A 144,179-nucleotide genomic window follows, 5' to 3' on the forward strand; every position below is an offset into this window, starting at 1 on the left:
GGGGATGGCGACATATGGCGCACAATTCATCCCGAACTTGGCAACAATTGCAGAGCCACTGCGAAACCTCACGAAGAAAGAAAACCCCTGGAAGTGGACCGCGGAGGAGGACTCGGCCTTCAGGCAAGTGAAGGAGGCCTGGCTAGACAGCACGACAATGGCAAATTTTGACACCTTTCATCCCACGGAACTGTTAGTAGACACCAGCCCAGTAAGCTTGGGAGCCCTACTCACCCAAGAGACTGAACCAGGGACCTGGGTCCCTCTAGTATTTCACGCAAAGCGCTCACTGCGACCGAGGCCCGATATTCACAAATAGAGCGCGAAGCACTCGAGATCAAATGGGCATGCAATCATTTTCATTTGTATGTTAGTGGCAACCCGTTTCAAATTATAACAGACCATCAACCTCTTCTGCTGCTATTCAAAGGAACCGTGCCACATCCCTCTCCAAGAATTGAAAGGTGGGCCATTCAGTTACAACATTATCAGATGGAGGTATTATACAGCCCAGGCGCCAAGAACCCCGCAGATTTCTTATCTTGCCATCCCCCTGCAGCGGCAGAGTCAGGTGCTGAGCAAGAAACAAAAACAGAAGAGTTTATTAAGATGGTCTCCAAGTGGTCGTGCCCCCGTGCTCTCTCAAAGGAGGAAGTGAGGGAACACTTCGACAAAGATGCGTGCCTCCAGCGGGTGTCTGGCGCCCTGAAGGGTGGATCCTGGGAAGGATTCCTCAAGAACGTCCAGGGATGGAGTGAGTCTGACAGAAATTGCCTGGAGAAGTTTTGGAGAGCGAGGAACGAACTCAGCTCTACAGAAAACTGAATCATTTTAAGAGGATCACGCATCGTGATGCCGATAAGCCTGCAGGAACAAGCGACAGTCCTAACGCACGAAGGCCATCAAGGCATCGGAAGAATGAAATCCAGAATGAGAGAAAAGGTGTGTTTCCTGGACCTAGAGGACAGCCTCGATTCCATTGTATGTAATTGTAGAGGGTGTCAACTCACAGGCAATACCGAACCTCCGGCACCGGTGATCACCGAGGATCCAGTCCCATCAGCATGGGCATCGCTAAGACTAGACTTCGGGAGCTTCCCTGATGGGAGAGTCACAGCTGTTCTCATTGACAGCTACACCAAGTACGCAATCGTCGGAATCCTACGATCCACATTGTTTACCAATTTACAACCTGTTCTGGAAAAATTATTTGCCCTATTTGGACTGCCACATGTCATCAAGACCGACAACGGGCCCCCATTCCAGGGCAGCGAGTTTAGAGATTTTCTGACACGCCTTGGGGTCAAGCACCACCAGATAACTCCTTAATGGCCACAGGCAAATTGCAAAGTAGAGCGATTTATGCGCACAATGAACAAAGTTTTGCAGATCGCAACAGCTGAGGACACAGATCCCGAACTGGCGCTACAACATGCATGACTCAGAGGTCCCCATGGTCACTCATGCTGGCAGGACCTCGTCGAGACATGCTCCCCATGGCTGAGTGCTGGAGACAGGAACCATATGACCCAACGATGGCCCAAGCGAAAAGACAGGGGACCAATGACAGAGCAAGCCGGCGGCGCAAAGAAAAATCTGTGTCATATTGCCCGGGTGCTCTGTGCTACTACGGAGTCGCTGGAACACAGGGAAGTTTTGAACTCCCTACGAACCCGGCATGTGGATTGTGAAATCAGTTAATGGAACAGCAGTTACCACAGAACGAAACGGCGAGACTGTAACAAGAAACGTCTCATGGTTCAAGAAAGTTCCAGCTGCAGATAGATCTCAACCCATAGTAAGCCATTCAGGGCTCCCGGAGATAAAATTGGACGAATCTGAAAATAATGTGGGTGAAATTCCTCTGTCAAGTCCTGCTAAGTCTGGGGGTGCTAGAGGGCGCACAAGCTGAATGGCCGCACTCTTGTGAGGCTCCGGCTGCCCGGATAACAAAATCCTTAATTTCTCCTATACAACCGGAGAAACGAGGGTCTAAAGGTGAGCCACTGTGCAGGTCACACTACCTGCAACCATCGGCGAGATTCCTGGACAGATTGGGCCCTGCACCCGCCGACGCTGTCTCGCAGAAGATCTGGCCGGCGATATCACCGGAGCCGGGAGGAGTGACACCCGCGGCGGCAGCAACAGGACAGACCGCGGCTGGGCAAGAGGCCCTAGGCCAAGCCCGCGGAAAGGAGTGGAGCGCGAACCTGCCGATTACCGGGAGCCCGGGCATTTGGAGCGGACCAGACTGGGGCCGCCAGGTTGCGCGGTGTGAGAGAGCCCGGTCCCACTGGCAGTGGGCGGCGCGTGACCCCCGCTCGGGAGAGGACTGGCTCCCGAGGCGGCGAGCGCTGTTGGAGGGCCGCAACGTGGCTGCATTGGTACTGTGTCCCGTCCGCCCCGGTAGTGGGGGTGTGGTTTTCTGTATGGCCAGACGATGGGGCATTAAAAGGAAGGTAGGAGTGAGGGATTCAGTGGCCCCCGTGACCTGCTGAAGACATCACCACCCCCTTTTCTAAATCGTTTTTGGCCACTATAGGTGTGGCAGGGTATACTCAGACATGAGTCCCTTTCTCACTGCTCCATCAGGATTCAAGCAAGCCGGGCCGAAGAATGCTGAATTGCCAGAAACCGGTCCCCGGTAGCTTGTCTCCTTTCTGGTGAAGAATTGGCTTGGTAGTTTAGTCTGCCCTGTTCCCATGATGCACTGGGCCAGGGACAGACTGATTTGCATATAGCCAGGTTCTGAGCTGGGATGGGGCAGTGAGATAAATAACGGTGATGGATCAAGCCCTGATCTTTGGACTGGGTAAGAGTGGTCTGTTTAACTCAGACACTCTGTTCATCACCACCCCCTTTTCTAAATCGTTTTTGGCCACTATAGGTGTGGTAGGGTATACTCAGACATGAGTCCCTTTCTCACTGCTCCATCAGGATTCAAGCAAGCCGGGCCGAAGAGTTCTGGGTGCTGGATGTAGGGTACACATAGATGTCATGCACAATGATTGTTTTATATTTTTGAGTTGCTGTGGATTCATGTTGTGGTGGGGATGGCGCGCACATTGTAAGGTCCCTGATTCTATAGATGAGGCACATCTGCGGACTGGCAGTCGCTACCACTTGGAGAATTACGGGAATGGTAAACTTTGTTAATTATGCCTTCTGAGTCTGGGGCTGACCTGAATATTGTTACGTGGAATGTTCGAGGGTTGGGGGACCTACGCAAGAAGCGCTGAGTATTGTCCTACCTGGACAGGCATCAGGCCCATGTGGCGTTTCTGCAAGAAACGCACATAAGCCCACACCATACTAATACATTTGCTTGTAAATGGGCAGAGCACAGGGTATTCTCCTCCTTTTCGTCCTATGCGAGAGGCACTGCTATCCTTATCAAGAGGCGCACTCCGTTCATTTTAGCTGGTACACGCTGCGATACACAGGGGATCTATTATCTGGCCTGGGGACAAGTAGGACATGACTTGGTCACATTGGCATGCTGCTATGGGCCGAATACAGATGACCCACAATTTTATACGGACCTGTGGGCTGCCATTCTAGACATTGGGTCCAAACACATTATATGGGGCGGTGACTTCAACGTGACATGTAACCCGAACGTTGACAGGTCGCACCCTTCCCCCCATCATTACACTAGAGCGCGTAACTTGTTGCACGCCACAATTGCAGAGTATACCATGATAGATGCCTGGAGGCATGTGCATCCTTCTGATCTGGAAGGTATCCACTTTACTGCGCATACAGCATCTTGGGCGCGCTTAGATTATATATTCATGTCAGCGACCTTGTGCCCTATGATATCTAGGGTGCAACATTTGGCCAGAACCAATTCAGACCACAAGCCTGTGAAGCTTACCCTATCTTCGGCAGATCTTGGTCCAGCACGGCATAGTTGGAGATTGCAGCCTACCAAATTACTAGACACTGTGTTCCAAGAGGAGCTTCGAGAAGAGATCTTAGATTTCTTTGCCCGTAATAAGGATTCAGTTGACAAGGTAGAAACTATTTGGGAGGCATTTAAGGTCACCTTGAGGGGCTATTATATTTCAAAAGGGGCTGATGTTCTTAAGGACATTATGCGCACTCTGCAGACACTTGAAACTGAGCTCAAGTCCTTGGAAATGTCGCTAGTTATTACGCCAGATAAGGCCATTCAGTCTAAAATCAGGGAAAAGCTCTCAGAATACACAGATGCGGCCCGTAGAGATTCGCACTTTCGTGGTAAATATTGGACGGCCTGCCGCTATGGAGAGGGTGAGAGGCCAGGAAAGGCACTGGCTGAAACAATTAGACACACCTGAGGCTCCAATGTGGTACTGAAATTTAAAGGTTTAGATGGGCTGGTGTACAAAGACACAGCTAATATTTTAAATGCCTTTACAGTGCACTATACTAAATCATACACAACCACACGGTCGGGCACGCTGGACCTAGATACCTACCTGGAAGATATTTCCTTGGGTTGGTTGAGCGATGTACAACAACGGTTTTTAAGTACTCTGTTTGAATTAGCCGAAGTGCGGGAGGCAATTATGCATATTCAGTCCGGCAAGGCCACCGGTACCGATGGCATACCGGTGGAATTTTATAAAACGTACATAGATTTGATGGCCCCCATCTTGCGGGAAGTATATGAGGACGCGCTTGACGTGGGACATCTCCCTCCCTCCATGAGAGAGGCCCTCATCACTTCCCTCCTAAAACCGGGAAAGCCGACACAGCACTGTGATTCTTACAGACCCCTCTCGTTACTTAATTGTGATGTCAAAATCATCACTAAAATCATAGCCACGCAACTCAATCTCCTTATGGAAACCTTAATCCTACCCGACCAGTCGGGCTTTGTACCCGGGAGATAAACGTCCCACAACCTGAGTACCTTTTTCACGGTCCTGAATAATGTATCCTCAGAACTACCTTTGGCAGCGATTTTTTTAGACGCCACGAAGGCCTTTGATTCGATCAAATGGGACTTTGTGTTTGGAGTAATGACGCTCATGGGGTTTCCTCCCATTTTTCTTTCCTGGATTAAACTATTATATTGCTCACCAGTGGCGAGGGTGAGCATTAATGGTAAGATATCCCAGGCTTTCTCAGTCTCGAAAGGCACGAGGCAGTGCTGGGCTGCCCCCTATCGCCTTTATTGTTTGCGATAGCAGTTAACCGCTTGCGGCAAAACTGCGACAACACCACAAAGACAGAGCACTGCGGTGTAATCTGAGACAGAAATTAGTATCTCTGTACGCGGATGATATTACTCTCTATATCCAGGACCCCCAGCAGAATCTGAACCCTGTCCTTCGGGAGTTCATAATTTTTGGTAGACTCTCGGGTGTTCAGATAAACTGGAGTAAGTCTTGCGTCTTCCCTCTTACTGAGGCGACAGGTCGATTTCCATTGGATTATCTTTTGGCATGGTGTGAGGATGAGCTAAAATACCTTGGTATTCATATTACACGAAATAGGGACAAACTCATGCGTTTTAATTACGGGACTACGTTGGTCCGCATCACAGATAAGGTCTCATGCTGGATCACACTTCCCCTATCCATGGCGGGACGTGCTTTACTGATTAAAATGGTAATATTACCCCAACTACTGTACCTATTTCTAAATATCCTGTATCATCCAGGGGCTTATTGTTTTAAACAACTACGAACCAAACTAATACGGTTGGTATGGGGGGGGGGGGGGAAATCCCGAGACTCCAGTGGAATGTCCTCACTAGGCCGTACTCCCTGGGAGGGTTTGGCATCCCCAACTTTGAATTATATTATTACTGTGCGCAAGCGCATTATGCCTATTTTTGGATACACCAACCACGATATATGCCGCTAGTGGCTGCGGAACACTGGCTTGCACTACCGGTTCCCATAGGTGTGCTGTATACGCCGCTCCCTAGCAGAGCTGAAACGCCAACAACGGTGACTTGTACAATTGCTGCTTGGGCACACATATGTAAGAGATTGGATGTACCCATGCTCTACTCACCACTTCTGCCGCTGGTGTACCATCCAAAATTACCCCTCTTACAGGAGGTTCTCTTTCACAAATTTTTAGAGTGCACGAAGATTAGGACATGGGGGGACTTGTACCACGAGGGGCAGTTTCGCACACTGGCACACATCTCTCAGGACATACCGCAATCACCACTCTGCACCTTTTTGTATATTCGCCTTCGACAGGGATTTCGATCTATTACCCCAGACTTCCCTGCGGAGCCCCAGATCCTCGCTCCACTTCAACTGATGCTCCAAGGCGCGAAACCTAGACGTGTTATGTGAGTCATATATAGGACAATTCATGGACAGAGAGACGAGGTAGCCGCTCCAGCTAGGAATAAATGGGATGAGGAGCTATGTATAGAACTGACAGATAGGCAGTGGGAATTCTGTTCACAGCGGGTATCGGCCAGTAGCAGGCTTAGATAATACACTACAAGTTCCTTCATAGGCTGTACTACACTCCTGCTCATATGCATAGGTATAAACTAAGGGATACAGACACATGTGATCGCTTCCGAGCACCTGGGGCGGATTTTTGACATCTTGCATGGGGTTGTTCTGTGGTACAGTTGTACTGGTCGCAGGTGTTTACTGCACTCTCTACAATGGTAGCTACCTATATAGAGCCATCACCGACACTTGCACTCCTGGGATACACCAAGCCGATACAAGCGGCACACCGCAAATTTGTGGCTTTGGCACTGTTGCTGGTGAAGAGGAGAGTGGCATGTAGATGGGACAGAAGAAGGGCACCCAAATTCAAGGTATGGCTTGATGACTTAATCTATTGTCAAGAGCAGCTTGCTACTTATGGGGAGTAGCTACCTGAAACCTCCAGACCTAGAGATATATGGGCCCCATTGCATCGCTCCTTGTTCTCCCATACTCAAACAGGTCCCCAGGGGAGTGACGGTGTTGCGTCCACTGCATGAGAAATTGTGACTGCTTACTTGCGATATCAATGTTGTGATATTTTTCTCTGATTATGGAAATGGGAGACTAACCCCTACTGCATGAAGGGTTGCTAAGTTATAAGTCTCTGTTCCTGTTATCCCTGTTTAGGCCATCCCACTGTCCACTTTGATATTGTATGTGCATCTTAGACTTTAATGATTATGTTGTGCCGACAGACCTCTCTCCTATTAATGTGCGGTCAGACCCCCCACACAACAAAGACAATGTTGATTATTTTAGTGACATCTTGTAAATATATACAGCTGCCTAATGGCGTATATACAATTTGATGTTGGCAAATGGGATCTGTGCATGACTACAAGTGTACCATGTTTTTGTTCTGAAAAATCAATACAAAGATTTATTAAAAGCTTGCAATAAAAAAAAAAGTCCTGCTAAGTCACCAATGTCCAAATCTCACAGTCTTGACCATCAGGCCAACGGCGCGGGACCTTCAAGTCCACGAAGCCAACGATATGCTCACAGGCATCAGTATAGCCTCAGGCCTAATCCCCGGCCAAACCAAAGACTGGCAGACTTTGTTTGCTGAATCGTTTTGACATTATTTTGCTTCGTATACCAATTTGGGAAGGGATGTAGCATTCTAGTGTTGCACCCGGCTGGGTGAGGACCCATAATCAGAACCACACAATGTATCACTCTCTGGCTAAGCGTGGCCAGAGAGCTTAAATAAAGGGGCCGGGGTCGCTCGGGACTTCCGGTCCGGACCAGCTATCACGAGTGTCCGTGCATTTTCTGTACATGCAGGGGTGGGCCGTGCTGCAAGAGTGCCTGAGTGATTGTGGCCCTTGAGACCCCTGAAACGCTACAATAATGTCTGGGTATCCATATTAATAAATATCTTAAGTAAAAAGAAGTGTGCTTTTTATAAAGTGACAACTGCACTAAGGTTTTGCAGCATATCCTTGAAATGACAAAATAATCATACAGTGGCACAGGTTTGCTTAAGAGCGTGCATCTAATCATTTCATTTTATCTGTGTAACAAAGCTCATACCTCCTCTTTACGGCCCAATAAACCTACCTCTACCGTTAGTGAGACAGCAGTGATGAGCCGCATTTTCTAAATAATTTAATCCTCCCATTAAGTGATGCATCCCAGAAAGAACAGAGAACAAACAGTTCTATCCGGAATTATTTATGTTTTTTCTGATGCTATATATTGGTAATACAAACATGTTAAAATCCTTTGCCGTTTGGGGAGGGCCTGTCCTTGCATTGACATGCAAATTTGAAATCATCCTGTGACGGGTTTTTATGCACAGACTCCAAATGAAAATGACAAAATGTCAACTTAATTAACCGTAAGTTAGCTGTCAAAGAAATGCCTGAATTTGATATTACTCTGAGTGCAGAAATGTCCATTGATAATTTGTATTATTACTAAAACATACGGGGTTGATAACTAGAAGATGATCCCCCACATGCATCATTGTAAGGTTTTGCGATTCCTTATTTGCGATTTTTAGGGAATCGCAAATAAGGAATCGCAAAATGGGATGCATGATTTTAATCGCATAATATTTGCAAATCGGTAAAAATCGCAATTTTTACCGAATCGCAAATATTATGCGAATTCTAATTTGCGATTTCGCAATTCCCATTGATTCCTATGGGCCAAAAGGCCCATAGGAATCAATGGGAAGGCATTGACATTTTGCGAGTTTCAATTAGCGATTCGCAAAATGTTAATGCATTCCAAAGGACCCCCCCTGCACCCCTGAAATGTAGTTTAAAGTGCATGTTTCACACACACATGTTCTAAGGACATGTGTGTCTGTAACATGACAGTGTTTAAAATGCAATTTTGAGCATTTTAATACTTTTTCGCAAATTACCACGAGGTTCACCCTTGTGGTAATTTGCACCCCCTAATTGCGAAATCGCAATTTGAAAAACAATCATGCATTGCTTTTAAGGAATCGCAAATTTGCGATTCCTCAAAAGCAATCGTATTTTTGGAAATCGCTATGATGCATCCCAAAAACGTATTTAAGAATCGCAAACGGCCGAATTTACCGATTCGCACTGTTTGCACTTCCTAAATAGGTTGATGCGTGCGCACAGATGTGTTGAAAGGTGTTTGAAATATATTATAAAGAATTAACAAACAAACATGGATTAGTATAGTCAGCTATTATAAATAAAAGACAACCACCAATTTAAAGCCATTTGTTGTTTTCTGTGACCAGCTTGCTATATTATTGTAGTAGGAGGCAGAGATGATGAGAGGGACATTCTGTGGTCACTTCCATAGTTTTTCTCAAATTGTGAATTAGATTTACACGTGGACAAATCGTCATGAGACGTGAAAATAATACAAAACTACATGCGAAAGAGGACTGTCAAGGAAGAGACACCTCATTCGGCTTCACCTTGACCCCGTCCTTAACTCCATTACTGACTTAGCGAGCTCAGCATTATACATCCTTACATGACAGCAGATCTGTAGTAAAGTGCAGAATACAAATCGGAGACACTCTGACCAATTTTGACCTGTATTTTTAAGTACTGGAAGAAATGCATATTAAGGATTGGTCTCATAGTACTATGGATCTTTTTTTAAAACCCACATTTTACAGGAAACAATCATGAAGGCAGAGTTGGCATCGGGCTGCCATTATACCCAGGAATACCATACTGTGTACCTTCTACACAATAGCACTTATTCCTCCTACCACGGTCTACTTTTAGAAATTATCAGCCTGATTCATGAACGGGCCGTTTTGCGAGGCTCAAATAGCGAATCATAAGGAATCGCTATTTGAGACTCGCAAAACGGTAATCATGTAGGAATCGCAATATTAATTGCGATTCCCACTGATTCCTTATTTGCGATTAGCTAATTGCTAATCGCAAATAAGGAATAACTCCCCATGCATTCCTATGGGCCAAAAGGCCCATAGGAATGTATGGGGAGTCATTCCTCATTTGCGATTAGCAATTAGCTAATCGCAAATGAGATTGCGAGTATAAGGGTGCCAGGGGTGTCCAAAGGACACCCTGTAGCACCCCTGCAATGGCAATTAACACAGGTGTTGCACACACACATGTCCAAAGGACATGTGTGTGTGTAACGTGCAACTCAGAAAAATGCATTTAAATGCATTTTTCTGAGTTTTCGCAATTTACCACGAGGTTTGACCTCGCGGTAAATTGCGGCCCGAAATTGCGATTTCGCAATTGTAAAATGGATGATGAATTACATTTAAGGAATCTCAAATAGAGATTCCTTAAATGTAAATCCTCGCAAATATGCGAATTAGCAAATAGCGATTTTTGCATTTGGGATGTTGAATCCCAAATGCAAAAATCGCACTCGCAAAGGGCCAGATTCTCAGAATCTGGCCCTTTGCGAGCGCAAATATGAATGATGAATCAGGCGGTAAGAGCCATATGTACGACTGTTTTTTGGTGTTGCAAACTGGAAATCTGACTCTTTGCGACTGCAAACTAGGGTGGTGGTATTTACAAACAATATGTTGTGATTACGGAATGCACAAAATAGTATTTGCGAGTTGCTATTAGGAAGGGGCGTGCCAAGGGCGACACTTCCTAATAGCGAGTCACAATCGGATGTGAAAATATTTTTTAAGTGCAGGTAGTGGTCCAAGGGAAAATGGGCTGCATTTGGAAAAAAAGTTGCTTTATTGAAAAATCAAACACAGACATGGGGGTCTGCTGTCCCCTGCAGGCCACCATCCCTGTGTTTGCAGGCCATTCCCAATTGTGACCTGCCTCATGAATATTAATGAGGCAGGACCATTCCGACCCATTGGAGAAATGCAAACAGTGTCTCAGACACTATTGTACATTCTTTTTTCCAAGTCACAAATTGCAAATCACAAAACATGGCAATTTTTGACTCGCGAAATAGAATGGTCGAACATCTGGCCTTTAATTCACAAAACCACCCCATTCAGTTTAAATGTAATTTCCTCATCCCGCTAGTGACCATCCTACTTTTGCAAAGCAATAGTCTGAATTTATCACAAACAAACTAATCAGCAGTGATAAGAAAATATGTAAAGGGGATCTATGTCTGCACTGCGGTGACACAGAACACTCAGATGTAAAATACTTACATACTGACTTCCCAACAGTTATCATTTCCAACATTGACGTGAACCCATTCACATCAAACATTCAATACTTTAAAAAAAAATCGCCATACCAAAATATTGTGTCTAAAATATTGTGATATCGTCTGCAAGAATTTCGTTGTTAAGAATAACAATTTTAAGTTATGTCATTTCGATTTTGAAAATATAGAAATCATTATCTATTGTTTACAAAAATATAGTTGTTTATGTCGTTTTAAATTTATTGCAAAGTATTTTAGTATACATTTTAATTGTATATGTAAGAAACGTTTTTGATAATTATTGTCTATGTTTTTTAATATAGTTGGTAATTTTATTGAAGTTATTATTTTTTTTATACATTTTGTAATTTTTTTTAAAGTAGCGGGTGGTGGGGTTTATAGGGGTAGTGGATGGGAAGTAGATTTATTATAATTAATTAGCAATTCATTTTTAATTAATATTCATTATTTAATTGATAATTAATTACGTTAATTGTGTAATGAATTTTCTTTTACATTCAATTTCAGGTGCAGGTTGTCGGTTTTGTAGGGTTACATGGTGGGAAGTAAATTAATTTTAATGAATTAATATTTGTTTTTTAATTAATATAATTTATGTAATTGATATTTAATTATGCTAATTGTGTAATTATTTTTCATAAACATGAAGTTTTATGTTCAGGCTGTGGGTTTTGTAGGGGTATGGGGTGGGAAGTATATTAATTATAATGAATAATTAGGGCCTCATTACAATGCGGTTTGGACTGCAACCGATGGCTTGTTGGTTGCGGTCTGAACCGCATCTACTGCTGTGGTCTGACCAACGCATCAGGATGCGTAGGGTCAGAGGCAGCAGTCAGAGTGACCGACTAATGCTTTCCTGTCGTAAACTCCACATCATCCCTTAAGGATGGTGTTCCGGACATCTGGATTATGATGTCAGTTTCCTACTGTTTCGAGAATCCGAGTCCGTCTGAGCCGATTCATACAACTCTACAGCCCGCGTTTCGGACCAACAGATTACGATGTCCGATTCCGACAGCCTTTCCAACTCGGTCTGTCTGACATGAAAAGGCTGTCGGAAACTGAATTTGGGGCTCCCTAGCAGGCACCCCTTCCTCATGATTCCCACGGTTTGGGGACAAGGGGTTACCCAAGGGACCCCCCCTGTAAAACCATTCACAGTGTGGCGTGTAACATGGGGTGCCCGCCACAGGGTGCAAGATTTTCCGCAAACAGCCATTTTCCCCATAGGTGCCTATGTTGTCTGTCGGAACACAAGCTCAAATTGAAGTCAATGGGAGTCCTTCCGAATGGTGTTCGGAAGCATCATAATTGGTCGTTCCGATTCGGGAGTCGATCAGAACCGAATCTGACAAGGAGTCGGTCGATTTGGTTTTTGACCGACATCGTAATCAGGCCCTATGTGTGGTCGGGTTGTATTTGGTGTGCTGAACCACTGACCGAGCGATTCTTCCACCAAAGTGGTGTCGATTGGAGGCAACTCCGAATGACATCATAAAGAGGCCCTAAATGTTTTAATAATATTAATATACTTATTATACTTAAATATGTAAATTGTGTGATATATTATTATTTTTTGCTTTTAAAGGAGTGTGTGGTTGTTTTTGTATGGCTAAAGGTTGAGTAAGAAATTAATGACAACTAAAAATATAAGTATCGATCTGATAGATATTTATGTTAAATGTGTAATTAAGATATTGTTTAAGATATAGATAAGGTTTGAGTTGCTGCATTTGTGGAGTAAAGGGTGGGAAGTTAATTAAATATAGTTACTTTACTATTAGTTAATCATTAATCTGAATTTTTTAATTGATCAACAATATGTAAAATATACAAATAATATGTTTTACATGTATACACTTGGGGGTCATTAGGATCTCGGGCGGTTCGCCACCACCCGCATGGTGGTGGCGATCCGCCTTAGATCCGTACCCACCATATTACTATGGCAGGGAGTCCATGACGAACGGAAAGACTGTCCGCCCCTTTTCCGCCTCGTCGACAAGTCGACCGGGTGGAAAAGAGTTTAATATGGTGGCGGTGTCTGCTAGACACCGCCCTCCATATTATGATGGGGCGGGAACATGCCTTTCCGTGGCGGCAATAAGGCATGCGGGAATCCCTTGCGGGGGCCCGTTACGGTCCCCCAGGGACTCTGGAGGGTGGTGGTGCACATGGGGCATACCTATGGAACCGCGCTGCATTTCAATGTATAACGTGGCAAGCACCGCGCGGTGCCTGTCACGTTGTGCATTGAAAAGCACAACATACATTTTTGCATTGCAGCAGGCGGCCTGCGCCCGCCAGTGTGGCAGGCGCATCCTATGGGATGTGCGGGACCGCCGCACCCTTAGCAGGCGGTCACATTTCCCACCGACAAAGTCTGCCCGCCATATTATTGAGCCCCCAGTGTGCGTTTTGTACTGATAAAGGGTGGAAAGGTAATTAAATGTAAATCTTTTTTATTAGTTAAATCTTAATAATATTGTAATAGGTGTTTAATTATGTGAAATGTGTAAATATTGTTTATTTGTATTTATTCTTTTTTAACCTGTGTTGTGTAATTTGTAGAGGTATGGGTTGGAAAAATATTTAGGTATTAACACATTTTAAAATAGTATTCTGTTTTTTAAATATGTAAATTATTATTGTATGTGATAATTGTGTTTAGATTTAAATAGGATTGCATGTATTTGTTGTTACTACAGTGAGAATATTGTTTGGTATTTTTATTAAAATACTAATTGTATTAATTTATGATATGTATTAAGCATTGTAAAAATATTTAATTTTTTTTTTTTAAAAGATATATATTTTTACTATTTATATTTTTATTTAACAATTATAGTTTTGAATGTATTTTATTTTGTTAAAGTGAATATCTTTGTTTCTAATGTTGCACAGAGTGCAGTAGGAGTATTAAATTCTATCCCCTTCCCATACATCATTTTCCTTACTCTTGTACTGAATGGAGTGCAGATAGTAAAGTTTACCCCTCCAAAATCCAACAGTTTCCAGACTTTTAATCTGACTTTTGCAGGAATAGTACGTTTCACCGCTCCACTATCCAACTATTGTTGCAGTGAGTGGAGTGGGAATAGTAAATTTCACCCTTCCGCAATCCAAAAATGTCCCTATTGTTGCAGTGAGTAAAGTGGGAATAGTAAATGTTACTCCTCCACAATCCAACACATTTTGTACTGTTGCACTGATTGGATTTAGAATAGTAAATTGTTCTCCTCTGCAACTCAACACTGTCCCTAATGTTGCATACACTGGAGTGGGAAAATATATTTTGACCCCTCCCCTATCCAACACTTTCACTACTGTTGTACTGACTGGAGTGGGAATAGTAAAATTTACCCCTCAAGAATACAACACTTTCCTTACTGTTGCATAGACTGGAGTATCAATCAATCCATCAGGTGTTTGTTAAGTGCGACTACTCACCTGTAAGGGTCTCAAGGTGGTGGGGGGTCGCAGGTTCCAGTCCATCTAGAAGGGGGTCTGTCGAAGAGCTGGGTTTTGCGGTTATTTGCGAAGATGGGGAGCCATGTTATCTGTCTGAGGTGGAGCTGAAGGTCATTCCAGGCTCTGGCCGCGTGGAAAGAGAAGGAGCGGCCTCCCAATCTGGTATTTCTGGTGCGAGGGACCACGGTGTAGGAGAGCTGGGCTAATTTTAGGGTCCTTTGCGGTGCGTGGAATTTGAGTCGGATGTTCAGGTTTTCTAGTCCGGTGTCGTAGAGGGCCTTGTGAGCATGGGTTTGCATCTTGAAGATGACTCTACCTTCGAAGGGGAGCCATTAGAGAGTGAGCAGGTGCTGGGAGATGGGGCAGTGTCTTGGCAGATGAAGACCAGTCTTGAGGTGGCGTTTTGGATGTTCTGTTGCTTGCAGGTGAGGTTTTTGTTTATTCCGACTTACAGTGCTTTGCCATAGTCAAGCCTGCTGGTGACCAGGGCGTGATTGAGGGTATTTCTGTTTTCGAGGGGGATCCATTGGAAAGTCTTAAGTAGGAGGCGGAGGGTGTGGAAGCAGGAGGACGAGACAGAGTTGATCTGGCAGCCCACTTTGAGCTCTGAGTCCAAGATGTTTCCCAGGTTGCGTGCATCATCCATGTGGGTGGGCTGGCTTCAGAGGGCATGGGGCCACCTGGTATCGTTCCAGGCATCAGGGTTTGAGCCAACGATGAGTACTTCCGTTTTGTTGGTGTTTAGTTGTAGGCAGCTGTTTTTCATCCATTTGGCGATGGCTTCCATGTATTCTCTAAAGTTGTGTCTGGCGGTGTTGGGTTCTTTGGATAGGGAGAGGATGGGTTGGGTGTCGTCTGTGTATGACACAATGCTGAGTCTGTAGGTTCTGATGATGGGAGCAAGTGGAGCCATGTAGACGTTGAAGAGTGTAGGGCTGAGGGAAGACCCCTGGGTGGTAGGTGTAGGGCCTGAGAGGAAAGAGGGGTATTTGACCTGCTGTGTTCTGCCCGAGAGGAATGAGCAGATCCAATCAAGGGCCTTGTCTTGGATCTCTGCCTCGGGGAGTCTGTGTATTAGGGTGCGGTGAGAGACTGTGTCAAACGCCGCTGAGAGGTCAAGGAGGATGAGGGCTGCTGTTTCTCTTTTGTCGAGTAAGGTATGGATGTCGTCTGTTGCGGCGAGGAGGGCGGTTTCCATACTATGTTTTTTTCTGAAGCCGGATTGGGAGGGGTTGAGGATGTTGTGCTCCTCAATGAATTTGTGCAGTTGGCTGTTGATGGCTTTCTCAATTACTTTTGCTGGGAAAAGGAGCAGGGAGATGGGTCTTTAGATTTTTAGGTCAGTGGGATCCGCCAAGGGTTTCTTCAGGATGGGGTTGATCTCAGCGTGTTTCCAGTCATCAGGGAATGAGGCGGTTGCCAGGGAGAGGTTGATGGTGTGGCAGAGCATGGATGCAATGGTGTCTGCGGCTCTGTTGAAAATGTGGTGGGAGCAGGGGTCCATGGAGGCCCCTGTGTGGATTGACTTCTCCAACTTCAGTGTGTCTTCGGTGGTGAGGGCTGTCCAGTTGTCGATCACTGGCTTCAGGGTGTCATGGGTGGTTGATGAAGGTTCAGTGTGTTGGTTGTCTTCATTGAAGTTGTCGTAGATGCTCTTGATTTTGTGGTGGAAAAAAGGTGTTGAGTTTGTCGCAGAGGTCTTGTGAGGGAGGGATATTGGTGGACTTGCTGGTGGGTTGGGCGAACTCCTTGATGAAGTTGAAGAGTTTGTTGCTGCTGTGTGCATGAGTGGAGATTCTGTCTTCAATCGCTTTTTTCCTCGTTTTTCTGATGAGTTGGTGGTGGGCGTTGGTGGATGCTCTGAAGTTGTTGTGGGCTTCTGTGGATTTGGTGTTCCTCCACGCCTTTTTGAAGCGGCGGCAAGTGCATCTGGACTCTCGAAGTTCAGTGGTGAACCATCTAGCTTTCTTGGGGTGTGTGTTGTTGTTTTTTCTTGAGGGGGCTATGGTGTTGGCACTGTTGGAGATCAATCTGTGCAGGGTTCGTGCTGCGGTGTTGGGGTCGTTGTTTTTTGTGATGTTTGGGGTGGAGTTGCTGAGTGATGAGGTTAGCTGGTCATCGGTAATTCTGGTCCAGTTTCTTCGTGGGAGCAGGTGCTGGTGTCTGTGGATGTTAGGTGCTCTGAAGGTGAAATGGACATATCGATGGTCAGTCCATGGGAGTTCGGTGGTGTGGCTAAAGGTGATGGAGTTTCCTGTTGTGAAGAGGGGGTCGAGGGTGTGTCCTGCTGAGTGCGTGGGTTTGGTCACGATCTGGTGGAGTCCAATGTTGTGGAGGTTGTCCAGGAGGGATGTGGTGCTGGGGTTCAGTTGGTTGTTGAGGTGGAAGTTGAGATCCCCCAGTAGGGTGTAGTTGGTGGGCGCGAGTATGAATAATATATTTTACCCCTTCACAATTCAACACTTTCCCTACCGTTGCACTGTGTGGAGTGCAAATAGTTAAATTTACCAGTCAGGAGTCCAACAATTTCCCTACTGTTGCACTGACTGGAGTGGGAATAGAACATTATACTTTTCTGCAATCCAACACTTTCCCTACTAGTGCATTATCTGGAGTGGGACTACTACATTTTACCCATCCACTATCCAACACTTTACCTAATATTGCACTGATTGTAGTGGGAAGATAACATTTTAGCCCTCCACAATTATTCATATTCCTAATTGTTGCAATTTGTGAAGAAGGAGTAGGACATTTTACCCCTCCTGAGTCCAATATTTTTCCTACTGTTGTATTTATTGAAATTCCTTATTTAAAATTACATTGGAATGTTTTTGTGTATGTAAAAATATAATGTTTATAATTAATAATATTTTTAATTAATACATTGTTTGTAATTTGATAGATTTTTATGATGTTTACTTTTTTAATTGCAAATAAGTTGGTATGTTTATTTATTTTTTATGGTATTGGGTATATATATGTGTATATATAGTGTTGTTATAGTTAGGAAGTAGAATTATAAAAACCTTAGAAATTCACTGAAAAATCCAAGTTTACAGGGACGTTATTGTTAGGTTCAGATTTCACTCATACGAAACCATAGACATTCAGCAGTTATGTTACCTGAGCTTACTATAACTTAAGCTCCCACAACGCACTTCTTATGACATCACATATTACATAATTTTTTAGAAAAAACGTTGGTAGCCCGAAGAGATTGTGTTTTGTACAAAGTGTTAAACATATATATATATATATACAACTTCTACAATATGCTTATTATTGGAGCTTTATTAGTGTACATTATAAACTCATATTTTTGGAGTGAGTTTCCACAAAAATTGTCTTCAAATCCTATTTACTGCTTTCTTTTCGACGCCGGGCATCACAATGACGTTGGTAGTCGCGAAGAGCACGTATAAGTTATAAATATATATGGACACATTCTACAGTGTGCATTTGTGTATTGTTTAAAGTTATGTGGATGTAGTTATTTAGCTTAAAACTAACGTTCAAATCTATTTTTCAAATTGCGCGACAAACACATGTTTTTGAAAAGTGTTACAATTTGTATACACATGTTTTAGAGTAGAGTATGACAGTAAGTGCTTATATACCAGAGCTTTAAAGTTATGTTTTTATATTTTCGTTATTAAAACCTAGTTTATATTCCATTTCCAGTGTTCGCGATTAAGTACGTAGTCATGAAGATTAAATGACCTGAAAAAAAAGTGATATGATTAGATAAAACAGTTTTCAACTATATTAACAGGAAGTCCGCACCGATATTTGTTTTCTTGCGTGTTCCATTCACTGTGGAATCATTCTGAGCAGGTGTATGTGCTACGAAGAAGTCACTGTGGAGTTTGTCTGCTTTTTCGTTTTTCAATAGAAAATACAGCAGGAGGTTCAGATTAGAACCAGCTCCAATAGGAGGCAGAACAGGATATTGAGGAGGTGGAAAGAGAAGAAGAACAAGACGAAGAGCCCCAAGTGAAGAAGAGTAGTATAGCTTGAGTGTTTTTTCACTATCCCATCTGGTGAGTCTAAAACAGTTGCAAAATGTGTAAAAGGTTCCCTGTGTAACAAAACATTGTCTAGAGGCTCCAACAAAAGTTTCTCATGTGGTAATACGTCTATGCTCTATCATCTTAAAACATACCACAAACATGATTGAAAAAGAGCAAAGAAAGCCAGAGAAGCTGTGGCACCATCAACATCATCTGGTGCTTCACCTGTTCCTGGAGAAAAAGTGCCAGCTGAAGTAGAAGCCATCATGGGTAGTTGGTACTAGAATTTAGAAGGATGGCTGTGTGTGGCATGGACTGTTCAACTATAGTTATTGCTGAGCGAAAACATATACAGCTTTGAAAAATGCAGCAAAGGAGCATAGATGTTAATTATGTTTTATGCAACCCTTACGTGTGCAGCTTTTCTGCTGCTTATTTTAGTCTTTTTTTGTCAAATCTGTTTTATTGTTTTTTTTTAAAGTTGCACTTTCCATTACAAACAGCATTGTAGAAGCTCAGTGGCAGAGGCGCGTCGGCCATAGATGCATTATCACATTGGTACATTATGCTACAAGCAATCACTTGTTACAATAGATAAGACATGCAATGCTTGCCCAGAGTTGTCTGAATTGTAGTGCGCCTGCCCTGATGCAGACTTGGACTCCGAGGCTATCCAGGAGGACCAATACGCTGGCTTCTCAATAGCCTGTGTAGTTCAGGGCTGACCCTCCATCTTGTGCTTTCAGATGATGTATATTTGAAACAAAAAGGGAAACAAAACCATGAACTACGGCAACAAAGGTCCCCCCTTATATGTTCCGACCCTCATGCAATACTGTCTCCCCCACTCCTCCACCCTGGCTCCAACCCCCATCCCTTCCACCCCACGCGTGCGCCCCTCAGCTATGACTGTTTTGGCGTGATTATCTGTGTGCCTTTTGGATCAGAAGGTGAACACATCAAACCATCCCGGCAGGAGAACGGCCTGTGGTATGCACCTGCCCTCGTGTGTGTCCCCCATCTCCGCCTTGCCGCCCGCGCCCCCTCCCTGTCCAACTGCTGTAATATACTAAGCATTTGCTCCCAGAGTTCCGCTATGGGTTCCTTTCGAAGCCCCACTGTCTCCTCCCTATGTATGGCAGTCCCTTCTGCCCTGGCCCATGCCTGGAAAGAGGAGATCCATGCCTGTGCACACGGCGGATCGTGCGCTTTCCATCTCCTTGTGAGGAGGCGCTGTGCCACCACTAGTCCCAGGTCCAGAAAGCGGGATGTGACCTTGTCTTTGGGGGTTCTCCTGAAATGGTGTAGGATATACTCGGGCCAATCAAAGGGTATAGTTCGGCCTATGCAGCTCTGCAGCAGCTCGCTAACTGTTCGCCAGTAAGTGCCCATCCTAGGACAGCTCCACTGCATGTGCAGGAATCCCGCCCCTAGCTCGTTACATCTGGGGCAGCGTGCATCATCTCGACAGAAGTATTTGTTAATCAGCTCGGGCGTGAGGTAGGTCGTATGGACAATGAAAAGTTGTATCTGGCGAAATCGGATGTTTCTGGGGATGAGCACTGGACTTTTAAGGACCTTTTCCCATTTCTTGTCTGTTAATGGCCGCCCCAGGTCTAGCTCCCATTTGCCTCCAAGAGGATCTAAACTAATCGCTACGTGTTCCCTTAATGATGCCGCAAACCAGCGGAGCAAGTGCCTGCCCCTCCCCATGATACTGAATGGTTAAATGCTGCCTGGGTTCCGTTGCTACGTCTCCCCATCTGGCCGTCAGTTTCGCTATTTGAGCGGTGCATCAAGAACCCCCCGGGTGGAAGTCCCTCTTCTGCTCCAAGCGTCTCATATGTTGTGAGCTCCCCGTTCCAATACAGATCATCGAGCGTGTGTATATCAGCCTCCCACCACTCCGCGACCATGGGGGACATGAGTACCCCGTCACCGACGGGGGGGCCTCCACTGGTATAGCAGGCACATAAGGCACTGTGCTACGGGTAAGGTATAAGGCTCTCCGGTAGCACTTGTACGCCACCGCCAGGAGGAGCGGTGTTGGGCGCTCAGTCACTGCTATGGGGTGGAAAAGTTTAGTTATACGCTCTAGGGAGTATGGCGGCAGTACCGTGGCTGTGTCATCTCTGCCTCTGTCCGCCAACCAGCGAGCAACCCATTGTAACTGGGCTGCTAGGTATTACTGTTTAAAAGAAGGGGCAGCCAGATCCCCCAAGTCCGTTGGCAGGAATAGCTTCGCCTGTGTCAGCCTGTGCCTAGAGGTGCCCCAGATGAAGTCCTGCAGTATCCTATTGAGCATAGTGAAGAAGGAAGCCGGGATAAATATTGGGAAGTTGACAAAGTAGTACAAGAGGCGGGGAAGCATGACCATTTTGGCAAGTGCCACTCTGCCTGTGGTTGTCATCTGGAGCGTGTTCTAGAAGCGTATCTGAGACCTGAGTGCTGCAACCACCCTTCTGAGATTCCCATCAAACAAGCCAGCTGGGCGACAATATATCTGTATCCCCAGGTACCTAAAGGTGTATTCTTTCTACTGGACTTGTGTGCCCTCGAGATGATATCCGGGGTCTCCAATCCCTTCACGGACAGCATAAAGACAGGACTTACTTGCGTTCATGCGAAGCCCCGACACGTCAGCAAACAGGCGCAATAGCTGGGCCAACCGTTCCGGTATGAATCCCACATCCCTCACAAACACCGACAAGTCGTCAGCATAGAGCGATTCCTGATGGACTGCATCTCCCAGCGGGATACCATCACCCAAGTCATATGGCTACGGCCAGGGGCTCGATGGCTAGCGGGAACAGCAACGGGGACAAAGGGCACCCCTGCTGGGTGCCTCGGCCCACCGTCACCGTGTCTGAGATGTAAGGTCTCAGTCGCACTCGGACTACGGGGTTTCTGTATAAGTCAATCATTTGGAGGAAGTCCGCTTCCAATCCGTAATGCAGTAACACTGCCGATAGATATCCCCATTCTAGGCAGTCAAACGCCTTTTCCAGATCTAATATCAGGCATCCTGCCCTAGGACACTCCAGCGCAGCCATAGCTGCAACCCTGAAGTATCTCCTGAGGTTAAGCGATGTAGATCTCGCCGGGACAAACCCGTTCTGGTCTGTGTGCACCAAGTGATGGACCACCGGCGCCAACCATTCCTCTAGCACCTTAGCAAAGACCTTACAGTCCACGTTGAGCATCGCCAGGGGCCTGTAGGAGCCCAGGGCTATGGGGTCTCTATCCGGTTTAAGCAGAGAAACCAGGAACGCCTCCCTCTATCGCTGTAGTGTATAGCTTATGGAGTAATGGTGTCAGGGTTTCCCTATACGCTTTATAATATTCCGCGGGCAAGCCGTCTGGCCCCGGGGTCTTCCCGGATCCCATGGACTGAATCACCTCCCCAACCTCTTCCAGCGAGAGGGACGCATTGATCCACCCCTTGTTCACATCGGAGGCCGCTGGAGGTCGTTGGCAGTTGCACAGAGTCCAGGAACCCCCCCAACGCCCGGGCTTTGTATAGCTGCATTTAGTGATCCATCAGGGAGCGGTGGATATCATGTTGCGTATACACCATCCCTCCCTCTACTGAACGGGGAGCCCCTATTGGGGCACCACGCCCCAATAGACACATGGCCTGCCCTATCTGCTTTGGCAGGTGTTTTGGCTGTGTGTGCTGCATAGTTGTGACATTGTAGCCTCTCTAAGAGCTTCGTATGCCTAGTGCGAAGATCCCCCAGTCGGCGCGAGTTCCCACCCCCACCCTCACCCTCTCGCTCATACTGTAGGAGCTCAGCCTCAAGGCGCACCAGAGAGGCGGAGAGCGCCCTGCGTACGTTTCATGTAACCCCCATACAGTGTCCTCGAATGGCCACTTTATGCGCATCCCATTCTATCAAGGCATTGCTCGCTGTCCCTTCATTGGCATCAAAGTACGCAAGGATGGCTGCGCCCAGTGATGAGTGAAACTCCGAGTAATCTAACACAGTAGGCTGTAGCCGCTACGTAGGAAAAGTCAGTCGGTCCGCCTCCCAGCTAATCTGAAACCATAGGGGGTTATGATCGGAGGGTGTTCTGCCCAGGTACTCTGACTGTGTGATGAGTGGGAGCAGGGACTGGGAACTTACTATCCTGTCCAACCGGACATGTAAGTCATGGACTGCTGAGTAGTAAGAATAGATTCTATCTACTGGATGTTTCGCGCGCCACAAGTCCTGTATCGCCCAGTGTGTAAGCCAGATTTGAAACACCTGTGCATTGGACGCTACCGATGCAGCTCTGAGGGGGGGGAGGACCTGTCTAGATGTGCGTCCAGCACCATATTGAAGTCCCCGCCAAGTAGCCAATGAAGCCCAGCATAAAGGTGGAGGGCCTGGTTCAACCGCGCTAGAAAGGAGGGTTGGTCTACATTTGGATCATAGAGCGATCCCAATAGGACCTCCTGACCGTTCCGCTTCCCCCGCACTAGGGTGTACCTGCCTTCATGGTCTATCCTCGTTTCTTCACAGATAAAGGGAGTGCCCGCCCTCACCCATACCAGGGTGGTGCGTGCATGTGCAGAGAAGACTGTGCCGTAGATTTGCTCCCTCCAGTGCCCGTGGATTTTGTCAAGTACAGTCTGTGTCATGTGGGTCTCCTGCAGGAGGGCAACCCCTACCGCATGGCGTTGTAAGTATGAAAAGATAGAGAAGCGTTTTGATGGTGTGTGCATACCACGTATGTTCCAAGTCACAATGTTAGTGTGTGTCATGTATCTGGGCATGCCAGTGTGGCACGGCGTAAAGGGGTCTGTCCAATGGGGCCGGAGGAGCAAACCAGGGGGAGCTTATCTGTGAGCCGGAACTTAAACATAACACAACCAAAAACACTGCAACTAGTGGGCAGAATTCCCGAAAGGGCATGCGTCCAAACCTCAAGCTAAACCACTTATGATAAAGTGCTAGTCCAGTGTAGGAACTAGTGGGGTGTGTGTAATGTCCGCAACTAGTCTACACTACGCCCCTGTCCCGTGCTCGCAAGAGGTGTACAATGTGACACAGAATGGGTAACCTTGCAGATTTGGTGCGGATCACAGCTGTGGGAGACTGCAAGTAGGTAACACCCACTTGGCGCATCCCACCCCCGACCAGTGAGGCATTTCTCGAACATACACATGCATTACACTGAATGACAGAAGCGCTTGTAGCGAATAACACAGTTCAACAGCATGTTCAGAGACATACGAAAGAGATACAGTATGAAGTGCACAGATGTGCGCGCCATGGAGGGATGCAGCATAGCACCGCTCAACCACATGATCTGGTCGGTCGTCTGTGGTGTCACTACCGGCATGTTCGAGTCTTCAGAGTATGCAGTGGATGGGGATGACGTTCCACTGAATCCCGGGTCACTGTGTGCATGAGACTCCACACAACCATTATTGTTCACTGTCCCAAGGGTCGCCACTGCCTCAAGAGCTTCCTGCTGTTATAGTCTAATCTTCTCTGGACTGGGCACAACTGGGCCCAGCCCCATGCTTCAGCGATCCCCCCGCCGCCTGCTTCGCCGCGACCTCTTCTCTTGCCAACCACCATCTTCCGGTCAGGTGGGTCTTGCTCCTTTCTACTGCCCCGTCTCCTCCAGTCACTCCCAAACGTCCAATGGGGCATCGAAAAAGCGGGTACCTTCCTTTGAGATCACTCTAACGCGCGACGGGAATAACAGAGAGTATGGCAACTCCAGCTCCCGCAGTTGATGCTTCACCGCCATATAGGTGCTCCTCCGTCTCTGAACCGCTGCTGTGTAATCTCGGAAGAACATCACCTGACCGCTTCCCACATTGATGTCTCCTAGCTTCCTGGTTTCACGGAGCACCACGTCTTGATCCCGGAAGTTAGGGAGTTTGAAGAGGAATGGACGGGGTTGAGCTCCCGGTTTGGGCTTCTGCGCCAGCACTCTGTACACCATCTCCACCACAACTGGTTGCGACAGCACCCCTTGAGGCAGGAGATCACGCAGCCAGTTCTCCACATTCTGTTCCGGGTTCCTGCCCTCCTCGCCCTCTGGAAGGCCTACCACTTGGACATTGTTGTGCCGAGAGCGCCCTTCTGCATCCTCAATGCGATCCTCAAGTGCATGAACTCGTCGATCATATCCTGAAGCGCTATAATGTGGTTTTGCACCACAAGCTGAATCTTTTGAAGTGTCTGGCTTTGCAGGGCAACTGAGTCTGCCAACTTGCGATGATTGACATGGAGGAGGGTGAAGTACGACGTGACTTTATCAATCCGTACCTCTAGTGACTCTTTTGTTTGCTCTAGGGTGGTACCGATCCGCTCCACTGCAGCCAGCACGGTTTCCATCTTGGCCATAAGGGCCGCCGCCTGGGGCTCCATGCTTCCACTCTGGCGCCCTAGGGGGGGATCAAGACTGTCAACCCTTTGATGTCCATTTTTCGGGTTGTCCCTTAGCCGGCCCATTGCTAATTGTTGTGCCGTTGGCATCCGCAGACCGTCATTGGCACGGATGAGCACAATCAACCACCGGTCACCTGGACCTAGGACTCTTCTGGGGGACAGAGGAGCTACCAGTCCCGGGGATGGCCTAGCCAGCAGCTCGTCTACAAATTGTGGCCCAGGGGTGTTTCTCCGTAGTCTTTGCCAGGTGCCACCCCTCTACTCTCGTCCCGCAGTCCAAAGCTGCTTGACTTTACCTGCCGCCCACGGCCGGCGGGCTTTCCAGATGCCCGAAATGATGAGCCACAGCACACCCTAGTCACCTCTGGCTGCATCGGGCCTCCTCCAGCGTGGCCCTCTCACAAGGTGTGCGTCGCTTCGACTGCAGTCGTGCCCAAAATGTCGCTGCCTCCAAGACGGCGCCCAAGTCACAATGTTGCAGGCCACAGTCACTCAGACTGCGCCGGTCGAGACTGTCTTAACGCCTCCGGGCACCGCCGACACACCAAGATCGCTGTTCCCTTGCACCCGCAATCCGCCTCCTATTTGTCCCATCAGGCACGGTGCGGAGCCACTGTTACTGCCCCACAGGAGGGTAGCCTCATCTGTTGCACCCTACGAGATGTCAATCGCAGTCATCCCCATCACCAATCAGGCCTCTCACATGGGCTGCGCCACTACCATCCACCATCCACAACAGCACCCGCGGACTCCGCATTGCCACCAACTGCGGGGGGTCACCTGCTCACAGACTCTCTCCGGGGCCACACCTCCGCAGCAGGTCAGTTCAGAAGCTAGGCCTGGGCGTTCCCTGAGCTTGCTGGCACAGGAGTCGCAGGAGCAGCAGCTACCCCCCTGAGTCCTCAAGCTCACCTCGTAGGCCCCAGGCCGCAACTCCCTTCCAGCAGACAGGCCACAGTCAGCACCCCGGGCTGCGAATGGCCACCGCAGCTCACAGCTCCAGCAGCGGGCCGCGCATGCCGCAGGGTGGGGTGCCTCTTCGGTGCCGCAGTGTCTTTACAGGCCCACCTCCATCCGGGACCAAACTCCTCACCTGGGATATCAGCCGGCGTGCCAGGGAGGTGGGGCCCGCAGCTCCCAGTAGGCCTCAGCATCAGAGCGTCACAGGGCCCAATCCGTAATGCCTCCGCAATGAAACTCGGGGGGGAAGCTTTTAGTTTGGGGAGGCCTCCCAGCCGATCCTTTCACCAGTGCCGTCCCCCGCTGCAGCTCCCTATCTCAGGGCATGGATTTCCACTGTGTCCCGGGCTCCACCTCAGCCGTCGCGGCAGACTGCACAGGCCGCAGATCTGAGTCTCACCGCTGGCGTCCCTGCTCCCGCGCATGCCCGCCTCTGACTCCGGGCCGCGCTCCTCCGACAGTGGCTGCGGGCAGCCCAGGACAACGGGCCCCGCCACTCTCACCAGCAGTGCCTGGGCGATTACATGACTGCACGGGTAGTGCCTGAGTGAATGGATGATTGTAAGAACAGTGCCTATATAAGTGCATTAGTAAAGATGCACTGCCTGTATGATTGGATGAGTGCAAGTGCAGGGCCTGGGAGAATGGATGAGTGCAAGTGTAGTGCCTGGGTGACTGGATGAGGGTAATGTCTGGGTGAATGGATACGTGCAAGTGCAGTGCCTGGGTGATTGCATGACTGCCTGGGTAATGTCTAAGCAATTGTATGAGTGCAAGTGCAGTGCCTGGATAAGTGCATTAGTGCAAGTGCACTGTCTGGATTATTTGGATCAGTGCAAGTGTAGCACTTGGGTGAATGGATAAGTGCAAGTGTGATGCCTGGGTGAATAGATGAGTGCAAGTGCACTGCCTAGGTGTTTGCATAACTGCATGGGCAGTGCCAGAGTGAATGGGTGAGTGCATGTGTAGTGTCTAAGTGTTGGTATGACTGTGGGTGCAGCGCTTTGATGATTGGATAAGTACAAGTGCAGCACCTGGGTGAGTTGATAAGTGCAAGTCAAGTGCCTGGGCGAATGACTAAGTGCAAGTGCACTGCCTGGGTGATTGCATGACTGTTTGGGCAATACCTGGCTGATTAAAAGAGTCCAAGTACTCAGCCTGTTTGATTGCATATGTGAGTACAGTGTCTGGATGATTGGGTGAGTCCTACTGCAGTGACTGAATGAATGGATATGTATATGTGCAGTGCCTGGGTGAATGGTTGAGTGGTAGTGCAGTGCCTGGGTGAATGCAGTATTACAAGTACAGGGCCTGAATCATTGGATGAGTACACATTCAGTGCCTGGGAGAATAAATAAGTGCAAGTGAGGTGCATGGGTGAATGGATGAATGCAGGTGTAGTGCCTGAGTGATTGCATGGGTGCAAGTGCAGTGCCTGAGTGATTGCATGATTGTATGTGCAATTCCTGACTGATTGTATGAGTGCAAGTGTAGAGCTTGGATTACTGCATGAGTAGAAGTGTACTGCCTGGACGATTGAATGGCTGCAAGTGTAGTGCCTTGGTGAATGGATGACTGGCTGAGTAATGCATGAGTGATTATATGAGTACAAGTCCATGCCTGAATAAGAGCTATAATACAAGTGCACTGCCTGGATGATTGGATGAGTGCAAGTGCACTGCCTGTGTGATTGGATGAGTGCAGGAATAGTCCCTGGGTGAATTGATGAGTGCAGGTGCACTGCTGGGGTGAATAGATGAGTGCAAGTGCAGAACCTGGGTGATTCATGACTACATATGTAGTGTCTGAGTAAATCAATGTGTGCATGGTTAGTGCCTGGGTGAATCTATGAGTGCAAGTGCAGTGCCTGGAGGATTGGATGAGTGCAAGTTCAGTGCCTGGGTGAATGGACAAGTGCAAGTGTAGTGCCTTGGTGAATGGATGAGTGCAAGTGCAGTTCCTAAGTGAATGAATGAGTGCAAGTGCACTGCCATGGCTGCAGGTGCAGTGCCTGTATGAATGAAAGAGTGTAAGAGTAACACTGAGGTGATTCAATTACAGCATCAGTAGTGCCTGTGTGAAGAAATGACTTCATGGGTGCTGCCTGGGTGTTTGGATGAGTGCCTGAGTAGTGGCTGGGAGAATGGATGACTGGAAGTGCACTACTGAGTAACTAAATGACTGCCTAGATAGTGGCTGGCTGATTGAATGAGTGGAACTGTAGTGCCTAGGAGACGGGATGAGTATATCTGTAGTGACTTGATGAATCTATCACTAGATTTGTGATTTGACACACGTAATATCTCCCGATCTCCAACCATTGTGAATAAAATGAAACAGAGAAAAATGCATTCGAATTTCATTTTGAACAATAGTCAACCAAGAGAAAGCACAATATTTTTTTCTCCAAAATTTGATTACAACGTTGAAAAATGTTTTACTGTTTTTTATTGTTTTCATACTTCTTCACTTTCAACATTGGTCTGTTTGAAGCATCATCCTCAAACAGTGGGGAAAAACAATCAATGGATTGTAAAAGAAACCCAAATGTGCATTGTAGATCATTACAAATATGTCCTACTGTGCATTCCACTCACTACATGTTTGCTAATACTGGCATGCTGACAGGTTACTACCTTAATGAAAGGAACTATGCGTTAAAACTGTTTTAATATTTTTGTATCTGGTAGAAAATGTACAACAACTATGAAGCAGCCTTAATTTTTGGATATCCTTTTGTAAACATTATCCCTGTTAGGCTAATTGATGTCTAAAATGTTCTTGGTCTAGGTAAAAAGAACATAGCACACAGTACTACATAGAAATTGCTGTAGCAGAAACAAAAGGGGTCATTTTTTTCGTGGTGCAGAGACTTCTTAGATGTAACTTAAGGCAGCTGGTATTATAGTACCTCCATTTAGTTTTTATCTGCAGTAACAGAATGTACTCCTGTAATTTGTATTAATCTCTTTCTAACAGGTAAAAAGAGTCCTTCATTTCTAACAACTTGCTATAGACAATATCCCAAATATGCCAAAGAATGTCTCAGAAAAAACATACAGCCTGATTCATCATTCTCCCGTTTTGCGAGGCCCTAATAGCGATTCATAGCGAATCGCTATTAAGGACTCGCAAAACGGGATTCAAGTAGGAATAGCAACATTAATTGCGATTCCTACTGATTCCTTATTTGCGATTAGCAAATTGCTAATCGCAAATAAGGAATAACTCCCCATTCATTCCTATGGGCCAAAAGGCCCATAGGAATGAATGGGGAGTATTCCTTATTTGCGATTAGCAATTTGCTAATCGCAAATAAGATTGCGATTTGAAGGGTGCCAGGGGTGTCCAAAGGACACCCTGTAGCACCCCTCAAATGACATTTGACACAGGTGTTGCACACACACATGTCCAAAGGACATGTGTGTGTGTAACATGCAACTCAGAAAAATGCATTTAAATGCATTTTTCTGAGTTTTCGCAATTTACCGCAAGGTTTGACCTCGCGGTAAATTGCGGCCAGAAATTGCGAATTCGCAAAAGAAATGTGGATGATGAATTACATTTAAGGAATCTCAAATAGAGATTCCTTAAATGTAAATCCTCGCAAAAATGCGATATCGCAATCAGCGATTTTTGCATTTGGGATGATGAATCCCAAATGCAAAAATCGCACTCGCAAAGGGCCAGATTCTCAGAATCTGGCCCTTTGCGAGCCGATTTGGCCTTGATGAATAAGGCTGATAATCCATATACATGTCAACAAAATACTACATTTTGTTATCCTAAAATGTCCTTAGAACTTCAGTTCTAGAAATAGCAGATATGAATTTGGTAACTTTTTAGGTAGTCCTGATTGAATATCATGTGTATGTCATTGCATCTATCCATCCTGTTTGACATATTAAATATATTGTGTAGTGTTCAGAAGTTATATTAACTCCTTAATGAAATATGATTACTGTGGCTGTGAAAGTTCTTTTTTAAATGGAATTTTGTCCAGCTATAACGTTTATAATTGTTTTTTCTAATTTAGTACCATCCACTCTGCATTGTTTTAGCAGGACCATGGCATATTTTCCATACCTTTGTAGTAACAACATAGACCGAAGTTCTAACCTGCAGTTTGAACAGATCATATCTTGAAGGGTTTTTTTAATGACAGTTGCCTCCAACCTATATCATCGCGGTTTCGAGACTGACCGACCTCCGGTCTGCCGTCCAGACAACAGTATTACAATGCAACCACCTCCCATTTCTCTATAGGAGCTTATGCTGTGGCTGCATACCGGCTGTTGCAGAAGCTCCCATAGAGAAATGGGAGATTATGTTAATTCCTGCACCACGTGACAGGCACCTCAAGGTGCCTGCCACACAGTACAGGGAATAATGGAAGGGTCACCATAGGTGCCCCCTCAGCCCCAAACCGGAGGCCGTGGAGGAATGGGGGCCCTGCTAGGACCCCCAAAGTCACTTTCTGACAGGATTTACCTGTCGGAATGCCCGACATGGAAAGCCTGTCGGAAACCGACATCGTAATACCGATGGCAGAAACGCCGTCCTCAGGAATCACGGTGGGGCCACCGACTGGCAGACGGGCTCCTTGAGCCTTTCGGAATCCAGCCGGAATGACTGGCCCGTTTCACTTTCGACCACAGACATTGTAATACGACAGTCGAAAGTGAAACTGGCTTTGAGACCAACATCAAAATGAGGCCCATGGTTGTGAAGACATTCTTTTATCTACTTTTTCTTTATTAGAATTTGTAAAATGAGGCAAATAGTATCGTCCATTTAATACCAAATTTGCATAACAGTTCTCTCCATATTTATTATCACAGTGATAGCCTTCCATTTCCTTATTGTGTTGTAGTTTGCTTTTCTTAGTACCTTGTCGTTTTTCTTTTTGTTCATCTTTCCATTGAGCACTGCTAGACTGCTTTGATATTTTATGCTTTGGACACATTATCCGTTTTTTCAAACACAGGATACTGGCTTTAATGTGTAACATATTGACCCCCTAACCGATAATACTCTCTTGCACAGCTCATTTCAGCACTTACTTTCTTCTCATCAAAATTAATTAGAAATAAACCAGACAATGTTCTAATATCCAACAGAGCTACATATGACATTCCTTCTTTAAATACACTACTACCAACATTAACAAGAGCTGTATCTACACTTAAACCTTGTAATTTGTAGATAGTTACTGTATATGCTAAAGACACTGGGAACTGCTTTAGCTGGACATACAAGTCTTTCACAATTAGGAAATGTACCGCACATCTACCAATCAGCTTAACTTCACACACATCATCAAACTTCTGGCTAAGTATTTCACATCATTTCTGTTTGTATAATTAATACATTTCATAACTTTACCCACTGTGCCATTCACTAGCCCTTCTTCAACATTTAAATTACAACAAATAATTACACAACAATTTTTACAGTTACGTAACTATTTTTCTAATCCTGCAGTTTACAACACAAACTTTTCTAAACTATCCAATTCTGATTGCCATTTTTCTCTTAGTAGCACTGTAACTCCTTGATCTTCCATTTTTTTCATTTTTTTCTAATTTCAATGATCTCTTCTTTTTCCAGTTGCAATAATTTCTCATTGAATTTACTACACTCCTCAAGAGTTGACATTAAATAAACAATACACTTCTCTTCCTTAACAAAATTATAACTTATGTTTAGTCATCAATGGAAAGCACACCGCTAGCCCCTCCTCCGGATCACCCCTCGGGACTCTGGTACTTGCAGTTCTTTAGTGGATCACCCAGGTGGGTGAAAGTCGGTACTTGTAGGACTGTTGAATCTCTAGACCCGATACATGTCCCGGGTTTTAGGATATCGCCCGAGACATGTCTCGGTTTTCGGGATAACTTCCCTCATCAGTAGAGAAAGATTGTTAGGGGTGGAAGAGAAGGCCGCCACACAACAGTCAAAGGCCTCGATGCCAGAACCGGCACGCAGGTGCATCTTCCAAGAGCCCGTCGGCCAAAAGCTCAAGGGAGCCATATTGTGTTTAGTCATCAATGGAGAGCACACCGCTAGCCGCTCCTCCGGATCGCCCCTCGGGACTCTAGTACTTGCAGTTCTTTAGTGGAACACCCAGGTGGGTGCAAGTCGGTACTTGTAGGACTGATGAATCTCTAGATCCGATACATGTCCCGGGTTTTAGGATATCGTCCGAGACATGTCTCGGGTTTCGGGATAACTTCCCTCATCAGTAGAGAAAGATCGTTAGGGGTGGAAGAGAAGGCCGCCACACAACAGTCAAAGGCCTCGATACCAGAACCGGCACGCAGGTGCATCATCCAGGAGCCCGTCGGCCCAAAGCTCAAGGGAGCCATATTGTGTTTAGTCATCAATGGAGAGCACACCGCTAGCCCCTCCTCCGGATCGCCCCTCGGGACTCTGGTACTTGCAGTTCTTTAGTGGATCACCCAGGTGGGTGCAAGTTGGTAATTGTAGGACTGATGAATCTCTAGACCCGATACATGTCCCGGGTTTTAGGATATCGCCCGAGACATGTCTCGGGTTTCGGGATAACTTCCCTCATCAGTAGAGAAAGATCGTTAGGGGTGGAAGAGAAGGCCGCCACACAACAGTCAAAGGCCTCGATGCCAGAACCGGCACGCAGGTGCATCTTCCAAGAGCCTGTCGGCCCAAATCTCAAGGGAGCCATATTGTGTTTAGTCATCAATGGAGAGCACACCGCTAGCCCCTCCCCTGGATCTCCCCTCGGAACTCTGGTACTTGCAGTTCTTTAGTGGATCACCCAGGTGGGTGCAAGTCGGTACTTGTAGGACTGATGAATCTCTAGACCCGATACATGTCCCGGGTTTTAGGATATCGTCCGAGACATGTCTCGGGTTTCGGGATAACTTCCCTCACCAGTAGAGAAAGATCGTTAGGGGTGGAAGAGAAGGCCGCCACACAACAGTCAAAGGCCTCGATGCCAGAACCGGCACGCAGGTGCATCTTCCAAGAGCCCGTCGGCCCAAAGCTCAAGGGAGCCATATTGTGTTCAGTCATCAATGGAGAGCACACCGCTAGCCCCTCCTCCAGATCGCCCCTCGGGACTCTGGTACTTGCAGTTCTTTAGAGGATCACCCGGGTGGGTACAAGTCGGTACTTGTAGGACTGATGAATCTCTAGACCCGATACATGTCCCGGGTTTTAGGATATCGTCCGAGACATGTCTCGGGTTTCGGGATAACTTCCCTCACCAGTAGAGAAAGATCGTTAGGGGTGGAAGAGAAGGCCGCCACACAACAGTCAAAGGCCTCGATGCCAGAACCGGCACGCAGGTGCATCTTCCAAGAGCCCGTCAGCCCAAAGCTCAAGGGAGCCATATTGTGTTTAGTCATCAATGGAGAGCACACCGCTAGCCCCTCCTCCGGATCGCCCCTCAGGACTCTGGTACTTGCAGTTCTTTAGTGGATCACCCAGGTGGGTGCAAGTCAGTACTTGTAGGACTGATGAATCTCTAGACCCGATACATGTCCCGGGTTTTAGGATATCGCCCGAGACATGTCTCGGGTTTCGGGATAACTTCCCTCATCAGTAGAGAAAGATCGTTAGGGGTGGAAGAGAAGGCCGCCACACAACAGTCAAAGGCCTCGATGCCAGAACCGGCACGCAGGTGCATCTTCCAAGAGCCCGTCGGCCCAAAGCTCAAGGGAGCCATATTGTGTTTAGTCATCAATGGAGAGCACACCGCTAGCCCCTCCTCCGGATCACCCCTCGGGACTCTGGTACTTGCAGTTCTTTAGTGGATCACCCAGGTGGGTGCAAGTTGGTAATTGTAGGACTGATGAATCTCTAGACCCGATACATGTCCCGGATTTTAGGATATCGCCCGAGACATGTCTCGGGTTTCGGGATAACTTCCCTCATCAGTAGAGAAAGATCGTTAGGGGTGGAAGAAAAGGCCGCCACACAACAGTCAAAGGCCTCGATGGCAGAACCGGCACGCAGGTGCATCTTCCAAGAGCCCGTCGGCCCAAAGCTCAAGGGAGCAATATTGCGTTTAATCATCAATGGAGAGAACACCGCTAGCCCCTCCTCAGAATCGCCCCTCGGGACTCTGGTACTTGCAGTTCTTTAGTGGATCACCCAGGTGGGTGCAAGTCGGTACTTGTAGGACTGATGAATCTCTAGACCCGATACATGTCCCGGGTTTTAGGATATCGGCCGAGACATGTCTCGGGTTTTGGGATAACTTCCCTCATCAGTAGAGAAAGATCATTAGGGGTGGAAGAGAAGGCCGCCACACAACAGTCAAAGGCCTCGATGCCAGAACCGGCACGCAGGTGCATCTTCCAAGAGCCCGTCGGCCCAAAGCTCAATGGAGCCATATTGTTTTTAGTCATCAATGGAGAGCACACCGCTAGCCCCTCCTCCGGATCGCCCCTCGGGACTCTGGTACTTGAAGTTCTTCAGTGGATCACCCAGGTAGGTGCAAGTCGGTACTTGTAGGACTGATGAATCTCTAGACCCGATACATGTCCCGGGTTTTAGGATATCGCCCGAGACATGTCTCGGGTTTCGGGATAACTTCCCTCATCAGTAGAGAAAGATTGTTAGGGGTGGAAGAGAAGGCCCCCACACAACAGTCAAAGGCCTCGATGCCAGAATCGGCACGCAGGTGCATTTTCCAAGAGCCCGTCGGCCCAAAGCTCAAGGGAGCCATATTGTGTTTAGTCATCAATGGAGAGCACACCGCTAGCCCCTCCTCCGGATCGCCCCACGGGACTCTGGTACTTGCAGTTCTTTAGTGGATCACCCAGGTGGGTACAAGTCGGTACTTGTAGGACTGATGAATCTCTAGACCCGATACATGTCCCGGGTTTTAGGATATCGCCCGAGACATGTCTCGGGTTTCGGGATAATTTCCCTCATCAGTAGAGAAAGATCGTTAGGGGTGGAAGAGAAGGCCGCCACACAACAGTCAAAGGCCTCGATGCCAGAACCGGCACGCAGGTGCATCTTCCAAGAGCCCGTCGGCCCAAAGCTCAAGGGAGCCATATTGTGTTTAGTCATCAATGGAGAGCACACCGCTAGCCCCTCCTCCGGATCGCCCCTCGGGACTCTGGTACTTGCAGTTCTTTAGTGGAACACCCAGGTGGGTGCAAGTCGGTACTTGTAGGACTGATGAATCTCTAGCCCGATACATGTCCCGGGTTTTAGGATATCGCCCGAGACATGTCTCGGGTTTCGGGATAACTTCCCTCATCAGTAGAGAAAGATCGTTAGGGGTGGAAGAGAAGGCCGCCACACAACAGTCAAAGGCCTCGATGCCAGAACCGGCACGCAGGTGCATCTTCCAAGAGCCCGTCGGCCCAAAGCTCAAGGGAGCCATATTGTGTTTAGTCATCAATGGAGAGCACACCGCTAGTCCCTCCTTCGGATCGCCCCTCGGGACTCTGGTACTTGCAGTTCTTTAGTGGATCACCCAGGTGGGTACAAGTCAGTACTTGTAGGACTGATGAATCTCTAGACCCGATACATGTCCCGGGTTTTAGGATGTCGCCCGAGACATGTCTCGGGTTTCGGGATAACTTCCCTCATCAGTAGAGAAAGATTGTTAGGGGTGGAAGAGAAGGCCGCCACACAACAGTCAAAGGCCTCGATGCCAGAACCGGCACGCAGGTGCATCTTCCAAGAGCCCGTCGGCCTAAAGCTCAAGGGAGCCATATTGTGTTTAGTCATCAATGGAGAGCACACCGCTAGCCCCTCCTCTGGATCGCCCCTCGGGATTCTGGTACTTGCAGTTCTTTAGTCGATCACCCAGGTGGGTGCAAGTCGGTACTTGTAGGACTGATGAGTCTCTAGACCCGATACATGTCCCGGGTTTTTGGATATCGCCCGAGACATGTCTCGGGTTTCGGGATAACTTCCCTCATCAGTAGCGAAAGATCGTTAGGGGTGGAAGAGAAGGCCGCAACACAACAGTCAAAGGCCTTGATGCCAGAACCGGCACGCAGGTGCATCTTCCAAGAGCCCGTCGGCCCAAAGCTCAAGGGAGCCATATTGTGTTCAGTCATCAATGGAGAGCACACTGCTAGCCCCTCGTCCGGATCGCCCCTCGGGACTCTGGTACTTGCAGTTCTTTAGTGGATCACCCAGGTGGGTGCAAGTCGGTACTTGTAGGACTGATGAATCTCTAGACCCGATACATGTCCCGGGTTTTAGGATATTGCCCAAGACATGTCTCGGGTTTCGGGACAACTTCCCTCATCAGTAGAGAAAGATCGTTAGGGGTGGAAGAGAAGGCCGCCACACAACAGTCAAAGGCCTCGATGCCAGAAACAGCACGCAGGTGCATCTTCCAAGAGCCCGTCGGCCCAAAGCTTCATGGGAGCCGTATTGTGTTTAGTCATCAATGGAGAGCACACCGCTAGCCCCTCCTCCGGATCGCCCCTCGGGACTCTGGTACTTGCATTTCTTTAGTGGATCACCCAGGTGGGTGCAAGTCGGTACTTGTAGGACTGATGAATCTCTAGACCAGATACATTTCCCAGGTTTTAGGATATCGCCCGATACATGTCTCGGGTTTCGGGATAACTTCCCTCATCAGTAGAGAAAGATCGTTAGGGGTGGAAGAGAAGGCCGCCACACAACAGTCAAAGGCCTCAATGCCAGAACCTGCACGCAGGTGCATCTTCCAAGAGCCCGTTGGCCCAAAGCTCAAGGGAGCCATATTGTGTTTAGTCATCAATGGAGAGCACACCGCTAGCCCCTCCTCCGGATCGCCCCTTGGGACTCTGGTACTTGCAGTTCTTTAGTGGATCACCCATGTGGGTGCAAGTCGGTACTTGTAGGACTGATGAATCTCTAGACCCGATACATGTCCCGGGTTTTAGGATATCGCCCGAGACATGTCTCGGGTTTTGGTATAACTTCCCTCATCAGTAGAGAAAGATCGTTAGGGGTGAAAGAGAAGGCCGCCACACAACAGTCAAAGGCCTCGATGCCAGAACCGGCACGCAGGTGCATCTTCCAAGAGCCCGTCGGCCCAAAAGTCAAGGGAGCCATATTGTGTTTAGTCATCAATGGAGAGCACACCGCTAGCCCCTCCTCCGGATCGCCCCTCGGGACTCTGGTACTTGCAGTTCTTTAGTGGATCACCCAGGTGGGTGCAAGTCGGTACTTGTAGGACTGATGAATCTCTAGACCCGATACATGTCCCGGGTTTTAGAATATCGCCCGAGACATGTCTCGGGTTTCGGGATAACTTCCCTCATCAGTAGAGAAAGATCGTTAGGGGTGGAAGAGAAGGCCACCACACAACAGTCAAAGACCTCGATGCCAGAACCGGCACGCAGGTGCATCTTCCAAGAGCCCGTCAGCCCGAAGCTCAAGGGAGCCATATTGTGTTTAGTCATCAATGGAGAGGACACCGCTAGCTCCTCCTCCGGATCGCCCCTCGGGACTCTGGTACTTGCAGTTCTTTAGTGGATCACCCAGGTGGGTACAAGTCGGTACTTGTAGGACTGATGAATCTCTAGACCTGATACATGTCCCGGGTTTTAGGATGTCGCCCGAGACATGTCTCGGGTTTCGGGATAACTTCCCTCATCAGTAGAGAAAGATTGTTAGGGGTGGAAGAGAAGGCCGCCACACAACAGTCAAAGGCCTCGATGCCAGAACCGGCACGCAGGTGCATCTTCCAAGAGCCCGTCGGCCCAAAGCTCAAGGGAGCCATATTGTGTTTAGTCATCAATGGAGAGCACACCGCTAGCCCCTCCTCCGGATCGCCCCTCGGGACTCTGGTACTTGCAGTTCTTTAGTCGATCACCCAGGTGGGTGCAAGTCGGTACTTGTAGGACTGATGAATCTCTAGACCAGATACATGTCCCGGGCTTTAGGATATCGCCCGAGACATGTCTCGGGTTTCGGGATATCTTCCCTCATCAGTAGAGAAATATTGTTAGGGGTGGAAGAGAAGGCCGCCACACAACAGTCAAAGGCCTCGATGCCAGAACCGGCATGCAGGCGCATCTTCCAAGAGTCCGTCGGCCCAAAGCTCAAGGGAGCCATATTGTGTTTAGTCATCAATGGAGAGCACACCGCTAGCCCCTCCTCCGGATCGCCCCTGGGGACTCCGGTACTTGCAGTTCTTTAGTGGATCACCCAGGTGGGTGCAAGTCGGTACTTGTAGGACTGATGAATCTCTAGACCCGATACATGTCCCGGGTTTTAGGATATCGCCCGAGACATGTCTCGGGTTTCGGGATAACTTCCCTCATCAGTAGAGAAAGATCGTTAGGGGTGGAAGAGAAGGCCGCCACACAACAGTCAAAGGCCTTGATGCCTGAACCGGCACGCAGGTGCATCTTCCAAGAGCCCGTCGGCCCAAAGCTCAAGGGAGCCATATTGTGTTTAGTCATCAATGGAGAGCACACCGCTAGCCCCTCCTCCGGATCGCCCCTCGGGACTCTGGTACTTGCAGTTCTTTAGTGGATCACCCAGGTGGGTGCAAGTCAGTACTTGTAGGACTGATGAATTTCTAGACCCGATACATGTCCTGAGTTTTAGGATATCGCCTGAGACATGTCTCGGGTTTCGGGATAACTTCCCTCATCAGTAGAGAAAGATCGTTAGGGGTGGAAGAGAAGGCGGCCACACAACAGTCAAATGCCTTGATGCCAGAACCGGCACGCAGGTGCATCTTCCAAGAGCCCGTCGGCCCAAAGCTCAAGGGAGCCATATTGTGTTTAGTCATCAATGGAGAGCACACCGCTAGCCCCTCCTCCGGATCGCCCCTCGGGACTCTGGTACTTGCAGTTCTTTAGTTGATCACCCAGGTGGGTGCAAGTCGGTACTTGTAGGACTGATGAATCTCTAGACCCGATACATGTCCCGGGTTTTAGGATATCGCCCGAGACATGTCTCGGGTTTCGGGATAACTTCCCTCATCAGTAGAGAAAGATCGTTAGGGGTGGAAGAGAAGGCCGCAACACAACAGTCAAAGGCCTCGATGCCAGAACCGGCATGCAGGTGCATCTTCCAAGAGTCCGTCGGCCCAAAGCTCAAGGGAGCCATATTGTGTTTAGTCATCAATGGAGAGCACACCGCTAGCCCCTCCTCCGGATCACCCCTCGGGACTCTGGTACTTGCAGTTCTTTAGTGGATCACCCAGGTGGGTGCAAGTCGGTACTTGTAGGACTGATGAATCTCTAGACCCGATACATGTCCCGGGTTTTAGGATATCGCCCGAGACATGTCTCGGGTTTCGGGATAACTTCCCTCATCAGTAGAGAAAGATCGTTAGGGGAGGAAGAGAAGGCCGCCACACAACAGTCAAAGGCCTTGATGCCAGAACCGGCACGCAGATGCATCTTCCAAGATCCCGTCGGCCCAAAGCTCAAGGGAGCCATATTGTGTTTAGTCATTAATGGAGAGCACACCGCTAGCCCCTCCTCCAGATCGCCCCTCGGGACTCTGGTACTTGCAGTTCTTTAGTGGATCACCCAGGTGGGTGCAAGTCGGTACTTGTAGGACTGATGAATCTCTAGACCCGATACATGTCCCGGGTTTTAGGATATCGCTCGAGATATGTCATGGGTTTTGGGATAACTTCCCTCATCAGTAGAGAAAGATCGTTAGGGGAGGAAGAGAAGGCCGCCACACAACAGTCAAGGGCCTCGATGCCAGAACCGGCACGCAGGTGCATCTTCCAAGAGCCCGTCGGCCCAAAGCTCAAGGGAGCCATATTGTGTTTAGTCATCAATGGAGAGCACACCGCTAGCCCCTCCTCCGGATCGCCCCTCGGGACTCTGGTACTTGCAGTTCTTTAGTGGATCACCCAGGTGGGTGCAAGTCGGTACTTGTAGGACTGATGAATCTCTAGACCCGATACATGTCCCGGGTTTTAGGATATAGCCCGAGACATGTCTCGGGTTTCGGGATAACTTCCCTCATCAGTAGAGAAAGATCGTTAGGGGTGGAAGAGAAGGCCGCCACACAACAGTCAAAAGCCTCGATGCCAGAACCGGCACGCAGGTGCATCTTCCAAGAGCCCGTCGGCCCAAAGCTCAAGGGAGCCATATTGTGTTTAGTCATCAATGGAGAGCACACCGCTAGCCCCTCCTCCGGATCGCCCCTCGGGACTCTGGTACTTGCAGTTCTTTAGTGGATCACCCAGGTGGGTACAAGTCGGTACTTGTAGGACTGATGAATCTCTAGACCCGATACATGTCCCGGGTTTTAGGATATCGCCCGAGACATGTCTCGGGTTTCGGGATAATTTCCCTCATCAGTAGAGAAAGATCGTTAGGGGTGGAAGAGAAGGCCGCCACACAACAGTCAAAGGCCTCGATGCCAGAACCGGCACGCAGGTGCATCTTCCAAGAGCCCGTCGGCCCAAAGCTCAAGGGAGCCATATTGTGTTTAGTCATCAATGGAGAGCACACCGCTAGCCCCTCCTCCGGATCGCCCCTCGGGACTCTGGTACTTGCAGTTCTTTAGTGGAACACCCAGGTGGGTGCAAGTCGGTACTTGTAGGACTGATGAATCTCTAGCCCGATACATGTCCCGGGTTTTAGGATATCGCCCGAGACATGTCTCGGGTTTCGGGATAACTTCCCTCATCAGTAGAAAAAGATCGTTAGGGGTGGAAGAGAAGGCCGCCACACAACAGTCAAAGGCCTCGATGCCAGAACTGGCACGCAGGTGCATCTTCCAAGAGCCCGTCGGCCCAAAGCTCAAGGGAGCCATATTGTGTTTAGTCATCAATGGAGAGCACACCGCTAGCCCCTCCTCCGGATCGCCCCTCGGGATTCTGGTACTTGCAGTTCTTTAGTCGATCACCCAGGTGGGTGCAAGTCGGTACTTGTAGGACTGATGAGTCTCTAGACCCGATACATGTCCCGGGTTTTTGGATATCGCCCGAGACATGTCTCGGGTTTCGGGATAACTTCCCTCATCAGTAGCGAAAGATCGTTAGGGGTGGAAGAGAAGGCCGCAACACAACAGTCAAAGGCCTTGATGCCAGAACCGGCACGCAGGTGCATCTTCCAAGAGCCCGTCGGCCCAAAGCTCAAGGGAGCCATATTGTGTTCAGTCATCAATGGAGAGCACACTGCTAGCCCCTCGTCCGGATCGCCCCTCGGGACTCTGGTACTTGCAGTTCTTTAGTGGATCACCCAGGTGGGTGCAAGTCGGTACTTGTAGGACTGATGAATCTCTAGACCCGATACATGTCCCGGGTTTTAGGATATTGCCCAAGACATGTCTCGGGTTTCGGGACAACTTCCCTCATCAGTAGAGAAAGATCGTTAGGGGTGGAAGAGAAGGCCGCCACACAACAGTCAAAGGCCTCGATGCCAGAAACAGCACGCAGGTGCATCTTCCAAGAGCCCATCGGCCCAAAGCTTCATGGGAGCCGTATTGTGTTTAGTCATCAATGGAGAGCACACCACTAGCCCCTCCTCCGGATCGCCCCTCGGGACTCTGGTACTTGCATTTCTTTAGTGGATCACCCAGGTGGGTGCAAGTCGGTACTTGTAGGACTGATGAATCTCTAGACCAGATACATTTCCCAGGTTTTAGGATATCGCCCGATACATGTCTCGGGTTTCGGGATAACTTCCCTCATCAGTAGAGAAAGATCGTTAGGGGTGGAAGAGAAGGCCGCCACACAACAGTCAAAGGCCTCAATGCCAGAACCTGCACGCAGGTGCATCTTCCAAGAGCCCGTTGGCCCAAAGCTCAAGGGAGCCATATTGTGTTTAGTCATCAATGGAGAGCACACCGCTAGCCCCTCCTCCGGATCGCCCCTTGGGACTCTGGTACTTGCAGTTCTTTAGTGGATCACCCATGTGGGTGCAAGTCGGTACTTGTAGGACTGATGAATCTCTAGACCCGATACATGTCCCGGGTTTTAGGATATCGCCCGAGACATGTCTCGGGTTTTGGTATAACTTCCCTCATCAGTAGAGAAAGATCGTTAGGGGTGAAAGAGAAGGCCGCCACACAACAGTCAAAGGCCTCGATGCCAGAACCGGCACGCAGGTGCATCTTCCAAGAGCCCGTCGGCCCAAAAGTCAAGGGAGCCATATTGTGTTTAGTCATCAATGGAGAGCACACCGCTAGCCCCTCCTCCGGATCGCCCCTCGGGACTCTGGTACTTGCAGTTCTTTAGTGGATCACCCAGGTGGGTGCAAGTCGGTACTTGTAGGACTGATGAATCTCTAGACCCGATACATGTCCCGGGTTTTAGAATATCGCCCGAGACATGTCTCGGGTTTCGGGATAACTTCCCTCATCAGTAGAGAAAGATCGTTAGGGGTGGAAGAGAAGGCCACCACACAACAGTCAAAGACCTCGATGCCAGAACCGGCACGCAGGTGCATCTTCCAAGAGCCCGTCAGCCCGAAGCTCAAGGGAGCCATATTGTGTTTAGTCATCAATGGAGAGGACACCGCTAGCTCCTCCTCCGGATCGCCCCTCGGGACTCTGGTACTTGCAGTTCTTTAGTGGATCACCCAGGTGGGTACAAGTCGGTACTTGTAGGACTGATGAATCTCTAGACCTGATACATGTCCCGGGTTTTAGGATGTCGCCCGAGACATGTCTCGGGTTTCGGGATAACTTCCCTCATCAGTAGAGAAAGATTGTTAGGGGTGGAAGAGAAGGCCGCCACACAACAGTCAAAGGCCTCGATGCCAGAACCGGCACGCAGGTGCATCTTCCAAGAGCCCGTCGGCCCAAAGCTCAAGGGAGCCATATTGTGTTTAGTCATCAATGGAGAGCACACCGCTAGCCCCTCCTCCGGATCGCCCCTCGGGACTCTGGTACTTGCAGTTCTTTAGTCGATCACCCAGGTGGGTGCAAGTCGGTACTTGTAGGACTGATGAATCTCTAGACCAGATACATGTCCCGGGCTTTAGGATATCGCCTGAGACATGTCTCGGGTTTCGGGATATCTTCCCTCATCAGTAGAGAAATATTGTTAGGGGTGGAAGAGAAGGCCGCCACACAACAGTCAAAGGCCTCGATGCCAGAACCGGCATGCAGGTGCATCTTCCAAGAGTCCGTCGGCCCAAAGCTCAAAGGAGCCATATTGTGTTTAGTCATCAATGGAGAGCACACCGCTAGCCCCTCCTCCGGATCGCCCCTGGGGACTCCGGTACTTGCAGTTCTTTAGTGGATCACCCAGGTGGGTGCAAGTCGGTACTTGTAGGACTGATGAATCTCTAGACCCGATACATGTCCCGGGTTTTAGGATATCGCCCGAGACATGTCTCGGGTTTCGGGATAACTTCCCTCATCAGTAGAGAAAGATCGTTAGGGGTGGAAGAGAAGGCCGCCACACAACAGTCAAAGGCCTTGATGCCTGAACCGGCACGCAGGTGCATCTTCCAAGAGCCCGTCGGCCCAAAGCTCAAGGGAGCCATATTGTGTTTAGTCATCAATGGAGAGCACACCGCTAGCCCCTCCTCCGGATCGCCCCTCGGGACTCTGGTACTTGCAGTTCTTTAGTGGATCACCCAGGTGGGTGCAAGTCAGTACTTGTAGGACTGATGAATTTCTAGACCCGATACATGTCCTGAGTTTTAGGATATCGCCTGAGACATGTCTCGGGTTTCGGGATAACTTCCCTCATCAGTAGAGAAAGATCGTTAGGGGTGGAAGAGAAGGCGGCCACACAACAGTCAAAGGACTCGATGCCAGAACCGGCACGCAGCTGCATCTTCCAAGAGCCCGTCGGCCCAAAGCTCAAGGGAGCCATATTGTGTTTAGTCATCAATGGAGAGCACACCGCTAGCCCCTCCTCCGGATCACCCCTCGGGACTCTGGTACTTGCAGTTCTTTAGTGGAACACCCAGGTGGGTGCAAGTCGGTACTTGTAGGACTGATGAATCTCTAGACCCGATACATGTCCCGGGTTTTAGGATATCGCCTAAGACATGTCTCGGGTTTCGGGATAACTTCCCTCATCAGTAGAGAAAGATTGTTAGGGGTGGAAGAGAAGGCCGCCACACAACAGTCAAATGCCTTGATGCCAGAACCGGCACGCAGGTGCATCTTCCAAGAGCCCGTCGGCCCAAAGCTCAAGGGAGCCATATTGTGTTTAGTCATCAATGGAGAGCACACCGCTAGCCCCTCCTCCGGATCGCCCCTCGGGACTCTGGTACTTGCAGTTCTTTAGTTGATCACCCAGGTGGGTGCAAGTCGGTACTTGTAGGACTGATGAATCTCTAGACCCGATACATGTCCCGGGTTTTAGGATATCGCCCGAGACATGTCTCGGGTTTCGGGATAACTTCCCTCATCAGTAGAGAAAGATCGTTAGGGGTGGAAGAGAAGGCCGCAACACAACAGTCAAAGGCCTCGATGCCAGAACCGGCATGCAGGTGCATCTTCCAAGAGTCCGTCGGCCCAAAGCTCAAGGGAGCCATATTGTGTTTAGTCATCAATGGAGAGCACACCGCTAGCCCCTCCTCCGGATCGCCCCTCGGGACTCTGGTACTTGCAGTTCTTTAGTGGATCACCCAGGTGGGTGCAAGTCGGTACTTGTAGGACTGATGAATCTCTAGACCCGATACATGTCCCGGGTTTTAGGATATCGCCCGAGACATGTCTCGGGTTTCGGGATAACTTCCCTCATCAGTAGAGAAAGATCGTTAGGGGAGGAAGAGAAGGCCGCCACACAACAGTCAAAGGCCTTGATGCCAGAACCGGCACGCAGATGCATCTTCCAAGATCCCGTCGGCCCAAAGCTCAAGGGAGCCATATTGTGTTTAGTCATTAATGGAGAGCACACCGCTAGCCCCTCCTCCGGATCGCCCCTCGGGACTCTGGTACTTGCAGTTCTTTAGTGGATCACCCAGGTGGGTGCAAGTCGGTACTTGTAGGACTGATGAATCTCTAGACCCGATACATGTCCCGGGTTTTAGGATATCGCTCGAGATATGTCATGGGTTTTGGGATAACTTCCCTCATCAGTAGAGAAAGATCGTTAGGGGTGGAAGAGAAGGCCGCCACACAACAGTCAAAGGCCTCGATGCCAGAACCGGCACGCAGGTGCATCTTCCAAGAGCCCGTCGGCCCAAAGCTCAAGGGAGCCATATTGTGTTTGGTCATCAATGGAGAGCACACCGCTAGCCCCTCCTCCGGATCGCCCCTCGGGACTCTGGTACTTGCAGTTCTTTAGTGGATCACCCAGGTGGGTGCAAGTCGGTACATGTAGGACTGATGAATCTCTAGACCCGATACATGTCTCGGGTTTTAGGATATCGCCCGAGACATGTCTCGGGTTTCGGGATAACTTCCCTCATCAGTCGAGAAAGATCGTTAGGGGTGGAAGAGAAGGCCGCCACACAACAGTCAAAGGCCTCAATGCCAGAACCGGCACGCAGGTGCATCTTCCAAGAGCCCGTCGACCCAAAGCTCAATGGAGCCATATTGTGTTTAGTCATCAATGGAGAGCACACCGCTATCCCCTCCTCCGGATCACCCCTCGGGACTCTGGTACTTGCAGTTCTTTAGTGGATCACCCAGGTGGGTGCAAGTCGGTACTTGTAGGACTGATGAATCTCTAGACCCGATACATGTCCCGGGTTTTAGGATATCGCCCGAGACATGTCTCGGGTTTCGGGATAACTTCCCTCATCAGTAGAGAAAGATCGTTAGGGGAGGAAGAGAAGGCCGCCACACAACAGTCAAGGGCCTCGATGCCAGAACCGGCACGCAGGTGCATCTTCCAAGAGCCCGTCGGCCCAAAGCTCAAGGGAGCCATATTGTGTTTAGTCATCAATGGAGAGCACACCGCTAGCCCCTCCTCCGGATCGCCCCTCGGGACTCTGGTACTTGCAGTTCTTTAGTGGATCACCCAGGTGGGTGCAAGTCGGTACTTGTAGGACTGATGAATCTCTAGACCCGATACATGTCCCGGGTTTTAGGATATAGCCCGAGACATGTCTCGGGTTTCGGGATAACTTCCCTCATCAGTAGAGAAAGATCGTTAGGGGTGGAAGAGAAGGCCGCCACACAACAGTCAAAAGCCTCGATGCCAGAACCGGCACGCAGGTGCATCTTCCAAGAGCCCGTCGGCCCAAAGCTCAAGGGAGCCATATTGTGTTTAGTCATCAATGGAGAGCACACCGCTAGCCCCTCCTCCGGATCGCCCCTCGGGGCTCTGGTACTTGCAGTTCTTCAGTGGATCACCCAGGTGGGTGCAATTCGGTACTTGTAGGACTGATGAATCTCTAGACCCGATACATGTCCCGGGTTTTAGGATATCGCCCGAGACATGTCTCGGGTTTCGGGATAACGTCCCTCATCAGTAGAGAAAGATCGTTAGGGGTGGAAGAGAAGGTCGCCACACAACAGTCAAAGGCCTCGATGCCAGAACCTGCACGCAGGTGCATCTTCCAAGAGCCCGTCAGCCCAAAGCTCAAGGGAGCCATATTTTGTTTAAGCATCAATGGAGAGCACACCGCTAGCCCCTCCTCTGGATCACCCCTCGGGACTCTGGTACTTGCAGTTCTTTAGTGGATCACCCAGGTGGGTGCAAGTCGGTACTTGTAGGACTGATAAATCTCTAGACCCGATACATGTCCTGGGTTTTAGGATATCGCCCGAGACATGTCTCGGGTTTCGGGATAACTTCCCTCATCAGTAGAGAAAGATCGTTAGGGGTGGAAGAGAAGGCCACCACACAACAGTCAAAGGCCTCGATGCCAGAACCGGCACGCAGGTGCATCTTCCAAGAGCCCGTCGGCCCAAAGCTCAATGGAGCCATATTGTGTTTAGTCATCAATGGAGAGCACACCGCTAGCCCCTCCTCCGGATCGCCCCTCGGGTCTCTGGTACTTGCAGTTCTTTAGTGGATCACCCAGGTGGGTGCAAGTCGGTACTTGTAGGACTGATGAATCTTTAGACCCGATACATGTCCCGGGTTTTAGGATATCGCCCGAGACAAGTCTCGGGTTTCGGGATAACTTCCTTCATCAGTAGAGAAAGATCGTTAGGGGTGGAAGAGAAGGCCGCCACACAACAGTCAAAGGCCTCGATGCCAGAACCGGCACGCAGGTGCATCTTCCAAGAGCCCGTCGGCCCACAGCTCAAGGGAGCCATATTGTGTTTAGTCATCAATGGAAAGCACACCTCTAGCCCCTCCTCCGGATCGTCCCTCGGGACTCTGGTACTTGCAGTTCTTTAGTGGATCACCCAGGTGGGTGCAAGTCGGTACTTGTAGGACTGATGAATCTCTAGACCCGATACATGTCCCGGGTTTTAGGATATCGCCCGAGACATGTCATGGGTTTCGGGATAACTTCCCTCATCAGTAGAGAAAGATCGTTAGGGGTGGAAGAGAAGGCCGCCACACAACAGTCAAAGGCCTCGATGCCAGAACCGGCACATAGGTGCATCTTCCAAGAGCCGTCGGCCCAAAGCTCAAGGGAGCCATATTGTGTTTAGTCATCAATGGAGAGCACACCGCTAGCCCCTCCTCCGGATCGCCCCTCGGGACTCTGGTACTTGCAGTTCTTTAGTGGATCACACAGGTGGGTGCAAGTCGGTACTTGTAGGACTGATGAATCTCTAGACCCGATACATGTCCCGGGTTTTAGGATATCGCCCGAGACATGTCTCGGGTTACGGGATAACTTCCCTCATTCAGCTGAAACATTATTTTGAAACAGATTTTTGATGAGACAGGTTTTTAATACTCTCTTTCCTTCTTTTGTGAGGACTCCCACTCTTATGCCCTTTAGTACATCTCAGTATTGTATATCTGATGATTGGCGCATATTTTTTGTTAACTCTTTGTGATGAAAGTTTTTCCAAATGTTTGCATTTCAAATACTTCCTAGTGAATTCCTTGATTCATTATGTAGCAGTTTATTGAAGACAAATTGTCCTTTCACTGGAGTTAGTTGTTGAAGGTCTCCAAAGACTATTCATTTTTTTGCTACAAAAAGTGCATCATAGTCAATTTTTGTATATTTGTAGCATTCTTAAATGTATAAATGCTAGCATTAGGTTAGACACCATGCTGACGTCATTAATAACTAGTAGCTTTAATTTCTTTGATACTATTGCCCCTTCATGACAAGCACCACCAGATAATTTGTTGTATTCTAATTTGTTCTCAAACCCCACAGCAAGACCACAGACGTCCCACCCTCCCAAGACTGCTGCATCAAACTCAGCCCCTACTTCCACAGGGTCTACGACAGCTTTGATTCTCAAGGCCCACACATCACTCCTATACAACCTCATGTGATGATGCCTTCCCTCAACAGATTCATCAAATGGACTCTGCACACCACAGATTATACCCACAAGACCATGAAGAGCATTCTCATCGAAGCCCCCTTGTACCCTTGCTCGCACCACATCTTCCACAGAGCTGCCATCACCATCTCCCCCAAACTACAACATACCATCAACCGCTCCATCAGAACTCCTACCTTTCCCAATAACTGTAAGAACGCTGAGATAAACTCCCTGCTGAAGAAACATTTAGCCAACCTGACAGACCTCAATCACTTCAGACCCATCTCCCTGCTCCTCTTCCCAGCCAAGATCATGAGAAGGCCATCAACACAGACTTCTCTGAGTTCATCCAAGCCAACGATGTCCTGTACTCCTCTCAATCCAGTTTCCGAAGAAACCACAGCACCAAGGCCACCCTTCACGCCGGCACTGATGACATCCGCTCCCTCCTCGACTGGGGAAAAGCAGCAGCCCTCATCCTCCTCAACCACTCGGCCGCCTTTGACACCGCTTCCCACCGCACCACAATCACGAGACTCCACTACGCCGACATCTACTACAAAACCCTGGACTGGATCTGCTCCTTCCTCACTGGTAGAACACAGTGAGTCAGACTTCCCCCGTTTATCTCAGAACCCACAGAGATCAGCAGTGGAGTGCCTCAGGGTTCCTCCTTGAGCATCATATTTTTCAACATCTACATGGCCCCACTCGCAACCACAGTCCAGAGTTATGGACTCAACATCGTATCCTACGCAGATGACAACCAGCTGTTTCTCTTCTTCATCAAAGAGCCCACCATTACCAGAAAGAACTTCGACAACGGAATGAAGGCCGTCACCACATGGTTAAGAGACAGCTGGCACAAGCGCAACTCAGACACAGACCGAAGTTCTCATCCTGGGGCCCAATACCTCCTTCTCCACCAGAATGCTCCTCGAAGCATTCATGCTCCTGCAGATCAGGATGCTATAGATATGAAACTGCTGTCTCATAACTGTATCAACCAACTACCTGTTTTTGCCTTTGATTTATGTCACTTTGTCTTATCTTTGTTTTTGGTTTGTTTACACATCTAGGGTCTTCTGATACTACATTTTCTCTAAACACACTTGCATAAAGTCATGCAAATTTTTGTTATTTGTTAAAATAAAACTCAGTTCTGCTGAACCGTGTTACGCACTGGCTGTTTTATCTGTGCTTTTTCCAAAGGTTTTTATTTTGACATCGTTATTTTTGGATTTAGTCAGCACAGTAATATCAGTGATATTCATAATTGTTTTTGAATGAGTTCCATGTGAACGCATGTTTACTTGATACTCCTGTTCGTATGGACAGAGGGTTGCTCTTGTTGTGTAAATTATTAAAGTATTTGAGCAACACTTCAAACAGTAAAACGGTGAAGACACCACTCAAAAAGATACCACACCAAGTTAGAAACAAAAGTGTCTAATTGATTGGAAAAAGCAAGGCCAAAAGGACACAATCCAATAAGTATAACTGGAATTATGAATTTTCAAACATTAAACTGAAATATAGGGCTTAATTAAGAGCATAAAACACGAACTGGGGCTATCTGGTTGCGCTAGATGGGGTAAAATCCAAAAGTTCAGGCTGACCTCCATGGAGTCAGGGTTGGATACAGGGACCAAATTTGTCCTTCTAAATAGTACCTTGTTTCATCATCGATGAAGACCCAAAGCAGCGAGGAGAGAAGGCAATGCGTCATCGCCAATCCCTTTGGATGCAGAAGATGCGTCGGTGCAGAGCCGCTCAAGTCAGAAATGCGTCATTGTCAAACCCCAAAATTTTGGCAATGTACCATCATCGAGCCGTTCAAGTTTAAGATGCATTGGGAACTGGATATGATGCACCGTACAGTTGCTGATGTAATGTCTTTGGTCCTTGCAGTAGCAAAAGTTTAGGGAGGACCCTTCAGAAAGGGCCACTTCCATTGCACACCTATGTCTTTTCACTTGAAGTCAAAATACTTAAGCAGAGCAAAAGTAAAGGCCGTATCTGATGAAGCCACCTCAGATTCAGATAGGTGCTTAATGAGTCACTCGGAAGCTGTTGATTTTTGCAGGAAAAGCTCTAAGGGGTAAACATTTTATTTCACAGCAGATGAAGTTTGCTCTTCAGGCAACTACTTTTTTAACCTTCGCCCGAGCAAGAATTATACCTTTGCACTTTTTTGTAACTCAAAATCTTCCAACTGTGAAAGCCTGAACACCCATAGACACCTTTGTCATGAGGTCCAGCTGAAACGTAGGAGGTCTTGGAAGTCCAAAAACTTAATAAGTCCCAACTGTTCTGACTTTTTGGAGTAGTTGCTGTTGCCACTTCTATGATTTACAGACCTCATGGACTGTACTTAGGGACCAGGCTACCCAGAAGATCTAGCTGAGGTCCAGTTCTAACTGGTCAACTGGTCCCTCTATGAAAAAGAGCTTGCAGCTTTCTGTGCCTTGGCAACCCTACCCTATAGGGTGTCAGTCAAGTCATCACTGGAGTCCACGTCTTTGGGCTTGATTCTGATGAAATTTGGTAAGCTTCCCGACTGAATGGGTTAGGGAATGGTTTCCAATCGAATGGGATCAGGAGAGTCCAACCGACCGAGTACGATGCATACGGATGTTTCCAGATACAAATTGTTTGGACTCCCATTGACTGAATGCATAGGCTCCCATGGAAGAAAAAGGTGGCTGGGGAAAATCGGGCACCCTTTGGAAGGCACCCCCTGGTGCCTGCTACACTGTGCATGGCTGGTAAGGGGGGACCCATGGGTTCCCCCACGGGCCCGAATGGGAAGACTCCGGGTGCTGGGGGGCCCACTATGGGCCCCCAAAGTCTGATTTTGAGTGCCGATTTGAGTCGGATGGCACGATTTGGAAAGGCTGTCCAAATCCAGCATCGTTCTCGGTCATTCTGGAATGTGGCCCATAGAGAAGTACGATTTTATTCTGTACAGCACGGTCATTACAAATTCCGTTGGGTCGGATTGGGATATTCCTAATACCTAACTTGATCCATACGCGGTCAGAAACCTTTGCGTGTCGGTTAGAAAGACACTTTCCCATTCCGATTTGATGGAGCAAATTTCTTTAAGAGGCCTTCATAACTGCATCGGAATCAGGCCCTTAGTTATATTTTAATATGGAAAAATATTTCTGCTCATGGAGGGAGTTTGTGGCACACTTAGGGCTCGATTCCGATCCGGTAAAAAAAATCCCCCGTACGATTCGTATCCGGAGCCGTTTCCGTACGACTCGTAAACACACCGTACGACCCGGCGAGTACGATCCGGACCGGGTGATCAGGACGCTATTCGTACGGTCCGCATCAGGTAAGGGCGATTCGTACGGAAAAGCGCTCAATCACATACACACCGTACGCCGCGTACCCCCATGATCGCCGGGGTACGCGCCGTACCCCTGCAATCATGTGGGGTACGCGCCGTACACCCAGCGTACATGGGGTGCGCACCATACACCCACCGTACATGGGGTACGGTGTGTACCCCATGTACGCTGGGTGTACGCCGCGTACCCCCCATGATCGCCGGGGTACGCGCCGTACCCCGGCGATCATGGGGGTATGCGGCGTCCCGGGGGGAGGGCGTTCTGTACTTGTTTCGGCGCAAACTATGGGTTTACGGCTGTTTCCTGCTCCCGTAAAAAAAAGGCTCGTACGTTGCGTACCCGACACGAATCGGACTTGCTGGGTCGTAAAAACCAGCCGCGAACGTAGCGATGTCACGTACAGCGGGTTCTGAGTGAGACTCGTATGGATATTTTAGTCATACGGAGTCCTGTACGACTCGTACGGTCTTTGGCTCCTGGTAAGGATCGTACTTCGTCGTACGTACTGGATATGATGCACCGTACAGTTGCTGATGTAATGTCTTTGGTCCTTGCAGTAGCAAAAGTTTAGGGAGGACCCTTCAGAAAGGGCCACTTCCATTGCACACCTATGTCTTTTCACTTGAAGTCAAAATACTTAAGCAGAGCAAAAGTAAAGGCCGTATCTGATGAAGCCACCTCAGATTCAGATAGGTGCTTAATGAGTCACTCGGAAGCTGTTGATTTTTGCAGGAAAAGCTCTAAGGGTAAACATTTTATTTCACAGCAGATGAAGTTTGCTCTTCAGGCAACTACTTTTTTAACCTTCGCCCGAGCAAGAATTATACCTTTGCACTTTTTTGTAACTCAAAATCTTCCAACTGTGAAAGCCTGAACACCCATAGACACCTTTGTCATGAGCTCCAGCTGAAACGTAGGAGGTCTTGGAAGTCCAAAAACTTAATAAGTCCCAACTGTTCTGACTTTTTGGAGTAGTTGCTGTTGCCACTTCTATGATTTACAGACCTCATGGACTGTACTTAGGGACCAGGCTACCCAGAAGATCTAGCTGAGGTCCAGTTCTAACTGGTCAACTGGTCCCTCTATGAAAAAGAGCTTGCAGCTTTCTGTGCCTTGGCAACCCTACCCTATAGGGTGTCAGTCAAGTCATCACTGGAGTCCACGTCTTTGGGCTTGATTCTGATGAAATTTGGTAAGCTTCCCGACTGAATGGGTTAGGGAATGGTTTCCAATCGAATGGGATCAAGAGAGTCCAACCGACCGAGTACGATGCATACGGATGTTTCCAGATACAAATTGTTTGGACTCCCATTGACTGAATGCATAGGCTCCCATGGAAGAAAAAGGTGGCTGGGGAAAATCGGGCACCCTTTGGAAGGCACCCCCTGGTGCCTGCTACACTGTGCATGGCTGGTAAGGGGGGACCCATGGGTTCCCCCACGGGCCCGAATGGGAAGACTCCGGGTGCTGGGGGGCCCACTATGGGCCCCCAAAGTCTGATTTTGAGTGCCGATTTGAGTCGGATGGCACGATTTGGAAAGGCTGTCCAAATCCAGCATCGTTCTCGGTCATTCTGGAATGTGGCCCATAGAGAAGTACGATTTTATTCTGTACAGCACGGTCATTACAAATTCCGTTGGGTCGGATTGGGATATTCCTAATACCTAACTTGATCCATACGCGGTCAGAAACCTTTGCGTGTCGGTTAGAAAGACACTTTCCCATTCCGATTTGATGGAGCAAATTTCTTTAAGAGGCCTTCATAACTGCATCGGAATCAGGCCCTTAGTTATATTTTAATATGGAAAAATATTTCTGCTCATGGAGGGAGTTTGTGGCACACTTAGGGCTCGATTCCGATCCGGTAAAAAAAATCCCCCGTACGATTCGTATCCGGAGCCGTTTCCGTACGACTCGTAAACACACCGTACGACCCAGCGAGTACGATCCGGACCGGGTGATCAGGACGCTATTCGTACGGTCCGCGTCAGGTAAGGGCGATTCGTACGGAAAAGCGCTCAATCACATACACACCGTACGCCGCGTACCCCCATGATCGCCGGGGTACGCGCCGTACCCCTGCGATCATGTGGGGTACGCGCCGTACACCCAGCGTACATGGGGTGCGCACCATACACCCACCGTACATGGGGTACGGTGTGTACCCCATGTATGCTGGGTGTACGCCGCGTACCCCCCATGATCGCCGGGGTACACGCCGTACCCCGGCGATCATGGGGGGTATGCGGCGTCCCGGGGGGAGGGCGTTCTGTACTTGTTTCGGCGCAAACTATGGGTTTACGGCTGTTTCCTGCTCCCGTAAAAAAAAGGCTCGTACGTTGCGTACCCGACACGAATCGGACTTGCTGGGTCGTAAAAACCAGCCGCGAACGTAGCGATGTCACGTACAGCGGGTTCTGAGTGAGACTCGTACGGATATTTTAGTCATACGGAGTCCTGTACGACTCGTACGGTCTTTGGCTCCTGGTAAGGATCGTACTTCGTCGTACGTACTGGGACGTGTACGGGTACGATTCGTACGGGGAAAGTTGCTCCGTACGACGATTCGGAGTGCAGTTTACCGGATTGGAATCGACGCCCAAGAGTTGGATTAAGGTAATGAGCGGTCCCCTCCCACTCAACCACTCCACAGTGGTCCAGGAGGATCTGCTTCCTCCTCCACTGAAACTAAAGCCAGGAGACCATGGTATGTTATGGGATCAAAATACTCCTCTACATCAGACTTTCATTATAATCTATATATATATAAAAATGAAAGTATGTCTGTTTGTCCTTTATGCATTACTACACCATTCATCCGATCGCCATGAAACTTTGGGAAGTTGTTGAGTACACTCCCACGAAGGTTTCGGCAAAAAAAAAAGAAAAGAAAAATTTGTTGAATATCGGCCTCTCGCCCCCCAGGGCCCTCATAATCTTTCCAATACTGAATGTTTACAGTTTCCGGTGCGACTCGCTTTTGCAATATCCATCAACAAAGCACAAGGAAAATCGCTGCAAATGTGTGGACTAGATTTGGAGATACGTGCTTCTCACATGGACAACTGTATGTGGCCAGCTCACACGTCGGAAAACCTTCTGATTTATTCGTGTACGCACCAGTCGGAAAAACAAAAAATACAGTGTATCCACAACCACTCGAATAAAGAAACAGAATTAAAACAACACTTTAAAATGTTTTCCATATTAAAATGAATAAGTTTCAATAAAAATGACACAATGTAAATTAAATGTTATCATAACAAGTTTCCTTAAATTTCCTTTCTTCTGAGATCGCAGCAACGCGCGACAGGTAAGCTAGTTAAACTATAAAAATATAGTTTTCTCCCAATCACTCTTAAGTTCGTGAAGTTCCTAGTCACTTTTAAACGGCCCTGTTATGATTACGCTGAGTGACGTTTCTTCCCCAAGTAATCCTACCAAGCACAAACCATTGTCTCTACTCTGAGTGCAGTGTTTCACACCTCGTCAAAGCAGCACTGAGAATCCAGCTTCAGGGAGGTCACTGCTAATTAGCCTGCTGGGGCTTTAAGTGGAGAAAGTATGACGTTTTAAAAGTTACTTTTTGTAGAGGAAGCAAAAATCCAAGGTCACCATTGTATTGGATTTTTAAATAAATTTTAAAAGCAGTGATTGAACAATCTCTGTAGCTTATTCCATACCAATGATACAGGAATACCAAAGTGATCCTGTTTCACAAACTGCAATGTGTAAAACTTTTTTTTAGTAATTCAGTAGTGCTATAAAAATAACTAGAGCTAATCACAAAATGAGCTTTTGAAGTAGCTTACTCTTATGAGTAGCATTACTACTTTCAGTATTAACAGACTACACCTTTTTAATAACATACGGGCATATTACCAAGCAATAGCGATAATTATCGCTATTGCTTGGTTAGAGACAAAAATTTACTGCTGAGCTGCGGCGATTTTTATCGCAGATAAACCTTGGAATTACCAAAGTTTATCGCAAATGCGATAAAAATCGGCCGCAATGCATGAATATCGCTGAAAAGTCCGCGATATTCATGCATTACCGAGCTAATGCTCTTAGCCATGTTATCCACCTCCCATTGGATAACATGGCTAAGACCTGCTCAGGGCAGGTGTTAGCTTTTGGAGATATTCGCGCTTAGCTTAGTGATCTTATGTCAATAAATAAAACAAAATCAAAACAACAAAAATCCAATCAGTATAACTAGATCTATGCAATTTTTATAGATTTTAGTGAAAATAGCACCAAAAGCACAAACCACCAACTGGGTATATCTGGTCACACTTGACAAAGACAAAGTCACAAGTTCAAGCCAACTGCGATGGAGCAGTTGCCAGCTAAAGGGACCCAGTTAGGATAACTGAACGAAGTACCTTAAGTCCTGGTTTGCAGACGTCAAAGATGCTTTTCAGAGCTGAAGCGACGTAGCAGTTCCGAGATGCGACGATGCGGCAATATGAAGGCCAGCATTGTATTACAGGATCCCGTCGACAGGGCTTTCAACGCAAAGCCTGGAGTCAAGGATGCAGCGTGCAATCAGGGCAATGTGTCAGTTGCGGTTCACTGACAAAATATTGCCACCCAAAATATCCCAAATAACAAAATATTGTGATCAAAAGATAGTTGCAAAAATATCATCATCTTCTACTTATAATGGTAAGAACAAAAATATTGAAAATAAATTATCGATGTCATTAATATTGCTTTTTAAATATATATAAGATTAAATAATACATATTAGCATTAATGTTTTTTTAAATAGATTTTCTATGTATTTTAACAAATATAACAAATAAACTTAATTTTAAAAATGTTGAATACATATATAAATAATATATGTATTTATATATTTCTACTTGAAAAACAATCAACACATACATTTAATTAATATTATCATTTAAAAATGTTTAAATAGTATAAAAATATAAGAAATAAATATATATATATATATATATATATATATATACATCTACCAATAAAAAAATCTTGAAAAAAAGTTCTAATTAAGTTAAAAAAGTGAAGTTTAACATATAAACAAATTATTAATTAAAACATTAAAATGTTAAATAAACAAAAACATAATATCAATTATAACAATATAAAATAAATTATAAAATACAAAATGTAATGCATATACTATTCACACTACAATTTGTACAATACTAATATAATAAATATGCAAAATAACTTACTACTCCCCAAAATATAAAACTTCGAAAATGTACAAATCTCCCTCCAGTAAATTCAACAGTAATGAAAGTGCTTGATTGCAGTTAGGTAATATTTACTATAACGATTCCAGCTATTAGGGAAACTGTTGAAATGCAGAGGAGTTTAATTTACTATTCCCACTCCAGTCAGTACAACAATAGGGAAAGTGTTGGATAGTGGAGGGGTATAATTTACTATTCCCACTCCAGTCAATACAACAGTAGGGAAAATCTTGGATGGCAGAGGGGTAAAATGTACTATTCCCACTCCAATCAGGACAACAGTGGGGAAAGTGTGAGATTGCGAAGGGGTAAAATATACTATTACCACTCCAATAAATGCAACAGTAAGCAAAGTGTTAGATTGTGGAGGGGTAATATGGGTAATATGTACTATTTCCACTCCAATCAGTACAACAGCAGGGAAAGTGTGGGATTGAGGAGGGGTAAAATTTACTATTCACACTCCAGTCAGCACAACAGTAGGGAAAGTGCTAGATAGCGGAGGGGTAAACATTCTATTCTCAATCTAGTCAGTATAACAGTAGGGAAAGATTTGGAAAGCGAAGGGGCACATTTTTCTAGCCCCACTCTAGTCAGTACAACAGTAGGGAAAGTGTTGGATTGTCGGATTGTCGAGGAGTAAAATTCACTATTCCCACTCCAACCAGTGCAACATTAATACAAAATATCTTGAACAAAATTAAATTAATTAAAACAACAAGTGAATAAAGAAAAATATAAATATGTTGAAAAAAATACAATTATATTTAATGTTAAAAATTTTAAAACAATAAGTATATTATCATGTTAAATACATAACACAAATACCAACAAATACTATTATAAATAAAATACAAAAATAATTTTCATACAAACAAGCTTTTTTAATTAGAAATTATTTATTAACAAAAACACATTTAATACTTACATTTAATTTAATTACTTCCCACTGTAGTATGGCCTAGGGCCTGCTTTGTGTGCATGTTATGTTAGCATGGCTTATTAGAAGTTTAAACACCATTTTACCTTTTGCTGCTTTTGCACACAACACTGCATTAGCTGTTTTTGTAAGTTAGCCTTCATGAAGGTCTATGCATGAGAAAAGGTTTGTTTTCAACATCTCTAGACTTACATCGTGCCACTAGTCTGCACAGTGAGTTCTAAAGCCATCAAGGTTATCAAAACAAGTTTGTTGTTTTTCGACATGTTCTGGTAACGTTTTCTAGACACAACATTTTTGCAGCTGTGAGCCAAGTAAGATTCTGGTGTCGTTATTATCACACAGTAGCCATGATTTCTGGCACTTGGAAGATTTCCATTTCAAGGGATGCAGAGAGTCTGTGCTGATCCAGATGCAATTTACTCTTACTGAGCAGAAAGGTAATAGTGTCTCCCGATCCAAGCATAAGAGACCTTCTTTAGTTTATATTGCATAGTTCCTATATGGGGAGGGTGTTAAAACTGGGCGCCATAGGACCTGTTTTCACCATCATTGTAATATGATTCCTCCTTTTGTATTTTATGGAATTGTAACCATTCTGACCATATTATTTTTAATCATATGTCTGCTTATGTTGGCTAAGATACTGCACATGAGATCACATTGTTAGAATAAATATTTTAACCTTACCATGTCTCTTATTCACTCCTGTTGTGTACTTGTATGAGAGTATAACAAAAGAGCGTTCTCACTACCCACCATTCCTGAGATGGTCCTAAGTCGCATGTTCTAGGTTGTCTAATCATTGGTTACTTTGCTATGGGGCAATGAGTTAATGTGACACTGATGCTAGCTGGTTGGGGTTTTTCTAGGTACGGAGGTGAGTTTCTGGTACACCACAATTCACTGACGTCCTAGGTCTCTGTGCACAGTTCTGTGTATGAGCAGGATCTTTGCAACACCACCCTATAACCCAACAAAACCCACAACCTGCACCTAAATCTTAACTTCAAAAGAAAGCATATACACCATTATTATAAATATTTATCAACAAAACAATTATCATTAATTTTCTATTAAACATTAATGAATTATAATTATTGTACTTCCCACAATATACCCCAGAAAAACACACAACACACTGATACAACTTAACAGGAAATTATTTACACAATTAACATAATTAATTATCAAATAAAAAATGAATAGTAATTACAAAATACTTTTTAATTACTTAAAATTAATTAACTTCCCACCCTGTTCCACTACAAAATCCAACAACCCACAGTTAAAATCTAAAAAAAAAGTATTCTCAAAATGTAAATTATTAATTATCAATTAAGCAGATATTGACTATTCAAAATTAAATATTAATTTGTTAAAATTAAATAATTTCTCTTTGCCTCTATAAACCCCACAACCCACACCTAAAATGAAACATAAAACCAAAATGAATTACATTAAAATAAATAATAGTCTATTCAATAATTATTTGTTTTTCAAAACGAATTAATATTAATTAAAATGTATTTACTCTGCACCCTTTACCCCTATAAACCCCTCAACCCGCACCTAATACAAAAAATTGTTAAACAATTAACATAATTATGATCACATAATCAATTAATATTAATTAACAACTAATTATGAATTAATTTAAAATAAACGATTTCCCAACCTTTACCTCTATAAACCCCAGACTTTGCACCTAAAAAAAATATATTACACAATTATCATAAATATTATCAATTAATTAATTAATATTAAAAATGAATGAAAAATGAATTGCTTCCTACACTTGACCCCTATAAATCTACAAACCACAGATAAAATGTACATTGAAAAAATAAATAGCACAATTAACATAATTAAATAGCAATTAAATAAATAATGTTAAATAAAAAATAAACATTAATTTATTATAATTCGATTACTTCCCACCCTATACCCCTGTAAACACACAATCTGCTACGGAACTAAAAAACACAAAATTGAACTACATTACATTTCATACTTACTAACAATTTAGCAAATATATTAAAAAACAAACAATAATTAAATAAAATATTGCATGATATACATTTAAAGTGTACACTAAAATACAAAATACGAATTTAAAAACAATATCTTAAACAACTATATTTTTGCAAATGTAATAAATGACTTCAGTATTTTGAAAATTGATATTACTTACTTTAAAATCGATATTCTCAACATCGATATTCTTGCAGACGATATTTCCATGTCACAAAATTTTAGACTTGGTATTTAGGTATGGCGATATTTTAGACTTTGTCTGAAAACTGTTGGTTCCAAAGTGCTGAAAGGCTGTGATGCGGAGTCTGTTGCTGTCATTGATGCTACTGCAAATGAGGAACGTGAGAGTCTGTTCCCGAAGATGTGTTGTGCATTGGCGGTTCCGATGTGGCCATGCCAGCAATGTGGATCTCTGCGATGGGTCCAATATATCCTGCAGAGTAGATGCATTGGTTCTGTTAGATCCACAGAGGCTGGCAGAGCACCTTAAGCCAGCTTCCAAGGGCCCTGGACTGAGATGTCACCACTTATCAGGGTAAACTCATAGTTGGTTATGTACAAGTGCAGAAGCAAGGTTGTTAGAAGTCTGTTGTATCCCTCAGGTGTCAAATCAAGAGGCCACGGATTTTAACAAGAGGGGGGAGAGAGAGAGTCAGTGGATTCAGTCTCCCTAAATGTATGAATAAACAAAGTAGAATCCACTCAAAGTGATAGTGATCCCTAAAGTGATGGGGAACACACAGTGTTGTTTAAATGCCCCTCACACACCAACAGGCCCCTTGGTGTCATGCTTCATCATCGGGGCCTTCGCACCCCTCTACGGGATGCGGCGTGCTACGACTCGCGGATACGCAGGAGCACTTAGAAGTGAACTATGTGTGGGGGTGTGTGTATATAACCAAGGTGTGAGTGAGGTGAGGTGAAAAAAGTGAAAAGTTAAAAAATACCTGGCACGTGGGAGGAAAAAATATTTTAAATTTAATCCCCGGCTGGTATTGTTAAAAGAAGTGCAGGGCGTGGTTAAGTAGATACGAGTTAAGGTATCAAAAACCACTATTTAAAGTGTCAACATGTTTCGGAGGTCACAGCCTCCTTCTTCAGGACAAGGGTTATGCACTTACCCTCCCCTTACTCACATGCAGAATGTAAAAGTGTATTTAAAAATTGATTACCACAATGTGTAATATTCCTAACAATGTTTTAGTGTTAGTGAATGCAGTTGCGCCCAATTGGCGATAGAACTTAGAGTTCTCAACTATAAGACCTCATGAGCCTAAGCGTATATTGGGGATCCTTCCTTTCTGCTCAGAAATGACGGTTACTGCAATAGCTAATCGCCTGCCTTCCCTCAACGCGGCTCCGATAGCTGAAGAAGGAGGCTGTGACCTCCGAAACATGTTGACACTTTAAATAGTGGTTTTTGATACCTTAACTCGTATCTACTTAACCACGCCCTGCACTTCTTCTAACAATACCAGCCGGGGATTAAATTAAAAATATTTTTTCCTCCCACGTGCCAGGTATTTTTTAACTTTTCACTTTTTTCACCTCACCTCACTCACACCTTGGTTATATACACACACCCCCACACATAGTTCACTTCTAAGTGCTCCTGCGTATCCGCGAGTCATAGCACGCCGCATCCCGTAGAGGGGTGCGAAGGCCCCGATGATGAAGCATGACACCAAGGGGCCTGTTGGTGTGTGAGGGGCATTTAAACAACACTGTGTGTTCCCCATCACTTTAGGGATCACTATCACTTTGAGTGGATTCTACTTTGTTTATTCAAATCAAGAGGCCAGCCAGCTAGCCCTTGGAGTCACTCTAGGTTCTGGGTTCAAGACGTGCATGTCCAGTCCTTCTCACCCAGGCAAGAGAGCAGAAGGCATCAGGTCAGCACAACAGGACAGCAATCTGTCAGGGCATCTGTCCAGCATAGTGGCTGTTCTTTTAGTAGCACGGCAGTACTTCTTCCTGGCAGAGTATCCACAGGTCCAGAGGCCTACTGAAGTGGTGGTGTCTGGGGTCCAGTATATAAATATAGGTCCAATATAAACCCAGCTGTGCCTTTGAAGTGAGGAGAAGCTTCTAGAGGCTTCCCTTTGAAGTGCTTCGGTACCCTGCCTTCCTGGCCCCAGACTAACTATAGCGGGTATGCAGACCTTTGTGTAGAGACAGGACACAGCCTATTTAATTGTACGTGGGGTTGGGTGCAGCTCCTCCATCCCATCCTGCCAGGATTCCTAAGCATTAAGTGACTGACATAGTATGCACAGAGGACATTTCTTTCTATATTAGGGATACTGGAGTGATAACATGATTAACTTTGTTCAGCCCATCAAATAAATATGACCAATATGGACTCCTCCAAGCATACATATCTCAGAGACTCGCATTGGTAGCACTCGACAGACCAATTTCATCTCACCAACTTGTTTAATAAACACAATTGAGTGTGCAGGAAATTGAAGCCTTCAAACTACCTAAAGGCTTCATGCAGTGTCCTTCGAGAAATTAAATGATGTACAATATGATGCATGTGGTGTCAATGAGAAACATAAACCCACTACGACTATCAGGAAACTGCAGACATTACATTTAATGATGGGTTTGAGTCCTAGTTAGCCTTAGTCAGGAAAACTAATGTGTCCATTACGATGGTGGGTGGTCGGCCCGCTACCGCGAATGCAAAAGGGACCGCCCGCCATAGGTGTGGCGGTCCTGCCATTCAAATTAGGCGGGCGTGCGCATCCCCCATTTTTTTTTTTTTAAGCCTGCCACCTTGTGCATGCAAATGCAGGGGGGTACTGTGCACCCCCCAACATCCTGGGGGCCTGCTACTGGCCCCCAACAGCAAAAAACGCATGCCTTTCCATGGGGGCAACGGCCCATGGAACGGCTGCTCTCCACCAGCATACTGATTTGGTTGGCGGTGTCTTACAGACACCACCACATTGTGGCAGTTTTCCGCCTGGTCTACGTGTCGACTGGCGGAAAAGCGGTGGACGGCCTTCCCATCTTCCGTGGATCCCCCAGCCATCCTAATGTGGCGGGGGTCAATCATGGACGGTTGGCGGGCGGATCGCCCCCACCGGGCCGGCAGTCGCTAACAACGGCCAGGCGGGGGCGAACCGCCCGCCATCCTAATAGGCCCCTATGTTTTGAACAACCCATCTTTTGCATTTTAATGGGAAATATCTCAAGTTAATAAACGCATATAATTCTAACCAGAACAAAAGTCCCATGCTTGTGTATATCAGCCCTACACTTTTCCTAGGAAAACAAGAACTAACAGAGAGACATGCTTAAGGGGTGCATCTTCAAGGATTCCTTGAAATTGTATCAGACAATTTTTATTGAAATATAATTGTCAATGGTAATGCAGACACAATTGAGAATAGAACTGTAGCTAGTATGGAACCACTATAGGAGGATTACATCAACATTTGCAGTGTACTAGTAGAATCGCAAGCGGAAATCATATTGAAGAAAATCTAAACACATCCCATCAGCCATCATCATGGAAGAAACAGAAATTGACTAAGAAATTGATACAGTTTATAACATGGCAATCAGAGCATCTGTATATGAAAACATTTTATAAGTAGTTCGCAGTTATTCTAGTAGATTTCTTACTGTTGGTAACCTGCCAACAGCTGTTCTTCACAGGAAACATAAGGTAGATGTAAGGACTTCAATCTTGGTAGATAAGTTCAGAGATGGGCCACCTCAAGTAGATATTTCAATAGATGCTCAAAAGTGTTGCATTGTTTTTAATTGTATATATTGAAGTCCACATCAATTCATCCAGTGCCAAAAGATGCCATAGTCGTGAGTGCCACTGAGTAATATCAGGGGGATCTCTTCTTTTCCAGGCTAATGCAAAAGCAATTTTGGCTGCCCCCAAGCAGTTTCAGGGAATCACGTTATTGTGTTTTGATTGGCATTGCAGATCTAGTGATCCACCTTAAGGAGTATGTAAGAGACTGTTTATGGAAAGTGGTACCCCAGAATTGTGCACATTCCCACAAGCACCTCCTTCCAGAAGAGTTGTGCCATCGGACAATGCCAACAAATATGAGGGAGTTGCCCCATGCCCCACACTTCCTCCAACATAGTCAGCAGACTGTGTGGTAATATCTTTGCAATTTGATTGGATGCATACCAATCTTAAAGTTTTTAGTGGACCTCTTTCCCCAGAATACTGAGAGAGCTTTTGTTAACATCTTATCATACATCTATTCCTTGACACTCAGTGGGGGTTTGCTCCCAAGGGGGAGAGTCTCATTAGGAATGAGCCCACATGTTGCAGAGATGACCCCTCTTATGCCATTTGTCAATCCTATCAAATCCCTTACCATCAAACAGTCTCCTCTTTGACAGCTGGGAAAAAAAGGGTGTTAAAGTGGATAGGCGTGTAAGGAGAAGAATGTGATTTGAGTATACATTTCATATTGATTGTGCCTCATACTAATAGAGTAGTATTCCTTGGAGTGCTGAGATATATATTAGAGGGGCCATCACCCTTAGGTTTCCAAACTAGGCCTCCTAATGTTGGGCCTGCAATAGCTCTGCTGTGGACCTAGGCTTGTCTGGATTCCAAAGAGCTTCAATCTAGTAGGATACGTAATTGGGAGGCTGCACAATATATGTAAATATCAGGGAGAGCATGACCCCCCACTTTGTCTCTTGTTCTACAGAGAGCTCTGTAAACCACACGTGGCTTCCCATTTCAGGAACAGGCTGTTAAGTGAATGAAAGATGGTTAATAATATTATTATGGGCAAGGCCTAGAGCATACAGATGAGTCTCTGAAGAACATATATTTCAAGTGCATGAATTTGCTCCATCAAAGAAGACAGAAACGCCTCCCCATTTTGAAGGACTCATCAGACTTCAGCCAATAGGAGCAAAAATTGTTCTTATAAAGGTCCTAAATATGCACAGAGAATTTAAACCTAGGTAGATAATATGCTTTGCTGCCCATCTAAGCAAGAAATCCAGGTGATGGTGTTTAGCGTCACCACTTGAGGTTCCTTCCCTTCCTCCACCACAGATAGGATAAGCAATGAGATGTTGTCAGTTGTATGGATTCCGGGATGGTTACTTCCCCATATCTGTTCACTGCATTCAATACGGCTGTGGGTAGTTACATTTTTGCAGGGTCTTAGTACCTCCTTTATCATGATCTCTCATCTTCTTGCTTTTCCACCCATAAGCGATGGATTTCTAGTTTGGCAAGGCCATTCTTGGATTCACTAGCCTTCCACTTAAAGTCTTTAGAGTGCATATTTGTTGTACGTCCCCTTGCTCAGGGCCTCTCAGATGTCCCTATCAGCTCCTCTGAAGTTTCTCAGGTGGGCCTCTGAGCTATGCTTTAGTGCAGCCAGCCCAAGGGAGATGGGGCATCCCACACTGCTTCAGGTGTCAAATGGCAGCACCATTCCTCCATGGTCCCTGTACACCAGTGAGCAGTGCCACTGGCACAGTTTGGGACAGACGACAGTACAAGAGCTCCGCTGTGCAACTGCATCAGAGTCCAATCATTACCGCCTAGGCTGCTACAAGTTATTATAGCTGCTATGGCAGGCTGCCATCCAGGTCAAGGGTGGAGTTGGGTGCCATGCACTGTGCATTACTATCATTAAGTTAGCTAAGCCTGTAGGGGTCTCCCCAGATCAGCTCCCTTAAACCAACCACTCAGGGCTTGCAGTTGTCTCGTTAATAGAACATTGTGTGGGTCCAGATTGAGGACTTCGCCTAGGGAATTTGATGTAGTCATTCTCAAGTGTCAGATGGTGGCAAAGAGTTTGAAAAGGAAGTGCCCTGGTGGTCAAAAAAGTGTCCTACGAATCTTTTATATCTGAATTTATTTGGGGACAGCAGACCTCTGTTAGATGACCTGAGGGTTTAAATCGGATGGTAAGAATCAAATAGTCTAAAAATGTAGTTCAGACTTTGGTATTGTAGTCTTTTCTTTCTCCTGGAGCCAGTGAAGGGATCTGATATCAGATATCAGGGGTGTTATGATCTTTTCAATACAGACCCTGTACCATGCAAGCAGCCCAGGTTCGTATTGGTTGCAGTTTAGCAAGGGAAGTACTGTGGATGCCTGTTTGGAGACCATTGCAGTAATCTAGCCAGGGCAGTGAAGATCAGTGACACAATTCATTTAAGTTGTTGAGTCTATGTGATTCAGGCTGATGAACCTTATATTAATTTAAATAGCACTCATTTACTACAGCCAATTGAAAACGTTCATATTTCTACCTGGAAGACAGAGAAACGAAACAAATGACCATGTAACTGAATACCTGTGCAGAAAAATTTCCCCTGCTGTACATCATAAGGATGTGTAGGGAACTCATTTAACCATGGCTATTGTTAGACCTGCATCTTTGGCGTGGTTTCCCCAGAATTTTTGCCTCTGCCTCCTGTATTTTTCACGCTGTGCTGGATTTCATTCTTGCTGGTTTAGGTGCTTCAGGCACTTTGCCACTGCTGATAAATGTCAAAGTGCAAGTGCTCCCTGGGTACATTGCTAATATAGTTTGTTATCCATGATTGGCAGGTTTGTTTCATCAGTATGTCCCTAGTCAAGTGCACTGAGTGTGCCAGGGCTGGTGATTCAAATGCTACTAGTGGGCCTGCAGCACTGATTGTGCCACCCACACGAGTAGCCCTAAAATGGTGTCTCAGGCCTGCCACTGCAGTGTCTGTGTACAGATGCTAACTGCCATACTGACCTGACCAGTGTCCCCACTGGCCAGGCCTAACCCTTCCCTTTCTGTACACATTGGACACTCCTATGGAAGGCCCAATGTACCACCCTGGGCAGGGTGCAGTGCAGGTGAAAGGTAGAGCATGTACTAGTGTGGGTGACATGCTCTAATAGTGAAATACTGCCAATTTCATTTTTTCACTATTGAAAGGCTATCTTGCCGATAGGCTGGAATGTGGAATGCTGTGTATAATGTTTACCTGCATATCTTCCCATAGGAGCAAGATAGAAAATCGGAATCTGGTATTCCTGAACTCAGAATTTAATAACCCATCTTTTAGGAAGGATGGTTTTTAAATCCTGTGTTTGAAAACAACCCTTTTAGAAAGTGACTGTTTTCTTATCTGACCTTTCTGTGGGCTGTTGCCTGTTTGTGAATTGACTGTCTGGTTTGTGAGTGACAGGGGCTGGGTGGCTCCAGGAGGCTAGGTGAGTCCGCACTAGGCTGCATAGCTTCATCTGCATCTTGGGTGGTGGGAGGGGATAGCACCTGGGCCTAAATAAGGCGGTGCCTGCCTTCCACAATGCTTGCTCCACCTCCTGCTGGGCGGCTGACGACTCTGCCCCTCTCTCTCAAAGGTCGGCCGCCTTTGACACGGTCGACCATAACATCTTGGTCGACCGTGTCGAGGAGGCTGGCATCCGGGGCACCGCTCTGGACTGGGTTCGCTCCTTCTTGTCCAATCGCCGGCAGGCGGTTCGGCTCTCCCAGTTTACCGCTGACAGGGTAGGTTTAACTTGTGGAGTCCCGCAGGGTTCCTCTTTATCCCCCCTTCTTTTTAATTTATATCTGACCCCTCTTATCCGGTCTCTACGAGGCAACCATGTCACCGCGTTTAATTACGCGGATGACATTCAGCTGATTTTTAACATCGATGGTTCGGTGGAGTCTATTCACACCTTCCAGTCTACCCTCTGCCACATCAGCGATTGGATGGGGGTTAATCATCTGAAGCTCAACCCCGACAAGACTGAATTGGTCCTTGTCAGGGGTGCCGCCAACCCATGGAAATCCACCTTCTGGCAGGCGAGCCTGGGCTCTCCCCCTAATCCAGTCGACTCAGCAAAAAGTCTGGGCGTTATCATCAGTAGCGATCTCACGATGAAGCCCCAGATTAATGCTGTAGTCTCTTCTAGTTTTTTTCAGCTCCGGAAGATCCGGAAGATAGCCCGTTTTTTGACCACTGAAGCACTTACTTTAGTTCTGCTGGCGTTATTCATTTCAAGAATTGACTATGCCAATTCACTTTATGTAGGCATTTCGTCCTATTTGATGAAGAGGCTGCAGCTTATTCAGAACCAAGCTGCACGCCTCATTTACCATCAGCCCAGACACCGCCAAGTCAGCCCCTTGTTAAAGTCCCTTCACTGGCTTCCCGTGTCTGAGCGGTGTAAATTCAAGCTAGGCTGCATCATTTTTAAGTCCCTTGCTGGTTTGAGCCCTTCTTTCATTTCTTCACTATTGCACCCCTATGTTCCTGCCCGCAATCTCGGTTCCTCCCACCTTGCCCTACTCAAGGTCCCTGTTTTTAAACGTAAGAAACATGGAGGTTCAAGATTCTCTTTTCTGGCCCCTTCCTTTTGGAACTCACTTCCTCTGAACATCAGACTTGTTTTTCCTTGTGTACGTTTTAGATCTCTTCTTAAAACCTATTTGTTTCGTAATGCCTTCTGCTAATGCCTATGTGTTGTGAACTGTCTCCCACCTGTCTGCTCGAGCGCCAAGAAACCGCTAGGTGTTTGCTGCGCTTTAAAAGTAATTTTTACATTACATTACATTACATTACAAAGAAGGAGTCATGTAAACAGACTGCTCCAGGACTGACCAGAACTGGTTTAGCCTAGGCAAAGGCCTCTCTGCCTTCAGAGAACAAAGAGAATATTGGTATAAAAAGGGATACCCAGACCCCAGAATTTTAGATCATCTTGGAATCAAGAAGGAACCTCTGCCAAGGAGAAAAGCGGGCAGACTGAAGAGAAAGGATTGCCCTGCTGTGTGTTTGTACGCTGACCTGCAGTTGTTATTCTGCCAAGAAGAGGGGAAGGACTTTGCTGTTGCTGTGTCCCCTGCTTGAGGAGATCTCCAAGGGCCTGGGAAGAGTTGGCCTCCTGTTGAGAAGTCCCAGGAACAAAAGGACTTCACCCCCAGCTTCCCTCCTGAACTCTGCTGTGTGAGTTCTGACCTGCCTAGAGTGCTTGATCCATTTGTGGGGCCTCTGGGGGTTGTTTCCTGCTGTTTGGGGAGCTGGAAAAGCAGAATAGAAGAAGATCTACAATTTTGCATGCATCGCTCGCTTGTGGAGCGCATCGTCGATAGTGCAAGATAATTCCTGTTGCCGCGAAGATCGTCGCAGCGCCTGCAGCCGCTGCAAGAACTGATGCATCGTTCGCTTGCGTAGTGCATCGCCCCGGTGCGGAAAGATTCCTATTGCTGCAAATATCATCGCAAAGTCTGTCGTCGCGGTGAGAACCGTTGCATCGCTTGCCTGCGGACCCCATCCTGTCGCTGCGAACATCGTTGTAGAGTCCAGCACCAACGCATCGAGGGGTTGTGACAGAAAAGGATCAATGCTGCGCCGTGCATCGCCGCTGCACTGAAGATCGTCGCCATCCCGAAGATCGTCGCATCATGCCTGTGCGAGATGCTTCCTACCGGAGAATCTGCCAACCGGAATCATACAAGGTATCGCATCGCTACCAATACAGATCGGATTCAACGCAACCCGTCCGCTGCGGTCAGCGGGTTGTGGCATCACCTCCCCAGGGTCTCAGGAGTGATGCATTGCTTGATTTCAGATACTGCAGCTGCCGCTTGGAATTTTTGTTGCATCTACAGGTACTTTGGGCTAAAAGTGACGCAACTGTGGATTATTTTGGTGTAAACCTTTGAACTCTTTTTAAAGACTTATTTTGGAACAGTGTATGGTGGATTTTTGTTGTTTTGGTCTTGTGTGGTTTAGATAAAGATACTTTATTTTTCTAAACTGGCGTGGAGTCCATTTGTGGTGTTTTCTCTGTGTTACTGTGAGTGTTGGTACAAATTCTTTACATATTGCCTTTGATAAGCCTGTCTGCTCGTGCCAAGCTACCAAGGGGGTGAGCAGGGGTTATCTAAAGAGTGTATCCCCCTTCCCCTGACTAGAAGCAAGAGTCCCTATTTGAACATCGGTACCTACCTCTGCCAACTAGAGACCCCCAGATCTAACAGCTATATATAGACAGAGACTCCAGCATATTGCGTTTTTGTGATTCATGAAAATTGCTGCTATATTTGTGAAGCCCACCTATTTAAATTAAGTTCCCGTGAAAAACGAAATCGGCAAGCATTTTCCCCCCGCCACATTTGCATTATTGTTCCCTTTGTCCCTATAGTGTGAAAAATTACAACTTGCGGGAGCCACGTCATTAGGTACCTCTGCCGTCTTCAGTGAAGCCTTGCGCAGCATTTTACTGCTGCCTGCCCGGGGAGTTAGAGGATGCAGTGTGGGGAAAGAGCAGTGATAAACATCAGAGGTGAACTCAACAGTAAGATGCAAGGCTTTCCCTCGTTTCTTAATGGCTTATTTAATATTTTTCAGAAATAAAGAGAAAGGGAGAAGGGGAGGCGAGGTCCAAGAAACACAATACAGGTTGTATACATGAGATTGCTTGACAATGTTACAACATTTCACCTTATACATTCTGTTACAGAGGATGAGGAGGAACAGTCACTGATAAGTATATCTCCAGGTTGAGTGAGTAATGGTCAACTAGAGAGGAAAGGGTTCACTGGGTCTGGGCGGGGTTAAGAGTCGGTTAGCTGGCTGGTGGGATGAGGGGCTAGTGTAGCAGGGTTTCCGTTCTCCCACAGAACTGTGCACAGAGATCTAGAACCTTGGTGAATTATGGTGACCCAAAACTCACCTTAGTATCAGAAATCCCCTTACCGAGCTAGCTACAGTGTCTCATTGGTCATAACAAACTCCCAATGACTTAGACAAACCAGAACATGAACTTAGGTTACCTCAGGTATCGTGGAACACATGAACACTCTTTCGCTCTATAATCATTTCAAACCACAACGGGGAGTAAAAGAACACACATGCAAGTTTGAAATATTTATTTTTCAATGCAAGGTTCTCAAACGCAGTATCTTATATAATACCAACATACATATTATAAAAATCAGAGTTATCAGCATAGTCACTAATCCATAGTAAGCGAATGGTGATAGCATATTATAATGCAAAATTCTATAGAAATCTGTATCACCTATATTTCGCGCACCCTATCTAGCATACTATATTATATCTAAGAAGGTCTCATTTGGGTTTTAGCAGGGCGGGCCCATACCTCTAAATGTCAGCAGAAGAAGATCACATAATCAGCTACCAACTCTCTGCATGCGAAGCACCATCAAGTGTGTTTTTGCATTCTCGGTAACTCTATCTTAAACCCGCTTAGAGCCCAATGTTGGCAGCAACATTATTTGTGTTATGTCTAATGTGGTGCGAGGATCAGGCCTCCCAGCAACCTTGTGTTAGGTTATTCTTAGAGGGTGCAGTTCTCAGTGTGCAGACAGTGTACCCAGTGTACCAAGCACAACTGATATCAGAGCAATAACATATTATTCTCAAATAAATCACATCTTTCGTCTAGGTTGAAAGCTACAATAACAATTATGTGTCGTGTGCAAACTGAAGCCGAAGGAAAATATGTCGTTTAAACATTTAATAAACTCATGCTAACTTAACACAATATATAGAAAAGCAGTAACTAAATGACACCCTCCCCCAATGATCCGAGGACGGTCAAAAAGAACAAGCCAATACTATAAAAAAGGCAATACATGAAAGCAGAGTTCAACAATAATGAGCCAAGCTAAATGTATGTAGATGTATATAAAAATTTAATAATACAAAATATGTATGAATGCCTATAGTGGCCAAACAAAATGTAATAAAAAGTCTTGAACTTGAGGCCAAATATAAAATCATAGGCCAAGAACGTAAAAAAGTAAAATGTTCGTAAGAGAAAAGACACCATTCAGAATTACTAAAAAGTCACGTGCCAGTATAGTGAAAGTCTCCAAAGCCACTCATGGGTGGATAGAATATGCAAAATAGGTAGCCACAGCTTCCAACATGAAATCACTGTCATCATCCGAAAACAGTTCAGCCATCCAATTAAGCAATGGGAAAGAACATACGTGCTCCTCCAGCACCGGACCCTCTAGCAACATCAGAGGACAACTCGGTGGGTTCTCAAGAACGCTATGTGCCAGAAACTCATGCGCCGCTGCGGGTATGTCCCACTGACCCATTAGTCCATGCATCGCTGCCAAGGCCATAATCCTTTCGCCAGAACAAACCAACTCGTGAGCAACTACGGGGCCCATCAGGTGATTAAATCGACTTCAGGAGATAACGGCAAGCAGAGACACAAATCAATGGCCCAGTCAAAATCGCAGCTCAGGCAATGAAACACAGGCTGGATACATGTGAAATAGGAAAATCGAAACAATAATCCAAATGCCGTGCTTAAGGTCGCAAGCGGCAGGGTGCCATAGTAATCAAGCATCCGGTTGCGAAACAGTGTCAGAAGGGGCTGAGCGGCTTCTTGCGCAGGACGGGCATCCATGTTTTAGGAAGCAGAATAATATCAAAACGCCTGCAGCTAAAGCCAGCAAAACAGGGAATCCGCCAAACAAGCTCGAAAATATTGAATGGAAGAAAGCGGGGATAACACCAAAAATCTTTTCAAATGTACTCACGAGACCACTGCTAACCAATTTAAAAAAATGAGCTAAGCCAGACGTGGAGGAGGCATTAAAGATTTGATGAACTAATTCGCAGAAATGAAACGGCAAGTCAGTATTTAAAAGTGCCTGCACCTCTGTGCGTGTGTTAGCTATGTGAAGGACATAAGTTTCACGGGCCGAGCTCAGGGCCACTTCCTTTTGAGACAAAAGAGCCCTTATTCTGCTCATACCATTGAACTCCGCTTTCAAGGTTGGGATGCGCGGCCAGATGGAAACATCTGAATTCCCATGCGTGGGTGGATATAACACGTTCTTGCAACACACCACACGTTCTGATACAGTAACCACATAGGCGATACCGACCATTAACCCACAACACTCCTCGTTATTCAAAAGTAAATAACTACCGTTTGTCAATAAAGTGAATGCGGGAACTATTGCAGGAACCGGTGTGCCTTTTAAAACACAGGCTAAATTAGGCCGATCCTGATTACAAGAACCATGCAACTGGATGAGTCTGCATATCAGTGAACGGTCAGGCGACTGTGTGCATTCTTCACCATTCAGATTCACTTCCTTTCCATCCTTCAGGCATCTGTACGTGTATGGTAAAGACCATGCCTCATGTAGGAAAGCACTGCCTAGTGGTTCATATCACCCTATTGCAATATATCGCATACAAATAGTAAATTTATACAAAGCAAATGGTAAAGTAATAACACCATGGATAAGCCATGTAGCAGCAGCTGCCTCAGCTACAGAAAAGGGCAAAGATTCTAACTTTTCAATGTGTAACATAGAAAATGATGCATCTCGCATGGAAAGCATGCGCTGCTTGTCAGTCAAATTAAATGGGGCAAATAGGGATGACACGTTCATGTAACTCCAAGGCACGCGACCCGCTTTCAGAGTCTGTAGTGTCCATGCAAACTGCATCACAGAACGCAATTGATTTTGTCCATGGTACAATACAGACACTTCATCATTCACAATGTCAACTACAGAAGAGACAATATTGTTCAACGTGTAAATTCGGGAAGAAAGCATGTTAATACTGTTATCGACAACTGCAAGCACTTTTTCCAAATTTGCTTGGTCAATTGCCCTTAGGCGCTTAGCAGCTTCAATTTGCGAAAATTTCCAAATTTCATTGTAAACTGCATAAATCCACCGTTTAGACCTACCCTTAACCGGGCCTTTTACAAAATCATTTAAATCCACATTTTCAGTCAACTGAGACAGATGTAGTTTAACTGCAGCTAAAGTGGAATGTTGTAACCAATTCTGACACAGTTTCCCCACAGAGTATGTGGTGACAGTATAATCAGTTTCAAAACGGGGATCAGGTCTGACTTGTGTGAACCCTTCATCCAAACCCAGAAAACCACGTTGGCAAGAATCAGCACTTCTTTGCCACATCAGCCAACCCTTTGGATCCAAACTGGATACATTAAAGGATGAATTGTGTAATAGAGTCTGTAACTCACGAATAGACAATTCAGAAAAATTACCCCAACCTGAATATTCTTCCAATTCGGGGATAATTGGTGTATTTAATTTTTTAGAAGTAGCCAATCCAAAGCATGTTGTTTGGAAAATAGTAGAATTTAGAAACAACATGTGATTCGGGATGAGACATGCACGGTGCAAAGCCTCAGTGCCTTGTACCTGCCAATCTTTGGTACCCCAAACCGATTTAAGGTCAATTATTCCTTTCCAGAATTCGTAGCCATCTACAGCTAATTTGTCTAGAAAGGACTTTGAATACAGCAACTTTGTATCGGTAAGTCTAACTTTGGACATGGGCTTTTGTGTCATTTTGAAATGAAATGACTCAGGATTCGATTGATTAAAGTCTGTAAAATAAGTGTATTTCTTCAGAAATGTACTGGAGCTGCCCATTAATGGAGCTGGGCAGTGTTCCTACTGTGTGTAATTCACAGCAACCCTCCTGGAATTCGTCTTATGCAGAAAATGATTACCATAATGTTGGAAGCAAAACAAATCACCATAATTAACAGAATCTAAATATAAATCCTCAGCATCAAAAGCTGCATAATATTTCAAATCAGAGAATAATGCTTCTACGGCCTGAATATCCCAATCATCAGAACGTATATTTTGTTTAGACATCGATCAGGCGGAAAAAATAAAACACAAAACCAATTGACATAAAAAGGTAAAATGAAAATAGAATCAACCAAATGTATGTCCAAGGGGGAATTAAAAAATGTTTTTTAAATAATGTGGCATATTTTGCAATAGTTGAGGGTTTCTTTGAAAGTTCCGAAACAGAGTCAAAAGAGAATCTGGACTGGTCGGCCAAACGAGTCTGCAAATCTGGCATAGATAAATCAGCAGGATAGGTGTAGTTCAGCTCATCAATGTTAGTAACAGGAATAGTATTTAATAAAGGACTGGATATAGCAGGCATCTCGAGGGACACCTCCTGTTCTGCACCAGAAGTAATAGCCAGCACAGAATGCCTCACCATGGAAGGACAGGATTCAGCCGGAGTCATGCTATGAAGAATCGGCCACCCTGTGTGTCTTGACATTGTCAATAGAGATAAATCTGTTTTCCTTACGACCTGGAAGTGGTGGTAAAATGACTGTTCTCGTGCCCTTCACTCCAAGAACTCGAACCGGTGCACGATATGAGGGACCAAACTCTTTCTTGTTATCGATCTTCTCTCGAACCAGTTCTCCAACTTGGGGTAGCCAGCCAACTACCGGGATCTGCAACGCATCATCCGATGTGGAGGGCAAATGTTCCTTTGCTAGACTGTCTCTGGTCTTTTGTAGATCCTGTAAAACATTGCAATGTTCATCTACGTCAAAGGCCGTGGCCTGGGCCTTGCAGTCTAGACCGTCGAGGTCAAGGACGTACATCTTGATACCAAAGAGCATTTCATATGGGGTCCGCCCACCCAGAGACCTTCTAGGGAGATTATTAAGCGCACGCTGCACGCCATTGAGGTGGGCTAACCAGTTTCTGCCAGGCCTATAACTCGAGCTGTCAAAGATTGCTTTAAGTCACGGTTCATTCGTTCAACTACACTGTTTCCCTCGGGTCTGAATGGAGACGAAAACTTGACTTGGACCCCCAACAAAACCATAGCATCCTTATACGCCTTAGAGGCGAAAGCCGGACCCTGGTCCGAATGGAAAGTACCACAGGCAAAAATCCCTACAAAGACTTGCAAATCCTTAATGACAGTTCGTGAATCAGCGCTCCGATGGGGCCATACCCACACAAAGCGTGTGCATGAATCAACTGCTACTAAGATGTATTTATATGCAGTATCAGAAGAAAAAGGACCGCAGTGATCTAAATAAACACATCCTAGTGGTTTATTAGAAATGTACAACTGTGTCTGAGGCGGCCGCGCAGCAGTTGAAGGTTTAATCTGCTGGCAAATGTCACATTGAAGGACATAATCACGCGTCTGTTTGTACAGTCCCCGCCACCAGAACCTCTGTTGTAGCTGAGTTACAGTGGCTGAGACGCCCGCATGCGCAGACGCCACACCTTCATGAGCCGCTGTAATCAAAGCAGCTCTGCGATCCGAGTTGGGAATTAAACGTTCGCCAACTTCAGGTATTTTCACATAAGGAACCTTATCGGGACTTAAGTGGTATGTGTATTTAGAAGGGAACCCCGCAGGATATTTACTTCCCTTCTCAGTAGCAGCAACTGCTGCCAAGATGTCATCATCTATCTTACTTTTGGACCTCGTGACTGCTGCAACTAAGTATTTAGATACTGCTGACTTCGCTGCATCATCAGCAAGCGAATTACCGACAGCGTGGACTCCCACGCGCTGATGGCCAAGAGTATCAATCACAAACACGAGTGGCAATTTTTCTTTGAGTTCTGCCACTCGGACCCAGATCATTTTATGTTTGATTGTGCTACCCTTGGAATCATGAAAATCATTCTGAATCCAAAAGAACAAGTTCTCATTGTAAGACTGGACACAGTAGTAAGAGTCACTTACGATCAAAGTCATCACACTCGGATCTGCGTACTCCAATGCAAGCATCAGAGCACGAAGCTCTGCCAATTGCGTGGTGCAGTCTCCAAGCGTCTGCGTGTGCATGACACTGGACTTGAACTCATCGTTCACCATGGCACCGACCACAATGACGCAAGCGGAAACGTAGGCATGTTTAGAGCCATGTGCAACCTGTGCCGAACCATCAGTGTAAATGATGCAATGGAAATCCTCCAACGGCCGCATTGCTAAAGGAGCAGGATGAACAAATTCACACTGTAAGTACTCCTGCAACCGTAAAGTGGTGTCAAAAAGAAACGTGACATCCTGGGATGACAAGGATGCAGCCCATTGAATCCACCGAGGGTGCAAAGCTTTAGAATTTGGTACACTGGCTTTCGTAACTGCCTCCAAGGCAGGACACGGGATCACAACCAACATGCGTTTTCCCTGTGACAGGGCACGTTCCTTAAGAATTGCCATCTGCACAGCCGTTAAAACTTTCTCCACAGTGGAAAAGCGCATTTCAGCCGAAGTGTACAAGTGTGACTTGTAAGCCATAGGTACTGTATCTCCTTCATTAAAAGTTAGGTACGTGAAACCTACCGTCCCCGGGACAATTCTTATCACCAGGTTGGTCTGGTTATCACGAGTCTGTAAGTATTCAGAAGCGAGCAAATCAGCTTGCAAAGACTGCAGAATAGCTGAATGCTCAGGCAGCCAGCATGATTTGGAAAAAGATGGTTGTATCAAAGCATACAAAGGCTTGATACGCTGGGCATATTCCGGAATGTAAGTTCTTCCGAAATTCAAAAAGCCCAGTAAAGACTGTAATTTTTTCAGTGTTGTTGGAGAGCGTAATTGTGCGCATTTCTCCAGGAAATGAGGAGCCAAGCCTTTTCCTTCATTAGTTAGTTCATAGCCTAGAAACAACACTGTGTACTCTGCAATGTGCGATTTTGCAAAATTAAACTTGTAACCCATGTCTGCGAAGTTACAAATAATACTGTTCACTCGACACAGATGCTCCCAACGTTCATCGTCTGTGAGATAGATATCATCCACATAGGAACAAGCATCTGGGTCGACCCTCTCCAACAGAGAGACAATGCGGGCGGAAAATACTCCAGGACTATTCTTATAGCCCATTGGGAGACGGCGAAACATTTTTTGGACCCCCCCGCATGTGAATGAAGTCCATTGGGAACTTGGACTGTCCAATGAATGGGCATAAAAACCATTGGAAATGTCAAGCGTGGTTTTGAACCGCTTACGCACAAGACTATTTACAAGGGCGGAGCCGTGAGTATTCTGTACTGCACAGTTACGGCAATGCGAGTTTAAATGCCGGTAATCCAAAACCAAACGGTAAGAGCCGTCCGGCTTGTTTACAGTAAAAAGGGGGTTATTCATCGGTGACACACATGTTTCAATTACACCTTGATATTCCAATTGTTCAAGGATCGCTGCGACTGAAGCTTTGGCTTCACGTCGTATGGGATATTGAGGTTGAGGCTGCGGCTGAGACCGTAAAGGAATCTCGTGGCTTGGGGACAATTTATCCCAGCCACACTGATTGCGGTACACAGCCGGTGCAAGCGCCAGAGCCCACTCTTCTGCAAAGTGCAGCGCTTCCACTCTCGAAACTGTGTTCGCGAAACTGGGGAGGATCACCTCCTCCCCTCGTGGAGCTGCGAGCACAAAAGGTGGGGGCCAGTCAGCCTCCGAAAGCAAAATGTCATAAGTAGACAAAAGATTTTCCCAAAATACCCCTTTTATGGTACGCTGTATGTCACCTTCAATTAACAGGACAATTTCAAAACGTCTATCAGGGGGAGCAACTCTTGTATCAGCTGTCTCAATCACAACATAAGTGTCAGTCGCTGTCACCTTCAGTAGTGGACGGAGGGCCTCTCTCACTATGGTAATCTCCGCCGCGCTGTCCAGCAAGGTCAGAGCCCAAGTCAGATTCCGAAGCCGCGTTCTCACAATCTGAGGCATATCGATGCGCCGTTAAGGCCGCGACTTTCTTCTTGGCAAACTGCGGTCTCTGAGGCGTAGAGCCCTCCTGCTTGTCTGCACCGTTGCGCGGGCGGGGCTGACCACGTCCTTGCTGGCCACCCCGGCCCCTGCCGCCCCCTCCACCACCGGTTGACGGAGCCGATGAGTCCTGAAAGGAACGAGGAAAGCGTTGGTCAGAAGCCTGAAAACGTTCAGGTGATTTAATCATTGCGCGGTCGCGCAAATCATAAACTCGTTCCGACTGCGCAGGCAACGGAGACGCAGGGCACGAAACATGTGTTTGTTGTTGTTGCTGTTGCTTACCCTGATTCTGTTTTTTAGGCCAATTTTGTTTTTTGGACTTGGGTTGAACGTCAGTCTCCGAAGCTTGTCCCTGGGGCTGCTTCTTCTCCTTAGTAGAAAAAGGCTTATTACCCTTACTGTTGCGACCCACGGTTTTATAAGCCGCCACAATTATTCTCGCTAACTGTCGGGGTTTCTCGGCATTGGGCACCAGCGCCAAAGCGTTAGCTACCTGAAAATTCACTGCATCCCCCTTGACATTTGCAAGGATCAGATCGCGAACTACTTCAAAGGAGCCACATAGGCGCAAACCCAACTCAACAGCCGATTCCGGCCCGTGATCATCTTGAACACGTTTAAGGACCCTGGACAGATTGGACACAGACGGGGAGCCGAAGCACCTCGAATATACAGCCGCAAAAGTCTTACCCCAGGTCTCACAGTCAACAAGCTCAGGGGCCAGATCCTTCGGCAAACTAAGCGTAAGAATCCGGTGTTTCTCACCAGGAGCCGTATTAGGAAACACCGCCTCCAGCTGGTCAAATTTCTCAGCAAGCCAGAAAGGAAATTCATCCTTATCCAAAGGCTTTTTGCCCATAACGGAATTCACCATGACAGGACTGATTTTCAAACCAGCCTGTCCTGCCGGAAGGGCTGCACCTCTAGGGGCCGCCCCCTGAATATTACGACTGGCGTAATGTACAAGGGCCCTAATTACGGCAATGGCGACTACATGAAGTCGCCTAAGGTCAGCCACGTTACAAGTGGCGTGATTAGGGTGAGGAGTAAATCCAGCCAAAGCGGGCCAATTTGTGCCCGGAATTGACAAAGGACCTAACCTCGGAGCGGTTAAAGCGTGTGGTAGGGCGCCACCAAACCAAACTCCATGCTGCCAAACATCAATAGGTACTTCCTGTGCTCTGTACGGAGCATATTCAGCAGGTACAGGTGACGGAGTGTACGAGTGGAACACGCCAGAATCTGCGTCCACTGCCGGAAATGTCACCCATGAATAAAACAGTTTGTACGGGTACGCATGTTCCGCACTCACAACCAGAACCACAGCCAAGCCTTCAGCAGGTACATCATAAGTCCGCAAATGATCACGCACTGCAATGCGACTATGCAGCGGGATGTCCACGGCTTGTGCCATGACCGCACAGGAACGTGAAAAAACAAAGACTACTTTGTAGCACAACTGGGTAGTAATTCAAGGAAACCGTTTTAGATAGATTCAAGCTTGAAAAGACCTATTTCAAAAATAGGTAGGTTTTGCCGACACCACCGTTTTCCGGAAACGGGAATGCAGGGGTTAAGGTTTGAATGATATACTACTCGAGTGTCATGATATAAGGCCAACAACGTATGGGCGCCATGTAGCAGGGTTTCCGTTCTCCCACAGAACTGTGCACAGAGATCTAGAACCTTGGTGAATTAGGGTGACCCAAAACTCACCTTAGTATCAGAAATCCCCTTACCGAGCTAGCTACAGTGTCTCATTGGTCATAACAAACTCCCAATGACTTAGACAAACCAGAACATGAACTTAGGTTACCTCAGGTATCGTGGAACACATGAACACTCTTTCGCTCTATAATCATTTCAAACCACAACAGGGAGTAAAAGAACACACGTGCAAGTTTGAAATATTTATTTTTCAATGCAAGGTTCTCAAACGCAGTATCTTATATAATACCAACATACATATTATAAAAATCAGAGTTATCAGCATAGTCACTAATCCATAGTAAGCGTACAGGTGATAGCATATTATAATGCAAAATTCTATAGAAATCTGTATCACCTATATTTCGCGCACCCTAATTAGCATACTATATTATATCTAAGAAGGTCTCATTTGGGTTTTAGCAGGGCGGGCCCATACCTCTAAATGTCAGCAGAAGAAGATCACATCATCAGCTACCAACTCTCTGCATGCGAAGCACCATCAAGTGTGTTTTTGCATTCTCGGTAACTCTATCTTAAACCTGCTTAGAGCCCAATGTTGGCAGCAACATTATTTGTGTTATGTCTAATGTGGTGCCAGGATCAGGCCTCCCAGCAACCTTGTGTTAGGTTATTCTTAGAGGGTGCAGTTCTCAGTGTGCAGACAGTGTACCCAGGTCACCAAGCACAACTGATATCAGAGCAATAACATATTATTCTCAAATAAATCACATCTTTCGTCTAGGTTGAAAGCTACAATAACAATTATGTGTCGTGTGCAAACTGAAGCTGAAGGAAAATATGTTGTTTAAACATTTAATAAACTCATGCTAACTTAACACAATATATAGAAAAGCAGTAACTATATGACACTAGTGCATGGTTGGGTGAGTGGGGGAACAGCGACAGTGAGTTGAAGTCTAAGGCAAGTAAATAAGTATGAAGGGGTTGCTAGATGTCTTTTGGTCATGCAGAGGGGGATTGTAATGTAAACTTCACTATGCAGATCGCAGTAAGTCATACTATGGCGCAGTTGTTGACAACGGGATCCACCAGGCCCTGGTGTTACTGGACCTCTCAGCAGCGTTCGACACGGTTGACTATACCATCTTGGTCAACCGTGTCGAACAAGCTGGTCTTAGGGGACCTGCGTTGAGTTGGATCCGTTCATTTATCTCCGGCCGCACTCAATCTGTAAGACTGGGCCCTTTTACAGCTCCCACTATTTCCACCACATGTGGAGTACCTCAGGGCTCATCACTGTCACCTTTACTTTTTAATTTGTACCTACGCCCCTTACTGTACTCCTTAAGAAAAGCGAAAGTTACCATCTTTAATTACGCAGATGATTATCAACTCATCTTCCCTTTGAACACCAAGGACTCAGTGGAGGAATTTCAAAACACCATGTCACACATCCAGGGTTGGATGAGTTGCAATCATTTGAAACTCAACCCAGGCAAGACTGAATTGGTCTTGCCTGGGCAGAGCGCATTAAGCTGGAGCCCATGCTTCTGGCCATCTGGCATGGGGACTCCACCTTCCAGGTCATCTTCAGTTAAAAGTCTGGGAGTACTGGATCTGTCCTTGAAAAGACAGGTAGGCGCGGTGGTGTCATCCAGCTTCTTTCAATTAAAGAAAATTAGGAAAATTGCCTGCTTCTTTTCACAGGCTGCCCTTACCCAGATTGTAATTGCCTTGGTCCTGTCACGACTAGACTTCTCCAACAGTCTCTATTTTGGGCTCCAAATTGGAGAGTTAAAACGCCTTCAGCTAGTCCAAAACCAGGCTGCCAGACTTATTCTGAACCTTCCTAAAAGGCAGTCCATTAGATCAGGGTTGAAATATCTACATTGGCTGCCTGTTGCGCAGCGAGTTGCTTTCAAAACAGGGTGTATATTATTTACGTCCTTACATGATTCTGGCCCAAAGTTCATAAGAGATCTGTTCCTCAGATATGATCCTTCCCGCAATCTTCGGTCCGCTCACAAATCCCTTTTGAGTGTCCCTTCTTACAAAAGGAAGCGTCTAGGCGGTTGCTGCTTTGATCATCTTGCAGCCACCTTCTGGAATTCCCTTCCTCTGCAATTGAAATTGAGTGGTAATATTCTGAGCTTTAGACACTCCCTCAAAACCTGGCTATTCTCCCAGGCTTACTGCTGAGTTGTACTATCTCTATTTTTAACTGTTGTGTTGTGTTCCCTCCTATAGCGCCATGAAGCCCTTGGGCGTACAAGCGCTTAATAAAAAATAAAAAAATAAAAAGTTGTGATGGGCCATACTCTGCTACCCCTGTGCATTAAATTTATATCTTCACTAACTATTGAGCAATGGCCAGGATGAGACATTGCCTAGCAGTGCCAACACAGTAGAGGGATTCAAAGCTAGGTGAATTATCTGTGAAAGAATGTTGAATACTGCTGTCCAATATGTGGCAATGATTGGGCAGATCCACGTCAGGTGAGCAAACTCTGCCTCTGGGGAATGACACTTAGGACAGTGTGAGGGTCTGGAGGGGTCAATCTTGGCGAGCCCAAGAGGGGTGGTGTAAAAGCTATGCAAAAAAAATGGAGACGTTTATGACAGTGATTAGTTTGTGCACATCGTAAAGTCTATTCTTTGTCAGTGACAGGATGACCCAGGTCCTCCTCCCAGCATTGTCACACCCCACTATCGTGTGTATGCTTGAGAACCATACACGAACTGTAAAGTTTGGTGATCAGATGGGATCCGTATGAATCTGTGATTAAAAGAGTAAGTGGGGGCAAGTCTTTGGGGATGAGTGGATAAGAGGGTATGCAGTACTGCAACGTACTATGTAGTTTATGGTGTCTCTATAGTCAGCACTAGACAGGGGTTCTCGAAAAGAGGTAGTTTGGGGGAATATAGCAGATCAGAGCTGAATGTCCCTCAGAGTTTCCGTCATGACCGGCATGCCGTGGATGTGGTCTGAAAATCTGTCGGGTCCAACCTGAGTCCACGAGGCAACAATGCATTTAGGGGTTTAGGGTCTGTTAAATCTTGTTACGGCTTATTGTAGGGTAGGTGGTTGTCTGGATGAACCATTAATAAGCAAATTTAACCTTCATGACCAAATAGTGTAAAAAGTGATCAGGGTCGGCAAACCCGCCTCATTCGTAGGGGAGAGTGAGAGTTTCCCAAGCAATTTGGAGCGTACGACCAGCAAAGATTGATTTTAATAAAAGGCTGCACAGCTGTGTGAAAAATGAGTTTGTCAAAGGGATAGGATGTTTGAGAATAGGTATAGGAAGCAAGGAGAACATTTATTTTAATAATAGCTGTGGGGCCAGCGATGGAGAGGGGCAATTGAGTCCCATGCACTCCACACCACTGGATTCAAGCAAGCCGGGCTGAAGACGGCTGGAATGCCAGAAACCGATCCTCGGAAGCTTGTTTCCGGTCCAGGGAAGGCATGGCTTGGCAGTTCGGGCTGCACTGTTCCCATGAGGCACAGGGTCAGACTGATTTGCATATGGCCATGTCTGAACTGGGGTGTAGTGGAGTGCAAAAAAACGATGGATTTAGGCCCAGATCTCTGTACTGGGGTGAATGTATGACATTGTTCTGCATTCTGTCCATCACCTGTGGTTTTTGCATTTGTCACCCCGAGTGGGATGGGTATGCTCAGACGTGAGTCCCATGCACTCCACACCACTGGATTCAAGCAAGCCGGGGTGAAGATGGCTGGAATGCCAGAAACCGGTTCTTGGAAGCTTGTTTCCGGTCCAGGGAAGGCATGGCTTTGCAGTTCGGGCTGGACTGTTCCCATGAGGCACAGTGTCAGACTGATTTGCATATGGCCATGTCTGAACTGGGTGTTGTGGAGTGCAAAAAAACGATGGATTTAGGCCCAGATCTCTGTACTGGGGTGAATGTATGACATTGTTATGCATTCTGTCCATCACCTGTGGTTTTTGCATGAGGGGCAATTGACTCCAACGGTCTACCTGCAAGGAGAGTCTATCGACGGCAGGGCTGTAATTCAGACAAATAATGTGCTCTTTGTCTCTGTGGAGGACTATCCCCAAATATTTGGAGGAGTCAGGCGACTACCTGAAGGGGTGCTCACAAGACGGGGGTGGTGGCTTCTGTTAGAGGAAACAGTAGGGATTTCACGTAGGCCTGAGTGGCTGCCAAATCGTACTATCTCTTCTAATAAGGGGTCCAGGATATCGGAGGGATGTCGAACAAACAACAGGATATTGTCGGCATACATTGATACCAGGACAGGGCCGGATTTAAATTGAACACCCGATGCATATGACGCTTCTGTAGATGGCAAATTAAGGGGATAGCGGGAAACCTTGCCTACTGCCTCAGGATATGGAGAAGGGTTCTGAGATGGAGCCATTGACCTACAGATGGGCAGTGGGGTTGGAATATAGCAGGGAGACTAAGGTTGTGAATCTGTTGAGGATGCCAAGTTCGTGCAGCGTCGCATGAAGGAAGGGCCATTCCACAGAATTAAAAGCCTACTCCGCATCCGAAAGAGCAACCTCCTCTGGCATATCTGGGGACACAGGATTCAAGACGGAGGTTGAGTGAGGTGGGCCTATGTAGTATAAACCTGGTTTGTATTGGAGACAGTATTTGGTCAAGCAGGAGTGATAGCCTGTTGGCCATTACTTTGGCTAGTATGTTATTGTCAAAATTAAGTAGGGATAGAGGTCTGTAGGAAGCCAAACCATTGCAACCTCCTCGAGGTAGGCCATAGGGGCTGTTGCATTTGAAGACAACTGGGTATTACATAAGGATTTAAAATATTAGACAAGCTTGCGCCTAATGGCAATGTTGCTCGAAACATGAGTGCCTTCATCTAGGGAGAGATCTTCAATATGTCCGGTTCCACGAGGGGGGCGCAGGAGGTGGGCAAGTGTGCACCCTTGGCGTTTTCCCTCGCTGTAACTATGCGCCACTGCATGCTCACCCAGTAGGGTAGCTTCTCTATCTGCCAGGTCATTGTATTCCTATATAAGGACAGAGCGGTTGGTAAGGGATGACAAAGAAGGTCGGGGAGTAGCCTCCCTGTTGATGGACACCAGCTCGTGCTCCACCAGTGACAAACTGTTGCGGAGGTCACGCAATAATCCGACCCACTTTGAGATGCAGATGCTGTGGATATATGCTTTGAAGGCCTCCCACAAAGTTGCATACTGACTCACCTATCCTGCAATAATCTCAAAGTATTTAATTATCACGCTGCGGTGCTCGGAGCAGAAAACCTCATCCAGCAAGGCAGTTGTGCACCTATCAAATGGGAGCATGAGCTGCAAACAAACCAGAGTGTGGTCTGATAGTGTGCATGGTAAAACCTGTACATTCTGAAGCCAACGTCAAGAGCCCACAGAGAGGAACCAGGTGGGACCATACCAAATCGGTGGCTGAATAAAAAGTGTAGCAAGAGGCGTTTGGATTACGCTGGGGCCAGGCATCCTTGAGTATGGATGTGTCAGTAAATTCCTGGGGAATATGTAAGCAACACAGTTTGCCCCCTGGGCAACAGCTTGAAGAGTCTAGAGGGGGGTCCAATAATAAGTTCAAGTCACCGCCCAACAGTATGGTATTAGATTTGAACCTGTCCAAGAAGGTGTGGACATTGTGAAAAAAGTGGGGGATCGCCTGTGTTTGGGGCATATATGTTTAGAAACAGAAGTTTCCTCCCCAGCATCATCCCTGTCAACAGCAGGTAATGACCCTGATCGTCTGCCATGGTAGCATGGTGTACAAAGGGGAGTCTTTTGTGTATTAGGATACAAACCACTCTGGAATAAGTGCTATAGATGTCAAAGTATCTGTGTAGTCCCCATGAGGCAGAAAAGGGGGTTTTGCCTGTGGGGGGAGGAGTGTTTCTTGTAATGCAACTTTAATCTCCTACCAACTGAGATATGATAAGACGAAATTTCCCTTAAGTGGATTGTTCAAACCGCAGACATTCCAAGTGAGAAACTCCAAATCCACAGTTCATCGAGAGTCACCTAACATAAAACCAATGCAACATGGCATCCCTGCCCCATCCCGCATGGGAATTGACCTTTACATCGCGGTGATTACAACATGGTGCCATTACAGCGCGTTGCTACAAAGACCGCGTTGTTAGCACGTAATGCCATTACTATGCAAGTCATTACATCAACTTGCTGTAGATGACGGACTAACATTAGGAATCGTATAGTTTACTATTTCAACACCTTCCCTACTGTTGTGTAGGCTGGAGTTGGAATAGTAAATTATATATTTGTAATGTCAGCGCGCCATCTACTGCAAGTCGATGTAAAGACTTGCGTAGTAATGGCATTGCGTGGTACCAATGCGGTTGTTGTAACAACCGCGTTGTAATGGCACGCGATGTAATGACTCGCATAGTAACTAATCATATTCATCTCGCATACTGGTTTACAATTGGCATCGCCTTATGCAAGAAAGAGGGAATGATAAAGAGAAAGAAAATACAATCTCGGCTAAACCCAAATAATCCCACACCCCATCCACACCAGGTAAAGAAAACCCAGCAAATACCCATGGCTTCAATCCAATGACCAAACAAACACAGGCTTCCATCAGGGTCAAAGCATTAAATTCTCTCTTACTCACATTGTTGATGATGCACTACGAATGCTGGACCAAAATGAGTCATGCCTTTTGATCCTCCTCGACCTATCATCAGCTTTTGATACGGTCAAACATGATCCCTTAATCGATCTACTGAAGCATAGGATATGGGCTATCGGGAACTGTGCTAAATTGGTTTCCCTCATTCCTACAAAATAGAACCCAAAGACTCAAGGTGATTCAGTCTCTGTCTAACCACTCTACACTCACTCTGGGGTGCCACAGGGGTCCACACTTTCACGCACTCCCTTCAACCTGTTCATGGAGCCTCTAACAAAAATCCTGCAATTGTCCAACATACATTATCACATGTATGCTAATGATACTCAATTGTACCTGAAAGCCTCCTCCCCAGAAGACATCCGGTCCCTCAACTCAGTACTTTAGGAAATGCAAAGTTGTTTGACACTCAATCACCTGACATTAAATGCTTTCAAATCACAATTTCTCCTCATTGCCCCAGCCAAACAGTCTCCAGACATTGAAGAATGGATGCATCAAGTAACAGCTCTCACCTGCACTCCAAACATCATTGATTCCACGGGCTCTTGAGTGATAATGCTAGATAAGCATCTGAACATGCAGAAGCACATTAGTATACCAAAAGGAGCAAACTTCCAATTGAGCATCCAAAGGAAAATAAAAACGTTACTACCCCACAACGACTTCAAGATTGCGATGCAAGCCCTAGTGATTTCCAAATTGTATTATGGTAGCGCAATCCTCTGTGGCCTTCCTAGATTGAAGACAACCCCACTTCGGGCCTCTCTCAACTTCTCTGCAAGGCTCATTACTGGCTTAAAATGTTATCATCACATCATGCCTGAGATGAAGTCACTAAATTGGCACCCGTATGAAGCAAGGATACACCTAAATATTGCATGCATGACCCACAAATCTTTACATTTTAATGCCCCAATATACCTTGTGCAAAAACTAGAGCCCTATGGGGGCTCCAGATCCTCTAGGAGCTCCATTACTTTACTGCTTAAGCCACAGAAATTCCATAAAAAGAAAACCTACAATCAAGCATTTTCGGGTATTGTACCAGGAATTTGGAATTCCCTGCCACCTGAAATAAGACTGAATAATTCCACAGCTCCCTTTCAACTGGAAGTTAAAGAGATTTTGCTAAATACATTTCTGGGCTAGATCTCAAGTCACCCTAGGACTCTCTTATTTTCACTTGTCTTTACTGAACTGTTGTGATTGTTATGATCTGTTTTGTTAATTTCTTGTCCAGTTGTTTTATTGTTTCTACTTCCTGTACCTTCACAACTGACAATCTGTAAAGTGCTCTGAACCCAATGTGGTCTTGTTCACGCTATATAAAACTGTAAAAAAATAAATAAATAAAGCGTGATACAGAGTCATTCGTGGGGGACGGGCAATGCCTCAGAACTGGGTGGCCATTCTGGAGATTGTAGGATAAATATTGGGGCCCAGAACTTTAGATCACTGTTGAATTAAGGAAATTTCTTAAATTTAAATTTATTAAATTTATTAAATGTATTGAATCCTGTGTCCCCAGATATGCCAGTGGTTTTCTTGTAGGCACTAGCGGCTTGATTTGAATTGTGCAGCAGGGGCTGTTGCACTGGGGCCAAAAGCTCTAGTGACCCCACTAAACACAAAATATTGCAAAATGTTTACTACTAATCAAGCAGCTCAGGATTTCAATGGTGCTGCATGTGCAGTGGCACCAGGTCCAAATGTTGCCAGAACTCCTCTAAATACCAAATATTGCTATATTTAACTACTAAATAAGCAGTCATAAGTGCAGTTACCTTACAGGCACTAGGGGCATGATTGAAATGATGCAGCAGGTGCAGAGGCACAGGGACCAAAATTTGTCATAACTGCTCTAAACACCAAATATTGCTATATTTTACTACTAAACAGGCAGTCAGAAATACTGTTATCTTGCAGGCACTCGGGCATGACTATAATGGTGCAGCAGGTACAGTACACTGGGCCCAAAAGTTGTCAGAACCCCTCTAAACACATAATATTGCTCTTACTTCAATTAATTCTATTATTTTCCTCTTTCATTTAATTTTCAAAATGTTGCTACTACTCACCCACACTATACTACTAGTGACAGCATAGTATAGAGTATGCCACATTATAACGCATGTGTTTAGAACGCATGCCATAACAATGGCGTCATTACAGCGAGCACGTTGTTACATCGCATACCAATACAACACAAATCATTACAACGACTTGCTGTAGGGGGGGCGCAGGATGTTGGAATAGTATCATTTACTATTCCAACTCCAGTCTCTGCAACAGTAGAGAAGGTGTTGGATTTCTGCCCCCTTTTTTGTACATAAACAAGTCATAACACTTTAACCCCTTCCAAACGTCAGACGGCCGCAAGTTGTCAGGCACTGCAGTGCTCGTGCATGTTGGACGGCTCCTGGCTGTACGAGCACATGGCACAGGAGATTTCCTTAAGTTCAAAACAGACTTGGGAGCTGGAGAATAGCTTACCCAGCTCCCAAGTCTGTACTGGGGTCGCCAATTTATCGAGAGACCTTGGGGAACATTGGGTGGTAGGAAATGTGTGCCAGCCCAGTTATCCCACAAATTTCCCACACAGAACTGTGACGTAAATATGATTTATTTAGCTAAATTTGAGGTTTGCTGGAGGTTCTGTGTAGGAAAATGATGAAAGATCTGTGCAGGCCACACTTCACTGGAATTCCCTGGGTGTCTAGTCTTCAGAAATATCTGGGCTCAGTAGGTTGCCCTAGATGGCTGCCTAGCTCTGGACCAAAAAAGCAGGTGACTCTCTCGCAAAACCAGATAGTTTTGTGATTGATCATTTTCATGTCTCCACAGTACATTTTGGTCCCCTTCCCTGTTGCTGGTACTTGGCCCACCCACGCAAGTGAGGTACAATTTTTATCGAGGGACCAAGGGGAACGTTGGATGGTAGGAAATCTGTGTCAGCCCAGCTATCCCACAAATGTACCACAAAGAGTTCTGAGGAAAATATGATTTATTTAGCTAAATTTAGGTTTTTCAGGTGATTCTGGGTAGGAAAATGTTCAGAGACCCATGCAAGCCACACTTCCGTGGACTCCTCTGGGTGTCTAGCTTTCTGAAATGTCTGGGTTTGGTAGGTTTCCCTAGATGGCCACCGAGCCCTGGACCAAAAAATGCAGGTGACTTGCTTGCAAAACCGGATGGTTTTGTGATTGATAATTTTTAAGTGTCTACAGTACATTTTGGGGAATTTCTTGTTGAGGGCACAAGGCCTACCCACACAAGTCAGGTACCATTTTTTACAGGAGACTAAGGGGAATGCTGGGTGGGTGGAAGTCTGTGGCTCCCCACAGAACTTTCCATCACAGAAAATTGAGGAAATTGTGTTAAAAAAAAAAGATGGAGGTTTGCAGAGTATTCTGGATAACAGATCCTGGAGGGAGCTATACACGTCCCCCCATCCTGGATTCCACTGGGTGTCGAGTTTTAAAAAATGTAGAGGTTTGGAAGGTTTCCCTAGGTGACGGCTGACTGGGGGTTCAAAATCCACAGCTAGGCATATTGCAAAAAAAGTGTCAGTTTTCACTGGAAAAATGTGATTCGCGCAAGTTGCATTTTGGGCCTTTTCCTGTTGTGGGCACTGGGGATACCCACACAAGTGAGGTACCATTTTTATTGAGAGACTAGGGAAAATGCTGGGTGGGTGGAAGTTTGTGGCTCCCTGCAGATTCCAGAACCTTCCATCACATATATGTGAGTAAAATGTGTTTGTTTGACAAAAGTTGAGGTTTGCAAGGGATTCTGGTGGGACCCTCACAAGTCATCCATCCTAGATTCCCCTGTGTGTCTAGTTCTAACAAATTTAGAGGTTTACTAGGTTTCTCCAGGTGCTGGCTGAGCTATGGACCAAAATACACAGCTAGGCACATTTCGAAAAAAGGGTCAGTTTTCACTGGAAAAATGTGAAGAGCACACGTTTCTTTTAGGGCTATTTCCTGTTGTAGGCACTAGGCCTACCCACACAAGTGAGGTCCCATTTCTATTGGGATACTTAGGGGAACACAGAATTGTAGAACAAGTTTTATTACCAATTGACTTTCTATGCAATTCCGCCTTCCAAGTGTAAGACAATGTGTAAAAAATAAGTCATTTTGAAAGATGTCCTCTAATTCACATGCTAGCATGTGTACCCACAATTTGGGAGATGTGCAAATAACTACAGCTTATTAACTCTATATTTTTTTCCCATTTCAGAAATACAAAGGTGTCATTGATACCTATTATTTACTCTTTACATTTTACAATATGAATTGTTATATTCCCAGTACACAATGAAGAACCATTACAAGGCACAGCTATGTTATTGGTTCTGGGTACCTCGGGTTCTTGGTGAACCTACAAGTCCTATATATCACCACACTCATAAGGGTGCAACAAAAGTAACAGTATATTGCCTATAAATATCTGCCATACTTTAAAGTAGTTACAGGTGAAAATGTTGCCACAAATGGCTGTTTCTTTCAACTCAATGTCAATCTTTTTTTATTTCAACTGTTAGTTTCTATAGGAAAACTGTGAAGGATCTACACAAATGACCCTTGCTGAATTCAAAATTAAGTCTACAGTTCATAAATGTATAGCTGTCCAGGATCCATTATTGGTTTCACAGCAAATTCTACTACTAACTGGAAAGAGGTTGAAAGGACAAAAAATAGGAAAATAGGCTATGTCTCAGTAAATTGCTAAAACTGTGTAGAAAATATTGGTTTTCTGACTAAAGTCTGCCTCTTACTGAAAGTTAGGAAGATGTTGATTATAGCACCACAAACCCTTTGGTGATACTCTTTGCAGGGAAATAAACAGACATTTTTCTGCAGCTCTTTTCACCCCTTTTTCCAAAACAAAAAACAAAATGTTGCTGTATTTTGCCTAATTTCTCAGTCCCCTCCAGGGGAATCCACTAACCCTGGGTACCTTTAGAATTACCTGAATATTGCTAAATTTATTTCTGGGCTAGATCTCAAGTCACCCTAGGACTCTCTTATTTTCACTTGTCTTTACTAAACTGTCGTGATTGTTATGATCTGTTTTGTTAATTTCTTGTCCAGTTGTTTTATTGTTTCTACTTCCTGTACCTTCGCAACTGACAATCTGTAAAGTGCTCTGAACCCAATGTGGTCTTGTTCACGCTATATAAAACTGTAAAAAAATAAATAAATAAAGCGTGATACGGAGTCATTCGTGGGGGACGGGCAATGCCTCCGAACTGGGTGGCCATTCTGGAGATTGTAGGATAAATATTGGGGCCCAGAACTTTAGATCACTGTTGAATTAAGGAAATTTCTTAAATTTTAATTTAAATTTCTTAAATTTCTTAAATGTATTGAATCCTGTGTCCCCAGATATGTCAGTGGTTTTCTTGTAGGCACTAGCGGCTTGATTTGAATTGTGCAGCAGGGGCAGTTGCACTGGGGCCAAAAGCTCTAATGACCCCACTAAACAGAGTATATTGCAAAATGTTTACTACTAATCAAGCAGCCCAGGATTTCAATGGTGCTGCATGTGCAGTGGCACCAGGTCCAAATGTTGCCAGAACTCCTCTAAATACCAAATATTGCTATATTTAACTACTAAATAAGCAGTCATAAGTGCAGTTACCTTACAGGCACTAGGGGCATGATTGAAATGATGCAGCAGGTGCAGAGGCACAGGGACCAAAAGTTGTCATAACTGCTCTAAACACCAAATATTATTTTACTACTAAACAGGCAGTCAGATATACAGTTATCTTGCAAGCACTCGGGCATGACTAGAATGGTGCAGCAGGTACAGTACACTGGGCCCAAAAGTTGTCAGAACGCCTCTAAACACATAATATTGCTCTTACTTCAATTAATTCTATTATTTTCCTCTTTCATTTAATTTTCAAAATGTTGCTACTACTCACCCACACTATACTACTAGTGACAGCACAGTATAGAATATGCCACATTATAACGCATGTGTTTAGAACGCATGCCATAACAATGGCGTCATTACAGCGAGCACGTTGTTACATCGCATACCAATACAACACAAATCATTACAACAACTTGCTGTTGGGGGTGCGCAGGATGTTGGAATAGTATCATTTACTATTCCAACTCCAGTCTGTGCAACAGTAGAGAAGGTGTTGGATTTCTGCCCCCTACAGCAAGCCGTTGCAATGGCTTGCGATGTAACAACGCGGGCATTGTAATGACTGCGTTGTAATGGCATGCACTGTTTTGAATAAGGGGTAAACAATGTTTACCCACAATATATTGCCTTTTTTGTACATAAACAAGTCATAACACTTTAACCCCTTCCGAACGTCAGACGGCCGCAAGTTGTCAGGCACTGCAGTGCTCGTGCGCGTTGGACGGCTCCTGGCTGTACCAGCACATGGCACAGGAGATTTCCTTAAGTTCAAAACAGACTTGGGAGCTGGAGAATAGCTTACCCAGCTCCCAAGTCTGTACTGGGGTCGCCAATTTATTGAGAGACCTTGGGGAACATTGGTTGGTAGGAAATGTGTGCCAGCCCAGTTATCCCACAAATTTCCCACACAGAACTGTGACGTAAATATGATTTTTTTAGCTAAATTTGAGGTTTGCTGGAGGTTCTGTGTAGGAAAATGATGAAAGATCTGTGGAGGCCACACTTCACTGGACTTCCCTGGGTGTCTAGTCTTTAGAAATATCTGGGCTCAGTAGGTTGCCCTAGATGGCTTCCTAGCTCGGGACCAAAAAAGCAGGTGACTCCCTCGCAAAACCAGATAGTTTTGTGATTGATCATTTTCATGTCTCCACAGTACATTTTGGTCCCCTTCCCTGTTGCTGGTACTTGGCCCACCCACGCAAGTGAGGTGCAATTTTTATCGAGGGACCAAGGGGAACGTTGGATGGTAAGAAATCTGTGTCAGCCCAGCTATCCCACAAATGTTCAGAGACCCATGCAAGCCTCGGTCCCTTCCAGGGGAATCCACTAACCCTGGGTACCTTTAGAATTCCCTGGATATAGGAAGAAAAGGATGCAAATTTGACATGGATACCTTATGTGGACAAAACATTACAGGGGCCTAAACGCATACTACCCCAAATAGCCAAAAAAAGGCTTAGCACTGGGGGAGGGAGGCCTAGCAGCGAAGGGGTTAAGAGACTTTCTGTAACTTAGATTGTGCAATTAATCAGCAACCTACAACTTACAACAGAAAACAACTTATTATTAATCACATAGATGACACCTAAATTATTTATCAATGTTTGCTTTAACAGCATTGGTCCTCGAGTAAAAAGATCGCTTTGCTGCCTGATTTCCCCATCTCCTGGTTCTCTGTACTCCCATCCCTGAAACATCCCCAGATATCCCACTGAGACCTTGTTAATATTTTCACTACTGAAGCTTTGTGTGCACATTGTGATTTTGTATGCTGTTTTAGATTAGGAAAAAATAAGAATCGACGCATGAATATTGTCTGTTTGCTGGAAGTAGGAACTGTATGGTTGGCAACCTGATGCCGATGCTGATGCACAAGAACAGTGTTTGTACTCACATGTAAAACATAATGGATGAAGATGGTTGCCCGTCCTTTGTCAAGTCACTAGTCCCCTGCAGGCAGGGCCAGCCTTTAGCATGGGTGAGCATGGCCCAGGCCCAAGGCATCAATATGTTGAGGGGTGCGTGGAGCTGTATGCTTTAAAGTTATGCCAACAACAGCGCCATTCTCATCTTGCCCCAGCCTTGCCATTGTCCCTGTCGGTTCAATTATGTCTGTTTTGCCTGTTGTAAGTGGTTTTAGTCCTTCATTGTCATATGGTGAGAGGATATGGCCTACCAACCAGAGCTTCCGAGTTTGATGCTGAGGAACAGAGTTGGAGTGTTGGCTCACCATCCTGTGATCCTGTGATAAAACGAATGCATAATTAAAGTAACGGGTGTTCATATAAAGTGCTCCAGTACCTTGGGATCGAGTTCGCACTATATAACACTGCAAAAAATAAATAAATGGCTGCAATGTTTTCACAATCCTTTAGCCCCCTTCCTTGCCCTCCCTTGACCCTCTGACTCCTGCTGACTCGCATCAACAAAACCATCACATGCTTGAGGCAGCTAAGCTATGGGTGGTTTTAGGTGAGCTTGGGCAACATCCAGGGATGTCTGTGTCCAGAGGCCAGTCCCTGTTCATCCAGAACTAACCACTACACACAAAAGGCACTCCCTGCTGACTCATTTAATTAATTACCATTAGCAAAAGTGCCATGGGCCTCATTTATGAAAAGTGACGCATCGCTGCGTGAAAACAGAGATGCATCACTTTTCATTGCGCCCTCCTTGAGACATGCTGGGTGCATCATATTTACAGTATGACGCATCATGTCGCAAGGAATTACAGATACGTCAGTATTTCTGATGTATCTGTGGGCGCAAAAATGACGCATTGCTGGAGTGTTGCCCCATGTGAAAGGGCCTGCGTCAGTCTTACACCTGCTATGAAGCAGGTGTAAGATATTGACGCAATGGCGTCCTAGAAATGACACAGTGAAATCTCATAGATTTCACTGCACCACTTCTACGAGGCTTAATTGGTGTGAACGCCCCCCTGCACACGTTATACCTAACGCAGGTATAATGTAGCGAAGTACCTAACGCAGGTATAATGTAGCGAAGGGGTTTACAAAGTGACGCATCTGCTTAGATGCGTCACTTTGTAAATAATATGCAACAGGGAACAAATTTAACGCTACCGTTGCGTCACGCTTCCGTACCGCAAAACTGATGCAAGGCCTCATAAATAATGCCCCACATTTCTATCCGCTCACGCACCGTGCTCTATCTTAGCAAAGCCTGGCTCTGGCTCTGCCTGCAGTAAAATATAAAAGCAAGATGTCAGGTTCCTACATATTATTTAAATATAATATCCATGAAGAACGTTCTGTACTGAATATTTGTGAGGAAAATATGCATTTAAAGAAAAGCTGCGCCGAATGTATTTTGAAAATATGTCTGGTTTAAACGTTAGTGTCTTCGTGTCCTATATAATACATTTGTACACGTGTTTCTAGTCTTGTGGTTGGATAAAATATTAATCGGTGGACTTATTAATATTTTGAATTTTCTTATGACTTATTTTGTGCGCCATCACTCAACAGATGTACTCTCTAGCCTTCAGAATTCATTGTTTTGTGAGAAGACTGTTTTAAGGGTTAGCTACACCACAGTTGATCCGGTCAAACAATGACTGGGTTTTGTTGACGCATAAACACATTTGCGTGGATCCATTTCCAGGAGTGTATGGCGCTTGCCCACAAATGTCAGACTGCACGCTCGCCAGCAGGAGCTCTCGCCAGATGGCCTCTCTGAAAAGTTCGTGTCAATCACTTCAACACAGTCGCTCTCGGGGTCACACTCTGTCAGAATTGAAAATCCTTTTGGACAAAGTTTTCACTATAAATATATGTAATATGCTTTGACCTAAAGGAAGATATTACTGCTGCTCTCCGTCTCTGATTGGTGCCCCAGGATATTCAACTTGTAGTGAGAAATCAGCAGAGGGATGCTGTGAAAAAAAACCTCTTGACTGTCTAGCTCTGTCATGCTCTCAAATCAATCTACCGCGCTGAGCATCTCTGTTTTCTTGTACCTAAATCATACAGTATATCCAACTGTGATAGCTATTTTACCACCGTGAATTATGCTGTTAAAAAAATATAGAAGGTCACAAACAGCGTTTTCCAAGGTCATTGCCTGATCAGCCAGCACATGAAAATCACGGACCCAGAACTTTTCGTTAAATACTGGCTAGCTTTCAAGCAGTGACAAAATACAGAAGCATATTATCAAGGGGGTTTATCTCCGCTTTTTTGGCTTTAAAAGCCAAGAAAGCGGAGATACAATTATCTCCCTATTACCTAGCTGTCGCTAACACCAGTTAGCGACAGCTAGTAGGGGATAGCGACCATCTTGGGCCCCGCTTTGCATGTCAGTGATATTTATCACTAATGACATGCAAAGTGGGCGTGCCAAGATGTTAGCGACTGGAAACAGTCGCTAACATCGCTATCTCCTATTACCAACTTTTGGAGATATTCGCGCTAAGCGCGAATATCTCCAAAAGCTAACACCTGCCCCTGAGCAGTTCCTAGCCATGTTATCCAATGGTAGGTGGATAACATGGCTAAGAGCATTAGCTCGGTAATGCATGAATATCGCTGAATATTCAGAGATATTCATGCATTTCGGCCGATTTTTATCGCTTAGGAGATACACCTTGATAATAGCAAGGTTCCTAAGCGATAAAAATCGCCGCAGCTTGGCGATAAAAATATCGCCGCTAAACCAACATAGCAATAATTATCGCTAGTTGTTGGTAATATGCCCCATTATCCTTTACTACGTGGGAAATGCAGAATAGATAACTACAATTAGTCTTTCCGGTTAATGACATAAAACAACCCAAAATACAATTACAGTTACACAACTAAGTACATCGTCAAAGCTTAATAGTGCCCTCACTGCAAACTGCGCGACACCACAGATAAAAAAAAGTGCTTAATCAAGTTGGGACAACATTTTAAAATTTAGAAGCATTGAAGGCACACTTTTTTTTCAGAACTGAAGTTCTATAAGTTATAAAAACCTTCGCTGAAAAACAAACAAAGATTAAAGGGATGTTATAGTTAGGTGAACATGTCATTTAAAACACCTTTTTTTGAGTTCAAAAAGCTTGATTGGGTTTTCTGTGAAGAAACAATAAATAAAGACAACAGAAATATTAAGCCAGATACATGGTGATAATAAAACAGCGTAGTGTACAATCACTACGACACATGCTACTAAGCATAGAGCAAAAGAACATAATATACGGACAAAACAGGCAAATATCAGTAAAGAGAAAACAACTAAGCCCTAAGTAAGAAATAAAGCACAAAAATATAATGATGGTCAAGAGGGTTACAATTGCAGGCATGACAGATCTATGGACCAAAGAAGCAATGCACAATTTTCAGAAAGGAACAATCTTTGGCAACAAACAACGGAGGCATACATGGTAAGTAATGATGATGATAAGGCCAAACCATTGTATACGAAGGAGTTCATAAAGGTTTGCTAGTGACAAAATAACTGTCGAGTGACTGCCAAACAAATCTAATATGAGGTCTCCAAGGAGAGTTTTGAAGAGCTATATATTCAGCACCTCTGAGAAGTAATACCCAGTTCTGACAGGATCGAACAGAAGCAGCAGTGGCGTTTTTCCAGTTATTCAGAACAGTTTTACAAGCTGCAGTCCCTAACATGTCAACCAAGACTTGAGGTGAGAATCATGGAAGCCCGTATAAGTGCTAGGAAGTCTAATTTTAAGTGTATCCCAACTAAGGAGCGTATACAATCAAATATACAGCCCCAAAAGTAAGAGACAGCACTACAGTAAAAAAGCATATGCAGGAGATCCTCAATGGCTTTTTCTATAAGAAACAATGTATGCAATTGGGAAGGGTTCGAGAAGGTCCTGTGCCAGAATTTGGTTTGCTATACAGAGGGCGACATTTTATGAGAGACTACTTATTTACTAATTAGCTCCCAGTCCTCTAGAGAGATCGCTTCATGAGTATCCCACTAGGTCAGTAGATTTGAGGTCAGAGGGGTAGATGTAGGTTTTAAGAGAGCATACAACTTAGAGGATTGATGACCAATTTTATTAAAGAAATGAATGATCTTGAGTAGAGAGAATTCTACATTGGAAAGTTTATCTTTAGCTACACTAGCTTTGAGCTTTGGGAAATCATAGAAATCTATATCTAAAATATTATATTGATGTTGCAGTTCCGAGAAGGCGAGAGGGATGTGTTGTGAACCTTTTTGGTGTAGGAAATTAATGCCTTTGGAGGCCCAGGGACGCAAACCTATAGACACCTTGAATTTAGATTTCAGGGTTATGCCAAGTGAGGTCAATTTGAAGCACACAATGGGAGTCCCTAACAGTCTGTGCTCTCATTAATGTTCTTTTAGTATTACTAAAGATAGATTTGGCTGGTAAGGGAGATTTCATTTTGATGGAAAGAAGCACTACGGGATGCAAGTCACTAATTGGTCTTTCTCATTTGATACATTTGATAGCATGTGGGAATATAGTCCCAAGGGGAGGAGAACCAAAAAGAACCTTGTCTGGCTAATAATGCAGCTTGGTAGTTTTTAAAATTGTAAAATTCAAAAAGGGGGGAGGTAGAGGAAGAGATTAGCCAGGTTCGCCCTCCACAGCATTAAGTATACAAAAAAAGATCTGAAACGTTCAGATCCAGAGAACCTGACTATCTACTGAGACATGACACCTTTCGGTCTGTTTCAGAAACAGGGAAAGATAATTTTTTCTTTATAGTCCCCTCACTCACCGGAGTTTCCTCACGGTGACATGCTTCATCATAGGGGCTTCCCAACCCGCTGCGGGTTGAGGCGTGCTACAACTATCGATATTACGTAGGAGCACTTTTTTGTGAAGACTATGTGTCGTGTAACGTGAGAAACAAGGGGGAAAAAGTGTGACGTGGAGTGAAAAGTTAAAAATATCCTACTAGTGAGCTAAACTAACTTTATTCAGGCTCCTAGTGGATACATTAAAAATGGGGTGGTTTATTAGGTGAGCCGGTTCTATTATGAAACACAGTACCCTAGTAAAAAGTCAACTAGTTTCGAGCTGTACCCCACAGCTCTTCTTCAGGACAACAACAGGGTCCAGCCCTGTGAGTACCACTCCAAAACAAACGTGAAAAGTATGCCTATATTAATATATGAATATACATACTCTTTTTCTGCAAATCATTGGCATATCTGAAAAGAAAAACACTTCCAATGTTATATATTCAATGTTCATATACCAGTCGATGTATAAAAAAGTAATAGATGTCATTATCTTTTACATATTAAAGTGGTGTCTAGTGACCTTCATAGTGAGAGTATATTGATAGCACCTTCACCCGTTTCACACACACACTCCAAAACCGAGTGATCCCCTCATATGAAGGAACACCCTTAGTGAATTGCCTGTGACTATACATTGATTTAAACAGCACAAATGTGACCTGGTCTGTAGGTCCAACACAAAACATGATGGACAAAACAAATGTAGGTGGAGAAATAAAAACATACTTTTCTGAGGTTTAACTGAACCTCATGGTCAATCGCGGGAAAGTTATTTGTCCCCGTAAGCACCTAAATGATGGAATAATCAGAGATTGGTATAGGTCTTAAATACCTAAATATCGGTACAGCACGCGCTTCAGAAAAACGCGTGGGACTCATAGCTGTACTATTTCGTTGACTAGGACAGATCTTACTTGTTACGAGGCTCTGTTGTTGCGGTAAACCTACTCGGCTTCCCTTGAGACCGGCGGACACTGTCTCGTTCTGGAAGAGTGAATATTAAGCTTCCCTGATCCTGGTCTTGCTTCCGGGTGGGAAGCTAGACCGCGTCTGTTATTCGAAAATGGCCGCTCGTGTTGGAACCGAGCGGGGCCATCTTTGAATACTCGGGATAGGTAAATAAACAAATGCATGTGAGATTTTTGTAAAACTGATCAAACTGGTAATAAATACAGACAATATGTAAAGGGACTTACGTTATTTCTGAAAACTCATTTTTTTTGCTCGTTCATCTCAAGACCTGCAAAACATGATCTTTCGTAAAGGATGTATTATAATGTTAGTCAACACAGATTCTTTACATTGTTTATCATTATTTCGCCAGAAGGCCCCACAGAATGGTATCATTTAATCCATGAGTGTCAGTTTTCGACTTGTACACCCATCGTTGTTCTTTGTCCAGGAGGCGATGTTCCAAGTTGTCTTGTCCATACAGTCTTTCAAGGATTACCCACTTCATGTCATTGGGAGTGTGATTACATTCGATAAAATGGAATATCATTTTGGTCGTGATCTTCTTCCGTCTGATATTACTTTTATGTTCGACTATCCTGGTGCTGGCTTTTCTGGTTGTCATGCCAATGTAGTGTAATTTGCAATTACAGGTGATCATATACACTACACCAGAAGTGTTGCAATTGGTGAAGTCTTTTAATTCCCAGGTCATGTTATTATTGAATGTTATTCTCTTCGTGACATTTGTCAAATGACAGACACTACAGTCCCCACATAGGTAATGTCCTGTGGGCACTGTGCTGATGGTTCTTTGTTTCGGGTTCCTATTTTCCACTTTTGGGCGAGTATGGACTAGATAATCTTTCAGGTTTTTGCTTCTTTTGTGACTGAACATAGGTTTTGGTATATCCAGACTACCACAGTTCAGGGTGCGCCAGTGTTTTCTGATGATATTTGTTACCATGTTGGAGGCAATATTGTAGGTGGTGATGCAAATTGGTCTTTTTTCAGAGCTATCTTTGATGGTTTTTGGTTCCAATAATGCCTCCCTGTTGTTATTGGCAGCTCGTTTTTTTGCTTCTGGTGAAAAAAGCAAAAAAACGAGCTGGTAGTCTGGATATACCAAAACCTATGTTCAGTCACAAAAGAAGCAAAAACCTGAAAGATTATCTAGTCCATTCTCGCCCAAAAGTGGAAAATAGGAACCTGAAACAAAGAACCATCAGCACAGTGCCCACAGGACATTACCCATGTGGGGACTGTAGTGTCTGTCATTTGACAAATGTCACGAAGAGAATAACATTCAATAATAACATGACCTGGGAATTAAAAGACTTCACCAATTGCAACACTTCTGGTGTAGTGTATATGATCACCTGTAATTGCAAATTACACTACATTGTCATGACAACCAGAAAAGCCAGCACCAGGATAGTCGAACATAGAAGTAATATCAGACGGAAGAAGATCACGACTAAAATGATATCCCATTTTATCGAATGTAATCACACTCCCAATGACATGAAGTGGGTAATCCTTGAAAGACTGTATGGACAAGACAACTTGGAACATCGCCTCCTGGACAAAGAACAACGATGGGTGTACAAGTTGAAAACTGACACTCATGGATTAAATGATACCATTCCGCGCGGCCTTCTGGCGAAATAATGATAAACAATGTAAAGAATCTGTGTTGACTAACATTATAATACATCCTTTACGAAAGATCATGTTTTGCTGGTCTTGAGATGAACGAGCGAAAAAAATGAGTTTTCAGAAATAACCGTAAGTCCCTTTACATATTGTCTGTATTTATTACCAGTTTGATCAGTTTTACAAAAATCTCACATGCATTTGTTTATTTACCTATCCCGAGAATTCAAAGATGGCCCCGCTCGGTTCCAACACGAGCGGCCATTTTCGAATAACAGACGCGGTCTAGCTTCCCACCCGGAAGCAAGACCAGAATCAGGGAAGCTTAATATTCACTCTTCCAGAACAAGACAGTGTCCGCCGGTCTCAAGGGAAGCCGAGTAGGTTTACCACAACAACAGAGCCTCGTAACAAGTAAGATCTGTTCTAGTCAACGAATTAGTACAGCTATGAGTCCCACGCGTTTTTCTGAAGCGCGTGCTGTACCGATATTTAGGTATTTAAGACCTATACCAATCTCTGATTATTCCATCATTTAGGTGCTTACGGGGACAAATAACTTTCCCGCGATTGACCATGAGGTTCAGTTAAACCTCAGAAAAAGTATGTTTTTATTTCTCCACCTTCATTTGTTTTGTCCGTCATGTTTTGTGTTGGACCTACAGACCAGATCACATTTGTGCTGTTTAAATCAATGTATAGTCACAGGCAATTCACTAAGGGTGTTCCTTCATATGAGGGGATGACTCGGTTTTGGAGTGTGTGTGTGAAACGGGTGAAGGTGCTATCAATATACTCTCACTATGAAGGTCACTAGACACCACTTTAATATGTAAAAGATAATGACATCTATTATTTTTTATACATCGACTGGTATATGAACATTGAATATATAACATTGGAAGTGTTTTTCTTTTCAGATATGCCAATGATTTGCAGAAAAAGAGTATGTATATTCATATATTAATATAGGCATACTTTTCACGTTTGTTTTGGAGTGGTACTCACAGGGCTGGACCCTGTTGTAGTCCTGAAGAAGAGCTGTGGGGTACAGCTCGAAACTAGTTGACTTTTTACTAGGGTACCGTGTTTCATAATAGAACTGTCTCACCTAGTAAACCACCCCATTTTTAATGTATCCACTAGGAGCCTGAATAAAGTTAGTTTAGCTCACTAGTAGGATATTTTTAACTTTTCACTCCACGTCACACTTTTTCCCCCTTGTTTCTCACATTACACGACACATAGTCTTCACAAAAAAGTGCTCCTACGTAATATCGATAGTTGTAGCACGCCTCAAACCGCAGCGGGTTGGGAAGCCCCTATGATGAAGCATGTCACCGTGAGGAAACTCCGGTGAGTGAGGGGACTATAAAGAAAAAATGTTCTTTCCCTGTTTCTGAAACAGACCGAAAGGTGTCATGTCTCAGTAGATAGTCAGGTTCTCTGGATCTGAACGTTTCAGATCTTTTTTTGTATAGTTTTTAAAATTGGCCAGGTTAACACCACCTAGATTCATGGGAAGACACCGTTTTTTTTTTAAAATAGGGCTTCTAGGATGTTTATTCTGTTAAATATATTTCATCAATAATTTGTCCAATTCCTGATGGCATTCATCACATAGGAATAAGGGGAGCATGTTTATACGATAATTAACTATCAGGGTAACCATCATCTTAATAGCTTCTATACAGTTCCCCCCAAGTAAGGAACTTGGGATTCCAGCCATCAAGGAGATGCTCGATTTTCTTTATTGTTATATTTTCGTTGTGGTGGAGCACTTCTATTACGTCCGAACCAAATTCTAGACTTAGGTATTTAATGAACTTAGGTTGTCATGAGACCTGAGGAGCTTATAGGGCCACTAGCACAAATATGTTTTGAGCCCTTAACTTGGAATTTGTACCTATTGAGCTTGTGCCCTGCAACTAAGGAATAATTGAAAATCGTTTGGAGCAAAGGTGGTATAGAGTGATGGCCATTCTCAGTCATGATTAAAATATCATCAACATAGGCCACCATCTTTACTGTGATGTTAATAAATGCGACACCTGAGATCATGATGCTAGTCCGGATTTCATGTAGTAACGGTTGGAGTGTCAAAATAAATAAAGAGGGGGATTGAGGGCCGCCCTGTCTAGTGCCTCTTTCTAATTGAAAGGAGGAGGATAGTAGACCACCACATCTCACTTTGGTAGAGAGGCCACTGTAAAGTGCCCTGACCATCTTGGGGAAAGTTTATCCGTGATCAAACTTCAGGAGTTTTTCATGGAGGAGCAATTAGGAGACCCTGTCAAATGCTTTTTCAGCATCTAGGGTTATCATGACAGAATCAGAATTCGATGATTTCGCTCCATCAATAACATGGCAGAAGAGGTGAGTGTTGTCATTAGATAGTCTATTCCTCTTGAAACCCACCTGCGTATAGTAAATCATTCATGGCAAAAGTGACTCAATCCTTTTACATAGGATTTTAGCATACATTTGTGCATCCAGTTTAATTGGTGAGATTGGCCTATAGTTTTTCTCCAGGTCCAGGTCTTATCCCATCCTTTGGGATCACAACAATAGTAGACTCACTAGCTGTGCCTACATTAATGCCTGTCTTTTTGAAGTGGTGGAAGAGGTCAAGAAGTGTGGAACTAAGAATGTTGGCAAATGTTTTATAAAAGTTACCAATGATGCCATCAGGCCCAGGAGCTGTTTCGATTTTAAGGGATTTAATGGCCATTGGTATTTCTGCTAGTTTCATTGACCAGTTGAGGGTTTCCTGTTCAAGTTTGGAGATATTAGGCAGTTGCATATTATTGAGTTATTCCCTAAATCTGTTTGTGGAGATGTTTGAGTCGTCCTCATAAAGAGATGTGTAAAAGTCTCAGAATATCTAAGATATTTTGGGGTTTCATATGGGATACATTCCTTTTACCTTTGAGTGTATTAATCCCTTTATGAATGTGTTTGTGCTTTAAGTACCACACTAACATCTTACCCCCCTTGTTAACCTCGCGCAGTTGAAGGCTTTTGTACTTGTTGATTCAAACTCCTACCCTTTCACTGAGGATTCTGCAATATTCATATTTTTTGTTGATGAGTAGTGAACATCTGGGTTATTGATGAGAATAGCTTCTAGGGATATAGGGCCACGTGCATTATTGCAAATATTAGTCGCAAAGCTGCAGATTTGCAGAATCTTTTTTAAAAATTCTTTTAATTGAACAGCTCAATAGACAGTGTAATAACATTTACCATCGGATGCACATCGGGTAATCATTTACATGCGTCAGAAGCGCAAGTGACAGAGTGAAGCAGGAATCCACATCAGACCAACCACGCTCCCTAGGCAATCAGATCATCTTCAACTTCTTCAGAGTCTTCCAATAGCCCCCTGTACCCCCTCCATGGCGCCCAAACTTTTCCCCATTTCTTTACGGACCCTCTACTTTTATAGACTGTTTCCTCTGCTCTTTGGCATCAATCTAAGTCTTTTTACCAGTCAGTTACTGAAGGGGGAGTGCTGCCCTCCATCTCCTGGTAATATTGCGTTTCCCGACTCCGGCCACCAGGGTAAGCCAAATTGTGACATACTTGCGCCAAACTGTCTCTCCTATAATGATAAGCAAGCACCACTTTGCGTCAAGCGGCACTTCAGGACCCACCACTCTGGCCATAATAGCTGTGACCCTCCGCCAAAATTGTGTGTTTTTTGGACACTCCCATAGAATGTGGAGAAAAGTACCCTCACCCAGCAGCACAGGTACACTGCGCTGATGAAGCCCTGCCAATCTTATAGAGGAATGTCAAAGGGTAGTAGGAGCGTTACAGGTTCCTCAGCTGGATCAATCGGAAACGCATTTGTATTGCTTTCTACCATGGACCCTGGAGCGCCTCCTGCCACTCCTCATCCTCCAGAATGCCAAGGTTGTCTGTCCAGGCAGCCCCCAAGGCCGTCAACTGGTCCGGCAGATTATTGATAAGTTTTATGTATTAATAACTGGTCCTCTAGGAGAAAATAGTCAGGTAGGAAGGTGTCGCCCTTCATCTGAGCCAGCAGTGCATGACTCAACCTCAAGTAATTGAACTTCTGAGCCTAAGCCAGGTCACATTCCCACTGCAGGTCCTCAAACGAAAGTGGGGATCCCTCTCTCCATAGGTTCCCAAGTCTGTCTATTCCAATCATCTTCCAGCCCGCAAACCCCTGGAGCGAGGCTAGTACTGTCAACTATGCGCTAGCCCACAGAGGCGTTCTATTGGTCAGCCTATTTTGCCATCCCAGGGCCAGATTAGCCTCCTTACAGCACATCCAAACAACTGTCGTATGTGGGGGCCAGCTAGGAGCATTCTTTCGTGAATACAACAAAGGCTCACTATTTCCCGCAGGCATCACATCCCGGTCTACTCTATATGATTGCTCATCTCTGTCCGAGTATACCAAATCATTTACTACTAGTAATTGCGATGCTCTATAGTAGAGATGTATGTCTGGCACTGTCATCATATACTCCTTTCTGCAGGTTGTGCAATGCTATTCTAGGCGTACCTGCCTGCCACAGCAAATATCCCAGTAGCTTTGGCGATCTTCTCAAAAACAGTAGGTGGGACAGGACAGGGGGTATTCTGCAGGATATACAGGAAGCGCGGCAGGACATCCATCTTAAAGAGGGCTGCCCTGCCTGCCAAAGACAATGGCAGGGTCTGCCAATGTAATACATCACGATGGAGTCACTCCAGCTGGGGGCCGAGATTCTTGTCCAATAATTACTTCTGGTTCTGCACCACTTGAATCCCCAAATATTTAAAACCCTACGAAACCATCAGAGCCACACATCATACCGGTAGCCTCAAGGGGGCTGACCTGCCCGCGGAAACACCACAGACTTTTCCCAGTTGATACTGTAACTGGAGTAGCTCCCAAAAAAGTCAAAGAGATTGAGTACCCTGGCAATTGAGTGGTAGGGCCTTAAGAGATATAATAAAATATCATCAGCGTACAACAATATACGCTCTTCTCACCCTCCCGGCGCCTTAATACCCCATATCATAGGGTCCTTCCTGATCAAATGAGCCAAGGACTCCAATGCCAACACAAATAATAAGGGAGACAGAGGTCACTCCTTTTGTGCAGATGGAATTGTCTGGACAACACACCGGTAACTCGCACTTGAGCCATTGGGTCCTGACAGAGGAGTCTCACCCACTTACAAAAATTAGTGCCTAACCCCAACTTTGTAAGCGCCGCAAATAGGTATGGTCGTTCAATGCTGTCGAAGGCCATGGATGCGTATAATGCCATCAGCGCAGTTTGTGGGCCATCAGGATCTCGCGTCGTGTGGAGCACCCCATATAGCTGGCGTGGATTGTGACGGGTACTTCTATAAGGCATGAACCCCGATTGATCTCTGTGGACCAACCCGGTGATAATCAGTATTAATCTATTGGCTAGGGTCTTGACCAGAACCTTGACCTCGACATTAAGAAGAGAAACCAGCCTGTATGAGCTACAGCGGTCTGGGGGCCTCCCGGGCTCGTGAATTACTGCAATAGTGGCCACCTGCTAATCAATTGGTAGGTGTCCCTCCTCTTGCGCCTCCTGTAATATATTGCGTACAGGTGTCACTATTTTAGAGTCCAAGCCCTTGAATAAAACAACATGAAGTCCATTGGGGCACACTGCCTTTCCCACCTTTGAGGAACCAATCGCCATTGACAATTCGTCTAACGTAATCACAGCCTCTAGAACAGCCCTATCATCAACGGAGACCACCAGCAGTGCAAAATCTCATAGGAATTCACAAAAATTGCTTTCAGATTTCTTGCTAACTGGCAAATATACGCCTTCATAGTATGAGGCAAACACCTCTGCCACTTCTATACTGACTGTATGACTAATCCCTGTCCCGTATTTGTTTGATTCCTACCTCATTGCTATTGGGGTGAAAAGTTTTCTGCTGTTCAAAAACAACATGTTCTGCTACACAACCTAGGTGTTCAGGGTAGGAACATTTACGACACCCTACCAGATCCTGAATTAGAGGATGATGAGGGTGAATTGGGTGTATTTAAAATCACTCTATTGAAATTAGAAACACATTTCTGTGACAAGGTTAATGTAGTCCGAGTGCGGCACAAGTTCTTTACTCGTGTTCAAGGCAAACAAGAGTCGGTCACTAATTATATAGCTGCACTCAGGGGCCTAACCCAATTATGTGAGTTTGGCGAGCTTAATGATTCGCTCATCAGGGATCAGCTAGTAAGGTGTACCCACAACCCCCGTATTAAAGAAAAACTTCTTTAAAAAAACTCTTCCTCAAAAGAAGCCATTAGTATAGCACAATTCATTGAACACACTGCTAAGTGTATTTTAGAAATGAACCCACTCAAAGAACCAGTCTGTAGTGTATCCAATACTAAAAATACTTTTGATGACAACACTGATACAAAAATTATTAAAATCAGGCCCAGAGAAGTTAAGGCTGAAAAACCTGTTAGCGTAACTGAAGGATTGGAATGTTTCAGGTGCGGCAGCAGCAATCATCTTGCGAACAGTGTTCATTGCACTGCCCGCAATTCTACCTGCATGAAATGCAATAAGAAGGGCCATTTCGCAAGAGTGTGCAGAGAGGGGGAGAATAATCTGGTAAAAATGGTTAGCAGCGGTGAGGAACATTTTCCTAAGTACATATTTCAAGTGAAGAATGCAGAGGATAATACTTTTATGAGTGATCCCACACAACATAAGTATCCTGAATGTACCATTTTATTGAACAAAAAACCCTTGACAGTATATACCGACCCATGTTCTCCATTTACATTGATTAATCAGAAGGATATGAATGAACTATTCAGTTTTCCTAATCTTAATCTGTTAGAACCCAACATATCTCCCATGAGTTATGTTAATGAACCTACACACCTGGTAGGAATGGTAGAGATGTGTATTGATTTCAGGGACCAATCTACTATTGGTAATATCTACATTGTAAAACAATGGTCAAACCTGTTAGGTTGGCACCATCAAAGGAAGGTAGGGATCATGCTTGACCCTAGTAATAAATATTGGGTCTGCCTAAAGGAAAACACTCACGATCTAGTTTCTGCCTTAACAGAGAAGGAATTGAGGAATGGTTCTTCTGAGGGTGAAAAGGTAAGCGTGTCCACAAACCCAGACATTGTAGCAAGTATCCTGTGGACTAAACTTGCTTTAGAAGTAATTGGTACTTTAGGTCAGTTGGAAACAAGAAAGAAATTTGTGTTCTTACTCATTGACTTCACATCCAAGTGGATCAAGCACGAGTGTGTATCTTATGCTACAACCAGCGCCCTCATTGAATTTTTAAAAGATTCATTCACTATTGAAGGTGTACCTGAAACCTTAGTCACAGGAAAAAATTTAATGTTCTCCTCTTTTGAAATAGAAAAGTTCATAGGAACATTGGGAATCAAATTGAAGAAACTGATAGTTGTACTTCTTTAACCAGTGAGCTCATTGCCAATTCTGTGCAGCTAATTATTAAACACATGCTATTTGCTCTTGACAACAATCTGGATGTGGACAAAAAAAAGAGATGGGGTTTGGACATACCACAAATCTCCCATTGAAGGATTGAACATCTCACCTTTTTCTTCCCTTAGAGGGAGAGATCCTAGGGTTTACAACAATCCGCACAGTACCTTCCCCTGTTAATTTATCATTACTTAGCAGATGTTTTTGCTTATGTCTTCTATTGCTATATGAAATGTGACATTGTGTTGCAGGAGGTTTTCTCTCCTGCATGTAATCCTTCCTTCTTCTGTTCCTTTTGCATTTCCTACCACTCTCTAATTTGTTATTTCTGTAGGTTGACAGTTTAAGCCCACGTTCTTCTATTAATTCTTTTATATTGGCAGAAGGGAGATGTGTTGTAATCTTTCTCTTCTCTTTCCTCTTTTACCTTGGTATGTTCCGCCATGTGTTTTCCCCCTTCCCCTTGGTTTGTCCTGCCAGAGCTCTCTACTTACATACTTCTGCGTCTGGAGTTTCATTTTTTTAACACCACCCATGACATTTCTCTATCTCATTTTTTGAGCCATGCCAACTACCTAAAAGCCTTATCACAATGTCATGAAAGCGGTGTTGTTCTGACAGCGCATGTCCCGTGCTTAACCCTCCACCTCCGCTCATATTGACTCATGGCTAAAGCATGATGTAAGTCAGCTTCCCGCCCTGTCTGTCGCTATTTGCTCTGCTCGAATCACTTCTAGTTCTAGGGACGCTACACATCTTACTTCCTCCTTTTTTGGGCCCCCAATAAGTGGCTTTGCTTGGCCCCTGATTACTGCTTTGTATGCCTCCTAGAGTGTATGGTGGGAATCCACTGTGCCACCATTTTCCAGAAAATACAAGTCTGTGCCGTCCCGTAACTTATCCCTTAGCCCATGGTCCCTCAATCTCCACAGGTCTAATCTCTGGAACATCTCCTTGTTTATAGGCGGCCCCTGAATCATTTCACTAACCCGGGAGTGATCCGAGATACCCCTCGCCATATGCTGGGTGGGTGAAAAATCCCCTACCCTGTCAGCCTGGGTGTTCAAGTAATCAAGCCTGGAGATCAAGCCTTGGCATGCTGAGTAGTGTGTATACTGTTGCTGTTGGGGGTGCTGCGCCCGCCATACATCCACTAATCCCATGGCAGACAGCAACCTGAGGAGAAGCCTCTCACCCCTTTACCCCGCCGAAACACGTGAGCGATCCAGCCCTGGATCTAAACCTGCATTAGCATTGCCACCAGCCAGCAGCGCACCCATCAGGAGCGCTATCAGGAATTTAGTAATCATGAGGAAGACAGTCTCCTGGAGTTGCAGGGGGCATAGTATGAGCAGAAGTTTATACTCCATCCCTCCCACCTCCCTGTCACGGCCACACAGAACCAAGCAGTATCAGTCCAGACTCTCTCCACAGTCAGCGGGCAGGCGTGTACCCCGAATGGGCCACCAGTTTATATCCAAAACAATCTAGTGCCTTGTATTTGTTCCTCTTAATATGCATCTCCTGTATCAGTACAATGTCAGGAGCATGGCTTTTAAGGCTATAGAGACAAAATATCGACTCCAAAATATCGACTGGACATAATATCGAGTTTTAAATATAGACTGGACAAAATATCGACTGGACATAATATCGACTACAAAAATATCGTTTTTCAGGTAAGTGAAGTAATATCGACTGTATAAAATATAGATAGCAAAAATATCGATTTTTTAATAATATATAATATTTTATAGTGTATTTTTATGTAATAATATGTGTGAATAGTGTGTATTAATGTTATAAAATATTTTATTACATGAATTTTGTTTTGATAATAATTGCGTAATGTAATTCTGTAGCGGGTTGTGGGTTTATAGGGGAATAGGGTGGGAAGTAATTTAATAATAATTAATTAATTAATATATGTTTGTTAATATTTTTAATTAATAATTAATTGATAATTAATTAATATTAATTAGTTAATTAATTAATATAATTTTGAATATATTTTGTATTAGTAAATAATTGTTAATTAATTAATTGTAATTAGTTAATTACATTAATTAGAGTACATTTTTTATATATATAATTTTGTGTTATTTTTAAGTAATTAATTTTGAAAAAATAATATTAATTATTAAAATAATTACACCTAATGTTCTAATATATTTACTTTATTGTTATTGTTAATTAATAATTAATTGGTAATTAAATAATATTGATAAATTTTGGGTAAAGGAGCATTTTTAGGGTTCAGGGTCAGTTTTCAGTTCATGGGTAAAGGGGTATTTTTAGGGTTCAGGGTCAGTTTTCAGTTCATGGGTAAAGGGGTATTTTTAGGGTTCAGGGTCAGTTTTCAGTTCATGGGTAAAGGGGTATTTTTAGGGTTCAGGGTCAGTTTTCAGGTCATGGGTAAAGGGGTATTTTTAGGGTTCAGGGTCAGTTTTCAGGTCATGGGTAAAGGGGTATTTTTAGGGTTCAGGGTCAGTTTTCAGGTCATGGGTAAAGGGGTATTTTTAGGGTTCAGGGTCAGTTTTCAGTTCATGGGTAAAGGGGTATTTTTAGGGTTCAGGGTCAGTTTTCAGTTCATGGGTAAAGGGGTATTTTTAGGGTTCAGGGTCAGTTTTCAGGTCATGGGTAAAGGGGTATTTTTAGGGTTCAGGGTCAGTTTTGGGTTTTTGGGTAAAGGGGTATTTTTAGGGTTCAGGGTCAGTTTTGGGTTTTTGGGTAAAGGGGTATTTTTAGGGTTCAGGGTCAACAAATAAGATTTTAAAAAATTATTTTTATTATTTTCATTTATTATTTTATTATTATAATTTAATTTAAGTCGTTTTAAGTATATTTTAGTAATTAAAATGTAATATTAATTTAATTTAACACTGTTTTTAATAAAGTCGATATTTTTTACATCTATATTTTTGTTAACGATATTTTGTACTCGATATTTTTGTACTTACCTGTTTGTAGATACAAACTCGATATTTTGACTGTCGATATTTTGTCCACGATATTTTGGCAAGTCGATATTTTGTCAGTCGATATTATTTCAGTGATCCGCTTTTAAGAACATAGGTTTTGGTATATCCAGACTACCACAGTTCAGGGTGCGCCAGTGTTTTCTGATGATATTTGTTACCATGTTGGAGGCAATATTGTAGGTGGTGATGCAAATTGGTCTTTTTTCAGAGCTATCTTTGATGGTTTTTGGTTCCAATAATGCCTCCCTGTTGTTATTGGCAGCTCGTTTTTTTGCTTCTGGTGAAAAAAGCAAAAAAACGAGCTGGTAGTCTGGATATACCAAAACCTATGTTCAGTCACAAAAGAAGCAAAAACCTGAAAGATTATCTAGTCCATTCTCGCCCAAAAGTGGAAAATAGGAACCTGAAACAAAGAACCATCAGCACAGTGCCCACAGGACATTACCCATGTGGGGACTGTAGTGTCTGTCATTTGACAAATGTCACGAAGAGAATAACATTCAATAATAACATGACCTGGGAATTAAAAGACTTCACCAATTGCAACACTTCTGGTGTAGTGTATATGATCACCTGTAATTGCAAATTACACTACATTGTCATGACAACCAGAAAAGCCAGCACCAGGATAGTCGAACATAGAAGTAATATCAGACGGAAGAAGATCACGACCAAAATGATATCCCATTTTATCGAATGTAATCACACTCCCAATGACATGAAGTGGGTAATCCTTGAAAGACTGTATGGACAAGACAACTTGGAACATCGCCTCCTGGACAAAGAACAACGATGGGTGTACAAGTTGAAAACTGACACTCATGGATTAAATGATACCATTCCGCGCGGCCTTCTGGCGAAATAATGATAAACAATGTAAAGAATCTGTGTTGACTAACATTATAATACATCCTTTACGAAAGATCATGTTTTGCTGGTCTTGAGATGAACGAGCGAAAAAAATGAGTTTTCAGAAATAACCGTAAGTCCCTTTACATATTGTCTGTATTTATTACCAGTTTGATCAGTTTTACAAAAATCTCACATGCATTTGTTTATTTACCTATCCCGAGAATTCAAAGATGGCCCCGCTCGGTTCCAACACGAGCGGCCATTTTCGAATAACAGACGCGGTCTAGCTTCCCACCCGGAAGCAAGACCAGAATCAGGGAAGCTTAATATTCACTCTTCCAGAACAAGACAGTGTCCGCCGGTCTCAAGGGAAGCCGAGTAGGTTTACCACAACAACAGAGCCTCGTAACAAGTAAGATCTGTTCTAGTCAACGAATTAGTACAGCTATGAGTCCCACGCGTTTTTCTGAAGCGCGTGCTGTACCGATATTTAGGTATTTAAGACCTATACCAATCTCTGATTATTCCATCATTTAGGTGCTTACGGGGACAAATAACTTTCCCGCGATTGACCATGAGGTTCAGTTAAACCTCAGAAAAAGTATGTTTTTATTTCTCCACCTTCATTTGTTTTGTCCGTCATGTTTTGTGTTGGACCTACAGACCAGATCACATTTGTGCTGTTTAAATCAATGTATAGTCACAGGCAATTCACTAAGGGTGTTCCTTCATATGAGGGGATGACTCGGTTTTGGAGTGTGTGTGTGAAACGGGTGAAGGTGCTATCAATATACTCTCACTATGAAGGTCACTAGACACCACTTTAATATGTAAAAGATAATGACATCTATTATTTTTTATACATCGACTGGTATATGAACATTGAATATATAACATTGGAAGTGTTTTTCTTTTCAGATATGCCAATGATTTGCAGAAAAAGAGTATGTATATTCATATATTAATATAGGCATACTTTTCACGTTTGTTTTGGAGTGGTACTCACAGGGCTGGACCCTGTTGTAGTCCTGAAGAAGAGCTGTGGGGTACAGCTCGAAACTAGTTGACTTTTTACTAGGGTACCGTGTTTCATAATAGAACTGTCTCACCTAGTAAACCACCCCATTTTTAATGTATCCACTAGGAGCCTGAATAAAGTTAGTTTAGCTCACTAGTAGGATATTTTTAACTTTTCACTCCACGTCACACTTTTTCCCCCTTGTTTCTCACATTACACGACACATAGTCTTCACAAAAAAGTGCTCCTACGTAATATCGATAGTTGTAGCACGCCTCAAACCGCAGCGGGTTGGGAAGCCCCTATGATGAAGCATGTCACCGTGAGGAAACTCCGGTGAGTGAGGGGACTATAAAGAAAAAATGTTCTTTCCCTGTTTCTGAAACAGACCGAAAGGTGTCATGTCTCAGTAGATAGTCAGGTTCTCTGGATCTGAACGTTTCAGATCTTTTTTTGTATAGTTTTTAAAATTGGCCAGGTTAACACCACCTAGATTCATGGGAAGACACCGTTTTTTTTTTAAAATAGGGCTTCTAGGATGTTTATTCTGTTAAATATATTTCATCAATAATTTGTCCAATTCCTGATGGCATTCATCACATAGGAATAAGGGGAGCATGTTTATACGATAATTAACTATCAGGGTAACCATCATCTTAATAGCTTCTATACAGTTCCCCCCAAGTAAGGAACTTGGGATTCCAGCCATCAAGGAGATGCTCGATTTTCTTTATTGTTATATTTTCGTTGTGGTGGAGCACTTCTATTACGTCCGAACCAAATTCTAGACTTAGGTATTTAATGAACTTAGGTTGTCATGAGACCTGAGGAGCTTATAGGGCCACTAGCACAAATATGTTTTGAGCCCTTAACTTGGAATTTGTACCTATTGAGCTTGTGCCCTGCAACTAAGGAATAATTGAAAATCGTTTGGAGCAAAGGTGGTATAGAGTGATGGCCATTCTCAGTCATGATTAAAATATCATCAACATAGGCCACCATCTTTACTGTGATGTTAATAAATGCGACACCTGAGATCATGATGCTAGTCCGGATTTCATGTAGTAACGGTTGGAGTGTCAAAATAAATAAAGAGGGGGATTGAGGGCCGCCCTGTCTAGTGCCTCTTTCTAATTGAAAGGAGGAGGATAGTAGACCACCACATCTCACTTTGGTAGAGAGGCCACTGTAAAGTGCCCTGACCATCTTGGGGAAAGTTTATCCGTGATCAAACTTCAGGAGTTTTTCATGGAGGAGCAATTAGGAGACCCTGTCAAATGCTTTTTCAGCATCTAGGGTTATCATGACAGAATCAGAATTCGATGATTTCGCTCCATCAATAACATGGCAGAAGAGGTGAGTGTTGTCATTAGATAGTCTATTCCTCTTGAAACCCACCTGCGTATAGTAAATCATTCATGGCAAAAGTGACTCAATCCTTTTACATAGGATTTTAGCATACATTTGTGCATCCAGTTTAATTGGTGAGATTGGCCTATAGTTTTTCTCCAGGTCCAGGTCTTATCCCATCCTTTGGGATCACAACAATAGTAGACTCACTAGCTGTGCCTACATTAATGCCTGTCTTTTTGAAGTGGTGGAAGAGGTCAAGAAGTGTGGAACTAAGAATGTTGGCAAATGTTTTATAAAAGTTACCAATGATGCCATCAGGCCCAGGAGCTGTTTCGATTTTAAGGGATTTAATGGCCATTGGTATTTCTGCTAGTTTCATTGACCAGTTGAGGGTTTCCTGTTCAAGTTTGGAGATATTAGGCAGTTGCATATTATTGAGTTATTCCCTAAATCTGTTTGTGGAGATGTTTGAGTCGTCCTCATAAAGAGATGTGTAAAAGTCTCAGAATATCTAAGATATTTTGGGGTTTCATATGGGATACATTCCTTTTACCTTTGAGTGTATTAATCCCTTTATGAATGTGTTTGTGCTTTAAGTACCACACTAAAATCTTACCCCCCTTGTTAACCTCGCGCAGTTGAAGGCTTTTGTACTTGTTGATTCAAACTCCTACCCTTTCACTGAGGATTCTGCAATATTCATATTTTTTGTTGATGAGTAGTGAACATCTGGGTTATTGATGAGAATAGCTTCTAGGGATATAGGGCCACGTGCATTATTGCAAATATTAGTCGCAAAGCTGCAGATTTGCAGAATCTTTTTTTAAAATTCTTTTAATTGAACAGCTCAATAGACAGTGTAATAACATTTACCATCGGATGCACATCGGGTAATCATTTACATGCGTCAGAAGCGCAAGTGACAGAGTGAAGCAGGAATCCACATCAGACCAACCACGCTCCCTAGGCAATCAGATCATCTTCAACTTCTTCAGAGTCTTCCAATAGCCCCCTGTACCCCCTCCATGGCGCCCAAACTTTTCCCCATTTCTTTACGGACCCTCTACTTTTATAGACTGTTTCCTCTGCTCTTTGGCATCAATCTAAGTCTTTTTACCAGTCAGTTACTGAAGGGGGAGTGCTGCCCTCCATCTCCTGGTAATATTGCGTTTCCCGACTCCGGCCACCAGGGTAAGCCAAATTGTGACATACTTGCGCCAAACTGTCTCTCCTATAATGATAAGCAAGCACCACTTTGCGTCAAGCGGCACTTCAGGACCCACCACTCTGGCCATAATAGCTGTGACCCTCCGCCAAAATTGTGTGTTTTTTGGACACTCCCATAGAATGTGGAGAAAAGTACCCTCACCCAGCAGCACAGGTACACTGCGCTGATGAAGCCCTGCCAATCTTATAGAGGAATGTCAAAGGGTAGTAGGAGCGTTACAGGTTCCTCAGCTGGATCAATCGGAAACGCATTTGTATTGCTTTCTACCATGGACCCTGGAGCGCCTCCTGCCACTCCTCATCCTCCAGAATGCCAAGGTTGTCTGTCCAGGCAGCCCCCAAGGCCGTCAACTGGTCCGGCAGATTATTGATAAGTTTTATGTATTAATAACTGGTCCTCTAGGAGAAAATAGTCAGGTAGGAAGGTGTCGCCCTTCATCTGAGCCAGCAGTGCATGACTCAACCTCAAGTAATTGAACTTCTGAGCCTAAGCCAGGTCACATTCCCACTGCAGGTCCTCAAACGAAAGTGGGGATCCCTCTCTCCATAGGTTCCCAAGTCTGTCTATTCCAATCATCTTCCAGCCCGCAAACCCCTGGAGCGAGGCTAGTACTGTCAACTATGCGCTAGCCCACAGAGGCGTTCTATTGGTCAGCCTATTTTGCCATCCCAGGGCCAGATTAGCCTCCTTACAGCACATCCAAACAACTGTCGTATGTGGGGGCCAGCTAGGAGCATTCTTTCGTGAATACAACAAAGGCTCACTATTTCCCGCAGGCATCACATCCCGGTCTACTCTATATGATTGCTCATCTCTGTCCGAGTATACCAAATCATTTACTACTAGTAATTGCGATGCTCTATAGTAGAGATGTATGTCTGGCACTGTCATCATATACTCCTTTCTGCAGGTTGTGCAATGCTATTCTAGGCGTACCTGCCTGCCACAGCAAATATCCCAGTAGCTTTGGCGATCTTCTCAAAAACAGTAGGTGGGACAGGACAGGGGGTATTCTGCAGGATATACAGGAAGCGCGGCAGGACATCCATCTTAAAGAGGGCTGCCCTGCCTGCCAAAGACAATGGCAGGGTCTGCCAATGTAATACATCACGATGGAGTCACTCCAGCTGGGGGCCGAGATTCTTGTCCAATAATTACTTCTGGTTCTGCACCACTTGAATCCCCAAATATTTAAAACCCTACGAAACCATCAGAGCCACACATCATACCGGTAGCCTCAAGGGGGCTGACCTGCCCGCGGAAACACCACAGACTTTTCCCAGTTGATACTGTAACTGGAGTAGCTCCCAAAAAAGTCAAAGAGATTGAGTACCCTGGCAATTGAGTGGTAGGGCCTTAAGAGATATAATAAAATATCATCAGCGTACAACAATATACGCTCTTCTCACCCTCCCGGCGCCTTAATACCCCATATCATAGGGTCCTTCCTGATCAAATGAGCCAAGGACTCCAATGCCAACACAAATAATAAGGGAGACAGAGGTCACTCCTTTTGTGCAGATGGAATTGTCTGGACAACACACCGGTAACTCGCACTTGAGCCATTGGGTCCTGACAGAGGAGTCTCACCCACTTACAAAAATTAGTGCCTAACCCCAACTTTGTAAGCGCCGCAAATAGGTATGGTCGTTCAATGCTGTCGAAGGCCATGGATGCGTATAATGCCATCAGCGCAGTTTGTGGGCCATCAGGATCTCGCGTCGTGTGGAGCACCCCATATAGCTGGCGTGGATTGTGACGGGTACTTCTATAAGGCATGAACCCCGATTGATCTCTGTGGACCAACCCGGTGATAATCAGTATTAATCTATTGGCTAGGGTCTTGACCAGAACCTTGACCTCGACATTAAGAAGAGAAACCAGCCTGTATGAGCTACAGCGGTCTGGGGGCCTCCCGGGCTCGTGAATTACTGCAATAGTGGCCACCTGCTAATCAATTGGTAGGTGTCCCTCCTCTTGCGCCTCCTGTAATATATTGCGTACAGGTGTCACTATTTTAGAGTCCAAGCCCTTGAATAAAACAACATGAAGTCCATTGGGGCACACTGCCTTTCCCACCTTTGAGGAACCAATCGCCATTGACAATTCGTCTAACGTAATCACAGCCTCTAGAACAGCCCTATCATCAACGGAGACCACCAGCAGTGCAAAATCTCATAGGAATTCACAAAAATTGCTTTCAGATTTCTTGCTAACTGGCAAATATACGCCTTCATAGTATGAGGCAAACACCTCTGCCACTTCTATACTGACTGTATGACTAATCCCTGTCCCGTATTTGTTTGATTCCTACCTCATTGCTATTGGGGTGAAAAGTTTTCTGCTGTTCAAAAACAACATGTTCTGCTACACAACCTAGGTGTTCAGGGTAGGAACATTTACGACACCCTACCAGATCCTGAATTAGAGGATGATGAGGGTGAATTGGGTGTATTTAAAATCACTCTATTGAAATTAGAAACACATTTCTGTGACAAGGTTAATGTAGTCCGAGTGCGGCACAAGTTCTTTACTCGTGTTCAAGGCAAACAAGAGTCGGTCACTAATTATATAGCTGCACTCAGGGGCCTAACCCAATTATGTGAGTTTGGCGAGCTTAATGATTCGCTCATCAGGGATCAGCTAGTAAGGTGTACCCACAACCCCCGTATTAAAGAAAAACTTCTTTAAAAAAACTCTTCCTCAAAAGAAGCCATTAGTATAGCACAATTCATTGAACACACTGCTAAGTGTATTTTAGAAATGAACCCACTCAAAGAACCAGTCTGTAGTGTATCCAATACTAAAAATACTTTTGATGACAACACTGATACAAAAATTATTAAAATCAGGCCCAGAGAAGTTAAGGCTGAAAAACCTGTTAGCGTAACTGAAGGATTGGAATGTTTCAGGTGCGGCAGCAGCAATCATCTTGCGAACAGTGTTCATTGCACTGCCCGCAATTCTACCTGCATGAAATGCAATAAGAAGGGCCATTTCGCAAGAGTGTGCAGAGAGGGGGAGAATAATCTGGTAAAAATGGTTAGCAGCGGTGAGGAACATTTTCCTAAGTACATATTTCAAGTGAAGAATGCAGAGGATAATACTTTTATGAGTGATCCCACACAACATAAGTATCCTGAATGTACCATTTTATTGAACAAAAAACCCTTGACAGTATATACCGACCCATGTTCTCCATTTACATTGATTAATCAGAAGGATATGAATGAACTATTCAGTTTTCCTAATCTTAATCTGTTAGAACCCAACATATCTCCCATGAGTTATGTTAATGAACCTACACACCTGGTAGGAATGGTAGAGATGTGTATTGATTTCAGGGACCAATCTACTATTGGTAATATCTACATTGTAAAACAATGGTCAAACCTGTTAGGTTGGCACCATCAAAGGAAGGTAGGGATCATGCTTGACCCTAGTAATAAATATTGGGTCTGCCTAAAGGAAAACACTCACGATCTAGTTTCTGCCTTAACAGAGAAGGAATTGAGGAATGGTTCTTCTGAGGGTGAAAAGGTAAGCGTGTCCACAAACCCAGACATTGTAGCAAGTATCCTGTGGACTAAACTTGCTTTAGAAGTAATTGGTACTTTAGGTCAGTTGGAAACAAGAAAGAAATTTGTGTTCTTACTCATTGACTTCACATCCAAGTGGATCAAGCACGAGTGTGTATCTTATGCTACAACCAGCGCCCTCATTGAATTTTTAAAAGATTCATTCACTATTGAAGGTGTACCTGAAACCTTAGTCACAGGAAAAAATTTAATGTTCTCCTCTTTTGAAATAGAAAAGTTCATAGGAACATTGGGAATCAAATTGAAGAAATTGATAGTTGTACTTCTTTAACCAGTGAGCTCATTGCCAATTCTGTGCAGCTAATTATTAAACACATGCTATTTGCTCTTGACAACAATCTGGATGTGGACAAAAAAAAGAGATGGGGTTTGGACATACCACAAATCTCCCATTGAAGGATTGAACATCTCACCTTTTTCTTCCCTTAGAGGGAGAGATCCTAGGGTTTACAACAATCCGCACAGTACCTTCCCCTGTTAATTTATCATTACTTAGCAGATGTTTTTGCTTATGTCTTCTATTGCTATATGAAATGTGACATTGTGTTGCAGGAGGTTTTCTCTCCTGCATGTAATCCTTCCTTCTTCTGTTCCTTTTGCATTTCCTACCACTCTCTAATTTGTTATTTCTGTAGGTTGACAGTTTAAGCCCACGTTCTTCTATTAATTCTTTTATATTGGCAGAAGGGAGATGTGTTGTAATCTTTCTCTTCTCTTTCCTCTTTTACCTTGGTATGTTCCGCCATGTGTTTTCCCCCTTCCCCTTGGTTTGTCCTGCCAGAGCTCTCTACTTACATACTTCTGCGTCTGGAGTTTCATTTTTTTAACACCACCCATGACATTTCTCTATCTCATTTTTTGAGCCATGCCAACTACCTAAAAGCCTTATCACAATGTCATGAAAGCGGTGTTGTTCTGACAGCGCATGTCCCGTGCTTAACCCTCCACCTCCGCTCATATTGACTCATGGCTAAAGCATGATGTAAGTCAGCTTCCCGCCCTGTCTGTCGCTATTTGCTCTGCTCGAATCACTTCTAGTTCTAGGGACGCTACACATCTTACTTCCTCCTTTTTTGGGCCCCCAATAAGTGGCTTTGCTTGGCCCCTGATTACTGCTTTGTATGCCTCCTAGAGTGTATGGTGGGAATCCACTGTGCCACCATTTTCCAGAAAATACAAGTCTGTGCCGTCCCGTAACTTATCCCTTAGCCCATGGTCCCTCAATCTCCACAGGTCTAATCTCTGGAACATCTCCTTGTTTATAGGCGGCCCCTGAATCATTTCACTAACCCGGGAGTGATCCGAGATACCCCTCGCCATATGCTGGGTGGGTGAAAAATCCCCTACCCTGTCAGCCTGGGTGTTCAAGTAATCAAGCCTGGAGATCAAGCCTTGGCATGCTGAGTAGTGTGTATACTGTTGCTGTTGGGGGTGCTGCGCCCGCCATACATCCACTAATCCCATGGCAGACAGCAACCTGAGGAGAAGCCTCTCACCCCTTTACCCCGCCGAAACACGTGAGCGATCCAGCCCTGGATCTAAACCTGCATTAGCATTGCCACCAGCCAGCAGCGCACCCATCAGGAGCGCTATCAGGAATTTAGTAATCATGAGGAAGACAGTCTCCTGGAGTTGCAGGGGGCATAGTATGAGCAGAAGTTTATACTCCATCCCTCCCACCTCCCTGTCACGGCCACACAGAACCAAGCAGTATCAGTCCAGACTCTCTCCACAGTCAGCGGGCAGGCGTGTACCCCGAATGGGCCACCAGTTTATATCCAAAACAATCTAGTGCCTTGTATTTGTTCCTCTTAATATGCATCTCCTGTATCAGTACAATGTCAGGAGCATGGCTTTTAAGGGTATAGAGACAAAATATCGACTCCAAAATATCGACTGGACATAATATCGAGTTTTAAATATAGACTGGACAAAATATCGACTGGACATAATATCGACTACAAAAATATCGTTTTTCAGGTAAGTGAAGTAATATCGACTGTATAAAATATAGATAGCAAAAATATCGATTTTTTAATAATATATAATATTTTATAGTGTATTTTTATGTAATAATATGTGTGAATAGTGTGTATTAATGTTATAAAATATTTTATTACATGAATTTTGTTTTGATAATAATTGCGTAATGTAATTCTGTAGCGGGTTGTGGGTTTATAGGGGAATAGGGTGGGAAGTAATTTAATAATAATTAATTAATTAATATATGTTTGTTAATATTTTTAATTAATAATTAATTGATAATTAATTAATATTAATTAGTTAATTAATTAATATAATTTTGAATATATTTTGTATTAGTAAATAATTGTTAATTAATTAATTGTAATTAGTTAATTACATTAATTAGAGTACATTTTTTATATATATAATTTTGTGTTATTTTTAAGTAATTAATTTTGAAAAAATAATATTAATTATTAAAATAATTACACCTAATGTTCTAATATATTTACTTTATTGTTATTGTTAATTAATAATTAATTGGTAATTAAATAATATTGATAAATTTTGGGTAAAGGAGCATTTTTAGGGTTCAGGGTCAGTTTTCAGTTCATGGGTAAAGGGGTATTTTTAGGGTTCAGGGTCAGTTTTCAGTTCATGGGTAAAGGGGTATTTTTAGGGTTCAGGGTCAGTTTTCAGTTCATGGGTAAAGGGGTATTTTTAGGGTTCAGGGTCAGTTTTCAGGTCATGGGTAAAGGGGTATTTTTAGGGTTCAGGGTCAGTTTTCAGGTCATGGGTAAAGGGGTATTTTTAGGGTTCAGGGTCAGTTTTCAGTTCATGGGTAAAGGGGTATTTTTAGGGTTCAGGGTCAGTTTTCAGTTCATGGGTAAAGGGGTATTTTTAGGGTTCAGGGTCAGTTTTCAGGTCATGGGTAAAGGGGTATTTTTAGGGTTCAGGGTCAGTTTTGGGTTTTTGGGTAAAGGGGTATTTTTAGGGTTCAGGGTCAGTTTTGGGTTTTTGGGTAAAGGGGTATTTTTAGGGTTCAGGGTCAACAAATAAGATTTTAAAAAATTATTTTTATTATTTTCATTTATTATTTTATTATTATAATTTAATTTAAGTCGTTTTAAGTATATTTTAGTAATTAAAATGTAATATTAATTTAATTTAACACTGTTTTTAATAAAGTCGATATTTTTTACATCTATATTTTTGTTAACGATATTTTGTACTCGATATTTTTGTACTTACCTGTTTGTAGATACAAACTCGATATTTTGACTGTCGATATTTTGTCCACGATATTTTGGCAAGTCGATATTTTGTCAGTCGATATTATTTCAGTGATCCGCTTTTAAGATGTCGTAGACTAGGGTGCGCTTGATCTTATTACCCTTCCCATTGACATTCCAGGTCCCGGGCTTCAGCTGAGCGGGGCTTTCCCATGTGATAGCCATGGTAACACTGCCACCCCACCATACTCCATCTCTCCCTTCTTTGACTGCACATTGCATATTGCTTAGTCTTGAGCACAAAACATCAAAACACACAAAAACCAAACCAATGAATTAAAACAATTTCCCAACCCCCCTCCCTGCAACCCTGCTCGGTGAGTAAAGAACCTCCAACCTCCCCAACATGCAGAGTGCCTGTCACTCAAACTGTATAGTGGTAACTAGAACTGTGGGTACGTGCCAGCATCTCAAGTTGGAGGAGGAGGCTTGACAGATGTCCATTAGAATGCCATCTCTCTCATTAAAAAAAGACGGAAGTCTCTGAAATTATTGAAGATATGATGTCTCTATCAGCAAGGACTTTAAATTTAATTGGGCCGATGAAGGAAAACTGGAGGCTTGATCTGTTAAGTCTGGGTCGGAGTTGCAGGAAACTGTTTCTATTTTCTAGTGTAGGTTTAGAGTAGTCCTGCAAGATTACGATGTTTTGGCTTTTAACAATATGTTATTATGTTTGCACATATAGATGAGGATCACTTCAACATGATGTTAGCATAAAGGCCAACAGACAATCTGGTGTGCAATATTTCTATTGGCAGTCCTGAACATAGGAATGCACTGTGCCCTTTTCAATTCAAAGTCTTTCATAAAGGGTAAGCCATTAATTTGTGCTAGCCATTTTTCAGTAAGGCAATGCAGGATTCTGATGAGTCCTTTGAGCCTTCAGACACTCCAAAGATATTCAGGTTTCCCCTGCAATTTTATCTTCCAGTTCGTTTACAGCCTACTGCAGAGTTATATTTGTAAGCTGTAATTTCTGGACATCCTTGCTTAGGCTAGTAGATTTGTCTTCCAAAGAGCTAATTCACATTTCTGCAGAGGTCACTATGGTGTTTATTGTATTGATGTCAGATCTGATTGTGCACAGTTCCTGTTGCATCATATATGTTTTGGCCTTGGTGGATTTAGCGAGATCATGGACTTCATCAAAGTTTTTAAGGATCGTATCCATGGTATTATGTATGTCTGCTTTCCCTTTGACAGGTGAGTCAGGAAGCCAGGGATCTTCTTTAGTATGTTTGTGACTTGTCTTGATTTCTTTTTCTTCTATGGTTTTATCTCCACTAGTGATCAGAGCAGGAACCAGAAATGTAAAGATAATCGTGCAGAGATCACAAACGGCCACATGCATCATTGTAGCCGTTTGCTATTTCTTAATTGCGAAAACGAAGGAATCGCAATTAAGAAATAGCAAAAGGCTATGCATCAAGAAATCGCAATTTTTTTGCAATTTCTAAAAATTCCTTAATTGTGATTCACAATTTGTGAATCGCAATTAAGGAATCCCTTCCCATTGATTCCTATGGGCCTCTGGAAGTCATTCTCAATTTGCGATTCGCAACTTGCGAATCGCAAATTGAGAATGCAATTTCAAGGGTGCAGCACCAATGAAATATAACTTTAAGTGCATTTTTCACACACACATGCCCCAAGGGCATGTGTGTGTGTAAAATGAAACTTTCAAAAATGCACTTTTGTGCATTTTTGAAAGTTTTCGCAAATTACCATGAAGTTCAACTTCATGGTAATTTACCTCTCCCTATTTGCGAATTCGCAAATTTAAAATGTTCATGCATTGCATTTAAGAAATCTCAAATTGCGATATCTTAAATGCAATCGCAATTTTAGAAATCGCAACATGATTGTGATTTCTAAAATAGCGAAAAACATGATGCATCCCAATCGTAAATGGCCGAAAATTGCGATTCGCACCATTTGCGAATGCAATTGACAATGATACATGTGCCCGAAAGAGGGCACACCGACAGACGGTTGGGTAGAGCAATATCCTTGACTTGAGCCCATATGAGAAAGGTCAAAACACAGTAGCAATCGTACACAGCATCTTAGTTTGTAAGAATAAGTATGAAAAATTAAAGTCAATGAATAGTAGAGGCAACCACCTGAGATGGATTAATTAGGACTTAAAATAATTCAAACTCAAGTTTCAGATTGAAGTGAGTTAGATCTATAGCTTCGAGGAGAAACATGAGTATAATCAGACATGAATAGGTATGGGCAGCCAGATTCAGACCAAGTATAATGAGCATTTCAGGTCATAACAACGCTTTGATAGCCAAATTGTAAGAGTCAAAAGTACCAGATCTAGCAGAGAGACACATGGCAGGACACCATCCTAGGGCCAGGCCAGGCCAGATAAAAGAGGCTCCCAACAGACCCAGTGAGGCATCAACACTCAGCAAGGGGTGGAAGCAGGTTCCACGAAAGGTGGCATCAGTTGCATCACAGAGTAGGCACAGAAATTAAAGCTGAAGGTTTATTTGGCAATTCATTACTGAGCAACTCTCACAGAGAGTTCCTGGTTGAGTCTGGGACTGGTGTCCATTTTGGCATCAGTGCTCGGTCACTGCACAAAGACTAGCAGTGTTGAGAGAAAAGACATGTAAGGCACCCGCAAGCCAGCGTACCAATAGGCTCATAGTGCCCGTCCAACCCACACCCCAAAACATATCTTTTTAAACATATTGTTTTAAACAAACAAAACCACTGAAATTCATCAGTTACTGCTATCTCAAGTAACTGTAACATGTGCTCTAAAGTAACTATAACTCACTTTCTCGCCATTTGGAGTAATGTCATCAGTGATGTCATTTCAGATGTTGCAGTGATGTTATCAGGGATGTAACACATGATGCAATATGGGAGGTAAGTAGCAGTGTATGGCAAGGGCAGGAGTTATATTCACTTTTGAGTACAAGTTATAGCTCCTTTAGATAACTACTACTGGTGAATTTCATCAGTGTTGTTCATTTAAAATGATATATTTCAACTTGCATTTTCACCTAACTATAACATCAATTTAACCTTTGTTTTTTTCAGTGAATTTCTGTGGTTTTATTCAACTGAAAGTAAGATGTCAATCTGTACACATGGAGTGTTATTGGGCGCCAGGCCTGGCCTTTGAGCAGGCTCTGTGCTCAACCCCCAGCTTATGCTTCATCCACAGTTTTTGTAGAAGCAACAACAGCGCTGAAACCGGGAATAATTATCACAAAACATATACAAGTTCTAAGATACATATTATTCCTATTTGATTAAGGAAAACATCCTTAATGTATATCCTGATATTCAAATGTACTACATGTTTTAATAGGCATATCTAATGATACTGTGGAAACATTATATAACAACAAATCTCATTAGAGCATGATTCAATTGAATTAACAAAGGCCTTCAGTAAACATAGTGCTCTATGAATAGTCACTCGGCGCAGGTTAAGCAAATAACAAATAAGGAACTTATTTACAAGAAAATGACGCATCTGCAGAGATGTGTCAGTTTCCCTGCGCCTGCGTGCGAAGCCCTTGCGCCACCATGTACGTGCTGTATTTACAATACAGCGCACCATGGCACAAGGAGTGACAGATGCGTCAGAAATTCTGAGGCATCTGTCTGCGCAAATAGTCATACATTCCTGGAGTTGTGTCGTAAGCATGATGTAACTCCAGAAATGCATCAGGAGCCCTCTTCTTAGTACACTGCATCACTCATTATGCCTGCTCCAAGCAGGTGTAGGGTTTTGATGCAGTGGGGTCCTAGAAGGGGTTCAGTGAAATATTGTACATTTCACTGCGCCGCTTCGCCAAGGCTTTCTTGCATGGAAACACCCAGCCTGCATACTTTACACTTGACCCAGACCATTAGGCTCACTAGCTGACACGCAGCCTGCGACGCTTCGCACCAGAGTATCCCGACATCCCCAGGAGCATACCGCCAGCTTCTCTTACGCTGGAATCATCCTTTTACATAATGCTCCACTCCGGTTAAAACCGCGAAAAGATTACGAATCGTCCTATTATTATGTTCGATCTCCACTTTATCTAGAACAGTATAGCTAGCCTGTTGAATCGAGAACGAAGAACCTGTGAATCGTCCTACTACATCATTCATCAAAAATATAGTACTATTGGTTCGCTACAGTTACTGTTTCCCATCTATACTAAATCAAGACGCTTGTGCCCATCTGCTATTCATTATGTTCGTTATACCTTTTCTGAAGGATATTTGAAGCCACAATACATCTTGACTCTTCATCTTAAATGGGCTATTTTGTGCAATAGACGGCTACCTGATGAAGGCGTGTATGCCGAAACGCGCGTTGTAGACATCTGCCGCACTGATTGAATCAACGCTCCGTCCATTATTGGATTTGTATATATTGATTGACAATGTCTGCTTTATAAAACGATTGAATGTGAATTATAAATTGTTTACTTGATGAAAAAGAACATAAAACATGAAATGTTATACCTCAAAATAAATTAATAAATACATCACTATATCTTCCTCCAGTGTCCATATTATGTTAATAGGGTGTCCCCTGTTTCTTATGACAACTATTTAGTTCATTAGCAAGTTGGTATTTGTGTTATAGATATTTAGGTAGATATCCTGTTCTAGCTATACCTTTTCTTACTTTAGCCCAGGAATAATGTGGCACAGGGCTTTACAAGGTGACGCATTGCCCTAGGTTTGTCACATAAATGGACTGCAACATGATGCATTGTATACGCCGCCGCTGCGTCACAAAAAAGTGACGCAACTGCAGCACAAAAGTGTTGCATGTCTCTCGTAAATCTACCCCAAAGGGCCCAATAAAGTGTGATCAAATAAAAAATTGTGAAAGACAACAAGTTTCAAAATGTTAGTTTTTGGAGAGAATATGTAGGGACCTATGTAGATATTGTTAAAATTTATTACATAAACCCTTGTGGCCAATATGACTCCAACAGGTCTTTTTGCCATGAAATGTCACAAGCGTTTCAACTCTAAGGGTGTTCATGGATCATCACAATGTAATGGAAATTCAGAGCACAATGTACATCTGAGAAGAGGTATCCAACAGGGAAAGTGAAGAAAAACAGGATCCAATCTTGCTATTTGAAAAATACTGCCATCTTTGGAATGTGATGAACAGAAATTCCAAATTGGCAGCATCCCCATCAGGCCAGTAAAAACAAGCCACTAATGAATCCACTACAACCACACTAAGTGAAAGGCAAGGTAATAGGGGTGAATTTAAGGACACCCCACCAGAACCAACCTGAATGTAAAGCACCACTGTAATAAAAAAAAAAACATAGACTGCAGGACACTAGACTAAGTGAGAGAATCTGACTTGGGGCCCACTGTTGCTCGAGTATGAATTTAACTTAAATAAATGAAAAGACAAGAAGCGTTTGGGAAAACAGGAACAAGGTAATTTAATAAAACTCAGTGGCTAGGAGAGTATCCACCGAGTTGCATCTGAAGACCGACTTGGAATAGAGAAGTTTTGGCCACACGTATATACATTTTGTCGATACAATAAAACACATCAATATTTTTTGAATAGCATCATAGTCATAAGTACCAAGTACAACCATTTGATAAGGGGGACACTGATTGCTCTCAACCTCAGGGAGAGTTAGTGTGGGCCAGTGTGTGCGTGTCCAGATGTCCAGTGTAGTGAGCGCATGATCACTTTGTGCGGTGTACATGTTGTGTCCTGATTGGATGAGTATTCCCAACTACGTTTGTGGCATTTTGGGAAAGGGCACCTTTGGCCAAATGTGTTTTCTTGGGGTCAATTTCCTTGGTCTTGCCTGTGATATGACTACCTATCTGTGGGATCGATCAGGATTTTTTCCTGGGAAGTCATTTGTCTTTAGGTTAAGTGTAACCCCACCTGTGACCTGTCAATTGGAAGGCTTGGGTTTGAGTAACAGGGCCTGTCTGTCCATGTATCTCTGAGTTGGAGTTGATGGAGAGGTCATCTTGGAAGAAACTGACAGCAATCATACGAGTTTGTGAGTGTGTGCACATGCAGCATGGCAGTCATTGATATCATATTAACCAATATTCTCATTATTATACATACAGGTGTAACAACATAAACAAACATTGCATTCACTGAGATTGACATCATTATGCATGCCTAACTTAAGATGTATTTCAACACTGGATATCACTGAGCATGCATATGTTACAGCGTTTATCGATATTGCCTTTATTGGTACTGCTGCTACTATGTGTACATACATCAGGGTGTACATTGCTATCATTTTTATGAAACTCAACACCAGGGTTTGAGAGAAAAAGAATATTTGTCCATTTAAAAATCAATGGGGTAGGGCGAAATCAGAGGGAAGTAAATCCACCTTCTAGCACTGACCTGTGCACCTTCACTAAAGTCTGGAATGCAGAATTCACATGAGCTGTCTGCCTTTTGGCCATGTGTGGTGTGGGTTGGGTGCAGGGCCTAACCTACAGTCGGGACAGGGCCTCACCCCCTGTGAGCATCCTACACCCCATAGTGCACAGCATTTGGCCGTGTGATGTGCAGTTTGGGGATGGGTCTGGCCTGTGGCCAACCCTGCTCTGAACCCCTTGCTGATGCCCGATCCCCATGCCTACAGCCTTAAGCTTATGCCAAGAGCATGGGCATGAAGAAACCTTTGTTCCCTCCACCCACCAAGAGCAGCCTTCTGCTCCCACTGAGTGGAAGCACAGAAAGGCTTACCATGGATTGTGGGTGGGGGGTGCAAGGCCCCTTCTTAATTACTAAAATACTAGCATAGGTATAGGAACCCTGGAGCTCCATAAATCTCATGGAGGGAACTGCATGTCCTCGCCCCCATAAAAAGATGAAGCATCAGGACTCGAGGACTTATTCCCATGTCCTGAAAAGAGTGTACAAATAACAAAGAAGGGTGCAGGGTAGAGATACTCTTCCTCCCTAGGCCTGGTGAAGGTATCCCAGACAGACATGACCTGGGTACTAAAACCATTTTTTTTTAATGTTACCACAAATTTGCGGTGAATTAATGAAACCATTATAAAATTTGCATACAGTCATCACTGAAAAAATAACCGGTAGGTCCAGGACCTGGGGTAAATGATTTTATAATTTTTGGGGACACTCTTCCCGAGTTTTTCCTCAGCCCGTGAGGACCCTATCTACCCAGGCTATTTAATTAAAAGGCAGGGAGGCATGTGCATCCCACTCCCTGAGCCATTGTATGGCCCCATGGACTGCATGAGCCTGGTCTTGGATGGTGTCCTGGGAACCCCAACACCCAGCACACCGTTGTGTCCCTGCCAATGAGAGCACAATCAGAGAAGACTTATATGCTCCTACCCGGGGAGAAAGAAAGCTGCTCCAATTGGGTTGTGGCAATAACGTTCTCCATGTTGCCCCATTGCGGGCAGGGAACACAGTATTGATCCTGCCCAGTGGAAGCCAAAGAAAGCTGCTCTTGTCAAGTAGGAGCAATGCAGACTCCAACTGCACCCGGAATGGGTGCAGACAGGCAAGCTGGCAGGGCAGATGTTCTGGGATGGCATGGGTGGGCACTGGGGCACACCACTATTTTCAACAATAGGTGACCGGCTTCTGTGCTTGCAGGCAGCCTTGCAGAGTTGCAGGGGCTCTGGGTCTCACTGAGTGTCCCAGAAATGTAAAAAGATATTGCAAGATGCTCTAGGTGGTCCCCTGGTCACCCCAAGAGAAATACAAATACTGTTGCCAGCTCCTGTGCATTCCATGGGGTCACATGCAGGTAGCTAGCGAGGTCGTAGGGGCTTTGAAGCTCCCCCACATTCTCCAACAAAAATTAAAGATGTGGTGTCACGGGTGGGCACAGTCACTGCTTTGGCATGGTGTGCCCCATAATGAACTTAACTGATTAGTTTGGGATCCGGGTGGTACCCCTAAAGGGGGCAGGGGTGCCACTAAGAATTTTTTTAAGCAGACCCCAACAACATTAAAAAACAAAAGAAAAACACTGTAAGTCTACTGGGTCATTAAATCCATGAACCAAGGAGAGCTTACCACATTTATTTAAGGCACTCTGAGCTGGAGCTCTATGCTCCTCAGCTGGAGTGCAGGGCCCTCTTGTGGTTTTTTATGGCTGCATTTTGCGGGCTGGAAATGGTGTAGGGAAGACTCATTAACAATTTTTTTAAATGGCTTATGAGAATCACTTTTTTAAACATTGTATTGTTTGAATTAATGAAATATACATTTAATGATAATTATTGGTGATTTCTTGACAAAAGACAATAGGTCTGCTTTATTTATGTTGATATGCTGACCTTTTAATAAAGCCAATAGGTCCACTTTTTAAATGTTGGTGTTCTGACCCTATGACAAGGTCAGCAAAGTGCCCTAAAGTAAGTATTACTGAAGCTGCCACCCTGAATAGTGTTGCCATCAGTGATGTGATTTCACATGCTGCAGTGGTGTTACTCTTAGCAAGCATGCTTTTTGTTATTTGGTGTAAACCTTTCAGCTGTTTTTGAGAAAATATTCTTAATTTTAGTCTGTAAATAAAATGACTGACAATGACATAATGGTACACATATTTCATTAATATAAACATATTTGGTTATGGGTTCTATTAGTTCTGTAGCATTAGTTGTATAACTATATGTTCCCCCTCATATTCAACTCTATTAGCAATATATACATATATGGTATTCTGAAAAAAATGTATCCTATTTAATCACTGTCAAATTTTCCCTTCCAATCGTGTGTTCATGTTAGAATAAGAAAGATGCTTCTCAAGCATTTATAAAATGAATTTGGACTCTGAGATATTGATTTTGCTCTCCTATTTGACCTAAGAGATTTACACTCAAGTGTGTTATTCTCTGTAATGCATTTTGCGGTGAAGGTATAACCTGCAGGAAATGTAATATTACCTTGCAAGGAGGTCAGAAAAACTTAACTTTAAATTATTGACTATGCTGCGTTTTCACAGACTGGTTATAAGCTTGTGTATAATTGTGCCACAAAGAACCTTCATTGGTAATGCTAGGAAGATTTATAGAAACCAAAATAGAGGAAGAGATGCATGCAGCTATCTTTTTTTAGATTTCTTGCATGCCACTGTCTCTGTGCCGCATTATTCAATTGCCTTATTAAATATATTTATTGCATTTTTTCTGTCTACATTGGTGCTTTATGAAAACTTTAGACCATAACATTTTTGAATCAAAATAAAGCTTTGTAGCACAATATTTAAATGTATTCTACCAAATGAGGAACACACATACATGATAACGTATGCATACAAAATCATTTCTGGGTTATTGATGCATGGCCACAAGTGTTCCTTGTTTTTCGTCAAAGGGTCACGTTTGGTTGTGTCAGCCCCTTCAACTAATGATTAAGGGCCTCATTAGGAGTCTGGCAAAGGACCGCTGTACTTGAGGTGGTGGTCTGACCACCGCCACATTGCAGGCCCACTTACAGTATAAAAAGGTGGGTGGTAAAGGGAGCTGCAAAAGGTTGCTGGTTCTGCTGTGGCACTGCTGAGCATATTACGAGTTGATCTGTCTTCTGCCTCTTTCATGGCGGTGAGTCTGCCATGAAAAGGGTAGCAGAGAGGCAACAAAGTGGGCCCTATCAGGGCCCCCGTGCCACTCCAGGTCCTGTGGGTGCATGCAGGGGGCACATGAGGTGCTTCCTTGGATTTGAACCCCTGTTCCTGCTCGGTATGACATGCATGCTGCACTATGCAGGGACATGCTGCAGACACTTTCACGGCAGTTGGCTGAAAGTTAGGCTCTCCATTGAGCCTATCAGTCCAGTGCAGTTAGACTACTGTGAGACATCCACAGCACCACCTGTCTGACCAAGATGAAACTCGTAGTCCAGCAGGCGCGCACAACACAGCTTTGACAGTCCTTCAGCAGATGGTGTGGTAGCCGCACCACTGGAGGGCCCACCAAAGTCGTAATAAGGCCTTAAGGGCCAGATGGATGACGTTTTTAGCGGTCACAAATGGAAAATCAGGCTGTTATCAACTGCTAAAAAAGGTTGTAGCATGTACAAACCCTAAGTAGGCTTGTTTTGCAACCGCATATGTGGTCGCAAAACAATCGCAGTAACCACCTATTTCAAACTGTTAGTAAGCCAGTCAGAAATGGGAATGGGTCCTCAGGGACCGCTGCCTGCCCTTACAAAATGAAAAGGAAACTTTTCTTTTTTTTTAAACGCATCCCGTTTTCCATTAAAAAAAACGGGTGCATTTGAAAAAAAATTGCAATACTTAAAAAGGAAACACAGGCGACCATCCCTTTGTTATTGTCCATTCCCAATGGGTCACAAAATGTGACCTGCCTCATGAATATTGATGAGATAGGTCAAATTTGAGACCCTATTCAGAACTGTCTGAGACACATTACTTGTCGCAAATTGCAAGTTGCAAAAAATCACCTTTTGCAACCCACAAAACGGAATGGTCATACATCTTGCCATTAGAATTTAAGCAACGTTGAATTGTGAACCCATAAGGCCTTCTCACCAATTCCCCAAAAATGTTTTGGCTGTGTATAACATGCTCCATACCTAAACTTACTAACAGTATAATAAGGATGATACGGTTATTAAATAACTTTGGTGCTGTTGTTGAATCCTACTCAAATGTTCAAAACTAGTATGACGCTCATTTCAGCTGCTGTCCTGAAAGTTAAGGGGTGACCCGACAAGCGGCGACAGAGAAAAAGAGGGGGGCCCAAAATGCATTTTCCCCCATGTTAATTCCAATGGGAACTTTAAACACTCCTACAACTCGAAGTGCTGGAACAAATTACACAGAATTTGGCAGAAAGGTAGCCGTTGGTTCTGAGATTCTATTTTGTATATATAGGGATGTAAAGGCTTTGCTACCCATCCTCAAAATACTGAGATCGGATTGGCTTCCAACACTTCAAACTAGGAACTATTTGCAGCCATCTTGGAATAACTGCCCCACCTGTTACCTCCAGTAAGTCCAACATAGACGGATTGCTGAGAGGTGTGCAAACACGCCTCCTGGCTCACTGCTAGCTGGGGGATGAAGTCTCCTTGGCTCCTGAGGGCCTTGCGGGCTAACAAGCCCTCCTGTTACCTCCAGTAAGTCCCACTCAGGGGGAATGCTGAGAAGACTTAGGAGGCCATGCCACTTTCTCCAACACTCTGCGAAAGCAAAGGTTACAGGGATGTTATAGTAAGGCTAAGGTTTCACTCATAAAAAAACAGTGAACTTGCGCCCCCTGTCATGCACTGCTTATTACCTCACATATTACATCACTCATGACATGGTCAGTGGCATCACTCATGGCAATGCTGACGACATCACAAATGACATCACTGAAGACATCACTGATGATATTATCCAGTGACTGTTTTTTTTTTAATGTTTATGAGTGTAAAATATATATACCAAGGTGTATTTGGTGAATCATTGGAAGTATGAGTGCCTGTGTTGATGAATCAGTAGGTGAGTTACTGACTATATAAGTGAGTGATTAGGTGTCTCAGTGAATGTATGGATGACTGTCATGCAGAGCCTGGTAACTGGGCACAGGTAGCTTGGCGCAATGGGACCTCTGCAGTATTAGCTATTGACCTGGGGTAGGCCTTATTATGTTAGTGTACAATAGGGAATGTCAGTGTGATTTACTATTTTGTCTGTTTTGACACTCTATTATACACATAGGGAGAGACCAGCCTTAGATTGCAGTTCCACTTCCCTTTGTCCTACAGTGACAATTGACGTATCGAATTGGGGAGTAACCTGTGTGGAAAAATCAATTCTTCAATTTCCAAAATGATAACTGTACACTCTATGGGTCATCCAGACTGGTCATATTTTCATGACTCGGCTCAGGATCAGAGCCCAGGCCTTATGTTACCCTTCTGTGCCCAGTTAATTACAATTCTCTCTAGCAGAAGGAACAAATGGAGAAATTAACTGTACTTTACCCTGTTACTGAGGAGAAAAGGGGTGGGTGGAATGATCTGCATCAGTCAATCATCTGGCACACTGTACCAGGGCTGGGCCTTTTCAAGTCCACTCAGCAAAGGAGGGAGCCTAGACGACTGGAGCCTACCCAGGAGGGAGCTCTCTTTGAAATTATTGGTGTGCAAGACCCTGGCAGTGATGTCAGTGAGGGGCGGAGCTGAGACCAAAGGGGCAGATATTAGAAGTGGCTCCTGGGTAATGCTATTTTCAACTGTCCCAGCTTGCTATGCAGGAGGGTTGAGACAGAGGTGGAGAGGTGGCATGGCACCTAAGGATTGGCTAGGGATGCCTGACTTCTGCAACCTTCCTCTCCCCTTCAGAAACTCTTGCACAACTCTTGATTGGTGATTTTCTGTGCTTTACGGTTGGACCCTGGGACCATCATGGACATCTGGGAGAAAGAACCCCCTGATTCCCAGAAAGGACTAAGGAGTCTACCCAGTTAACCTCTAGGACCAGTGGGTCCCCCACTTATACCCCCTGAGGACCAGTTCAGGGAATGCCTTGGATTTATGCACCCAGAAACCAAGCCAAGGAGGAAGGCTGGCTCAGGGAGTGAAGAGATCTTCTGCAATTGCTATTGGTGGCTACAGTTCGCCACCTGGAGTTAAATACCCCAACAGGGCCCAAGATATGGCATTTTAAAATTTGGTGACCTTTTACAGGTGATGCAGTGTGTGGGGCTCTGCTCCCATTACCTACTTTATCCCCTAAGGTGGGCCAGTGCCCAGAGGTCAGCACAGGATTCAATGTTTAATTTTTTTGAGGCAGGTGAGTCGCTTGTGATGGGTCCCCTCTCTTGACTCTCTCTTGATCCCGGTACCCCATCCCCGGGCCATTCTTATTTAGAAAGGGGACTGAGACCCCATCTTCAGTCCCCCCCAAAGCACAGAAGTTCAGCAGGAGCACTACTGTATCCCCCCAGTCATGGTGGGCCCGCACCACTTTCCATGCCTGTGTCTGGGAAAGTGGGTGGCCACTGCACACAAAGAGATCCCTGTATGCAGGAGTGGGCAGGGGAGAAGAGCTGCAGCTCCTGCAGGCAGTGAAGGAGATGCGCCATTGCTGGGAGCCAGCCGGGGCTTCCGGGGTGGGCGCAGCCACAGCTGCTGCATATAGGAGCGGTAGGGCAGTAGGGCCGGCTGGGGGTGTTTTGAAAGATGACCACAAGGGAAAATGAAATAAATGATCATCTCTTGAAATCCCCCCCAGCAGGCCCAACTGCCCCACCACTCTTACCTGGAGCAGCCACGACTGGGTGGATTCCCTGAGCAGTCCCTATCAAAGACAGCATGATGAGGTGCTCGGGTGGGACTGGGTATGCCAGAACAGAAAAACCACAGAGAAGCACAGCTGCTACCTTAATATTCACTGCTCCAGGAGGAGTGTCCCACAAAGTCCTGCGGGCTTTGTTGTGTAGGTACTTTTCTGCTTGTGGCAACCCCCAGAAACAGAGCAAGCTCCCATCACAGAATTATTATAAGTATTTTTAATATACTGACTTAGAGAGAGACCAATTGTCTAACCAAAATGAAGACTTTTCCTCCCAGAAATAGAATAGGAAAAGAGAGAAGAATACACCTTTATGTACTAAATAATCAAAAATAGGTGGGGGGAAGCACCAAAGCAAGAATGGAAGAAATGGCGAGAATGTGTAAAGTGGACATGTCCTGTTGAGCAGCGTACATTGGCCAACTAGCTCCGGACGGGGTCCCAAATTCTAATGAACTTTTTTCCTGCACGAATCATTTTAATTTAAAACCAGCTTCAGTCTACTTATGCTCAGGAATTCACACCACCAGATCGAAGGATCAGGAGACTCACTAGAAAGCCAAAATCATGGTAGCGAGATAAAAAAGAAGAATGAACCCGATAGATAGGTGGGAATAACTTGTGAATGACCCAACATAATCAACTTCAGAACTGCTACAACTTCCAAGTTTGAGAAAGAATGGAGCTTACAGAAGGCAAATTCCCAATACAAAGGCAGTGTTGCCCAAGATGCAAACACATGCACCAGATTAGCGCCTGCCGATTCACAGCAGAAGAACTGGTCATCTGCATGAAACTTCATTAAAAAGAGATGATGAAGGGTATAATACCAATTGTTAATACATTTTAGGTGATGTACCCTCATACAAGACCATTTCAAGCCTAGGTGAACAGTTTTAAACTGCGATGTCGTCCTGGCAAGTGCACCCACTTGCCAGACCCTAAACTTCCCTTTTCTTACAAGACACCCCTCAGGTAGGCCCAAGGTACCTCCATGGGCATGGAGCAGTGCATGCGAAATTCATTTTTCGCTATTGAAAGGCAATCTGTCCCATAGGATATAATGGGAGATACTTTGTAACATCTAACCAGTATAACTTCCCATTGGGACAAGATGGAGAAATAACGTTTAGGCTCTCTGAACTCAGAATTTAATAACACATCTTTTAGTAAGGATGGTTTGTAATTGTGGATTTGAAAATGCCACTGTTAGAAAGTAGAGATTTTCTTGTTTAACTATTCTGTATGGCCCTGTCTGTTTATGGATTGAATGTTTTTGGAGAGACTGGAGCTGGGAATGTGCATTCACTGTAGACAGCTATTGTGGGGATTGAGGTGTGTCTGGCCGTTCCTAAATGACTCAGAGCTATTTTCCCTGCACCTGAACAGGGCCTGTCTCCCTTGCACAATGCTGAAGGGCAGAAATGATTTAGACTGCGCTCAGAGTCCCTTGCACAAAGAAGAACACAGTCAAAATGGGGTATAAGTAGTGGACCTTAATCCCCAGAACTTTAGGAGAAGAGCTAGAGATCTGTGAGGAGGAGTTCTGCCCTTTTTTGTGCTGTGTGGGGTTGGCCTGCAGTTGCTGCTTCTTCCAAGGACAGGAAAAAGATTCAAACTTTGCTGGGAACCTGCTTGAAGAAGAATCCCCAAAGACCGGTGTGTATGGGCTTCCTGTTCCGAAGGCTCAGGGACAGAAAGACTTCACCCCCAGCTCCCCTGCACTCTATTGCTGAGAGGTCTGACCTGCCAGGAGGTGCCTATTCCAGTTTTGGGCCTCTGGAGGTTGTTCCTGTTGTTGGGAGCTAGAAGCAACTTAAATAAGCAAGAAAACCTATCTCCAACACCATCAGGGATGCCCTGTGATGCTGCGACCTGCACCAAGGCCAGGGGCACCACTCCTGAAGTACACAAGGTACCGACCAGCCTGCACAACAGTTCTGGTGCCCATCAATGCCTGCTGACTCCTTCAGTTGTCAGGCGTGTCCGACGACAGCACTTGCACATACTCCGTCACTATCAGTGGCTGCATCCTGTTATCGTGGCACCGATAACCGATGAGGGTAACTCCACAGACCCGCTGATTTTACGTCCCCTCACTGGATCCGACACCTCACCACCGATGCAACCCACTTTCCCTGTCCTGGAATCCACACGTCGCCTACTCGCCGACACGATCGCTTGCCTTCCCCGTTGCAGCCAGCGAGCCATCCTCGAACTCAGCACCAACACCTGACCTCCACGATGCCCTGCATCATCATAGAATTTGTCTTCCAAAGGTACTGTTTGTTTGAGGGTCTGTGTGACGCTGTGCCTGATGCCCGGCACCTTGCAGTCAGTGCTGTACTTTGGATTTATTGCTGACATGACATCACAATAGCCCCAGGTGGTACTATTTGTTTTCTACAAACGTTCTTCTTAAAATTACTCTTTTGAAGTGCTAGTTGGATTTTTGTCATTTTGGTCTTGTTGAATTTAGATAAAGATACTTTATTTGCCTAAACTAGTGTGGCATCCATTTGTGGTCTTATCATTGTGTGTTTTGAGTACAAACAATTTCCACATTGCCTTAGGGATAAGACTGTCTGCTCGTGCCAAGCTACCAAGGGTGAGCAGGGGTTATCTAAAGTGTGTATCCCCCTTACCATGACTAGAAGCAAGGGGCCCTATTTGGGCAAATGCACCTACCTCTGCTAACTAGAGACCCCCACTTCTAAGCAGAGAAAGAGGGCAAACTCTGCTAAGTACCTCAAAGAATATTGATGGGACCTGAAACTAGACCTGCGCATTGAATAATTGTCTTTAAGACTGGTATACAAACACCTAGTTTTGGAGACAAAAATTGAACCTAAGCCCGCAAACTCCATAACTCCCCAAATGAAGGGTCCGGGAACAAGTCAAATGCTTTCTCTGCATCCAGACATATCGAACCGACTTTACCCCGCCTGAAAAAGCAACCTCCAGAGCCGAGATTCCTGCATTGACATGCGATATTGTGTCCCGACCTGGGATGAAACTATGAAACCATGCTGATTTGAATCGACCAAATCCGAAAGGATCACCGATAGCCGATTCGCCAGAACGTGTTTATAGATTTAAGCGTTAGCATTAATTAAGGAGATTGAATGGTATGATCCACAAAGTGTGAGGTCTTTCCCCTTTTAAAAAAAAATAACAATATTTGTCCCTCTCCACGACTCCTGGACCCTGTCAGAAGGCTCAAAAGATGCTCAAAAGAGTTAAACAAATCCCTTAAGACCGGAGCCAAAATCTACACAAAGATGAAATAAAACTCCAATGAAATCTGGTCAGGGCCTGACGCCTTCCCACTGGCCAGAGAATGGCATTTATAACTGCCAAGGGAGTGATGGGTACCTCTAATGTAGACAGCTGAATAACAGTCACCTTTTGGTCCGAATATTGATTGATATACTGAGATATTTCCTCAGTAGAGGCGGGACAGTCCTTGATATACACATCCTGGTAGATTTGGCAAAAGACCTCACATATTGAGGCTGGATCATTAGTAAGAACATCATTTACATCCCTTATCTGCTGGATATTGTTATAACTAGTTCTATCTCTAACCTCAAAAGAAAGAATTCACCCCATTTCCTAACTGTTTTCAAACTAGGACATTTGGCGTGCCCTGCCATTTTTATCCACCCTATCCCAGATTTGTTTTTTAATGGAGGCTCTAAGAATAGAGGACTGTTCCAGAAACTGGACGGCTGTAGTGTTATGATCTCAAATGTACCCCAATATAGGCCTAGGTAGTTGCACAATCTTTTACCTACTTTACCCTACCTTGCTCTACATAATGGCTCTTGTGCTGACCTTTTACCTAGTTAGGTGCTGAATAACTGTTCTTCGAAAACTAGCCTCATCTATTATGCATGAGGAATCTTAGTATCAGAGCATGATTATCACCTTTTGCATAATAAGCCTAATAAAAGTCACCACTATCATCATCCTTGGCTGACAGGCCCACAGTGCCATGATACATCTAGGTATTACCTCTGAGGTTACCTTTCGGGTATATAAGGCCCATATCTTCACTGGGCAAACCAGAGGAGAAAATACTTCCATGCTGACATGCTGACACGAGACGCTGAAGTCCCTGCATGCAGATACTCCAGCACTTCATGCTCTGACATCCCTCACGGTATGTCCAACTCGGGACCAAGACGGGGTCCTTCATTCTCTCCCATCAGGTAATGGGGTTTACTCTTTCCTAGGTGGATTCTTGGCTATACACCTATATACATGTTAGGTACACTTAGGTACATCTAGTTTGGGTTTACTTCTTAGGTGTACTCCTGATTACTGCCATGTATCTATACGCCTATATATAATCAATGTTTTAGCACCATGGTAGAATTCTACCTGGTATTTACTCTGTTGGTGCTTATAACCGTATTCATCTGTTTCTGGCTATTGGTTGTTGCAGCACACATATTTTATACTAGAATGACGCTGGTTCAATATATGCGTATTGAAAATGTACCCACCGTTTATTCTGTATATCTCTCTCAGAGCGAGTGAGCATAAGTGACTGAGCGAAAAAGTACTGTACTGTTGTAACGATTCCTGAGAGGTCAGGGTTGTCATGTTGGATTGTTGCCAGAAACTATTCGCTTCTTGGTAAGGTTGTTGGGCTTATGGTGGCACATTGAGCTAGCTGGCCCACAGACTAACATATTCTTTGGGGGTGTCTGGAGTCAGTCTGGACACCAATCCCTTAGTTTATGTTGTCTAAACATGCAGATCCTATATAGATGTGTAGGAACTAGACGACATGGCAGCCAAAGTCGGTTTGGCTCTTATTTAATGGTCATATCTGAGTAGTTCAGTCATGCTTTCTCAGGGACCCTTACTCACAAATACCCAGAGATGTCTGGAGGGGGGAGGAAAAATCTGGCGCAGCTGAGTAAGTTCACCCTAGGCATAGCTGTAGGTTAATTCAAGCTTGGAAGATTATAGTTCCACATTGTGCAAACCTTTTTTTTCCCTGTACTAAAGAACATTTCCTTAAAAAATGTCTGTCAAATAAAACGCTGCAGCTGCATTAAGTGCAAATGCAGCAGAGGAAGGAGAGCAGGAAGGTGCTATAACAATAGCAGAAAACTGCAGTAATGCACTTTGTTAGATTTGGAGGTCTCTACTTGGCACAGGTAGGTACTTGTGACAAATAGGTACCCGTGCCTCTAGTCAGGGTAAGGGTGATACACTGCTAAAATAACCCCTGCTCACCCCCTTGGTAGCTGGCACAAGCAGACAGACTTATCTCAGAGGCAGTGTGTGAAGCCTTTGTGAACACATACAGTAATCAAGTGACAACACTACAGATGGCCACCACACAGGTTTTATATAAAAAATAAGTATTCTTTATATAGACTTATCACAAGATCACAAATGACAAAAATCCACAATACTTAAAGGGGTAGAATTAGCTTAGTTCTCTTTAGATTTTAAAATGTGACACTTTGAGTCAATGTACCTTTAGATGAGACACGCAGGGCAACAAAAGTGTTGCAAGAGAGGTGAGGCTGTAGTCCCTGGCACGCAAGGACAGTGATGCGTCGAAGATCAGGTGCAAAGAAACAAAGATGGAGCTTTCTCCTTGATGCAACACACTTCCCGGTGATGCAGCAGCGTCTGCTGCGACGTCGATCCTCTCCCCCGGTAATGCGAGATGCTTGAAACGATGCGAGCTGCGACAGGCCCTGCGACCTGGTTCCCAGTGATGCAGCGGCATCTGTTACGACGTCGATCCTCCTTCCTGGCAATGCGAGTTGCTTCCACAAGGATGCGAGCCGCGACAGGCCCTGCTGCACTCTTCCCGGTGATGCGGTGGCGTCTGCTGTGAGCCCGATCCTCTTCTCTGGTGATGAACCGCGACAGGCCCTGCGACATGCTTCTCGGAGATGCAGCGGCGTCTGATGCGACATCGATCCTCTACTCCTGCGACACGCTTCTCGGGGATGCGGCGATGTCTGCTGCGACGTCGATCTTCTCCTCCGGCGATGTGAGGCGTTTTGTGTTGTGAAGCGGTAGCAGCAGTTCTGCAACACGCTTCTTGATCTTGAGTCAGGCTTCCAGCTCCTTGCGACACGCAAGTCCCCAAAAAGTCCATCACAACTGCGGGCACTTCAGGAGAACTCCTGAGGAGATAATGGGTGAAGTTTGTTGTCCCTGAGACTTCAGCAGGAGGCAAGCTGTGTTCCAAGCCCTTGGAGATCCTTACACAAAATAATGAAAGTACACACAAAGTTTCTCTCTCCTTTCTTTGGCAGTCAGGCAACCACTGCAAGCCAATCTCACAAACAGCACTTCAGCTTAGGGATAGTCTCTCCTCAGTTTCTTCAGGTTCCTCTCCTCAGCAAAGTTTCTTCTTCTTTTTCCAAAAGTTATCTAAATTCTTGGGTTCAGGTTCCCACTATTTGTACACCAAAATCATTTGTCCTCTGAGGACAGAGGGGCCTTTGCCTAATCCAAACCAGTTCTGGTCGGTCCTATTGCACTCTGTTTATATGACTCCTTCTTTCCTTTCACAGTACAGGGCAGAAACATCAGACGCCCCACAGGAGGTGGAGCCAGCATTGTGGAGGGAAGGCACAGCCCTGGAGCCCTCTGTTGACATGAGTCCCAATCTCCTTTCACAGTGCAGGGCAGAGACATTAGACGCACCACAGGGGTGGAGCCAGCATTTTGGAGGGAAGGCACAGCCCTATTCAGGGCCCAGGTGCAACTCCTCTCTCCCATCTAGATGCAGATCTCTCTATTTACCACTGGACGGACTCACACTGTCTCCTGGAATCCCCCAGCCCCTGTAACTCAAACTCCAGACAAGGAATACACAACCTAGCAGAGGCAGGCATGGATAGTTAGACAAGAAAATACCTACTTTCTAAAAGTGGTATTTTCAAACACAGAATGTTGAAACCAACTTCACTAAAAGATGTATTTTATCATTCTAAGTTCAGACATACTGAACTTGAATTTCTACCATGTTCCCTGTTTCAGTTAGGATTATAAAATGTAATAATCTAACTGCCCATTCTGGCCTATGGAGAATAGGTAGCCTTGCAATAGTGAAAAATGAAAATGGCTGTAATTCACTATAAGGACATGCCACACACACCAGGGCATGTCCTACCTTATAATTACAATGCACCCTGCCCTTTGGCCTACCATATGGGTGTCTGATATAAAGAAAAGGGAAGGTTTAGGGATTTAGGTTTGCCCAGTCAGTATGGCAGAACCAGACTGCACACAGGCTCTGCAATAGCAGGCCTTAGACACACTTTTACAGGCCGCTTCAGTGGGTGGCACAACCAGTGTTCCAAGCCCACTAGCAGCATTTGGATTACCATCCCTGGGCACTCCTGGTGCACTG

This window comes from Lissotriton vulgaris, chromosome 8 (assembly GCF_964263255.1).
Source record: "Lissotriton vulgaris chromosome 8, aLisVul1.2, whole genome shotgun sequence".
NCBI lineage: Eukaryota > Metazoa > Chordata > Amphibia > Caudata > Salamandridae > Lissotriton > Lissotriton vulgaris.